The sequence below is a fragment of the Melanotaenia boesemani genome, chromosome 6, assembly GCF_017639745.1.
Source record: "Melanotaenia boesemani isolate fMelBoe1 chromosome 6, fMelBoe1.pri, whole genome shotgun sequence".
NCBI lineage: Eukaryota > Metazoa > Chordata > Actinopteri > Atheriniformes > Melanotaeniidae > Melanotaenia > Melanotaenia boesemani.
The window spans coordinates 19,044,132-19,180,099 of NC_055687.1; the positions used below are offsets into that span (position 1 = coordinate 19,044,132).

The following is a 135,968-nucleotide window of genomic DNA, read 5'->3' on the forward strand; positions in this document are numbered from 1 at the left end:
CTGTAATTTTCACCTGCCTTAATTTACTTTGTATTAATATTCCTATTTATTTACTTTTTGTGACCGAGACCGGTGGTTCCATCACCACCACAAGTCTTGCAAATATTATGGGAATGATTAGTAGATAGGACCACACAGATTAATTAATTGTTTTATTGAATGTTAAAACAGGGAAAAGTGTTTGTTTGTTTGCAGAGGGGGACTGGCCATCCTGCCTGTGGAAAAGAGAACTTAAATTAGTATTTTAACATTTAACAACATTTTGATACTCGTTTTTACTTTGATCTATGTCTAATTGTGTAAAGCTATAGGCTCAAGAAGGAAATGGCCATACTCACCTCTTGTCTTCATTGCAGGGCAGGAGAGGTAAAAGAGGGAAGTAGGCCTAATTTCCTGTTTAAGAGTTTTCGGAACAAACCATGTCAACGAAGAGGGGTGGGAAGTAGTTTACATAAATTAAATGTGTATTTGAAGCATGTTGTAAAATCATTAAGTGGATTAAGTTTAAGTATGTATATATGTAAATATTGATTCATGATGTTTGCTTTACAGGTGTTATTTTTTTATTTTTTATTTTTTCTAACTTGTCCTGTCCAGCATCATAGCAAGCAAAATGATAATCTTGTTGCTGTATCGTGCTGAACAAATTTGCTCTGCTAAGGGGAGGCCTATGGGTAGGGCTCCTCTTGATAATCTGATTCATTTATTTCTTTATTTACTTTGAATCATGGAATCTATGTAATCTTGCTGGACCTGACCGAAGGGGACAGAAAAAGATGGAAAATGGCAAAAAGAGCAAAAGGGGAAGAAGAAAGGAGACAAAAAGATCACAGACAGAAGGAAACGACCCTTCAATCCACACCATCACCAGACAACAAACTGTTACACCTGTACATGAACACACCAGAAAATTTCCTACAACTTTTACAAAAGCAGAAACACACACACAGAACAAACAGGGCTGCCAGTCATTAAGAGTTTTTAAATAATAACCAGATCAAAAAGACATAACAGCGACCAGATACTAACTCACAGGAAAAATACAAAAAAAAAAAAAAAATTTTAATAATTATCGCTTAGTATTAAAACCCACTAGACAACTCAGTGACTGTGTCAGCATGCAGAGCATGAGAAACAAGGAGTGATCAGTGATGAAGAGTGGTGAGTGAGTTCATGCAAATGCGACCACGCCTCCACGGAGGCCAGAGGCAGACCAGGGCCTGGGCTGGGCCCTCAGCAGCAGACCCGGATCACCAACCCAAGCCACCCCACCACAAAGACGACTCCAGCCCCACCCAATGGGCGGCAGAGGAGAGCCCCAGCAAGAGCCCCCCACGGTCCCGGGGCACGGACCCCAGCGGGCCAAGATCAGCAGCCACCGGCCCCGCCAGGGACCGGCCACCCAGGGCAGCCCAAGCGAAGGGCCCAGGGCCCCAGGAGCCCAGAGGCGGCCGCCCCACCCCCCAAAGGCAGAGGGCCCGCAACATGCCTAGGAGGACCAGGCCCCCCCAGACAGCCACCCGGCGTAGGCCAGCACACACCCCGATGTTCCAGCCGCACACCCCGGGAACCAGGGTGCTATCGGCCCCCTCCCCCCACTCCCCACCTACTTCAATCTGCACCCCATATAACCCCACACTCACAACCTCCCCCGCGCCGCACCCAAAATCACTCACCACCACACAGTCACGCCACACACCACCCACCCACCATGCCCCGTGGGGGACACCCCAGGCGGACCAGCGGACAGCGAGCCCCAAGCACCCCCCCTTGACCCAATCCCCACAGAGCCAGCAGCCCACCAGCGCACCCCCCCCCAGCCACACACAGGGGGAGCAGGGGTGTGAGAGGTCCCCAATACCCTCCCCCTAGCTCCCCACCCCTGACTGTTTATGTTGTGTGTGTTGTGTGCAATTAAAATTGAGGGGCAGTGACTGCAATGAACCGGGAGCCGGGCCACCTAAGTGGCCCCGCCCGCCATTCACCGCATGCCATGCCCCCCAGGTTTTGTTTGTGTGTTGTGTTTCTTGTGTTTTGGTGTCTCGGTGCAATTAAAACTGAGAGGCGAGTCGCCACGGGATGCATCCAAGGAGAACACTGAATGGTCTCCTCCGTTCCACCCCGCATGGCTCCACGCCTCCCAACTCCCTACGTGTGTGTGTGTGAGACAGAGAGATACAGGTGTTATTTTAAGTAAGATATTTTGTGGATATGTTTTAACTTGTATAGTCTAGTCCCACTTCAACAGGTGGTTCCGGCTAATTACCTGCAGCAGGAGGGTATAAAAGCCCTTAGTTGCTCTTTAGAAGGTTGTTGACGGGTGTGGTTAAGACATGTAATAAATTTTGCCAATCCCAGGCTTAAATGGACCCAAGTCTCATGCCGTTTTTTTAAAAAAACTATTGGGATCGTCGGCCAAATTCACACTTTTCCATATCATTTTACTTTAATTTTATTTATTTAGTGCTTTTTAAAATGTCTCTCCTGCTTTATTTTTATGCTTGTAATTATTTTCTTTATTATTTTCCCTTTACATTTTCTTAGCCCCAAAAGTATTTATTACTGTATTTTATGTTAAATGTTTTGCATTTTATCTATTTATTTATTTATTTATTCACACTTTTTGTTTAAATCACCCTCACATTTACATCCTCATTATTTCCAACCTTGCTCGTTTTCTTCCTCTATTTATTTCTCCAAGCATGTTTTTTCTTTATGCTTCCTGTTTAGATTTCTGTATGCATTTCTGCCTCATCATGTAAATGAGGAAGGCGGTCTTTCAATGCGGCAGATCCTTGCCTATAGGTCAAACATTAACAATATTCATTTTTTATTTTGACAGTTGTGGTCCTCCATAGCCACGCAAGTCAACGTGGCCATTCAATATGTGAAAGTGCAAATGGCCAAACGGTGCTCAATCAACAACAAACATGTCAACAACCCTGGTCTTGACCAGGTAATGGTCAAGTAATGGTGGGTAATGAACAAAGTCCACACTGTGGTGTATGTCTCAAAATATTAGTATCTGACAGTATGAAGCCAAAAAAGCTACAACGCTACTTTAGAACGTATCACCTACACACAAAAAACGTCTGTTGATTACTTTAGAGATAAACAACTCAACTGTTATAAATAGTATTTGTTTTACCAAAGCATCACCCATCTCATCAAAGGATTAACTCACCTTATATGAAGTATTATGCAGTTTTTGGGTCTAAACTGCACAATAAAAACTATAGCGGAGGAACTATTACTTCTCTCTGACATTGATATGGTTTTAACTAAACTGTAATTAATGAAGTAGCAGCCAATAAACTTAAAACAACTTATCTGACAAACAATACTAATTCTGTAGCAAATTTCTTTGTACAGTTTGTCAGTGTGGGGGTGCACGTGGTACTGTGATTGGGAGGGTTTGACTTTATTGTTTCTATGAAAAGGGGGTTTGTGTGAGTGTGTGAGAGGAATACAAAAATTTTCATTTTTAGTATAATTTTCTAACTATCTGAAACTTATCCCTGGCTATCTTTACTCATAGGACTGTTACAACAGCAGTATACCTGTCTCATAGCTTGATGCAGGACCTCCATTTTTAGTCACAATCAAAGATATTATTACAGTTCTTTCACGCTGATCATCTTCCATCCAGGTTCAATGTCTTTGATGTAAATTCTTTTTATGCCCAATCGTGACACCTTCAACTGTCACAAATAAATCTGTTGGTTAACGTATACTTCCTTTGTCTCTCTTTCAGCTTTGTTTGAGAGTTTCTTTGGCATTAAAGTCAAAATTTGTTTACATTTTCCAGACACAATAAAGACTGTCAGTAAAATCATTGAAAATAATTTTCATATGTTTCACAAAGAGTCAAACATGTTAACAAGTTACAGATTAAAGTCTTTGTTACAGTTTAGAAAACTTCCTCTTGAAAATGCAGCTATTATTTATTTAAACTTTTATTTTAACTAAAAAGGGTGTAAGATTTACATAAAGCTATTTACTATTTAATTCTAAATACATTTAATGAATACATTAAGTTGTTATCAACAGTGAACGACCCTGTGAGGACTAAGACAACTAGTCTGACATCAGTGTGACGACTTGACTAAAACTGCAACACTATCATCCATGAACAGGGATGATCGCCCATCTGATCAACAGTTTCTATAACCTGATTCATAAAAGTGAATAAAAAGGTCTCATATTTGTGTTATATTCTTCACTTTGTCATTTTATGAAGGCATGTCCAAAACTCCGTACACCCGTGCTAAAAATCATCATTCTGTAAAAAGACCTTTTCAAAACACAAAAATCTCATGGGCTTTACCCATTCATCCATCCACCCATTTTCTATACCACTCACTACTTACATGTTGTTGTAATCTGATGTTAGTGTTAGTGTACAAAATGGGATGACATTTAGTGGTGCATCTAGACAAATGTAATCAGTGTGACAAGAAAAAGTTGACTACACAATGTAACTGCAGCTCTTTTAAATGAACGATGGGAACCGATTCACAGCTGTGAGCCGTTCTTTTTATAAACAAATTTTTGACACTGCCTTCATCAAATCAAACTTTATTTGTAAAGCTCTTTTCATGCCATAGGCAACACAAAGTTCTTTACATGATTAAAAACAAGAATTAAAACACAAAATGAAATCTTTCACACACTCACACGCACACATGTATACACACACACACGCCAAGCCCAATCTCCCCCATCTCCCTTCCAGCTAAAAATGATTGAATGAATAAATAAATAAGTAAATAAGTAAATATGAAGAAGTTCAGTTGAGTAAAATGAAAATAAATAAATAACATTTGTGATATCATAGAAGTGTGATGTCCAACACGTTCCATCCATGTGACGCATCTATGGGCAGAGAGTATTGCTTGGAGACAAATACTGTGAGTTCTAAACATTTACTAGAATTTGCACTGACTGCTCAGGTTTATCCTTTATTATCTATATTTTTCCTATAATTTTTTATCTTTTATATTAGATTTCATATAGGTACATATTTTGATTGTTTGTCATTCTTATATATTGTGAAATTAAACCAAGTACCAGGGATTAAGCCTTCTGTACCTTTACTTAGGAGACCAACGGGACAGGTCTCTCATAGGAACCCCTTGCAAACCCAAAGTGAAACATTGCAGCGATTGTAGCCCCCTAGTGGTGAACTTACAGGCGGGTGCGTTGTACGTAAGTCACTGGCCTACTTTCATGAGAAAGATGTAAGGATTTCGTTCATAGCTATAAAGGTTATCTCACATTTACCTGGTAAATATGTTTGGGTCATGTTTATCTATTTTATTTTATTTTATTTTTTATTTACTTACTTATTTACTTGCTTGTTTATTTTTGGTTATTTCTTTTGCCATTCTGCAGTTTGTGAAAATGTTTCATTGATTATTTAAATGATTTATTTTTGACTCCAGGTTAATATTGTACAAATTTTGAAATGAGGACATTTCCTTTGAAGAGGAGGAGGTATGTAACATGATTTATTTTTCCCCAATTTCTGTAAAATTAATTTGATAAATATGCGTTACGTTAATTTACATGTTGAAGTGTACGTGCGCAGCTATTATTGTGCCGCGAGTGTGCATGAGTAAGCGCACTAGTCGTTTGTGCGCATACACGTGCACATGCATGTACTAATGGGCGTAACGTTCGACTTGTTCTTTGATGATGTAACAAGGCAGAGGATTCTAAACCTGACATTCTGTTTTTAACATTCTGCTAAAAACTCAGAAACTTTGGGAAAAACGTTTCTCTGTTCAGCATCGATTTCAGGATTATTTCAAGTTATAACAAAGTAAGTCATTTTCACAGTTATTTATACAGTAGCAATAAGAGTTTAAATTGTTTTTTTATACATTTCCTATCAGAAACAACTTAAAATCTGTTTGTAGATTTTCTTAAAAACACTGTTTTTTTATTTTTGCCAATATCATTTTGTTTATGTTCGTGCAAATCCCTCCAGCTTTGCACGAACATAAACTTAAAATTGCACTTGTTTTCAAGCGCAGTTTTAAGTTAGGCTGCTTGTTTTACTAAATGTAAAATCATATTGTAATGTTTTATCGTATAGTGATGACAAAAATCAAAATAGTTTAGACACAGAACTTAAAAAACTGTCTTATTGTATAAGAATTTATCTGCTGAGTTGTTTTTGATATTAGGTTAAAGATGAGGAAAAAAGCAATTAATTTATTTACTGTGTGTCACTAACCATTTCTCCATTTTTCTCTTTTGAATTACAGTCATGTCACGAAGAAGCTCTAGACTGGCATCCCTTGGATATTATGAAAGTAATGGTCTACCAACCATTAATTACAAAGAGACACCTTGGAGGTACGTTAAAGTAGTAATATGCATAATCTTTTTTCCAGCACTGTTATTTGGTTTTCTATGTAACAGCTTTAAAACTTGTAACTAACCTAAGTTGTATTTGTCACATTCAGATCACGTAAAAGGCGAAGAGTTCGTCCTCAAGTCCCGGAGGAGATGATATCTCCTGTAGAAGACGAGTTCCCCGTCTGCAACACTTTTGATGCAGAAGAAGAGTGCAGTAAAATAAAACTGCTACTTTCTATGTTATATGTATTTTTAATAATCTTCAGTGTTGGTAAGTAATCACCTCTCTTTAAAGTTATTCAGCAACCACTATTTGATAGTTTTGTATCATGTTTATTTTTTTAAATTATGTCACTAACCTTATCATTTTATATTTCCTCCACTAGGACTTGCATTTCTGATTAGTGCAATGAGCATATATCGCCCCGAACAGTATATTGAACAACCATGTTTTCAAATCATGCACAAGGAGAATTTTAAGTTAAACTGGAAAGAACCAAAAGCAGAATTTCTGCCAAATGTTGCTCTGGCATCACTAGGTAAGTCATCATTATCAAACACAACGTGGAACTTTATATATATCACACAGCAATAATTTGTTACTAACTAACTTTATTTGTATGTTTTGCGTGCAGGAGCAAACGTTGTATCTGGCAGGACCTCAGCATCATACAATTGGAAGAGGCCATTTTTCTGCAAACTTTTTCGAACATGCAAACTAGTTTCTCCAGGAGTTGTCATACAGGTATGTACTACATTCAGAAAACATAATGATCAGTGATTATTCAACTAAATCTAACAGTATTTTTTATACATTAGACTTACCAACTAACCATAATTTCTTTTTCTGTTCAGGGATCATCAGAGCTGCTTCCTGGAAACTGCTGGTCCTTTGCTGGTCAGCAAGGACACATTACTATTAACCTGTCTCACAAAGTTCCCATCAGCCATGTGACTCTGGGTCACATATTGAAGTCGGTGTCTCCATCTGGCACCACACCAAGTGCACCTAAGGAGTTTTCTGTCTATGTAAGTCACCAGTCTCTTCATTACTTTAATACCAGAATCCTGCCTAACCCTTTTGTAACTTAACAGATACACAGAAAACAAAGTGTTAACCAGAAGTATATCTTTTATCTTCCAGGGAAAGAAAACAGTAGAAGATGAGGGAACTCTTCTTGGAACCTTTACATATGATAATGATGGAGACCAGTTCCAAACTTTTAAAACAGAGGTAATTATAAAGCTATGCTATCATGCACGTGAGCATGTGCATACATAAAATGTATCCAATCTATTGCTTTATTTTCCGCTTCTATTTACACATCACACTGACACTAACACTCATTTGTCTTTTTTGTCCCACAGGACCATAGTGAGGACATGTTTAGTTCAGTAAAGTTAAAGGTGAACAGCAACTGGGGCAAGCCGGAGTACACCTGTCTGTACAATGTCAGAGTACACGGGATGATAAGTAGCCCATACAGTAACCAGAAAATGCTAGAGTAGAATAAAACACACAAAAAAATATCAATTTAACAAAACAAAACAAAACAAAAACCTAAAAGATCAACGAGCAACGGGTTTAAATACACAAAGGACAACTAACAAGAAACAGGCTAAGTGAGTTAGCTGAAACAAAGCAGGTGCATTAATGACAGGAAGAAGGAAGCAAAACAGAAAACACAAGGAAAACCTACAAAATAAGACAAGAAAAACAGAAAACAGAACAATCAATCAATCAAAACCAGAGACCCTGGCAGGTAGGATCCAAATGCAGGACTGAGATGAGAGACCAGCACAAGGAGGATAATCTCTCAGACATGGAAGAGGATTCAAGCCCAGAATGTAAAAAACAGGCAACTACACCATTACACACTACACAGCACACACACACACACACACACACACACACACATATATATATAAGCTGTGATTAATCTAACCAATAATTTTAATCATTTGACAGCCCTGTGTATGTATCTAGTGTGCTATGACATTGTTTGTGTGTCTATAATAACGTGCAATGGCGATAACAATGTCATTATGACATTATTATTGCTATTAACTTGTGCTTATCCTTTTCTCTCTCAGCAGGTGTCCCTGGCTTACCTTTATAAGTATACATGTATATTGTGTGTTTTGACAGTATAACTTGTGCTTTTTTCCCTCGCCAGGTATCCTGACTCAGCCTCATGGTGCTTGTTTTGTCTCTCTGTCCTGTCCTCTCCATCCCCAACCGGCCGAGGCAGATGGCCGCCCTCCCTGAGCCTGGTTCTGCTGGAGGTTTATTTTTCTTTCGAAAGAAAGTTTTGTTTCCTCTCCACTGTCGCCCACGTGCATGCTCAGGATGGGGGATTGTATCGAAGATAAGATTCGATGCAATCCGTTGGTTTCCTTGGGTCCAATTACTAATTGGCTCATATAAATTAAAACTTGGACTAAATAAAATATTTAATTACTAAGTTTAATGGTTGTCTCTGAAATCTTTTTTGTTTATTCCTTTTTTTCTCTTGTTAATATTATGATCCCCTGCCACTTACCTGATAGAATATGAAACAGACTCCACAACAACACATTCCTTACTTATGCAGCTCTGCTCTGTTTACAATATTTCTTTTACTCTCGGTTAGAGTAACAAAAAAACTTCATGTAGTGTCCACTAGATGTCACTGTAATCAGTAGATTGAAACTATTCTTACACGTTAGTTTTGGCTGATAATACATATATTTTACAGTTTTAAGAACATTTAGGCTTTATCTAAATCAGCATTTACGGTACATTTTTTAAAAATGACTTGTGAGTAGGGTGATCTTTACTGAGCAGTGATCACAAGCTGCTAAGACCCGGGACTCGAACCACTGCTGACTGTGCTGAGGAACAGCAAATATAGAGCCTCATTCGCCAATATTTTTTTACAAATCTTCTTAAATTTGTTTTAAAGTTGGATTAGAGAAGTTGTTTTTATGAAAATCTTCCATCAGATTCATGAACATGTTCATAGACTGTGGAATTGGTCGTATCTTTCCTCTTAGATTGGTGAATACAAATCTGTCTGTGAGGGACCGAGGCCAAGGATGACGAGAGCACAGGAGGTTTTTTAAAGAAAAAGTCTTTTGACTGGTGATTGGTGAATACAAATCCATCCTTAGCTAAAAGGATGGACCAGCCGGCCCTGCTTTGCGTAGGTAAACACCTCAATAGTACCTGTATAAGGTTGTGACTTACTGGTGTGCAAACAGACACAGCAATTAGACAGACAAGGAAAAATAAATAACAGAATGACAAAATGATGAATAATTATAAAAAAAAATAATGATAAAGATGTGCAGTGACGCATGGCTCAAACCCATCTTAATGTAATGTCCTATAGAAGATTTATTTTCACAGTACTATAAGCAAACAATATATTTATTATATCATAATATTACACTCAAAAGGACGTCTGTCTGTCTAGCATATACTAGCATTTAGTAACAGCACTGATCTATAATTTAAACTAACAAATACTCTGTCTTTCTCTGGATGATTTCTTTGCTTTACTGAATTTGGAAAGCCTGGAGTAAAAAGGCTCTTAACATCCAAAAAAATCATCTGTACCTACAGAGAAACTTTCTAAACCAATACTGCAGTTCATAGCATTTTACCTGTATGCAGAGGAGGGCCAGTATGCTACACTTTAGTGCAGGATTACCACCTGCCCTGCAGGTCATAGATGTGTCGCTGCAGCAACACACCTGATTCAAATGACAGCTTATTGTCAAGTTCTGCACAAGCCTCCTTATGACTCATTAATAATGTGACTCAGGTGTGTTACAGCAGAATAAAACATGTCAAATCTGCAGGACAGTGGCTCAACAGGTCCACAGTTTGTGATCCCTGCACCTCAGGAGAATCTTAATCTTTTAAATGGCTTGAAATAACTATAATATGCTTAGCTACTGAAAATATTCATTTGAAACTTTTTTTAAATTAAATAAATTAACCTCAGCATTTTAATTAATTTAGATCCGGTGTTTGCAGGCCCAATAACAATTACATTCCTACATAAACATTGCGTCTGTGTACGGTAGGGCGCTGGTGTATGTAGGTGATGCTGGTAAAATGTGGTCTCGCATTCGAGATTAGCGTTGCGGATATATACTAAGAGAGAGAGAGAGAGAGTCCTGATCATGGAAATATTGGCACTATAAGTTTAGTAAGACATTAACACAGAATTAGCATTCATTTGTCAGCTTTATGGTTTATTTATTTATTTTATTTTATTATTAAATCCTCCAGATGTGATGCAGCACAGTGGACAGCAGTGTTGCTTGTGGCGTGCTGTGAGCGTCCATACAAAAAACACTTTATATGCTTTCTTCTGGAGTAAATGTTTTTTTTTCCCCTTGGCCAATTAAGCCAGTTAATTACATATAGTGTTAAAATAATTAAGAAAATTAACAGTTAAAAATCTTCTGGCTGTGCCATGATCAAGCAGCAGACATGTGGTTACAGGTCCAGGTTGGGTAGGAAACATTTTAACATGAATAATGTTTCTGATTAAACAAGCTGCATACAGTAGCAACAGATTTTATTTATTTATTTGTTTATTTGTAGTAACCATATTTTTGACTACACTACGTGCACTAATATATATGCGCGTCCACATCACGGTGCACGCCCGACAAAAGCTTGCCTAAAAGCTCCGGTGTAATTCGAGCCCTGACTAGAAGAATATAATTTGCACGCAAGTATTTCCACAGCATCTGAGGCAGCAGTGGTACAAAAATATTGAATAAAAACATACCTGTGAAGATCTGAGCTGTATCAATGGGAAGATAACTGTATTACATGGAAATAAAGATTTTGTAAACAATTGTTTTAGTCTACTCAGAACACATGTGCTCACCATACATTCCTCAGTAGTTGGAATAATTGCATACATTTCTGAAAGCAAAAGACTGTACACCACTTATACATGTATATACATCAGGTTATCAGCAGCCTAAAGGGTCACCAATGAGAATAACATAAAGCCTGTGAGTGCTCCAGCCATGCAGGACTAGTACAAGTTACTGCAGAAGATTCTCTTGGATCCTAATTTGAAGGTCTTAGGAAAACTGTCATATTTTTTTATGCGGGCCCCTCACAGGCCTTTGATATGCCTACAAGACGGAGAGGAGGAATGATACCAACTGAAATACAACTGAACTAATTATATAACCTCTAGTAAAAACCCAGTTTGGAACTGTCATTGATCAGTTAACCATCAGGCTGTGTTTACCTACACAGCATATTTTAGCCAAGGAGGGAATATTTGTTTAACTTTTGGAATTTAACCTGAGTAAATAGTGGATCCACCCATGATAACATTAAATAAAAGTGTGAAACTGTTCTAATGTTGTCTTCCATTGCTGTCATGTATCATATTTTCTGCAGACCTTGCCCCTTTATTTACATATGAACATCAGCGATATCATTATGAAGTCAGAGGATGCCATCTAGTGGTCTCAAATAAAAACAGCAGACTCTGAGCTCTCTTCAGCATTGTCCTCTTCCTTCATTTGCATCTCTTTCTCATTTTTTATGCTCCTCTGTAAGTGAAGCAGGAGAGTTACCAAAGTGTGTCTTTTTTGACTAAGCTCTAGACCACGAGGACCCATAAACCCACAGGACTATTTGAAATAGGTGCATTGTCTCAATATCATTTGTGCGAACAGATAAACAATTCACAAGCAGATGTGTAATATTTACAAAGTACTAGTGATAGTACGACTAGCAATACTAGTAACTAGTTGTCTGAGTAAGGCTTGTTAAGGCTTGTTACCAGACAACAAATATAATAATCACTGACAACCATTTTTTCCTTTCTCCAAAGTGTGTGTGGAAAAATAAAAAAAGAAAAAGAAAATCCCAAAATCGCTATATAACGTATCACAAATTTTCATAAATTTGTTTTATCTACTTATATTAGATAAATTACCATTAATTTTCAAATTTCTATTACACTTAAACTATTAATTACATTTTAATCATGAATATTCTAGATGATGGTGGAATATGAGTGTCACCCCTGTTCAAACTTATTTAATTTGTGAAACAAAATATATTATGTGATTAATTTTAGAATCACAATGATCAGTGATTGTCCACTGCAGTGGTTTAAAAATAACTCAAGGGCGTGAAGGAGGTGTCTGCTTATACCATCAACAAGCCACCAGGATTTAACTTTTATGTGTACCAGCACACCACCGAAGGAGTTGCAAGTCAAAAAGGTTAGAAAATATTAATTAAATATTTGGCCAAGTAATGTCATGTGTTTTATCAGGAATACTCATCGTAGGCTATTTTAGGCTAACAGGGAGCAGCAATCAACCAGCAACGGATGCCATATTTGAAAAGTTACTGTAACATTTAATAAATAGGTCTTACAGTTTTAATAAAATAATACATTTTTTTTATTAATGGCAAAGACTTGTTGTCCCGGTTAAAGTTAGAAAAGCAGGACTTTACCGGTTCAAACAAAAAAAAGGCTTTATAAGCGACTTGTAACTGTTTCCCGTCTTTCCCTTCGGAGTCCTTCAAGTGACTCACAGGCACGAAACGTCAGCTGTTGCCTAACAACGTCACAGCCAATCACAGCAAGGCGTTCTTCCCGCTGATCCACTCCATACTCAATTAAATAACTGCATCAAAACGTCAAAGAAAAAAAGAGTTATAAATCACTTTTTTTCTTGAGTATTCACATGTCTTTTTTATTATCTATAAAATTTTCAAAGCCAGTTCACTTAAGATTAAAAATGTTTAGCACGGCAGTATGCTAGCTATTAGCTGAATTTGGCTGAACAAATATATATATATCGATAGATAGATAGATAGATAGATAGATAGATAGATAGATAGATAGATAGATAGATAGATAGATAGATAGATAGATAGACATATTTAGATATAGATATAGATAGATATACATATTGTGGAGCACAAGAACTGTATTGTGTGTGCAATGTCATATAAATTAAATGTAACTGAATGTAAATAACTGCCATATTTGAAAAAAAAAATTGGAGTAAAAACAAGTTTATGTATATGTCAGTTTTTATTACATACAACGGCTCTTTAAGAAGATTTAAATGTGTGCATCACAATAAAAAAAGGAAACAAACCTAAAGAAGTGTCTTGTAGTCACTCTTTGTGGTAAAGCTAACGTAGTTATAGTTTCAGTTCCTTTCAACCTATACGCAGTCAGGTTTTTCCACTTTAGTTGAGATGCTGACAAAACCACAAAACATCCTGTGATGCTGTAATAGCAAAAATAAAAAATTCCTGATGACCTTTGTATCACTGACAATAGGGTAAAGTTGAGAACACGATTCCTTTGTGAGATAATTGTCATGATTCAAAAGTAAACAGCAATATTTGTTTGCTGATGACATAACTCATAATTTTGTGCTTCTTATGTGATGGCACAGTGTTAAATCTTTGACCTCATGGTATGTAATCAATGATTTACATAATATCAGATTTCAATTGGAGCTGAAAACAGGGAAGTAATTTGATTGTTAAGCAGATGATCTCCATGTTTAGACCTTATAAGGTTAACAGAGGGATCATTTTAAGTATTTATGTGCTGAGTTCTGTATTTCATGTGTGGTTGGTGCTGTATCAGTGACTAAGCCCTAATTACTAAACCTTTGAACCCCATAGCATCTTTACAACTGCATGTAATTGCAGGATTAAACGACGTCACCAAAAGAGGAATGGCAAGCACTGTACTTGACTTGGCTAAACCATGGATATGAACTTAATTTAAATATTTGATATAAACATACTACATGTAACATTTTCTTGAAACACTCAGAGAGCACAAACATCTGCCAAGTTGTTTTTTTTTGTTTGTTTGTTTGTTTGTTTGTTTGTTTGTTTGTTTTGTTTTGTTTTTTTTTTCTCCCACAGCTCTAAATTATCCATATCTCCCCATAGTACAGGCAGTAAACCGGATCACACCTCAAAATCTAATCACTTTTTCCTTATTTAATTTCTGAGATTTCCTGAAAATTTTCATAACTTTTTCTGATGCTGCTGAATACATGACCTCTACCTTGGCCACCTACCCTATTTTAAAATAACAAAAATAATAAAAGAGTTCCTTTTTGACAGACAAAGAAAGTGGATGCTTCACTTGTTCTTTGGAATCAGATGTTAAGCAAGGTAAAGGTCAGGTAAACGTTAGGGGGTGGCCCATACATGTGTTTTCTTTATCCATAACTTTTAGCAACTCTGTTCTAGGGTATCTAAGTGATTGACAGAAAGACTCAGTGGTTCAGTGGCTACAAGTAAGGGATGTTTTCATGTTAAAATGTTTCCTACCCAACCTGGACCTGTAACCACATGTAACCACAAGATTTTTAACTGTTACTTTTCTTAATTATTTTAACACTATATGTTATTAACTGGCTTAATTGGCCAAGGGGAAAAACATATATTCCAGATTGCCAATCTACGCTTGTTACTTATGCAAGTTGGGCCACTACATTGACAAAAACAAAAAGTGAAGTGTATTAACAAAAAAAGTGTATTAACTAACTTTTTTATATAATTTGGGGTTGTAAATAAAGTTGTTAAAGCTGCACTCCAACCAACTACAAGAATACTAATGAATTTAGTTTTCAGGCTATTGTTCAGAATTTAATGTTCCACATACAATTAACTAATAATAGTTTTGTGCACAATACTCTTAATAATGAACTGCTGCTGCATACTGTGTTTGTATATCACCCTAAACTTAATTTAACTACCTATCATGACAAACAACATAACGCATTGGCAGAAAACTCTGTTTGAAAATTAAACATGTCTATGAGCAAACTTCTTCAGACCTAATAATTATTACATTAATGTAATATTGTTAATATTGTAGGCAGGACAATGTACAATAACATTTCCGTTCTTTTTTTCCTGTGACTGAACGCAGCACAGAATGTAGGCTCTTCACCTTGAACATGTTTTTGATCATAGTGCAGCATTTATACAGCATTATCTATCCAGCTGCCTACCTGGGTGATAATATTAATCTGTAATATTAATCTACATTTTATGTAGAGGATGTAAAAGTCATAAAACCACCAGATGAGATCGCTGTGAAGTTAACTGGCCAAGAAAGCTGAAGAGAATTAAAAAAAGAAAAAAAGAAACAAAAATAGGGCTTATTAGCGAAGTTTAAATTTCGTGCATTAGATGATTAGATGACCACTTCAGTTGTACTAGTTATTTTGAAGCTAGACTCATCCCTGTTTATCATCATCAGCTCTGAGGTCAGTAACAGATTAGATAATGATTATACACGTTTCTCCACTAAAATACAGAAATCTGGTTGTGATTTTGCTAACAGGTTAAAAAAAATTAAAATTGCACGTGCAACTTTAATTCACGCCCCTGTTTTCTGGTCGGTTGACAAACGTGTAGGCTAATCAATAATTTCCCATGAAGCTTCGAAAGCCAAACACGAGGAAGCTGTTCGAGGAAAAGCTAACTGTGGCCAAATATATAAAACATGTATGGTCGAAAGAATGAAATAAAACAACAACAACCAAAAAAGCGTTTATATTATTTTTGATAGAAGCTTGTCTTAATCAAGAGCAGACGTTATAGACACACGTGAGGAAGAAGGAGGAGGAAGAGGAGGAGGGACGTAATGCGTCGTAAGTTCGTTTAATCATCATCTATTGAAATTAACAAACGGGACTGAGCAGAGGAGGCAGCAGCTGACACACAGGGGGTCGGTACGTCTCTCGTGGTTGGATCTTAAATCTATTTTATCATATTTTGACGTAAACATGTTTGTTTTTCGTATAACCACAAGATTAATATTTGGTGATATCACTTTAATCTCAAACTGAGTTCAACAGCCTCGACGTTGCTGCTTCACCGAGTTCTCATTTCAGAGATACTGACGTAAAAGAGTTTACATTAACAAATATAAACAGACTTCTCTTCCTCAGACAGGACACAGACATGGAGGAAAGCAAAGAGATGGAATTGGGCTCCAAAGACAAACACGAACAAAATGGAAATTTAAGGTAATATCAACTTTAAAATCTTTATTTCTACCGGCACAGTTGATCTCAAGAGTTATGATTTTTTTTAAAGTTACTTCATATACACAATCATATACAGTTTTAACATAGTAGCCTATATATTACACTCCAGTACATTTCAGAAATTAATAATCCACTTTTCCCGTGTGTTGTACAGCTCTAGTTACTTGATATTTTGCTAATATATGACACAAGATCTGGATGACAATATGTAATAGGATACTTTAGTAAGGGTTAGCATAACGCTATTAAGTGAGCAAAGAGTCAACAGCACAGTTTCAAGTCTTGAAAAATACAGCATTAAGATGATCTACACAATTAACAGTAATCCAGTGGTTTAATATACATTATCCTTAAGTGGAACATCCTGCTTAGCTTGACTGTTTTAAAAGTTAAATATTAAAAGTAGTTTTAATGCTCATGGTTTTGACCAAAGTGACATTTTGGCATATCATTATTGGCTTTAAAAACAAATCAAATAGACTGTTTATTTCTATCATAATCTCTAATTTCTACTACTCCAGATTGAGTGAGAAGGATGACAAAAAGAAAGACAAAAAGAAGAAAGAAAAAGTGAAAAAGGAGCCCATGGTTGGCCCCCTCGCTGTGGTAAGCTGAGCAGTCACATTGTGATCCATCCCAGCCAGAGATAATTCTTTATAGACGTCGGTTGTATTCATAAAGAAGTTTAATTTCAGTTTTTTGCTGTATAAATGACTGTGTGGCAACAGAAAACAGCTAAAGTAGTGGTAGTTTCTGAAAGTAGAACCTAAAATAACAGGTGAAAAGCAATGTGATTGTTGTAAGACTAACAGGTATGATCTTACAGTCATAATAGCCAGATGTGTGTGTGTGTGAGAGAGAGAGTGTGTGTGAAGTACAGTAAAAGGGGAAACAGGGAGATCGGATGGGAGTGCAGCACATCCTCCTGTTGTTTAGCTAAACTCCACCAGTCTCCTGCTGTGAAAAGATAATAGCTGCTTAGTTTCTTTCTGATGTCTTAATCCAGCCTGATCTCTTTGGTCTTTCCACACTTTCATTTTAAATATAGTTCAGGTTTGCAGATGGGTTGGACATTTTCATGATTATCACTGGGACAGTGATGGCCATGGCCAATGGTGTAGTGCTTCCCCTCATGTGTATCGTTTTTGGAGACATGACGGACAGCCTCATAAACGATGCTGCATCCGGTAACAACATGAGCTTCTCAAGTGAGTCTTATAATATACATTACCTTCCCAAAGTCTTGAGCCTCCCCTCATTTCATATGCTGACTTTGGTACGTTTGCTCTTACAGGTATATGCAGACACAACACAAGTTCATCCCTTGAGTCGAAAGTTTTTTTATGCTTGAATGATTTATAGATCACTGTTGAGGCGCCTAATAAACAAAACCTAATGTCAGGGTTCAAGAACAGGTTTTACAGTGAGTGAAAAAGCAGCCAGTTTCTAAAGAAAAAAACTATTGCTTGATGCTTTTATCCAAAGTGACTTACATTTGAGAGTAAGAACAACACAAGCAAGAATTCAAGCAAGATGGGACATCATAATTAAGTGGTAGTCAGACTGCTGTGAGTCCAGTTGGACCCAGGTGCTGTCATGTAGTGCTAGAGGCAGTGCATATAATTTTTTTTTTAATAGTTTTTTTTGTAAGTCATTTTGTTTAAATACAAGATCACAAATTCATCTCATAATATCATCTTGGACATAAGTGCACACAACTTATTCAGTACTTGGTTGAGCCAAAGAGCTGGACAAATCTTTCTAACTCATTCTGTTAAGTGGAAGAGTTATGCTAAGTGCGGAAATGCTCCTTAAACAACTGAGTCTTTAGTTTGCTTTTTAAAGTGGATAAGGACTCTGCAGATCAGACGGAGTTTGGTAGATCATTCCACCACCGGGGGACAACAGAGGAAAAGAGTCTAGCGACTGATTTTGCGCCACGTTGTGGTGGGAGGACTAGGCGTAACTGTGGAGAGGGAGTCTAGCTCTGGATTAAGGGGTGAAGGTAGACCGGAGCCATTTGGGTTATTATATAAAGAAATGAAGGGTGGCTCAGTACTTTTGCACACTGTAATGCTTCCCAAAACAATTACCCCAAAGAAATAACTGGATTCTTAAAAATACTGTAACCTTTGTGTTTTCAGATGCCTCTTTTATTAACATGACCACCCATTTGGAAGAGGAAATGACTGTGTAAGACTTTACATAATTAGCATAACAACAGCTGGCTTTAATGAGTGAAAACACATCCACATCAAGCAAATCAAGTTCAAAGTCACAGTTCTTGTATAAATTCTCTTCCTTCAGCTATGCCATTTACTACTCCATCATGGGAGCTGTGGTGCTGGTTGTAGCCTACCTGCAGGTGTCCCTCTGGACACTGGCAGCCGGGCGGCAAGTGAAACGCATCCGTACCTTGTTTTTCCACAAAATCATGCAGCAGGACATCGGCTGGTTTGATGTCAATGACACAGGAGAGCTCAACACACGGCTCACAGAGTGGGTAGCTAAGGAACAACACACTTAGTTTCATGTTTCTGCTTTCAGTGAAAGTGTAGTATCAAGGAAGTGCTCCACCTGGCATAATTTTCCAAGTATTTTCAAGCGTTTGCAAAGAATATGTCTGCTATTGTTTTGTAAAATAATTGTCTCATTGCTAATAGTAAAGACGAATTGAATTGTCATATAGCAAGATCCTTTATCTAAAGATTAGACGCACAGTTTTTTACAAAATAGTTTGTTTTATTTTGGATTTTTAAATGCTGCACTCTGAAGGAACATGGATGGATGTATTTGCATTTGCAGTGACGTCTATAAGATTCAAGAAGGCATTGGTGACAAGGTGGGGATGTTGTGCCAGAGTTTCAGCACCTTCGTTGCAGCTTTTGCTATCGGCTTCTCCAAAGGCTGGAAGCTCACTCTTGTCATACTGTCTGTGAGCCCTTTGCTGGGCGTCTCAGCAGCACTTTTCAGTAAGGCAAGTCAGTTCATGCTATTATCTTTTGTTTGTCTTGCCATCCATGTTTTAATGTTTATTTTAAGAACCCCTTACCTGATATGCCAGTGGTGTGCTGCACCACATATTTTGCTGCACAAAAATATCTGGGAAGTATTTATTGTAAACAAATTGGGTCTAACTTTTCAAAAAAAAAAAAAAAATTAGTAGGTGACAAACCAATTGCCCACTTTGGGTGATCTTTAACCAGGATTAATGACGTAGAAAAAAGACTTTAATTTCCTTCTCTCCTCCTCCTTGAAACTTCCAGCACAGTGCACTGATAGATCTGAGAAATTGTTCTTTTGCTCCACAAATACAGAATTTACAGCGTGACAAGATGGAGTCTCTATTAAAGAAAGTAATCATCATATCTTAAGAATGTTTCTTTCAGTTTTATCAGTTGTATTTGCCTCTTTCCTCATTCAAACAGGTGCTGACAAGCTTCACTAGCAAAGAGCAGAGTGCATATGCTAAAGCTGGTGCTGTGGCGGAGGAGGTGCTCTCTGCCATCAGAACTGTGTATGCTTTCAGTGGTCAAGAGAAAGAGATCCAAAGGTGAGTAACAGAGCTGCAGTTATTACTGTGGGTGAGGTGCAGTGTTGTCCCATCTGAGCGCAGATTTTAAAAGATGATTTGTTTTTGTCTACTTAAAGAAAAACATCTGTGCACGGTGGATATATATATATTCAATAAAGTGATTCAAGAATTAGCAGAAAAAAAGCTGTAACTGAATAAGGCCCTTTAAAAATGCAATTACTGTTTTCCACAGATGCTAAACCCACTTTTGTTTGGGCTCAGTTGTCACTGGAATCTAATTTCAGCTGTTCAATAAAATGAACTCTTTCCATGATTGTGTCTGTGCTGAACATCAGATATCACAGGAACTTGGAGGATGCTAAAAGGATGGGTATAAAGAAGGCTCTCTCCACTAACATCGCCATGGGCTTCACCTTCATGATGATCTACCTGTCGTATGCTCTGGCTTTTTGGTACGGCAGTACTCTCATTCTGAGTGGGGAGTACACTATCGGCTCTGTGCTCACTGTGAGTAGAAACCTTTGGCCGACTGTCTCCATTATTTCTTTTCTTTTATTTTGGTGTAGCTGATACTATTTTTGTTTTAAGGTGTTCTTTGTCGTGATTATTGGAGTGTTTGCCATGGGACAGACTTCTCCCAACATCCAGACCTTTGCCAGTGCTCGTGGAGCTGCACATAAAGTGTACAGCATCATTGATCATGTAAGGAATGCAACAAATTTAACCCAAAACACACATTGTTTAAAAAAAAATCTCCCTGCTGCTGAACAGTTGTCACATTGTATTACTGAGCATGTGCCTCTGTACCATGGCACTCTGTAGCGCTGCTTTGATGCAGCCGGCTACCTGGGGCCTGTAATGATGAGATGGACTTTGCTCTAATTGAAGCATCTGCTGCTTGAATGAAGAACCAGCAGGTCATTTGGTGGGTGGTGTGCAGCTGTGGCTTTCCTCTACCAAGTTTTAGTTGTAAATTTACCTTTCTGGGAGAATACAACTTGATTAAAAAAGAAATGTGATAATGAATTTAGTGTAATTATAATTTGTGTCACTATTTAGACAGAGGTCCAATGCACTTTACACAGAGCTATTGACATTAAATAAGTTTGTTAAAGCCATTTATGACACCTGCCTCTGGTTATTTGGTTTGAAGTATACTTTATATGTTAGTTTCTCACTATATCAACCCCCCTCATTTTACAACTGGAGGAGCAGCACATGCATGTGACAACACATGCACATGTCCTCGAACAAATCTGAGAATGAAATCTGCTTAAGGCCTTTTTAGTTGCTCCAAGACTGAAGTTGTCACTTCTATAAAATGTGCATCATCTCTCCTGTACTGTATATCTTCCTCGTGTCTTTTGGTGTTTAGGTCAAAGGTGTTTTACAGATAAAGTTTTACTGTCTAGTGATTAAAGTGGTTGGACTTCCATAAAAGAGCCTCAGACTGTCAGCACATTGCTCTGTCCTTGTAAACCACAAAGTAAGGGGAAGGATAACAATTGCATGTGTGTTTTTGTGATCATTGGTGCAGCAAGAGAACCAATGAAAACACAAAGACCTGTAGAAATAAACATTAGCTTTGTTAAACACACTCACTAAAACCTGGAGAGCCAACAGCCTTCCTCCCATTGTCTGTTTGAGGTTATTATAAGAATCACATTCTGCTTTGGTCAAACAGCAAAACCAGAACAGACTGTTTTTCTCCACAGAACCCAACCATCGACAGCTATTCAGAGGCTGGATTCAAACCTGACTTCATCAGAGGAAACATAGAGTTCAAAAACATCCACTTCAACTACCCCTCGCGGGCTGATGTTAAAGTATGTTCCCAACCAAAATCTAAAATACAAACCAAGAAACACCTGTGATATTTTAATTTGCGTCTCATCATTACTATTGGTATCTTTTTTTAGATATTAGATAACATGTGTCTGAGTGTGACAAGCGGACAGACCACGGCGTTAGTGGGCAGCAGCGGGTGTGGTAAAAGCACAACGATCCAGCTGCTGCAGAGGTTCTACGATCCACAGGAAGGATCTGTAAGTATCATAGAAGTTTGTAATGTTTAGACTCGTTTAAACATTACAAACAAAATAATTTCTTTCCAGCTATTTACATTCCAGATAATCAGAAAATGCATCAAACTATGAAGCACAGGTTCACATTAACAGCTTTGTTATCATGTCGTGATAAACTGAGATGATAAGAAACAGTGGCAACTTTAAAAGTTGTATATTAAGCTGTTTAAAAGTATTTGTGATAATATTAAACAAATGTAAAAGTATTTTAACAACATTGACCTAAAGATTTAGACTCTAAGTACTGCATGTATTGGTTAATTGTTGCAGATCACTATCGATGGTCATGACATCCGCAGTCTAAACATCCGCTACCTGAGAGAGATGATCGGAGTGGTGAGCCAGGAACCCATCCTCTTTGCCACTAGCATCGCCGAGAACATCAGATATGGCAGACCCGACGTGACTCAACATGAGATTGAGCAAGCTGCCAAGGAAGCCAATGCTTATGACTTTATCATGAATTTTCCTGATGTAGGAAAATATTCATACTTCTATGTCATCTGCACTTATGAATTACTCTATCCAGCTTTAGCTAATGCTAAGATTTGTCATTGTTGAGCAGAAGTTTGAGACACTGGTCGGTGACCGAGGAACTCAGATGAGCGGAGGACAGAAACAGAGGATTGCCATTGCTCGCGCTTTAGTCCGCAACCCCAAAATCCTTCTGTTGGATGAAGCCACGTCCGCTCTAGATGCTGAGAGCGAGACCATCGTGCAGGCTGCTCTTGATAAGGTTCGGGATTTGATATTTATTCAGAATTTCTGAAAAATATTTTGATTTTAAAATAAATGAATTCGTGTTATTTTAAGAGAAGCTAGTCAGCTGTTTAGATAGTAGCTATATATATATATATATATATATTTATATATATATACATATATATAATTTTTTTTTTTTTTTTTTGCACTTTGGTCAAGACTGAGATGTCTGAACCGCTAACAGACGTATTTGAATGAAGTTTTCTGCCGGCATTCATGTTCCCCTGGAGAAAGAATTGGTTTGTTGATCTTTTTTCTAGCACTGCTTGCAGCTTGATATAGTCTTCTTGTTTGTGCGCAGGTCCAACAAGGTCGTACAACAATAATTGTGGCTCACCGCCTCTCAACGATCAGAAACGCGGATGTCATTGCTGGCTTCCAGAAAGGTGAGGTTGCCGAGCTGGGGACTCACAATGAGCTGATGGAGAAGCAGGGAGTCTACCACACTTTGGTCACCATGCAGGTAACATGAACACACAGATAAACGCTAGTTGGCTTGGCTGGATCTTAAAATGAACTTGGTTGTTAAATTGTTTGTACCTGCAGACCTTTCAGAAAACAGACGAGGGAGAGGAGGGCAATGACCTGTCTGCAGATGAGAAGAGCCCATTAGTCAAGGCCTTCTCTGATTCTTCATTGTACAGAAGGAAATCCAAAAGAGGGGCCTCCTTTGCTGCCTCAGAGGGAGAGAAAGAGAAAGAAAAGCTACAGAATGACATGGACAAAACAGAGGAGGTAAGTTTTGGTGCAACATCAAGCCAGTTGTAAGATCAGTCAAGGTTTTTATTTTCCAGTTTACATGGACTATACGAGGCTACTCTTACAAAACATTAAAGCCAAAGTCTTGATGAAATCAGATCTTGTCTCTTCTGTAATATTATTAATTTAAAAAAAAATTAGGACAGCTGACTTAAGAGTTCTTCATTAGTCGACTGGAACTTTCTTTATTGAGACAGTTTATTATCATCTCCAGCTTTTGTATACAAGTTAGAAAACTTTTTTAAGACAGGAAGACTCTGTTCTTCTATGTTTGCCAACACTTAGTCCTGAATTTCTTCCTTAACTGTAACTTTTTTTCTCACTACAGGATGAAGCTGTTGCCCCAGTGTCCATTCTTAAAGTGATGCGTCTCAACATTTCAGAGTGGCCTTACGTTCTAGTGGGGACCATTTGTGCTATCATGAATGGAGCAGTACAGCCTCTGTTTGCTATCCTTTTCTCCAAGATAATCACTGTATGTCACTCTCAGTGCCATGAAAGTTATTTTAATGTTGCATGTTAATTGCAACAGATTGTAAAAGTTGTACAAAGCTGCGAGCGGGTTGTTTTCATCTCTTTTCAGGTTTTTGCTGAACCAGATCCGGAGGTTATTAGGAAAAGATCCAATTTCTTTTCCCTCATGTTTGTTGCAATCGGAGGTGTGTGCTTTGTCTCCATGTTTCTACAGGTATGCAGAGGAAATTTTCAAAAATAACCAGTATTTTGAGAAATCAGTCAAACTTTATTCCTTCAGAGGCTGACAAAACGAGTGTTGATGGTAAAAGTGAAATAAAGAGTCAATTTAAGAACCACAAAAAGATGACAAATCATAGAAATAAGATTAAACATAAAATAAATAGTCAGTTATATGAAAAGTTAAATTTGCATTTAATGATTTCCAGCTGTTAGCATGTGCACTTATTTAATTTCTTGGAAGTTGAATGAGAAAATTGTGTAAACATTAGTAAGTGGGAAAACAGCTAGCCACGCTTTATGAGCTCCCTAATGTCCTGTAATATTATTTTAGGTCTTAATGTAATCTTAAGGTTTATATTTTGTTATTGCGATACAGAAGCTTTTATAAGTGTTGCCTGTAGACAGTTTGAACCAGCTGCAGAGTTACACTGTACATAAAGGTGATGTGAAGGTTGTGTTGATGTCTGTTTGGTAATATCTGTTTCTCTTTTACAGGGTTTCTGTTTTGGTAAATCTGGAGAAGTTCTCACCTTAAAACTGAGACTTGGAGCCTTTAAGTCCATGATGAGACAGGTGGGTAGATGAGCAAAAATTTGCACACATACACAATTTGTGGAGCTTCTTGCTAAACACTAAACTTTATCTGTATTTCTTGAAAATGGACACAACAAAGTGCACAGAAGTGGTGCCCCAGAGATCAGCTTTATGAACATAAAAATAAACAGCACCTTAAGAGCACCTAAGACTCTTAATTTCACATTTTGCTTAATTTATTTTTATGTTTTTGGCAATATAATTCAAGTTATCCCACAGCTAGGGAATGGAAAAAATGATACACAAATAAGATGGTTTTTGTTTTTGTTTTCTTAATTTAAAGAACCACAAAGCTTTGGGGGCTTTGTGGGGGAAACAAACTACTAAAATGATGAACACTTTTTTGATTCTTTTCTTCTTAGTTTGCCGATCTATGAAATCTGCCCCAGACTAATAATGCAAGGTCTGAAAAGGCTAGCCATGATAATATCCTGACATAATGTAGGCCACTAAAATCATCTTGCTGACTATGACTTTCAAGTTTATTACTAATTACTAGTAATACTAAAGCTTAACGAGATCAGAAATCAGCTTTTTTATTTTTATTATAAGAAGTAGGAGTGGTAGTTATTGAAGAAGAAGGTTTTTTTGTCTTTTATGACAGCTCCATATAGTTTTTTTTTCCAAGTTTTTATGTTTACTTCTTTTCCACTGTCTTCTACATACTGTAATAATCGTGGTACAAGCAAGAAAAAAGGCTTCCTCACAAAAATCGGGAATTCAACTCTTGATGGAATCCAGTAAAGTCTGAATGACAACTCCTTGCTTTAACTATTTCACTAACAGTCCATGTTGGACAACTTGTTTAATAGCCTGTAACACAATTTTAAATCTGTTTACGAAAAATTGATGCCAAAATGGATGCATTTACATAACAATTTTCTAGTCTTTTTTACCACTTGGAGTACTTTTATAAACAAAACTTTATTCAGGTGTGTTGGAGAAGGGTTGCATCTAAAAGTTGCAGGATGGTAGATCTTGAGGAACGGACTTGGGCACCCCTGTTTTAGACATTTAATCCATTTCCTTTGCCACATATTTGCACGCAGGTACTTCCATTGCAACATATGTTTGGTTTTCTTGCCCAAACACACGAATATGAACAACTGTCCCCAAGTAATTATCTTTGATAAGTAGCATTAATGTGTAATTGCTAATCTGTATCAGTCAGGACTTCCACTTGATCAATCTGTTGATGTTATTTTGCCAGTACCAGGTTGCAGTTGCTTAGTAACTTAATTCTCCTTATGTTGTCCACTGTAGCTTATGTACTGTATCTGCTCCCTGGCGGAAGAATTATATATATATATATATTTTTTTTTTAATCCACATTTTGTTTTAGGATCTTGGCTGGTATGATCAACCCAAAAACAGTGTTGGAGCGCTCACTACAAGGTTGGCCACAGATGCAGCCCAAGTACAAGGGGTAAGTCTCACACACACAACAAGCAACAAATAAAACATCATGCCAAAGGTCACCATAGTGACCCAGTGAATAAACAATTTTTTTTTTATTATTTCTTTATTCCCATATTTACTACTGTTCAGGCCACAGGAATACGTTTGGCAATACTTGCCCAGAACTTTGCCAACCTGGGTACTGGTATAATACTGGCCTTCGTGTACGGCTGGGAACTGACCCTACTCGTCTTAGCTGTGGTGCCTGTCATAGCGCTGGCGGGAGCTGTGGAGATGAAGATGCTGACTGGACATGCTGCCGAAGACAAAAAGGAGCTGGAGAAGGCTGGAAAGGTGTGGACTTAGACCATTTTAGGATTTGCACTAACCCTGTGATCATGTGTAACGTTTTTGTGGTGTGTCTCCACAGATTGCTACAGAGGCCATAGAGAATATCCGCACTGTTGTCTCCCTGACAAGAGAACCCAAATTCGAATCTTTATATCAGGAAAACCTCAAAGTGCCATACAAGTATGTAATATTATAAAAACTTTAGAATTAAAAGTAATTCATTTAAAGAGTGCTCCCTCTGATTTTAGGTATTTTGAAAATCTCTGTACAGGAACTCGCAAAAAAAGGCCCACGTGTATGGCTTTACCTTCTCCTTCTCCCAGTCCATGATCTATTTTGCCTATGCGGGCTGTTTCCGCTTTGGAGCTTGGCTCATTATAGAAGGAAGGATGGATGTTGAGGCTGTTTTCCTGTGAGTAGGCTGAAAGCATGACCTTTTCTCTACATGAAGTGTTTCACAGTCATGGCCTATGGTTTATGATGGTGAAGATTTATGTTCTACAGTTTGTGTGCAAAGCAGCTCATGTGGCTAAAGCATGTCTACTAAAAGGAGACACTGTTATTTGTTTGTTAATCATTACACCTGTTCCTGTACTGACTCACTGTGTACACACACGAGTGCTTTAGGATTATACAATAATTCTGTAAAACATTGCTTGGAGGAGCTGTGCTCCTCATTTATATTCTACCTGTTGTAGAGGAAGGTCAAAGTGCATTGCACAATGGAAGATCATAAAATTGTGAAACATGGAAATATGAACTCATCCACTCCATTGAGCAGTTCATACAAATATTTGCATTTACAGAAATACAATGTGCAGTGTGGCCTTCTAGCAAATGTAGTTTAAGTAATGCAGAAGGCATAATTAGTATAATCATGTTAATTAAAAATGCCTTTTGAGATGCTGCTATTGACTTTCTATTAGAATTAGGTGATATATGCATCCTAACATGAGATAAAGTCCAGTTTTAAACAGGGTCCTCCCTCCCTTATCAAAAGAAGAAATCGCACACACATACAAAAAACATTGTTCATTCATACAAGCACAGTATCCAATCACATAAAAATCCAGAAATGAAATCAATACACCATCATTTTTTTCTTTTTCTTTGATGTCTCTTTAAGGTGCTTGTTTGTATCCAGTTCTATTACTGAGCTGTTGCCAATTAACTTACATAGCTGGAACATGTTTCCAGCATTTTATTTTCTTTAAGTATTGCTTACTTTTCCAGCCTTTTATCTTTTTGTTTTCCCCTCCCCACTTTTTGGAGACGTGCTACCATCTAATCCAAGTTAAGCTAATATTCCTCATGAAATAGCTAGCTGTCTTACCTTAACATTGAGTATGGTTTCTATTTTCAATTCTAAGGAAAAGTATTGATTTGTGAGATATGCAAATCATTACATTTTGTTTTTACAAAAAATTCCACACATCATCCCAGCCTTTCTGGAATTGAGTTTGTATATAAAGTGTGGACAGTGGACGGATTATAGCTAACTCCTATAGAAAAAAGGGTGTTATCAATATGCAGCCTGCAAACACATACAGGTGTCATCAGGTAGCACAGCCTTATGTAAACCAATCTAATGCTCTACTTACACTTAACTGTGAAAGATTAATCTAAAATGAGTTTGATTTCCTCTCACAGTGTGATTTCAGCTGTTCTTTTTGGTGCCATGGCTCTCGGAGAGGCCAACTCCTTCGCTCCAAACTACGCTAAGGCCAAATTGTCAGCAGCCCATCTTGTGATGTTGCTGAACAAAAAGCCTGTTATTGACAATATGTCACAGGAAGGAGAGTCGCCGGTACATGACACAAACCCCATAGATCAACATGAAATGCAGACATTAAGTGACTTTAAACAAACTCATGGTAACTCACTACTTCTCCCTCTCTTTTCCTAAATTTCCAGGACCAATTTGATGGTAATGTGAGCTTTGAGGATGTTAAGTTTAACTACCCTTCACGCCCCGATATACCCATCCTGCAAGGGCTGAATCTGAAGGTGAAAAAAGGAGAAACCTTGGCCTTGGTGGGGAGCAGTGGCTGTGGAAAGAGTACCACTATCCAGTTATTGGAGAGGTTCTATGACCCCAAAGATGGGAGAGTGGTAAGAAGACAAACATACACAGTTTATGTAATCTGCCTACCTCTTTACCTGTCTTAGCGAAACAGTGTTTTTATAGCAGCTGTAAAACATTGTGTTGATGAGACCTTGAAATTTATGAGATCAAAGTAGCATGTTCTGTTCTATCTGTGTAACTGATAAAACCATTTATTCAGTACAGTGAGACGGAAGAAGTAATATCTCCTGGAATGTGGAGTCATCATCATTTCACACCACTTATTTTTTCCATCTTTAAGTATAGAGGACTCTTGTATTTTAAATTATATTTTGTTTTAATGAAGAATCCCCACAAATTAACTTTTTTTTTACTTTCACAGCTTTACACATTTCGAGCTTTAGCCCTTTTACTAACTGCTAAATGGCATACAGAAGGTAGAGTAAGCATAAACATGTATCATTTTAAAGGGCCAGTTAATTTCATCAGGGGATTGTGGACATATGTTAAATTTTCTGGTCTTGCCTTTAGTAAAAAAAAAAAAAAAAAACACAAAAAACAAAACAAACAAACAAACAAAAACAAAAGTCCCCTTAACCCTTGTATTATGTTAAAAAAAAAAAAAAATCACATTGATTGTGTCGCGGGTCATTTTGACCCATAATGTGTAAATCCACTCAGAACAGTTAAAAAAAACAACAGGTTGAACCAAAAACAACTTTATTTTAGATTGTATGAAGATTTAGAAAACAGACATTCAGTATCATTTTTTTTAACTCCAACACTATGATTAAGAACTATTTAGTTAATTTTTTTCTCCCTTCACAAATTTTTTTTATTTTTATTTTGTACAACTGCATTCAGAACAGACAGCTAATCCATATGATACTGAGTAGGTCCAACAACTGACTCATTTCCCACGGAGACCTCAGAAACATGGAATAACATGAGGTGCCACAAAAAAAAATGAATGTGGAAGAATCATATAATGAGTGAGGAAAAGTAAAGGCAAATAAGAAAAAAAAAATGTTTTTAATGTAATTCAATACATTTATAGAATTTTATTCTTCATGTTTTTAGTGTCCATGAATGTTGTAGGGTCAAGAGCACAAGGAACAATTGACAAATAACAAAATTTATAACAAAATTTGATATTATCTGTAATCCTCTGAGACTAGGCAATGAATGCACACACTATATTTCTCTTAGACCAGGTGAAATTTTTATGTGCTTCCTTCAAAGACTGAAGTAGCATCAGTCATATACATTTCAAATCATGACATTGTTATCAAGACATTTAATCAATTAATTTTTTATAATGTTGATTAACATTCTTCCAAATCAATGCTAAATCACAGGCATTGATTTGGATGAACTATTTTTGAAGTTTCATGTTTCTGTTTCCAAATAAGTGAAATAAAGGTTTTGATGAAGCCTTGAAGGATCTGAATGTCAGATTTTCTCTGCTGGCCAGAAAAGCAGCTATTGCAGGACTTAAATAACCAATTATTCTAAAATAATCTCTGTTACCATTTCCTGTTTTAGCTGATGGACAACATGAATGTCAAACAGCTGAACATTCACTGGCTGAGATCTCAGATAGGCATCGTGTCCCAGGAGCCTGTGCTGTTTGACTGCACGCTGGCTGAAAACATCGCTTACGGAGACAATAGCCGCACCGTGACCATGGAGGAGATAAAGGCAGCTGCTAAAGCGGCAAACATTCACAACTTCATAGATGAACTTCCACAGGTAAATTTGTTTGGAAAGATTTTTTTAAGAGAAAAGAATGCCGCTCAAAGTATTTGCAAGACTTCCAGGACAAAGTCTTAACCTTTTTCAAAAGAAATTAAAGCATTTTTTCAGCTCTGAAAGTCAATGTGAAGATGCTTAGATTAGAGTGTGTTGTGTCTTCTTTCTTTTCATCAGGGGCCTTGTAGCTTTATTTCTGATGAGTTGCTGGTTCTTGGTCATATTTACGAACCATGAATGAGTTTTGTTACAAGCGGTTACTGTACAGGATCTAAAAGCTGTCTTGTCTACTCAAATAAGTTAAAAGAATTGTGGCTGAATATATTTGATTTGATTTTAGGAGGCTCCTGGTTTAATTAAATCAGTCTGCAGAAACATCATTATGGCTCAACTCATTTTCTATTTTTTTCCTGTTTGCATGAGCAGAAATACAACACTCAGGCAGGCGATAAGGGGACCCAGCTGTCAGGCGGTCAGAAGCAGCGAATAGCCATAGCCCGTGCCATCCTCCGCAACCCCAAAATGCTGCTGCTGGATGAGGCCACCTCTGCTCTGGACACTGAGAGCGAGAAGGTTTGTCTTTTCCACTTTTTACCACTGATGCACCTAATCATGATTAACCATATTCAAACAGCACACTGAGCAAAATCAGTTCCTCCCACTAATGACACCGCTAAGATCTTTACACAGGAAAATGTAGGATTAAAAATGTTTTACCAGTCAATGTAAGGTTTCCATGTTCTCTGCAGGTGGTGCAGGATGCCCTGGACCAGGCCAGCAAGGGCAGGACATGTATCATTGTAGCCCACCGTCTGTCCACCATCCGAAACGCTGACCGCATCGCTGTCTTCCAGGGAGGTGTGGTTGTCGAAAAGGGGACACATCAACAACTGCTGGCAAAGAAGGGAATCTACCATATGCTGGTCACCACACAGCTTGGCTACACAGCAGAATGAGAGGACACAGAGATCAGCTCCTCTCCTGCTTTTCATCTTTAAGGAAGGCTGCATTAATCACTTGTGCCTTGCATGATCAGCTTTACTGCTTCATATTCATGCACATTTATACTGAGCAGCTTCAGTGGAGCAGATAGGGACTGAATGAACTGACTTTATTTTGGGAGTTGCTTCCATTATTAAGTCTAACTGCTGTTGTGTTGAGTAGTTGTCACTGTTATAGATTGTTTTCACACAATATTCTGGTTTGTGGCTCACTGATAAAATTTAAGAAGAAAAAGTCTTTTCTTTTTCTATAAAAAGATAAAATGCTTGCAGAATCAGGAGCCAACTATCATAGATTTTTTTCCTGTGCTTCTGCATGTTTAAGCTTATTCAATCACAATTTGTACTTTGTAAACCGTTCTTTCCATTGCAAACATTTGGACCTGTCATTGCAGAAAAGGCACAGGTGTGATTAATGTTTGCTGCATTTCACATTTATTAGGCTTCCATAGCTAATTGTTACACATAATATAACTGGTGTTAATGATATGCATGTGTGTGACAAGTCAAAGCCCTCTTTTCATTTTGCACATTGGCCTTAAATCTGCCAGCAAGGAGACAAACTAAAGGAATGAAGGGAAGCAACAAGAATTTTACAAAATGAGATTCTTGTTGAAACAAGATTTGGTGCAGCTGCATCACGTCCTGTGTTTTATCTCAGCCCACAGATGTTTATCATTGCCATGTGATGAGCATTGACACTGACCACGTATTAGCTTTAAAACTGGTCCCTCCTCTAGAGGCCTTTTATGAATTGTTTGTCATCACTTTCCAGGCCAGTAGAGAAAGGATGGAGAAGTTAGAAGATGCAACACACAGAAAAGAGAAGCACCTACACTGATGCTTTTCTGTCCAATTAGGTAGACTGGTGCCATTTAGACATCTAACTTTGTTTTAATGTGTTGGGTTTTTCCTTTTTGAAAACTACATATTAGGTAAGAGCCTCCAGATTCGACTTGTCTTGTCAGATGCACTGTGAAGGACTTAGTGGAGTCTAGCAATAAGGTTGCAGATTGCCACCGTTTGAAAACTGCTTACCTCACCTTCCCCTTTCAAGTAATGTGGAAAAATTATAACCTCACATTTGGAAATGCTTGTGTTTGTAGAAGAAAAAGGTGACTGAACATTACAGACAGAAATGTAATGTAAATGGCTCATTTTAAAACAAACAGCTATTTTTATTTCTGAGGAGACTGTCAGCTAATGAAAGCATAATAAATATAAGAGCTAAAGAGAGAAATAAAGAGAACCTCTAAATCCTACAAAGGCAGAGGTCATGTAGTCCGTCTGCCAACAACATAACCCAAAAATTAATGAACGGATTTTGATTGACTTTTCAGGAAGTCTCAGAAATGGAATAAGGAACAAGTGATTAGATTTTGGGGGTGATCTGGATCACCGCCTGGATCCAGTTAGGAAGTTCGGAAATTACAGTGGCTTGGCAGAGGTCTGCACTTTCTAAATGATTCTAGTTTAAGAAATTGTTGTACTTGATTGATTCTTGGATGATTTCTATTTTATTTTATGGCTTGAATATGTCAGGACGTGGTTGGTCCTTTCTAGGGCAGAGTTGCTTGATGCAAACTAAATTCTCTCACAATCTTTAGGAAGTGTAGACAATAATTATGCTTTAATTAACCATCAGGATTTCTTTTAATACTGAGGCCATCCTCACACCAGTCTGTTAAATGTGTTTGTGTAAAGCATTAGATACTGCTAACAGTTTGAGTAAATATGGGGCAGAAGTGCCTGAAAACTTTACCTAGAAAGAAATACTGTACAAAGCTTTACACAGATGTGAGTTATGTTTCATGTACTTGAGCTACGTTCACATTAAGTTTCTATATTGCTAATACTTTTGGAGAATGAAAATATAACTATTAAAGTTTTATATTCAAACAGTGAACCGTTGCTGCTTTTTTGTTTAAGAAAAAACAAATAAAACTCTGAATATCTCATGTTTATTTGCCAGAGCAATCATTGTATTTCAATACATCTCAAGAATGACACGCAATTAGTGTTTTTCCCCAACCTGTGCAATCGAATGTGAAAATAGTCCAAGTTTTTTTCCATTTATCTAAGCTTAGTAGACTCAGTCATTATGGTAAAGCTTCACATGTTAAAGAACAAACAATTTACATAAGTCAGCCTAAATAAAGCTTAGAGAACACTGAACATTTTAACATGACAAAGGAAACCTGCATAGTGTGCAGAGGCTATAAAGGTGCAGTGATTAAGTTCAAGTGCAATAAACGGTACAATAGTTTATTCATGTATTTACTGAAGTTAGAGGAGCTTATGTGCAGCACCTCAGGACAACCCATAGTTTAAAAAGATGAGCTTCAAAGACTCTGACTCAATGAAAGTGTCCATATTATATATTTTTTTCCTATGCTCATAGACATGTAAGTGTCATGACTTAGCATTTCCTCCTCAGAGCTACTGTGTACCCATCTCACAGTTTTTATACCTGAAAACCAACAGACTCCCTCGTAGCTTAAACACAGTCAAGCTAAAGAGTGCTGAGGTCAATATGTACATTCACAAATCTGTACATGTTAAATAAGGCAAGTGTGTAGAATTACATTCCTAGCCATTTTAACACAAGGCGAGTTGAGTGAGAAAGTGGCAGCGGATTTTCTATCAGGCATTTTGATTAGTTCAGTGTGTGCACCTCATACAACACGATATATTTGTTTACTCAATTTCTAGTTTCATTTTTTTTAAGTTACCAACACACAAAAAAACATTAGATGCATTTACTTTTCCAGAAGCATTGCACTATGAGTACATCAGTCTAAACAGGACGACCAAGTGAAAATCTGAAATCCATTTCATTTCACTTGTAAATTACAGTGGAATGACTTTTCAACTATTCATTTCTAAAACTAGTGGAAAACATAAGCTTTTAGCTTAATTAAGATTTATACTGTTGGGATTTAAAAGGAAACAGTTAAAAAAAAAATCTGAAAAAAAAGCAAAAAAGCAAAAAAATCAGAGAACCAGGAAATATGTGGACACTCAAAGGAACATTAAAAAAAACAATCAAAAATTATTGTGAAACTGGTGAAGATCATGTGGTGGTGCAGATTCTGCACTCTTGCATTGATTTGTGCTGAATTAGCTGTAATTATAAACCAGTCAGAAATGTGAGCATCCATACTAATACCTACACCCCAATGCTTACATTTCTCTCTGTGTTATGTACTTAGAGCTGAGACATGGTGGCAAGGTGGAGCATCTCATGCAGGGAGCTGGAGAAGTTATTGAATAGGGAGGCAGCATCTGTCTCATGGCAAGATTTCCATGCTGTGACAGAGATCACAATCCTACAGAAGAAAAGGAAGAACCAACACGTGGATTTAAATGCAGCTAATAAAAAGAAAAGAAATTACAACATTTTACTGGATAAACCCTTTGAGGGTTTTTTTTCTCTCAACCAAGAGGTTTCTGCTGTATGAAAACCTGTGAAGAAGACCCACCTGTCATCTCTGATGCGGTAAAAGAAGCCATATCCATGGGGCACCATGGGAGCCACCGCCCCCAGGACTGTGGTGTAACCCACCAGACTGGATGACAGTACAAAGTTTCCACCACCTCCACTAAAGACACAAACAAGTTACCAAGACCTCAGCAGGAGTTTTCAAACTACTATAAGGTGTTTTTAATTAAGTTTATGGAGCAGTTACTCTTCACTGCTTCATTTGATAATACATGACTCAGATCTCTTTGCATCTACGCCTATATGAAGTAAACTTTTTGGAAAATTTCTAAGGTTTGAAAACTAAAATGTTCCTTCTGTAAAACAAGCTTGAAGTGAGCATTTCTGCCAATGTACACGTTTACAAGATACATTATACACTATGCAGGAGCATTAAAAAGGTCACAGTTTTGGAGCAAGAACATTGTTATATTGGTTAGGAAGAGGAATAGTGTTTTACAAAACATGCAACAGACTGTGTAACACTGTTATATCCCGTACTGAAATATGGTTTTAAAGAAAAGGAAACCAGCAGTACCTCCTTGAATAGAGGGGATCGATGAACAGCTCGGGAGTGGAAAGTCCCTCCTCTTTGGCAATAAGATACAGTCCAAGAAGATGCCTGTCAAAACCTGGCAACAGTGTCAGGAAATAGCATAAATTCATTTCTCAAACACGCTTCAGCTGGTTTAACAGACATCTTTAGCCTTTAGTCTCAGACCAGAGGACCTGGATTACTGAGAATCTATAACTACTCACCATTTCCCTCTTGAGCCTCAGACATCAGTTTGTTGTGTTTATTAAAGGCCAGCAGCATGGCTTTTCTCCTGGCATTCACCTGAAAGAACACGTTTTTGTGACATGTTGAAGGAAAATAAATAAATATATACTTTTCTGGAATTTTTACAAACATTTACATCACATGTGGGGTCTATCATGGCTTTACACCAGTTCACAGCCTCCTGGGTGCATGGTCGCATGGTCTCCGTTCTGCCATGATAGAACTTCCGTGTCATCGCTGTCTCATAACAACTTCCCGGCCTAAGAGAAGCAAGATGGGATATTTAGGGTCATCAACTTCATTAGATTCAAACAACAATAATGAGATGAAAGAGAGTAGTAGCCTACTTCTTGTGTAATCTGTAGTAGGCCAGCTGCATCGCCAGCTGAACAAAGGTGTCTGGATGCAGCTTCTTGTATTTGATGGCTGTTTTTCCAAATGCTGTGAAGGCATAACACACAATCTGAAGATCCCGAGTCTGTAACACCAGAGACACAGTAGAAAAGCAACGTGCACAGCAGTGAATGTACACAGGTCATTTTTCATCAGGCTTTATGGAGGCTTACCGACTCGAGATACTGCTGTTTGGCATGATTGATGTCACTGCAGACTTTTTCATCTAGAGTAAACAGCAGCTCCTCAGGAAGGGGGATTTTTCTGACTGTGTCTGAGCCCTAAAAGCAACAAGATAAGTGTGTAAGGATGAAACAGTGACAAAACATTTCAACCTTTGTAGAAATTAAATTAAAGTGAGTGCTTACCTTCCATTTGCCTTCTGTTGCTTTGATTTGCTGGTCAAGATACCAGCACATAGATACCAGTACCATTGCATCATATGGTGCATGCTGCAAAGCAATTAAACAAGGAAGTTTTTAATCTACATTTTTCCCTTTAAAACAATGTTCTGATGTCTTAAACTCTCACTTTGATGCTATCATAATTCTTGATAGGACTCCTCCTAAACTCCTCCAGCATGAAACAAATATAAAAACTCACATCACAATTGGATCCAAAAGTGCCATCTGAGAACACGGTTGAGTTATATGATTTGTCGCCCCAGCGGATGGTGGGGTTGCCTGAAAGAGCCTCTCTGGTCATCTACAGTCATAATTTTAAAAAATCCCAAAGTCAGACACAAACCCTGCTTATGGTCAGAACAGGATTCAGACAAGTGCAGCTCTTACATTTGTGTAATTCTCTGGAGTTGAGTAGGGTTTCGTGTCATCAAGAGATACGACAAACAGGCTGCTCTGAATGGTCTCAAGGATCGTCTTATTGTGCGGATCTATGCTTATTAGATGCTCTCTTGCCTACCAGGATATACACAAAAAAGTATTGATCCCCAGAAATTATTATTTACAACTAATCATGATTATCTGGTTCAGTTCCTGACAAGTCTCCACTTGTGAGCTACCTTACCTTCGCCCAACGAGTCCGCTCATCTGAGGTGAGAGCAGCAACTCCATCTCCCTCTGGCTGTCCCTCACATCGCTCTTTCACATAGCTCAGCTGCCTACAAAGGTTCAACCACACATACACACTATATCATCCCTGGCTGTTTTCCACTCAGGTTAACCATATAAAATCTGACATGTAACACAAAACTAATGAATAAAAAGATAAATATATAATTTTCCACAATGATGAGCTGTCATGCAAACCTTGGTGATAGCCAAACAAGCAGATAACACTTAAAAAGAATTGTTTGGTTCCACATTCAAACAAAGTCTAGTGTGGTTTGACTGAAATATCAATGCAACATGGACCAAAGACAAACATACACATAAATAAAAGCACTATATATAACCTACTTAAATCCAAATACCATGTTTATTCAAACACACAACATCTCTCCCCAGTATCTGATTCTACCAACATCAGATGTTGTAACACATCTAAGACTTTTGTACTTCATATTTTAGTTACCAAAACAACCCTTGGAATTAGTAACCATTAACCCCTAATGATAATTAATTTAAAACGGCTGGAAGCAGTTTTTGTTTTTACTTTATTCCCAGTTTATATCCTAAAGGATACATCAACCTGAACCAGGAAACAGACATAAACCAAAATTATGCTTATTTAAAAATAAATACCCTAGTAGAAGCACAGGGAGAGGATGTTATGTGATTAGCTAAAAACATTTTAATGACTGTAACACAACCTTTGGGTAGATGTTCTACATGACTTTGTTATGTAGTCAAACTGTATATGTACTAAAGAAAATCACAAGGAGAAGGCTGAAAAAGTCCTCTCTGTCCACTGGCAGTCTTACTGTAGATTCTATTTTGGGATTTCATACCTGTTTTTATTGCTCTAATGTCAGCTCTGTGGTCTGTAAATAATATCTTAATCACATTTTACGATGCCCTGCTACTATAAAAAACTTTATATAAACTGCTTTTCATTAAAATATATATTTTTTTTCAGCATTAGATGCAGCATTAACTGCGCTTTGCATGTGATTCTTCATGTCATAGTGCAGTTAATGCTGCATCTAGTTATTTATTTAGTTGAAATATTTTCTCAATCTTTGCAAACTCTCACAAACGTAGGGACCTCCTTGGACCAATGCAGAGAAAGTAAAATCCCTCAAACTCAGCAGTAAGAACTACAACATCTTTCCTTGTTTTATTGAAAACATCTGATAATTCTGTTGTTGGCTGGTCCGTTGTGGAAATATTAGTTTGTAGTTGCTACCTGAGAAGTTCTGGAGGAGTGAGGATCGTTCCATTGAAAAGAGCGTCAAATGTAAATATCCGTCCACGACACATCACCACAAGGTGGGAAGGGCATGGGCCCTCACTCTCTGTGACAAAGTACAAAATTAACATTATATAACCGAGATCTGCAAGTGGTCAAAGTGTTGTAGGTGTGTCTGAAGGTCAAAGATAGAGCAGAGTTCTACCTGTCTTGAAGTAGTTACGGATGGTGTCCTTTTTCACTCCAGGTACTTTGCAGGTAGAGAAGAGCATTCTGAATTGTTCCATATCTAATGGAGTTTTACCAGCTTTCTGAGGAGCCAGTCTCTCCCTAAAGAGTGCAGGAAAATACAAACAACTCTTTTTTTATCATGTATAAAAGCAGAACAAACAGTTCATGACATATGACTGAAGCTCGTAGAAATGTGCGTGAAAGCATGACTTACATGCGAAGCAGGTTCCAGTACTGCAGTGTGTGCCATGTGTTGATACTGGCCCGCTGTAGATAAGTTCCCTCTTCAGGCGGCCAGCAGTGCTCCAGGTAAGCTCCTGGGCCACCAAAGTTTACATTAAGCTGGGAGGGAATGCGGACCTCCAGGTAAGCCGTATCTAACCACCATTCCTCCAGCTAAAGAACATAAAGAAACAACCGGCTAAGAAAAACCTCTATGTAGAAAAGTGACTAAACAAGTCTTTTTGACTAATTTACACACCCAGTTCCTCCTTGTCTTGGCTCTTTGCAGTAATTTCTGGTGCAGCTCTTTGCCAATACCCTCCTGGAATTTCCTTACAATTTCCACTGTAGCTTCAAACTCTTTCTCGGATGCAAATGGCCGAACTGGAAGACAAAGAAATGAAAACATGGTGATAAACAATTAGTCTGTCTGCTAACTGCACCTTTTCCTTGTCATGTAAACATCAAACATCTTGTGTTAGGGGTAGGGGGGCAGGGGGGGAAGAAAAAAAACCTGAACATCTACGTATTCTCAGATGAATGTGCCAAATATTGCATAACAGAGTCACAAGCTGGGATTGGTTATCAGTTAATTTGAGTCTTTATAAAAGCTGAGTGGTAAATTTTTTAAAATCTTATATCTATGTATAACTATCATGTTTGCTACTGATGGTAAACAACAAAAAAAAGTATTCAGCTGCTGTATTAATCCATACAAGAACCACTCAGCAAAGGAAAAAGCATCAAATGCTGTTATACTCATCAGGTGAGAGGCCCAATGGTTACTTTGGCTGCTGAGGTAAGTTAAAGGAGCAATAAGCGGAAATAAATAAAAGAATCAAGGCCGATGGGGGACAAAAATTAGTCCAGTCTAATTAATCCAGTAAAGAGGAAAAAAATAATTATTGTTATCAAACATCTGAAATGTAAATCAGACAATAAGTGTAGTTGCTTTGCTCTAATATACTGGGGCAAACTAATGAATTCCAGCACATATTTTAACAAAAAAATGAAACTATACATTTTCGTTTCAGCATTTGTGCATTGAAACAAAACCAAATTTGGTTCTACTTCCCCCATTTTCAGCAAAGCTCAAGGTCAGTGTGAACCCAACTGTTGACTAAATCAATCAGTTGAAAAACAAAGATAAGCGCATATGGTCCAAAAGGTAAAATATAAGTTAGAATATCGTTTTGCAGTTACAGTAGCTGAAATGTTAAAGCAGCAGGAGCAATTTCAAATACAATAACATTTCTCTTTTATTGACTGTCTTTGCTTAAGTAAATATTTTAAGTCTGTAAAAGGTGGCTGTAGAGTGTGACAGTAAGGAATCTTACCTGCATCCAGGTACTTAGAAAGACTGCTCTCTAGTGATGGGACAGGCAGGGGCGGCAGACTGCTTTGGTACTGAAAGGTCCTCTCATGTACAGACTCTGACAAATGATTAGCCATTTCTTTTCCCCCCTGAAACACAAATAAATGTTAAATGTAAGCTACACTCCAGGATTTATTCCTGTATTCATGATGTAGTTTTAAATTATTAAGAACAAATATAACTAAAACTCAAATCAAGTGTTTAAACTAAATGAATTACACAAAGTTAAGATTTTTCAAACTGATTTACAACTGAATGGTCATTGTACTACAAAAGAACTACACGAACAGGAGAAAATCAAACAAGAATTAAAATATACCAACTCACACCCACTTTCTAATAATTCATTTGTAATTTAGGTAAGGCAAGGCAAATTTATTTATAGCACATTTCATGTTCAAGACAATTCAAAGTGCTTTATATAAAACATTAAAAGCATGACAGGGGGGTGCAAGAAGCAATAACAAGTGCATTAAAATAAATAAAAGAATATGACTAAAAACAGAAAGAAAAAAAGATCTAAAATACAACATATAAAATGCACAAAGGTAAGTCATTCTTCAAACGTTTTGATGGTTGAATGCCCGTCATATCATGCTTTATCGTCCTTTTATTTTCAAGCTCCTATGGTAGTACAATGAGATATTAGGAATTAAGTTCACTTATTGTGTTTCTGTCTTTAATAAATCTGCATCATTAAGCCCGTTCACAACCACGAAACTGAATCTCTGTTAGTAATTTAAGACGAAAGACAGACTTCTGTAAACTGCTTCTCAAGTTTTATATGGCTCTTAATAATTTATGTAACATGTAAGGCTTTCAGTAAGCAGGTTAACGCTAGTTAACTCCTCCACTCAGCTGTAAATAGCTAATGCTACACCTCATAGCATCGTAGCTGGTTAGCTATTTAATTTACAAGAAAAGTTATTGCTAACTCAGTAAGCTCACCTTCTTCGGGATATGACGACTTGGATTTAATGCATAAATGTTATAGCTTTTTTTAAATCGGCGTAGAGAGTGAAAGACTTGTGCAGTGTGTTGTCCTAACGACACACTCACTGGCTTCACCTTTACCCCACTTTGCGTCTGTGTGCGTCGTTACCCAGAACATGTAACTGCGCATGCGCTGGCCATTAGCTTGACCTAAATTTTAAAAGACCAGACTTCAAACATAAGAGGTACCAGATTATGATTAGTAGTCTCCACGTTTAATTGAGATAATATTGACCACAAACATGAACAAATATGTTTTTTTCGGTAAATTAAAATAGATGAAATTACAAATTCCTAAATAAATAGCCTATTTTTATATTTATTTTAATGATCAACAATGTGTCAGTGCTTGGGCTACAGCTAAGTTCTCAAGACTTCCGAGTTTCACACCTCTGCTGTGATTATGCTCATATCTATAATACCCCTTCTTTCTGGGTTTGAATAGATTCCTTCAAGACATGATCTTTAAATTTGTGATGGAGAATTTTATGTGCAAAGCTAGAGTTTTCCCTTCCAGCATCCTGTTTTTCCTGTATCACCATCTACTGACGCAAACAGCTTGGCGTTCTTCACAGGGGTCATAACCTATACTATGTCTCCTAAGTCAGTTGTGGCTCCAGAAAATATATCTTTTTTATAGAATATCTTATTAATCCTTGCTCACATCCTAATGTGTGTATGTTAGAATTATTGCTAAGCTTCCTTTTAATATTTTGCACTTTAAAAAAGAAAGTTCACACATGAAAACACAAAAAACAGTGCAGACAAAGAATTTAAAACTCCAACTATGTATGGTGACATTTAATTTGTTGTTCTTTGAACCAAGATATACATAATATATAACGCTGTATAACAAATTAGTAACAACTACAAAAATTAAACAAGAAGTTTCTTAATGTTTAAAACAATGACATCAATACATGCAGCAACATTTTGCAGCAAAAAAAAACAAACAAAAAAAAAAAAGAAATAGGAAGAAGGGGACAAGATTTGATATGACCTACAGTGTAAGTTTGCATAATTGTGGCCTCTGGCAGCAGAAGACTAACAGCAGTTTTGTTGTAGTAAGTGAATTAGTAGCTTTTCATAAATTCTACATTAACCCTGCCACTTGACTTTTAAGTCTTACATCCCATATTTGCTGATAATTTCCTTAGCATGTGTAATGTAAGTTGACATGGCATCATCCTTGGAAATTCCTGAAAGAGAGCACAAACATAAATGACTTACACTGAAAGGACAACATATCAATATATTGTTGTTTAAGTTGTGCAAGTGGCATGGATTTAGGGAATGAAATGCCAGTGAGTTGATTTCCCACTGAGATAGGTATTCAAGCTTTGGTGATCCTTTCACTTTTCCTAATCATATTAGTTTTTCCTTAACTTTTTGTATGACCAAATAATATATCAGCTGTTATTAATATGAATGATAAACATTGTACAGCATCAACTCTTTGTCAAGAATGTTGTAATCGTTCCACATTATACCACTGAATTAGTATTATATTCTAAAGCAAGTGACTACACCTACATGTTTGTAACATCTTACCTTTCCTTGAATTCCAGGCATTCCACTTCGCATTTCCTGTTGCATCTAATACTCCAGGTTTATCTACAAATTGAAAACATCACAACAATGAAATACTCTGAATTCAAGGAGCATTAATTGATGATATTTATGGCCTATGTGCATTAATGTCATACCAGTGTTAATGTCTCCAATAAGGGCCTGCTTATAAAGGCCATACAGTGTCAGCATCTCCTCGTTTGAAGGCCTTGTCTTCACCTTCTTCACATCTTCTGCCACTGTCTTAAACTCTGCCTGAATATTTATGGATGGTTAGAAAAGAAATGTAAGCCTTCGTAATTATAATTTATTTAAAATCTAACAATTATGTTTACTTCCTCTCTTAAGTGAGGCATATGAAACAGTCAACTTTTGTGCAGCAGGAATGCATAGTAATTAAACAGCATGAGAATATGCATATTAATTAGTTACAGACATCACTGAATCCCAAATTTGAGCATAGTATTATAGCCATGGTCAAAAGCCTGGGAAACCAATTGTTGCACAAGTTGGAGATAAACAATGGGCTTTTATTCAAGACTCTGGTACTTTTGTGCCAGCTTGAATAATCTGCTTTACAAAAGATCTGGGGCACTGCAGAACAGATAATTATATATGCTTATAACATAGATATAAACCTAACAACCTCTTACCTGGTAGGACATTCATTGTCAATTCCTGAAATATTTTTAATACGCAAACATTTGATCTACATTAAATTAACTGTAGCTGCAGCATCAGGACCACAGAACTTGAGAACGAATAGAGTCCTCTTTGAAGGACAGGTTGGTTTTGTTCCCCTTTTTTTTCTTCTTCTTCTTTTTTTTACATCTAGCTAGTACACTGTCAAAGATGGATAATAACAGGATCTAAAAACCGTTCCCATAGCAACGTTACATTCGTTGTTAGTTTGAGGGAATGACGATGTATCTTATTAATAAATAAAAAAATTAAAAAGAAGAGAAACAGAAGCAGTTTTCCTTTTACCTCGAGTGACATCTTCGTGGATGAAGGAAAAGAGAGCAGGGTTCTGCGCAGCTGTAATAGCAGCACAGCTGATCGATGCAATATCTGTACGCCAAGCAGCGTGCTGCAGAGAAGGGAGGAGAGAGCTGCAAATGAGCTGATTGGCTGCCTCGTTCTCTGCCTTTACACACATGCGCACAGACACACACTATGGCAAGCCGTTTTAATATTTAATAACCAGACAGGATATGTGTTGCAGATATCTGTTATTCAGTTCTTCCTATTCAAAAATAACATTTCAGATATCCACAATTTAATTCTTCCTATACACAATTGTAATTACAGATATCCTCAATTTAATTTTTACTATGACAAATGACGTCACTTTCCCCATTCATGTCTATGGGGCGTGTCATAACAGACAGTCATAGTTAAATTGCAGATATCCACAACTCACATTGCAGATATCTACATCTGAATTATGGATATCCGTAATTCCAATTAAAGTTGTCTACAATATAATTTTGACTTGGCATGATTCCAATTCAAGATATCTCCAAATTTCCTTAATTAAAGATATCTGCATTTGTTTTTCGACACATCTTAAAATGAGTTTTACCTAGCCAGAATAACATTATAGACATCTTGAATTGGAGTTTTGACTAGTCAAAATTATATTGTAGATATCTTTAATCGGAATTACAGATATCCATAAATCAGATGTAGATATCTATAATTCGTTTGTAGATATATTAAAAGGGATTTTAATTAGAGATATCTTGTATTGCAGATATCGTTAATCCTCAATCTGCCTTATCAGAAAGTAATTGCAGATATCTTGTATTGGAATTTTGACTAGGCAAAATGACGTTGTAGATATCTGTAACAAAATGGGAGAGGCGGGGGCGGCGGCCAGCCATGTTGGCTTATTACACGTTGTAAACAGCTGTTCATCGTCTTTGCTTTGTTATAATCTTTGATAAAATGGGAGTCTCGTGTTGTGTGAAAGACTGCCATACTAAGTCACACGACTTTAATGGTAGAAAAGTAGCCAGAACGTTAGATGTTTTTCAGTTTCCGACTTGCAAAAGAGGCTTTGGAGGTGTCGTGCCGAAAAAAGCACCCCTGTCGTCAAAAGCACCCCCCTCAAGTAACAGTAACTGCATCTCGCCTTACCAAAAGCCTGAACTAACCTGCTGCAAAAAAGAAAAATATATATCACACAGAGAAAAGAAGTCAAACACTGATGATTAACCATATACAGACCATTGTTTTTCTGCGTTATACATATATATATATAGGTTAGTTCAGGCTTTTGGTAAGGTTCCTTGAGAGGGGGTGATTTTCATGACAGGGGTGCTTTTTTCGGCACAACACCGGTCGCAGCGGTGAGGGAAGGACACCACGTCCATCATCACATCTCCTTTCATGCGTGTTTCCTCTGGGCATTTTCATAAAGGCAAATAGGAGAGTTTTTTTTTTTTTTTTTTGCTGTTGTTTTTATTGTGTAAGTAATGTTAGTGAATATACTTTATTTGGCTCCTTAAAGTCGCTATATTCACATTGGCTAACTTCACTTGTAAACTAGAGTCAAAGAGGGAGGAATATAGAAATGGGTTCATCTGTTTGATCAGTATTTATTTTATTTAATCATCTTATATCAAAACGTCACAGAGTGAATGATTATAAAGATACAGGTAAATACCAAGAGTGTTCTGTGAGATCTGATGGGATGGTTAAATGGTTGGATTAAGTGGTTAAGAATGTGAAATGTAATGGAAGCATCCAATGGTAACTAGTTTTTTAATAACACAAAATATGTGATTGAAGGTCAACCAGCTTATGAAATGATGGAGGCTGATCCAGACTGTGCACCATCACTGCATCTGGGACACACATCAGTTACACCCACAAATGCTGCACGCTCTGCAAGATGAAGAAGACGGATCAGCTAAGGAAAGAGACACTGCAAGCAGCAGAGATGGAGTCCACCAGGATGCAGACACTGGAGAGCTACAGACCATGAAGAGAACACATGATGCTGGAGAGGAAAGCGGTCAGGTACAGACCAGAGAGGCTGGAGAAGAAGGTGATCAGATGATCACAGAGGATGAGACACATGATGACGATTATGTATATGTACAGTCAGACACTTGGAAGTTTTCATACTATTTGTGCAGCAAAAATGGTTTTTGGTTTTGTACATGGCTTGAACATGAATAATAAAGTGTGTCAATGACTTTTGTAAAGTCTTTTTGACTCTCTGTTGCCTCTTAAGCACATAAATAACCAATGTCAGTTTGATAATGAAAATTACATAAAATTTTAATTACATTAGAAAATCTTGTGGAGATAAACACTGAATAGAAAACATGATTGTTAACTGGATGAGAGGCTTGACAGTTTTACTTTTTCATATGTTTATTCTCAGTCAGAATAAACAGTAGCAGCACAACATTAAACAGATCAAATTTCAATAAAAGAAAATACAGAATATGCACACATGATATAATAAAAACATTGAAGTTGTGGCAAAATATCTTCATGTAATGTAGTGAGAGAATTTCACATCTTTGCATGGCAACACTGAAACTATATAACGTGCAATTGTGCTAAAAACAGTGCAAACTATGTGCAAAGTTGTCAACAAGAGGAACAACGAGAACAGATCCAGAAGTCTTCTTTAGCTGCTGCATGCTGTAGACCTCCATGATGACCCAGGGCTTCAGAGGAGAGTCAGTCAGGTGCTGGGAGTGCAGGACCTGTAGACACACACTGGTAGACAAACAACAACCGTTTACAACAGTGTTCACCCATTTGCTATATTTTGCTTCATTTCAAAGGATGTCTATATTATTACAGTTTCTGGTTTACAGGCTGATGCCAGACACATAGCTTGAGTAATTACATTGTATGAAAATGAGGTAGGAATTATTAGATGATTTAAAACTTTTCTGAGTTATGTAATATAAATATGAAGTTTCTTTTCCAACATTATAATGCACATTACTCATTTACACCCACCGTTTAAATAAGTAAAGAAAATCAGTAAAAAATGAATTAGATATCTCTAATTGTATTTTTGACTAGTCAGAATGAAATAGTAGATATCTTATAATACAATTACGACTAGTCAAAATTAAATTGTGGATATCTATAATGTTAATTCTGGATAGTCACGTTTATTAAATGTTAAAACGGCTTGCCACACACACACACACACACACACACACACACACACACACACACACACACACACACACACACACACACACACACACACACGTCAACAACGTTTGATGTTTTTGATTAATCGTTGACTGTCGTGCTGGCCCTTTAAAGTTGGTCGGCGCTGCTTCATCTGTCTGTTTTTTTTTTTTAAATAAAGTTTGAAATTTTCAAAAGCAAGATGGCCGCGGCCTCTGAGCACCGTGTTGTACTGGAAATGTGAAATCAAGACAGAAAAGTACTGGAGCTACTTTCATAGTCAGGTAATAAAACCTTACATTTTTTGATTTACATAATGCGATTTCTTTTTCTTAATTTATGTGATAGATGTTGTACAGAAGCCGTGAGCGCTCATGCTGGCACGGTTTTTAAACTCCGTTTTTTTCATGATAATGGGATAATTGGTTTTCTCGAGATATAACAAAACTGTTTTTTTTTTACTGGGATGCCTGAGTACAGAACAACGTACTGCCTCAGTACATTGTATACCAATTAACTTTTGCCAGTCACTCATTTAAAAGAATTACACATGTGTGTCCCTGAGCAAGACACCGAACCCCAAAATGCTCCTGCTTGGTCGTGGTTGAGCGCCTTGCATGGCAGCTTCCTCCATCAGTGTGTGAATGTGTGTGTGAATGTGATGTACAGTAAAGCGCTATCTAAATACAGACTATTTACCATAGCCATACAACATGTCTTAAATGAAATCAGGTGTAATTAACCACCAACTTTTGAGCCCACCTCAATCATCTTGTTAATTTGGTAAACATTGTCAGACATGGTTAATTGTTCAGACTTTGTCAGACTTGATCGAAGTAAAATCAGAAGTATTGACCAATGATGTTCCTCGATCAGACGCCAGCTTGCGTCCGTTGCTGGCTTGACTGTACTGAGAAGAGCTCTGTTTTTATGTCGGTATCGCGAAAAAACGGCTTTTAAAATATCGTGCGACCACTGTCGGCTTCCGTATAATTCAAACGTTTGGCACCTCAAAAGTTGTGTGTTCTCATAGCGCTTCTTTAAGTATCAAATCTGTTATTAAGAAATGGCAGTCAACTGATATTGTTTAGGTCAAGTTGAGGCCTGAAGTCCAAGAATCATACTACTGTATGATTGTTAGGAAGAAACCGTTAATAAAATTCCTTCTATTACACTGCTGAAGCCTTTCAGGTTTTTTTTTAACCTGTCCTGTCCAGCCTCATTACAGCACAATGATGATGTCTGGCTGCCATATTGTGCTGAACAAGTTTACTCTGCCAAGAGGAACCTTTTGGATATGGAGCTCCCATTGGATCTTAAATGTTGTTCTTTATTATTATTTTAAAATATGTTTTTGCTAATAACTGCTGGAGAAATAGCAGAAAGAAAAAGGTGGATAGGGGAGAAATAAGAAGAGAAAAGAGAAAAATTGTAAAGAGAAAACAAAACAAAAGCTAGAAATCAAACCACAGCGACTGTAATCAAAGCTAAACAGAGAAACTAAGCAGCTGCCGCACCTGTAAAGAAGCCGTAAACATCTTAAAGTCTTCTAAGAGAACACAACAATCTATGGGGACACCTGTGACAAGAAAAACTGTAAAAACCATGAACAGCAATGAACACAACAGCAGCGAGTGTATGTGTGTGGGTGTGTGTCTGCATGTGTGTATGTAGGGGTGTACGTAGATGTGTGTACTAACCATTAGGGGTGAGTTGTGTTGATTTGACCATGCAAATGCAACCGTGCTGCCTCCAAGGATCAGAGGCAGGCCGAGAGGGCCCCAAACCCTGGGCAACCAGCAGCCACCACATAGAAGAGAACCGAGGCAGTTCACAGCAGGAATGGCAATTCGTCCAGACAGAAGGAGGCAGAGGAAGGTCGCAGCCAAAACACACACTTTAAAAACACATGGTGTGTGTTTCTAAGGCAGTAAAAAAATGATTAAATTGAGGGGTAGACAGCTAGACAGGTCTGGTGGCGACGTCCTCCTTTCCTGCATCCCAGAACAAAATTCAGTGTCAAACCACTGCAAAGAATCTGAAGTTTAAAATAAAATTAAATAATTTGCTCATTATGTTGAAGGTTGGAAATTCATGAAAACTCCATCTTAAATATTGGTCAGGAGCGATTGAAATTTGGGCTCCCGTTGCAGCCAGTGACAGAGAACATTTCACAGGTAGAGAGAAAAAACCGATTTAATTAATTGTGAACAAAATGGCTGCATTGCAGACAGACAGACCAAGACTCTCGTAGAAGTCTTTTGCAAGACCAGGAAAAATCTCACAGGCAAGAACTTAAAGAATCCTAGCTGCTACACCAAAAGCTGTAATACTTAACAAAGAGGATGTTAGTACTGGCCTCACAGCAACTAAAATTTCAGCTTCAGACTTAGCAACCGTAAAGATGCCAATAAGAGAAAAAAAAAGTTGATACCGTAAATCTTCATGTTTAATCTTCATGTTTAATCTTCATGTCTTATTTTACTTAAAATTCTCTTCTTGTTATGACTTTAGATGAGACATGGCCACTCCAGGAAAGCAAGTTAAGAAGGATCACAAAAAACAGATTCCTACAAAGACCTCCTTCACTTCACCCTTCACCCCAACATGGAGCCCTCTTCCGCAGAAAGACATACATTTCATTCTGGAAACTTTGAAGGACAAATTAATCTCCACAGGTCTGGAGAAAAAGGAGTTGAAAGTGTTTCGTCCATGGAGAAAAAAGAGAGAGCAGCAGCCTGCATCTAAACCTGAAGCGGTCAGTCAGGACAAACAGGAGCATGAAACCATCAGAAATGGCTGGACAGATGTGGCAGCAAGACGACAGCTGGCCATCGGCATCAACGAAGTCACCAAAGCTCTGGAGAGGAATGAGCTCAGACTGCTACTCGTGTGCAAGTCTGTCAGACCAAAATATATGACAGATCACCTGATAGCTCTAAGTGCAACAAGAGGTGTGCCAGCCTGCCAGGTGCCTTGTCTGAGTCGGAGTGTTTCAGAGTCGCTGGGGTTGAAAAGTGTCCTCGCACTGGGATTTAGACAGTGCTTTTCTACAGACAAGGAAATATTCAAGGACACCGTTGATGCTATTAAACCAAGAGTGCCGTCAGTAGATCTTACATGGCTGCATGGGGCCGGACCCAGAATAACACCTGAACGCCACACTGGTGTGGAAGAGGAAAAGGAAGCAGCTGGTCAGATGAGAGGTCAGAAACGGAAACTGGAGGGTGAATCTGAAGATGTCACAGAATCTCCAACGTCCTGCACTCTGGAGCCTCTCAAAGTGAAGAGGATTGTTGCCAACCCTGCAAAGAAAAGAAAACTAAAAACGAAGAAAAAGCCTGTCAAATAAAAAGGCACACTGCCTGGCTCATTAAAGAATCATTCCCATGCTTTTGTATATTTTAGACAAGCAGGTGCCAATGTTTTCTTTTGTTCTTTTTGCCATCTGAGTGTTTTCTGTAGATACATTGCCTCATCATAGCATAGTCTTAGTGTGTACATGAGTTACTTTTTCTTAGATTGTTTTATTTGAATTCACATTGGTCATCTGGAAACTCCGGCCCCAAAGGCTGGCAGATTAGGCTTTTATTTTGGTAAAGGTTTAAATGCATGCATGTTGGAGATGAGTTTTAAACTAGTGCCAAATCATTTACTTCTTAACTTTTTTAAGGGAAAGCAATGATTTTTCAGTTTTTGTGATTAAATCAAGAAAAATTCTGATTGTGAAAACTGTTGTTGGTTGCAAATCTGTTTATTTTACCTTTGTGGAAACATGGAAAACTAACACTGGAGGCTGCATGATGCTTATTTGCTGAATTTATAACATTAATGTTCATTTCTATTAAGTTTATTTAATTGCATTTTTAGTTTTTTTTTAGGCAAGTACATCTCAGTTTACTTCACCATCAGCCACTGGAAGCTGTTGGATTAGATCACATTAAATTGCAGAAGTGTTTTCTAAGTGGTGAGTGTACATTAAACTAATGTTCAGATCAAGAGGAGTTAAAATGATTCCTCATTATTGATCCACAATTTAGACACTAAATATCTTCTAATATTGCAGATAATGTAGGTAATTATTAATATAAATCTTTCCTACTATTTTAAGCCAAAAAGACTTATGCTGTTTGTTACATCAGACACATTTTAAAGAAATCAGGCTTGACCCATGTTCCTTTTTAAAGTGAGTTTATTCAATCAAATATCCATGCTGGTATAGCTGACGTGTTGAAACAGGTTATTTGCATGGGGCCATGTCTAAATGATGCTGGTACAGGTTCTTTAGCTTTTCCACAGCTTACAATGGTATTGAATAAAAATATTGTTCTTCAGTTAAGCTGTATGTCATTTCAAAAGCACACCCCACTCCCTCATCTAGAAAACAAAACCTCTTTTAAATAAGGCAGGTACTTCGGGTTGAGTTCTCACTAAAGGTTGTGGCTTGTAACATCAATGCTATAAAAATCATCACAGCAGCAAAACTGACATGCTCCAAGTTCATTCAAACAGCTGCAAGCAACACATCTGTAACAGCATCCAGGAGGCACACCGCTGACTCAGTAGTAACCCTTTTTTAAAATTAATGCCAATAACATCTGTCTCTGATTTTAACTCATTCAAAATTTGGAAAAAAATATTTTTTTCTACCCTTGAAGCATTAATTGTCATTTGTCCCTTTCTGGATAATCTATAAAGGAATGTAAAACAGTTACATCGACTACAAAAATAATGACAAATAAAAAAAAACAGAAGCAGCCTTCACTTCTTAAGTTATGCAGAAACACCAAATATTGACTCAAAAATAATTTAAAACAGTTCAGTATGAGGAACCGGGTGGTTCAACCTTAGAACAAGTGGTCTAACAAAACTTTTGGCTCAAGATCTTTATCCTGCTCACTGAAGCACCAAAGAACTGCCAAATGCCATCAAAAGTCGTTGTGTATGTTGCCTATTAAACAGGAATTTTCAGTAAAGGACGGAAATTGTGTTTTAAGACATTTTGAAATGTACAGTTACAAATATCACGACTTTCACACATTTAGCTGCACAACACTAAAATAAAAAGGACCTACCGGATATCTTTCTGCCACACAAAGTACAGTACCATGAAAAAAAATAAATCCAGAGAAGTCAATACAAATAGACCTTAACATGCTCACAACCTGATTTATGGTTTATTCTGGTTTATTCAGCCACTGTACCTGCCACTAAATTATTAGGTGTTGAACTCAATTCTATTTAACATATTTAACACCTCATTGCAGGCGAGCAGATTAGTGAATTTGTGTTTTTAAGAAGTGTTGCGGCTTGTTCACTTCTTTGCAGCAAAGGCTTGCTCTGGCAATGATTAAATCAAAAGAAGAAAACAAACACTGGCTGCTTAAAAACCCTCGTTTCCAAGTAAACAAGCTATTTTAACATAATAAAACAGCTTCTAAACAGAAACTACTTGTACAAAACTCAAGTCTAGTTTGCTGCTTTTAATTCTCACTGCCCTACTTTTGCACTGGCCATCTCAACTTTATTCTGCTACTATCAACAGCTTTGGTAACCTAACAGCACAACAGTGCCATGCAAATAACCGTACAATGTTGCGTTCAACAACCTGAATGACTTCAACAGTATTCATTACCACACATATGGGTGTAAAGTTGTAATAAAAAGCTCAGCTCTAGACAGATTCATAACATAAAAACAGCTTCCATCACAAGTAAAAACGAAAGTTGTAAAGTGTACACTCCAACCCCTGTGTTGTGGGATCAGATCCTCCAAATAAGGGTCCTTTTGCTTGTTTACAAACTCAGAAAATTGTGCTTCATCAATGCAATACATTCTTCATTAGAAACAATTTTGACCCACTTTGAAAAAACTCTGACTTTTAAATAACTTATGAGGAAAATGCGTTGGATCAGCACTACCAAATTCCAAACTCACACTACAGGAATAAATATGATCTGACTTTAAATGTACAGTCAACTATATATCTTTTTTTTTTAAACAGAAACATGTATATCAATGCACCAGGTGGATGACACCCTTCTTGTTCGTGTGTTACTTGACACTGTTTGTGTAGCTTTATATGTGACCAAGTTTATTTTTTAAAAGATTTTTTTTGTTGTTGCTGGAATCATTGTGTTTCTTAATGTGTCAGAAACACTTCTCAGCATTTCTATTTCTACTGAGGCCAAAAACAGCCAGCAGAGACACATGACTGACCAAGACAAGAAAGAGGAGGGAGACGATATGCGGAGCAGCGACACAACTGTTTGGAGAGGATAACAAAAGTAAAAAGTAGTTAACTATATCTGGTCTTGTTTTCTTGTTGATTATCATTTACATAGTTCCAGTAAACTTAAAGACATGCCAGCCTCTCACAACTGCCTGTTGAAAATGAAGAACTAAAGAAAATGCACAATGTCAAGGCATCCTCTTGAACTGGTTGTCTTTTAAATGCAGGTCAGGAGTGTTGGACTGTATGAATATCTCAGGCATAGCATGACTTCACATTCAGGATGATGATTTAAGAGTTTTCACCTCCAGGTGGTCTGAGAATGCTCTTGATGACACAAGTGCTGGTCAAACCACCACTTGGTCACCAGGCTAGTTTTAATGTTGTAGTTCTCATTGTCGAGCTTGGGTGACCTGCATGTCCAGGTTAGGATTATCCAGAGGTCACAGACAACCGTGTGTGTTTACGTAGCAGCTGTGAAGAGAGCTGCTACTGAAGGACGAGTCCAACCTTAAACACAAAGATCAACCTGTTGTTAGACGAGTGTGCAAAAATCTGCAAATACACATATTAAACACATATTATTACCAGGGAGAAAAGCTGAACGATCCGGTGTAATACAGCTTACATTAAAGCTTTAATCTGAGATAAAAAAAAAAAAAAAACTTGACAAGCACTTGATAAAACCACTGTTAAAACAAGACAAAGTGAAAACCTTGTACAACACAGGTGTCAAATTCTGGTCCTATAGGCTGATATCAAATCTCCACATTTTTAGAAAGATTATAGAAAAAGGTGTCTTTCAAAAAAAGATAAAACTTCCCAACAAACAACTGATTTGATGTCTACCAGTCAGGTTTTTGGCCACAGCACAGCACTGAGACTGCTCTAGTTAAGGCCTTCAATGACATCCATCCACTTGAGCACAGATAGCTGAAACATTTCAGTCCTTGTAGAACTGGATCTCAGTGCTGCATTTGACACTGTCAACCATAACATCTTACTAGACCATCTGAAAAACTGGGTTGGACTTTCTAGCACCACAATTAATTGGTTTGAGTCCCATTTAAAAGACAGTGACTACTTTGTGTCTATAGGTAACAATAAATCTGAGTGAACTAAAATAACCTGTGGAGTTCCCCAAAGCGCCATCCTGGGATCACTGTTGTTCAACATCTAGATGCACCCACAACCTCAAATAATTAAAAATAACTAAATATGTTACCACAGTTATGCTGATGACACACAAATCTACATAACCATCTCACCAGGAGACTACAGTCTGATTCAAACACTGATCAACTGTATCGATCAAATTAAAGACTGGATGTGCCAGAACTTCCTTCAGTTAAATGAAGACAAAACTGAAATAGTTTTTGGAGCCAAGGAAGAAAGATTAAAAGTCAGAACTCAGCTTCAATACAGCTAAGTTAAAAACTAACAACCAAGCCAGAAATCTGGGGGTAGTCATGGACTCAGACCTGAATTTTAGCAGTTATAATGTTTGTGAAGTCAGAAGTTATCACTTAAAGAACATATTAAGAATTAAAAGACTGATGACTCAGCAGGATTTAGAAAAACTTATCCATGCGTTTATCTTTAGCAGACTGGACTACTGTAATGCTGTCCTCACAGGCCTCCTAAAAATCCATCAGACAGCTGAAATTAGTCCAGAACGCTGCTGCTTGAGTCCTCACTAAAACCAGGAAAGTAGATCATAAAACTCCAGTCCTCAGATTTTTACCCTGGCTTCCTGTCTGTACGAAGAGCTGACTTCAAAATCCTGCTCTTAGTTTACAAAGCACTAAATGGTTTAGGACCAAAATACATTAAGGATCTTCTGGTTCGTTGTGAACCAACCAGATCCCTCAGGTCATCAGGGTCAAATCTATTTTCTGTTCCCAGAGTCAGAACTAAACATGGAGATGCAGCGTTCAGCTTTAGTGCTTCTCACGTGTGGAAACAAGTCCCACAAAACTGCAGGTCTGCTGAAACTCTCAGGTGCTTTAAATCAAGATTAAAAACTTTTCCATTTGCTGCCTTTTATCAAAATAATTGTCACTTCTCACACTGTAACTTTTATTTCTAGCATTTTATTTTAGCTTTTTCTGTCTTTAATTTCTTTTTCAAGTTTGTTTTCAATGTACTTTTTAATGATCCTCTGTGCCCGTAAAGCTTTTGGTTGTACATCCAATTTGCTGTACAAATAAAATTTCTCTGGTCACGTTCTTCACAATGACCTGTTATTTTAAGCCAGGTGTGTCAAAGCAGGTAACACGTAAAACCTGCATGACATAGCAATCAAAGAAAGGATTTTGACATCACTGTCAAGACAGTCACCTACAATCCAACGAAAAAAATGACATGGTCTGGAAACACTTCAAATACTCCAGCCAAGAATCCCACATTTAAAACATTATGATAGAAATGGACAACATACACATATCCTTATGCAAATATACCAACACCTACAAGATATTTTTCACTTTTACAGCCTTATTTATCACAACTGAGCCTCTGGGAATTAAAAGTCAGAAAGTGATCCACATTCAGCAGAAGAGCTAACTTATCTGACTACAACTTTTCATTCCCCATAACTTGTGATGGTTTAAGCTGAAAACGTAAGTATTATATAAAGCTCAATTATTTACTGTCCACATCTACACTGCTACGTAAATCAAGGAGCAATGTATTATTTAATTCATTCACCAAATGTTGAATGAGGTGATGTGCTCAGCCTTCTAGGGCAAAGCCATGCTGCTGACCTTATCAGGGTCCATAGGGGGACATTTCCAGTTGTAGAGGTAATACTGCAGATTTCCATCTCCTATCCCAAACTTCAGCTTCTCCAGAAACACCTTATTCTCCATTAGATCCAAGGCATTGAACACATCAAAACCTTTCTGTTAAACACAAAGAATGAACATAGTAAGTCCCACAGTAAAAAAAGAAAAGAAAGAAAAGTCCTGTTTTAAATTAGGAAATAATAAAGAAATCTTATCTTTTTATTCTAACATTATCAGGTGATAATACTTTTAAAGACTTAATTTAGTGGCACATGTGTTATGGTAGACAATAACATTACCAGTTTGGCCAGGATCAGTGCATCATTCACTAGGTCCAGTAGTGGTGTTTGTGTATGAACATTGTAGAAAGAGTACGCTGCCTTCAGGGTCCTATGGAGAGGGTGATGCATCACAGTCGAAGGCAAAGTGTAGAAACTAGTAAAATCTGTCAGCACGCCATCTGCACCCTAAGAAAGAGTCAAGTACATCAGTTGTTTGTAAAATACAAGAGTCAGAAGTAAACAGCTTAAAGATGCACTACAAAACTTTTTCTCAGTGACATACCCCCTATCGAAGGCTAATTTGGCATCAGTCTTGCATCCTACCTGTACTGTGAGCCAGACAGAGTAAAAGTGAGTTCTATGTTGAGTCTTGTCTTATCTCTTGCTCTGTCTCTTTCTTTTCCTCTCTTCCGCTGATAATGTCTTCTTACATTTCTTTGCAAAATCAGCTACAGTGTGTGTTTAAAGCAGCCAGTGTGTTGATATCTGCTTGCTTGCGTGACGTTAGCAAGTTTCACTTTACGCACCATAAAGCGAAACTCAGCTGCAACGTCATACAGAAGCAAAAGTTGTTAAGTGTCGTTTCTCAGCCTCGGGGGCTGATGGGCAACAATGGCTCCAGAAATGTACATAATAAAATGTCACTGTGCCACCAAACGAATCAGGAATGGTAAGATTTAAGATCGGAAAGTTATATAGTGCATCTTTGAGGACAAGTCCATATACCTCTACAACATATGTGTCGATTATGTTTTCCTGCGGTAAGAACCAGTGAGCCACCTCCTCTTCAGCCATTGAAGGTGCAAGCTGGAACCGTTTCAAGTATTTCTGTAGCAGATCAGTGACCTGTCCGATGTCACGCCTCTCCATCGGCCGCAGACCTGCCGTCTTGGTACTCTGCATGTGGTGGAGAGAACAAGAGAAAATTGCTGAGTTTCTTCCATTTATAAAAAAAGCAAAGAGATTTTTGACTAGAAGGCGCTAGTTCTTACATCTGGTAGCCTATAAAGTTTCATGGTTCGTTGTAGAGTCATGTTTCTGCTCAGATGGGAGAATTTTACTTCCACAAGCTTTCTGGGGTTCAGTGATCGATGCCAATACCTGGACAGAGAATACAAGATCAGATGTAACTTCTTTCAGACACCATGTCCTGTAATTTTGAATGCATCATGTCATACCTGCATGTAGACACAGGTTTAGGCAGTACAACTCCAGCAGTGTAAACTGCCTGAAATATTCCTTCTAAGTTCACCCTCCTTGTTATCTCTCTGATAAGAACAGGAGCAACACGCTTTGAACGGAGCTTCTTATGAACACACAGGAAGTTGATTTCTACCATCTTCTTTATCCTGCAGCAACATGGCCAAAGAAGATGGGCAGTGCATTAGAGCAAAAGGGTTTCCATTAATTCATATCTTGCTCCAAATGTTTATATTGGGAGCACTCACGTATCATAGATGCGTATATCTGCAGGGATGGCACTGATGAAGCCAACAAGCTTCTTGTTTGAGGACACTCTCACTCCGCAGTGCCACTGTGGTAACCAGCCAGGCGGACGTAGAGCCCTGACAGCAGACAACAGGAGACATTTAGCAACAGAATAAACATATACAATGAGAGATTTTTAAAAAGCCCATTAAAATTCCTTACCATCTCAGAAAGCTAGGGGAATAATCAAATCTGAACATGTTATCATCATCCTCTACATAGTTTTCATTTAGCAATGTGTACAACTCCTTCAGCTGAAAAAGAAAGACATGGCTAATTATTAATTTTTTCTTTATATTATCATTTTTAAGTGCTGTAGATAAGCTGTCCACTTACAATATCTGCATTGCTGAGATCCAAAGTGTCCCACATAAAGCCTTGAGGTAAAGAATATGGCTCCTGTCTGATGTTTTCTTTGTCAGCTTCAATTGGCCCGTGACTCGTCACAACTTCATCTACAAAAATAGCAAAGCTCACAGTGAATAATAAATATACTCACAAAAAAGTTAGGTATATTCTGTGATGTCAGAATGTACCTGAATTGTACTACAACCTTTACAGGTGAACTTTATTAGACTCTCTCTGAATGCAAATGTATGTCAGTTTCCAATCTTCACCATTTTATTGCACATCATGCTGTTCTCTTACAAGATAATTAACCACAAAAAAGGGCAACTATTGGGCAATAAATGTGGAAATATCTTCATCTAAAACCACTGAAGATATCCTAATTAAAATGCCTGGACCCTTACTGTACATCACAGCTGACATACTTTTTGGACATCGAGTTTGAGCAACTCAGATTCATGAAATAAAACCAGTAGAGGGCACCAGTGACACTGTTTATGATACCAAATTAAGGCCATAACTTCCTCCTGCATTTCTGCAACAAAATTATTCAGAAAATTATTTAAAAAAAAAAAAAAAATCTATAAAATAAATAAACACTGCACTTGTTGATTCTGCATAATTTTATTTGGCACTTACTTAATTTTGGGACAGGCTGAGTGTCCCAGAATTGGTACTTATGCTTGGCTGCCTCATCGATGCTCTTTGCTGGACCCTGACAGGACAGCAGTTCCATGGCTCTTTGGATGTCCTGCAGCTTCTGAATAGGCAGGCCAGGGTTCTGAATGCAAAGAAGGGGCATGTATGTAAATAGGTCTGAGGACAATATGAAGCAAAATGTGCAGTTTGCATCCATCATTATGCAAAAGCATGAATGCCCAACATAATATAGACACAAAAGTATAAAACAACAACAACAACAAAAAAAGAAATATCTAAACATATACTCTGAACCTTACAAGGGATCAACACAGGTTTATTTTTGCCTTTCAGATCAAATCATTGGCAACTAAATATTATCTGTAAATTGCTTTTATATTAATTCATGTCCACAAGTTCTATTGTGAATATCTATCCGCACTGAGTGTTGACCTTGTTAAGGGTGTGCTTGTATATTTGACTATTCCAACGTTTAAATCTGTATTACATGCAACTTACTGTTTTTTGCTTCCTTTCATTCATGATTACATATTTACATATTTCTGCATAAAGATCTAAACATGGTCATACTTTTTCTAAGGTCGGGGAAGCAATAGCCTGTAGTGTTAAGTGTATGTAGTGTTCATGCTTCAAAAATCTCCAACATTGGTTTATCCTGATTTTTCACACCAGTTATTGAGTACGCCTATCACTTTTTTAAATAATCACCCGATTGTAATCATTTTGCATAATAGCCTTCCTTATTCTGTATAAAATCATTTCAGTGAAACTAATAAAAATGTGATGTTTCTCTCACTTATCAATGTTAACCACCGTTTTGCTCTCCTGCTGTGAATCCATAAAATTATAATTAAGAGTCAAATATCATGGAGATCATGTTTATGATAGCTCTAGCAGTATCTGTGCAAAAATACAAGAATGACAGCAATTTCCCTCAAGCCTGTGGGTTACTACCATAATGATTAAAGTTGCCAAAATAACTTGGGTTATTTCGGAATCAGCGCCATTGCATTATAACGTTTACTGTGTATTTCCCTTGGATTGCAGTTTATCTGTATATGGACAATGATTCGGTCTTTGCTACTAACTTGCTACCTGGATTTCTGTCTTGTAACGGTTTTGTTTGGTAGCTCGTGCTCTGAAAGGGTTTGTGCACATTTCACTACCAAGACTATCATCATCATCACACCTTTATCTCCTGAGAGTCAGAGGCAGAGTCAGATTTGGCTCCCCCTGAGCTTGGCTTCTCTTTCTTCCTCTTCTGCTTCTTCTTCTTTCTCTTGGCTCCCAAATCACCCCCTGGACTGCTACAGATATGAAAACAGACATACAGGTCAGCAATAGACGGAGACTGACTTTGTGGACTCACACACAATGCTAACGTTAGCTACCATAGCAACGAATGACAGCTGAGCTACTTGCTGTTAGCTAACTAACGGTTTGTCCTAATGGCTGGCCATCATGTCATTCAGTCGGGACGCTACCTGGGTGCATAAATGTGCGGAAAAACAATTTGTAATGGCCACATTGCCTCGCATACTTGAGAAAAACACTTCTTATTATAAATGACGGTATTTTTTGCAGCTTGGTTGTGTTTGTGTCAGCTAACATTAGCTGCTAGCTGAGCTAGCCTCACATAAACAGGCTGCTTGAAATAACGTTACTGCGTTTCCCAGTCGGACCGTACAGGCCACCCTCACCCCTGCATATGTTCATTCTCTTCCTCGTTGTCTCCGTCTATCCCACAGGTATCCTGGTCGTCCAGCTCCAGGCTTTGCTGACTGGCTGCGGATTCACTGTCCTCCGCCATGACAAAAATGTTTTGTTTTTTTTTAAACAACCAGCCACCCTTTAACTGAGCTCACGGGTAGCGGACAAGAGATGGAAAAAAAAAAGCAAAACAAAGAAACTATCGAAGAAACGGCGCCCCCTGGAGGCCAAAGACGGCGGGCAGCGTTAAACTCCTACATATGAACATGTAATTCTGTTAGGGGGAACCAAGAGTAAATTGTTATCCACTTTACAGACAAAACTCTTAGTTTAAATCTAAAAACTAACTTCAGAACATGAACGTTTACCAACAGTAATGATGTAAGGTTTTGGAAATCAATACAGAAATGTAGTTAAATTACCCATTCACATGCTATGAAACTGGTCCGCCGGATATAGACCCATGAAATAAAAGGAGTCAAAGTGGCAAATAAATAAATAATAAAGAGATGCTAAATTTCACAGAGACAGAAAATTCTCAATAAAAAACACAACAATCAACAGCTTCAAAATAAAAAGGAAAAAAAAAAAAAAAAAAACTGAAACGTAAAACAATCTAAATAAGGAACAGTATGACAGAAAAAACTAACAAAATTACCTAAATAGAAAAATGTTCACAAGCATGAATTATTAAAATGAAAATATATCCTAAATATCCCTGAACTTAAAATACAAGGAATTGAATGGTGATTCGTTTATCTTTTAGTCTATCTTTTGGTCTACAGTCCTTGTACTCATCTGAAAGCAGGGGCCTGTTTCTTTGTTCATCCATTTACAGAGGACCAGATCTTCTATGCCCACAACAGCACCAAACTTGTTTTTCTTTGTGAGTTTGAGATAATTTGATTTAAAAACTTAAGTTTTCTTGAAGGAAACTGACATAAAAAGTGGGACTAATTATTAGATTTTTTTTTTTTTCACTAAGATGTAGCAGCTATTTTATCAATACTAAAGACCATTTGCCAGAACATAAGAAAAATAAACATGGTAAAACGATGAGACATGGCTGAAATGAGATGCGACATAAACACAAGTTTTACAGTAGGGTGTCGAATTTACATCTTAAGTTTAGCTTTTTGCTTCAAACATGAATGGAAGTTGTAAAAATCCTAATTAATGTCCGTTTGGAGCAAACTAACGAGGCACAGATCTATCAGTTTGATACTGCCAGTATCCGACAGAATTGCGGTAAGTATTAGTCTGTAGGTGTGAAGGTGAAATTACCGACATCAAAAACTAAGGTGATGCTCAGATCTTCTCATGCAGGTTTGCACACAGACACACACACACAAATATTTCCAGTTTGTCTGTTTATTCTGAATAATAAGCTTCAAATATAATGCAAGCAACCAATTTACACACTCAGGATGCTGTATTGCTACTCCAACCAAAAACTGGAGGTTGTTGTGGGATACTAGGAGAAAAATAAAAATGCCATTCACAACACCAGTTCGCACATTATTCTGGTCAGGAAGAGGCGAGTAAAGAGCTATACACACACTCTATAATATGATTGCTATGACTACATGAATTTTGATTGGATGTATATTGATCATTTCTCCACCTGACAATCAAATTTCGCATCACAGACTGACACTACCCCCAGTACAAACATTAACCCCCCTTAAAAACATAAAAAATAAGAAAATGCACTGAAATAACCTGCAGTGTAGCTTCACATATAATCACACTTAGCTTAATCTTTCCAGTGTTACACTGGAAACTTCTGCAAATACTTAACTGCTTACTCTGAGAGAAATTGGTGCCTTGCTGATTACTGTAGAGGATTTTACAATTGCAGCAGCAGCAGCTGGTAGACATTTTCTGAGAAGTCTGCAGTGTAGCTTGTAATATGCTAGTGTTGAGGAAGGTTTACTGCATGCTTCTTTCACAAGCAAGAGAGAAAGAGAGGATTGAGGTAGAGGAGAAAAGCTGAAGGCAAAAGAAGGTTAGAAATAAATAAGGTCACATAGTCAACAAATTTCTTGCAGAAAAAGGTTATTTGAAGGCACTTGGATCGTGGGGGGTGGTGAAAATAAAGGTGAAATACAGCTAACAGTGTGTTTTCAGCTTTGTTTTAACTTTAACAATGAGACAGGTAAGGAAAAAAAGCCCTTAACATATTAAAAGAAATAAAAATCGGCCATTTTCAGGTAAAATACTTCATGTTGGCAATAAAAATAGAAGGGATTGAAATTTACAAAAAAAAAAAAAAAAGGCATTTCAGGCAGCTGTATAAAAATTATGCATAGCCTTAAGAGCAAAAATATGCAAGTCAGTGGTTCAGCAATTACAAAACCCTTCATATTATCAGACCTCATGATTATTTAGGGTGGAACTATACCTCTGTAGTGGTAACACATTAGTATCCAAACAGCAAAGTGGTGTGTAGCATTATCTGATTATGCTGAAAAACAGGTAGTGGTTAAATTTCATCAACCCCAAAACGTCATCCCATGTGGAGTTCATGGAAACACCCACAGAGCCCTCTGACGGGCTAGATTGAACTCTAGCAACAAAACCATTCTAAATGCAGGATTTACAAGTTTACGTCAAGGCTGATACTGCTTTAGTGGTCAAAGTAGATCATGGAACACACTACGAGATTCTTAATAGGCTGTCAGGAATAGAATCACACGCCCTGTTTTGCACATTTGTTCCACAAATAGTCACTATAGTTCAATTTGGATATTAATCTAAATTCAATTGCTTGTAGTATATTGAAATCAGGCCAATATGGCTCAAAAAAAAAAGTTTCCTGTGGTCAAGATTTTGTGATAACTACCCATTAACCTTTTCTACCACAGTTCGTTTATGCTTACAAGGCTATTCATAGATATGAAAAAAGGCATATATTTGTTGTGCATAAGGTATATTAATTTCTTGCTCCAAAGTTTATTTATCTCCCTCAGGTAATGAGTACTGTCCTGACTCCTCCCTGATGAGTGCTGTGTTCATATAGTGTCATGAGGATGACAAACGGTTGTCATCCATAAATGTTGCTTAAAGTTCATGAGGGATCCAAATGGTTCACTTCTGGAGAGGAACAGATCCCAGTGCTGACATAGTTTCTCAGTGCTGTATTCCAAAGAAAGAGCGTCAGTTTAAACAGATACATCCTTCATGGTATTTATGTTCTGAGCAGCAGAGGAGAGAAGGTAAATTAATAGAATTTCTTGCCTAATCTTTCGTCTTCTTCATACTGGCTGAAAAAAGATCCTCTGCTTAGGTGATTTTAGTTTAAAATATGGGTAGTAAAATCCTCAGTCCTCACTCTGTGCAATTCAGGTCTTCTGCACTATCAAGTAAGACAAGCAGAGTATCGTCAAAATAATCATATTTTGTATAAAACTCCCTTTCTTACATTTAATATAGCATTTTAAACTTAGCCTGCTTATATCCCACCTGACTAACTTATTAAGTGCAGAATTATTTTTGACAGAATGAGGACTGGGCTGTTTTACTTATATCACTTTACAAGAGTCAGTATGGACAAAAGGAACAGCACTTAAAAACACTCAGTGTTGGATTTTAAGTATTATATTGAAACAGACTTGAAAAATTGAACCTTTCTTAATGGTTATTTGAGGTTGAAAGCCAGCAGGGGTCGCTCTTCCCTCCTCTGCCAGGGGCTTTTCTTCTCCTCCTCTCCATCTTCACGTGCTGCATCATCATCTGGGGAGACTGACAGCAATGCATGATCAGTCCTGTAAGTCACTCCCTCTGGTGTTGGCAATGGGGGAGGAGAATCAGGGGACACTGGAGAAAGTGAGGGCAGTTCCTCTTGTATTTGTATTCCCTCAGATGTCTCCCCCTCCACATCCCCCTGCTTTTTATTCTCTCTGTTACCCTCTGCTTCCTCTGACAGGGTCGGTCTCGTTTTGCCATCTTGGGGGCTCCACTTTTCCTCTTCGCTGCCTCCCCCATCCAGATCGTCAACATACACCAGCTGAGTGTAGGCCATGGCTGGTGTTGGACTCTTTGTTCTGTCTTTCTCTATCTCCCTTTCCTCCCGCTCTGCATCCCTCCCCCTCCGTCCAACTCTTGGCTCATTCAAGTCCACACCCGAGTCTAGACTGGCATCATTGCTGTTGCCGTGTCTCCCATTGCTACCATTATCTTGCTGACTTCCTGAACTTTGTATGTTGCCATGGCATCCTGCACGCTGGAGGTCGATGTATGAGTGTCGGATATGAGCATTAGAACGTCCATCCAATGACACAAACCAAGCTCGTGGGTGAGGCAGAGGTTTCCCTCCTCTCAGCTCCATTAAAGTCTTTTCAGCCAGCAAGGTATCCTCTTTGTTGATTTCCATAAGAGCTGTTTCTCCAAGTGCTGATGGCATAGACAGAGACTCTGACAAGCCAAGACCTTCTCCATCAACCTGTTTGATGGACCCTGGGCTGCAGTCTATTGGGGTTTGCCCTAGAGGCTGCTGAGAATGTGAGGCATTGAGCTCAGCCTGGATTGTCTCTAAGTCACTCTGCTGGTCAGCCTGCAGCAGGAGGGCCTGACCAGACAGAGGGTGCTCCCCAGGAAGGCGCATGTAGTGTGCTGGGATTACTAGTGTGGGACGCACTCTTGAGTAGCCTTCCCCTGCACTCAGCAGATCTACGGAGCCACAACAAAGCAGCTGACCGGGCCGAGAAAGCGACGGAGGGTTGGGACGCTCCAGGTGGTCCACAGAGCGGGACAGAAGGTAGTCAGGAGCCCTGCACTCACCTCCTTCCACCCTGCTAGGGGAGTGGGAAGAAGAGGAAGGAGACATACAATCAATAATCCCAACACTGCTCAGCTGTGTAGCCGACACCTGACCATGGTTGGATGATGACCGCGCATCTGAAATCTGGTTGCTGGATGAGCAGACAGAGGTGTATGATTGACGGTAGCCCCTTTCTGTCCCACATGAAAGGGCCGCTTTCAACTGGAAAGTCTCTGCAGACTGCCGATAGTCTCTGCTGCGAGGCGTCAGGTTCCCAACAGGCGAACTGTGGTGGCTGTTGTTGCCGAGAGAGAAACGGCTGTGTTTGCTGTTATGGATGAGGCTGGGTTGACGCTGATTGTCTTGGTGCTCATATGAGGATGGCTTTAACATTGGAGTGGTCATGTCAGGCTCAGTCGCTGTGGAAACTAGTTCCAGCTGCACCTAACAGGAACAAAACTTAAGAGTCAGAAACTTATTGTCAAATATTGTCACATATCGAAAGCACAAACAACTGAATATGAAATTGTTTAAGAAATGTAGGACCCTACTGCTGGTCGGAACCTGGTGTTTGAAATAACTTCAATGCAACTTGAGCATCAGAAACCCTTTGCTCATAGACTGCACAATAACTCTGCAAATAACCCCTGTCACCATTATTCTGCTCTTGCTTGCCTTTGCTCCTTTACTCTAACCTGAGGCACAGTAACAATGTCTCAGTGTGTGCTTTCAAACAGCATGCCAGTGTTTCACAATTAGATACTAAGAATCGACAGCTATGACGGCATCCTAAGATGTGATTAACTCTGCTGCTGGAAAAGAGGCATAAAAACCTTGAGCAAGTTGTGTCAAAATGGCTAAAGATTCAGGTGAAGTATGTGAGCAGTAACTACTGCATTTTCAACAACCTGTGATCGACTTTGATGAAGGACAAAAAGAAAAAAAACCCAAGTTCCCCTTTAAAAACATGCAGTATGGTAAAGAAGTGTCTTAAAGCGAGACAGACCTCATTGTTAATGAGGTTCAGGTGGGACATGGAGGTGGCTTGATCCCTTTTACTGCTGTCCAGACCAGAAGACAGAGTGAGCTTGCGGTGAGACCCTCGTGGCTTCAAACAACGACGTCTGGGAAACACAGATATACATCAGAAATTATAAGTAAATTATTACTATTGAGTCTACTTTAAGTAGTATTTTAACCCCAAACTAAATGTTTGGTTTGGATAATATGTGTTTCAATAATCAACATTCAGCATCAACACTTAGTTCTTCTATGCTGTAACCCAGATTGCTCATGTTATGTGACTCTGGTCAGCTTTTAGGTCCATGGGAAATTGATTTATTTGGTAATGCTACTAGGCAGACAACAGAATAAGAAGTGGGGCTACACTGACTGCAGTTAAGATGGAGATTATAATATATATATATATATATATATATATATATATATATATATATATATATATATATATATATATATATATTCTTTAGCGTTTTTCAAAAGCATCAATAGTATTGCTATAATGTGATTGTGGCAACTACTATGGGGAGTAGTCGAAGATATTGTGAAGATATATGCTATTTAGAAATAACAGTTGTGCAGTACCAATAATGTCACAATAACTCCTTTACCTCCTCATTTTGGAAGCTAAACTGGTAACTGCTGATGGATGGATGGGAGATATTGCTGTGGAAAGACAGTTTCAGTACCTGCAGTAGTACAACAAGAGGCACAGCAGGCAGAGCAGGATGAGGGCCATGCCTCCCAGTATGGCCAACAGAAACACAGTATGGTATGTGCTGATGTCTATGGCCACCACTGGACCTGTAGGAAAGAGATGAGGAAAAGAAAATGAAACTTTATTGATAGATAAGCCTTGTAAAGTGGCAGTAACATTTTTACATTTTCTACTTTAATTTTAAGAATCTTTTCTGTTAATATATGTTCTCACCTGAGTGTAGAGGTGACATTGCAGCCACCCAATACCCCAGCTGGGGAGCAATGTAGGTCAAAATGAGCTGGTTACCCTCCTTCTGTACGTGACCCCAACTGCTTTTTATCCAGGCACCTGCATACACACACAGACAGACACACAATCACAAAGCTTGAAATCAAATTTCCGCACAATTACTGTGATCTGTGTCTGGAATAACTTCAGAGCGAATTAGCAGCAAAATGACAACTGCATGACCTGTAGTGACTCTTTTTAATTAGATATGGTCAGTAAAAATGGGAAAAAGCAGCTTAGAGACAGCCATTTAGAAACTTTAAAAGCAGCCTTGTGCATTGTTGCCTTGGTTACCAAACATTTTATAATTTATCTCTCTCTTATCACATGACCTTTACCCACATTCTGACAACTACACAAGACTGAATTATATGCTTTTGTTTTTGTCACTCAAAGCCCTGAAGATGCACTGATTCATAGCTAGAAAACACAAATTGTTTGATTTTGGGAGTAAAGAGTGTTTTGGTAATGCTTAATCCATCCACAGGGAGGCAGCATGCAAATACCAGTGAGATCCTATAAAAAGGACAACAGCAGCTCTAGCACTGCCAACACAAAAAAAGACTCCACAAAGCCAAAAGCACTGATTGATTGGCTCAAAGCAAATCTGATCCAAAAGGAGCCATTCAGCTGTGCCTTTACACTCCTGATCCTGAGAGCTACTTTGCTACTAAGTTTATCCGAACCTGTACAACATGAATTCAGGAATCCCCCTGACATTGATAATGTAGGAAACAGAAAGCAAAGGAAGAGATATTCAGAGAGAAAAGACAAAAAAAAAAAAAGTGAGAGGGAAACATATCACAAGCAGAGGAAACGTGGGGGGTTGGGTACAGGAGGAACGGGAAGAGAAATAACAGAAAAAGAGGCACAGAAAAATTACAGAGGTTATGTGACTCAGCACATCTCTCACACACTGGGGCCTGTGCTCAGCCCTGCCCCGATCCACTCTTATCTTGTCTGAATTGTTTCCACAGGGGACTCCGCTCACTGTGTGACTGACCTCTTTAAAAGTGACATTTAATGACTCTGTTCCCACGCTTCTGTACAATACAGCGCTGAAAAATTGGCAACTACTAAGGCAACGCAAACACCGAGACTGTCAACAAAGCCAATATATATTACTTCTCCCTCTCCCTCATTCATGTAAAGTCAACACAGCCAGCTATAGATAGCAGTCGGTCCATCAGAGGGAGATGCACTTATTTGCATCATCAAACTCCCCTTAGGATGAAGGTGTGTCTGTTTGTGAAGCACACATGCAGCAGGTGAACTCGATCTGTTTGCATATGACATCACTTTGCTCCATGCTACAACAACAGGTCTGGTTGTCAGTTATACAAGAGAAACAGGTTTCTGTGTGTCGACCATGTGCGCACTTCAGAGGCAATGTTTTCTTTGTGAAACAGCTTTTATCAGTCTGAAGTATTCCTTCAAAACAAGCAGCTGGATTTCAGAGTTCTTTCTTTATGGTGGCTTATTATCCACTGTTTAACACATACATAACCACACATAGATATTTCAAACCCTTAACTATTCAAAGAAGAAACTCAATCAAGAGTCAAACCTTTCTGTCATGTTACTTATTTGGTGTGTTGCTAGGTAACAAGATGCAGCCTAAAGAGGGTCCAGGCTTCTGTTGTGAAAATACTTGCTGCTATGGGCTGTGCAGAGTGAGTGTTTCATCAAAGGCCTTTTTATAAGCTCTGGATGTTTATACTTTGAGCACTTAAAACTGAACTTCGAGATCCTTAAAAATCCTCTGAGGAGTCCCCTTTCTCGTATTTCTGTTTATAACATGTATCTGCAGGCAACATTTATGATAATAATCCTGTGGATTATTTTTATTTAGCTATAAATATGCCTGAAAGCTTTAAACATTGACTGGCCCACTAAAATATTCCTATTAAGAGACAAATAGGAGGAATACTTAGAATCAGAAACGGTTTGTCTCATTACAGAAACATAATACATATATCTTGATGTCTAGTACCATTATGAAAATTATATAGTTTGAGTCAATATACAGGGAAAATTCTAAATTCACTGAACCACTACTTATTTTTTGCCTCAGTCTGCTATTTTTGAATAGAAATAAAAAGAAGAAGAAAAACACAACAACGAAAAAGCTAGAAAGCATTAAGTTCTAGTATTATTCTTAAATTGCTTAAGGGGATCAGTCGGCACTGACTTGACAAAGATGTATTCACTGACTCTGGAGTTCCCCTTGGGTTTTTAGACACTTTTACCCATCTTTCAGTTTATTGTTCAGTTTTCTAGCCTGCACCTCCACTGTTTTGTTAGCTCAAATCACTGCCCTTTTCACCAACAGGCAGCTATTTGAATCAAATAATCAGTTATTTGGTGTTTCAGCTTTTACGAAAACACCAAGTAACTGACTAATTGTACTTTCCTGGTGAAAATGGTGAAACGTTGGCAGTTTAAAGTACAGATTCGCTTTTTTGGGGGGGGAGTTGGTGTAAAAAAATCAACAATAACAATTAACTACCCAAAATGAACAAAAGTGCTTCCAATTTGACCAATATGTAATGCAAACACTAGTAGAGAGTAATATGTCATTGTGTGCATTTAGATCTTGTATCTGCTGTCTCTAAGTTGCCATAAAATCAATTAGAATTTTCTATTTAACAATTTCAGCTGTAAATATGACAACGCAAAACATTTTATTTCAGCAAAGGAATTTTAATAAAGACTCCATTCTCATATTGGCAGTATACAAATATCATGTGGAGACACGAAAGCTCTGGAAATGTGAATCGTGTCCTTGCAGAGAGATGTTTTTTAGAACAGACTAGATTGATTCAACTGATAATCCACCCACTTTATTTAGGAGGAGCCTGTTCAAGAGGAACTGGGATTGTCACACAGTGGAGTGTTTAATAACACAGATTTAAAAATGCTGAAATAAATCAGTGTCTCCAGAAACACAAAAAGGGGTTGAAACACCTTTGCTTTATGGGCCAAAAACCACAGAGCTCTTTGTTATTGTTTAGCTCAGTCTAAGATTTAACTGAGTCCAAGAAGATTATGCAATAAGGGTCCAAACTTGTGATGTGTTGCAGTACTTTGATTTGCAGATTAATATGGTGCCACATGTTAGTCATTGTATGACCTTATGAATACAGTTATTCATTATTCTGATATCCAGCCACAAATTGTGACCTGAGTCAACAGTACAACTATGGACATGGTTTGTGTTAGTGCTGTTATTGTAATTAAGCTGTAAAATCAGATTTAATTTACTGATCAGTAAATACATTTAAAATTTCGAAAGGGTTATTGGTTATATCTGTTAACACAAAGTAGAGCAAATCTTAAATGGCTCCATGAGGCAGTTTGTTTTACAGACAGCTGTTTGGCACACAGGATACGAAATAAGCACCACAAAAACAGTGTTTGTACATACCAAAATGAGGGTCAAATCTCCAAGCAGGGATGTGGTCATTTTCCCTAAGGCCACAGTCAACTGGCAAGGGAATGGAGACTGTGATTGGCCCATTCACCTGCAGCTCCACTCCGTCGCTGGCCAATAGATGAACAGAGATGGCTGCCACAGCAGTCAACTCAATCTTCTTCTCCGTGCCTGTGAAAATGCAAGCAAGAGAGTGTAAGGAAGAAAAATGCAGCAAAAAGGAAAGGAGCAAGGTGCAGATTAGAGGGGAGTGGAGACGGGAACAGACAGCGGGGGGGTGGGGGGGGCATAACAGCTTAGATAAAGGAGAGTTGTCAGGGGAGAGACAGACAGGAAAGAAAACAAGGGAAAGACAGGAAAGAAGGAAACTAGGAGGGGGGGGGGGGGGGGGTGAAAAACACCGGATGCTAAGGTTGAAAAGTGTCACAAAGCACAAATGTTGCTTGGAGGGAGGGGGTACTGAAGTGGTATGCACACTGGAACAGAAATGGGAACATGCAAAACAAATAACATACTGCATTGGCAATATACAGATGTCACCTGAGGTAGATCAGCCCCACATCAGTGTGTGCTTACACACATCATGTTGGCATCACAGAATCAGTTGAGTGACAACAGCAATGTTGGTCAGAGTGTCAAGTTCTGGCCCTTTGTTACTATTTCCCTTGCCAGCTCAGAAGCATTTTATCATAGATACACTTCCTCAGGACTTTTACACACAACACCAAATGCACAATGAAGGTACATGTAAAAAGCCCTGTGTGACAAACATGAAGACTGGATAAGATTGTCTGAAAGTGTGTTAGGATTGGTCTTAGGTTAGAACAGACAGCATACTAGGGTTACTGTGTTTCAGGAGGTCAGAAAAAGAGGCCTCTCAGGGTTAGTGACTTTCTGATGCACCACTGCTACTCTCTCCCCACCCCCTATCAGCAGCTTTCTCCCCAGTAATCTGTGCCATGTTTATGTGATCCTGTACTGGATCTCATGTTTGAGCCTCACCTGTGCTGTTGTTGCCAAGAACCTGCAGGTGGGGAAAGTGCTGGATGTGAGATGGGGAGCTTGTAACGGTGAACAGAGCAGTCAGGTTGGCGTAGGATGTGTTGGTAGGAAGACTAAAAGCTCTGCGCTGGAAATGAACACTGGGCTGGCGTCTGAAACCTTTGAGAGAGAAGACAGATGTTTGAAAACACAGACAAGGATTTCTGTCATGTTATTAATTCTCAATCGAGAGGAGCCAGATGAGGTGACTTGGGCAACTAATCAGGATGCCTCCTGGACACCTCCCTCGTCATGTGTTTTGGGCACGTCCCACAAGGAGGAGATCCCATGGCAGACTCAGGACATGCTGGAGGGACTACATCTTGGCTGGCCTGGGAACACCTCAGAATCCCCCAGACAAGCTGCTAATGTGGCTGATGAGAGGGAATTCTGGACTTCCCTGCTTAGGCAGCTGTCTCTGCAACCCTACCCCAGTAAGCAGTAGAAAATGGATGGATGGATGGATGGATGGACGGATGGATGGATGGATGTTATTAATCAATATAAATATTTTAAAGCACATTGCCCTTATTTCACTGGCTTGCTTTTGTTCCTCCAAATTACTACTGTAATCAATATATTTTGACATTGGGACACAGACCATGAAGCACAATACTCCTGGTTCATCCCTGTCAAGTTTTCCTGGTTACATCTTCTATCTAATGAGGCGGAAAATGTCACAAAAGTACACAATAGTAATCGAAATATTGAACAAGGTGTTTTGTTTTTGTTTTTTTTTACTCAAGAGATTTCATTACAATGCAGAATTTTGGTGAGCAAGACGCACAAGAATAAAAGCCTTGTTTCTTTTTTATATGCTAGATGATATAAAATAAAAGGGTACTGAATGCCGCAACTGATCAATTCCTCCTTGGAAGTGCATGGTACCAATACTGTGTTACAAAAATAGATTCAGACAGCCAGGGTTTTATAGTTAGGAACCAACAACATAAACTTAAGGGCTGGGATTTGTCAGTGCTGATGATATGGAACAAGATTTATCTGACATTAGCACCATTATTTCCTTCTGGATAATGCAGTCAAGCTAAAGAGTCAAGAGTGAGGACAGAGGCTGGGCTAGGCCTTGGCGATCAATCTAGAAAATTGATTAATTAAATTTTCAGTTTTTCTTCTTTTGAATGCACCACAAATGCACTCCTTGGGCTTCCACAGTTAGCGGGCTCAGCCCTCCCTCCGAAACCAGAACGGTGTTTGTCTGAAAGCACTACCAGATATACATTGAAGTGAACTGTCACTCATGCCTGGAATTTAGCTGTGCATATAACCCCAGTGAGAAATGCTGCTCTCTTCAAGATGCAGAAGACAAATTCAGCCCACAAACACTCGTTAAGAGACGACCATCATCAGGGGATTTATTTCCAATGATAAGGATGATAAGGATTCAAAAGGAAATAGATCACGGATGAAGCTGTGTTGCATATCTCTGTGCAATATATGAAGCTGTTTATACGGTGGAAAAGCTATCAAGTTTTTTACTTTTTGCTGTCCTTCATTTATATAAATAAATAACTTTTTGCATGCAAAAGCTCTAAGTTTAATAATATTTTTTAATAAGTTTAAAATGTTTTTAGGAAAGAAAATGGGAAAAAAAAAATCTAAAATCGGATTTGATATGACAAAATCTGAGATTTTATTTTCAGGCCATATTGCACAGGTCTAGGAAGGGCTGACTAAAATATTCAAATATTAACACATATTACACTATGCACAGGTGTATTACATTTTAAATCACAATTTTCTTAGTAAAAATAACAAATTATATAAAACAGTAATTCAACACAATGTGAACTCAAAATCCCCAAATCATGAAAGATTATAAGTCTACTTTTAGCATGTTTAACAAGACAATTTTATAAACCCCATCTCTTCCTAATGTTTTTTTTATAAATTGAACCATCAATTAGGCTTAATGGAGGTAACTCCATTAAGCTAATACAGATCAATACAGTAAAGATCATGTCCCACTCAACCTTTCCTCTTAACTATTCTGAGGCCCCTTTTTTATTTATTTAGCATAATTGTTTGTTTGTTTTTCATTTCTCATCACTGCTGCCTCTCATCCAGTATCCCTGCCATCAATCCATTAAAGATAAAATACAACGTAAAGAAAAAAATGCATGTAGCTAGACTTAGCAAGGTGATGTCATTGTGGGTCCGACTATGCAGAATACACATTCCTGAGCAATGAGACAGACCCAGCTCAATACAAGAGTTCAGTTTTTGTGTTATTCTGGTGTTCAATATGATTTTAAGACGTGAAGTAGTGCTCAACTCTAAAGTTTCTGTCTAAAACTTGCTCTAGAAATCAAAGTGTGAATGTTATTTCATTTCCATGGCTCTGTTTTTATGAAAGGAAATTACCCTTTAGCTGTTCTTTGTGTGCTCCCTTCCTCAACTCTCCTTGTCTTTTTCCCTCCACTTTTTCCTCACTTCATCTGTTCCTCCTTCTGTTGGATACTGCTCTACCCATCCCCCTTTCTCCCATTACCCCCTATTCTCTGGAACTGCTCCACCCACAACTCTGCTCCTCAGCATACTGTATTCTCCCTCTCCCACCCCCCTTTTTATTATCTGTATTTGTGCCTAATGCCCAGGTTTATCACTCCCCTGGGTGCTCAAGTTCACAAAACATTGTGACCAACGGAGTGTGTCAGAGAGAGGGTCAGACTATGCTCCCATCCACTCCGGCACGTGCTTTGGGCAGTGTTACTCCAAAGGTTTACATGTTAATGGAGCCTGCTGTATATATCCACGAAGGTTTTTTTCCTCTTTTTGTCTGACTACACAGCTGACACATTAAATTACTCCCTCGCTGGTCACAAATACACAAAAGAGGCAGACAAAGAGATTGAACTGATTTGCTGGAGAAGGACGGCCTTGTCTAACATAATTACACCTGAACAAAGAAGCTGAACAACAAAGACACAATCCTTATTTAGTTTTGCAATGTGTGGAAACAAGACAGTGGTGTTTTCATATCTGTCTTTTGTTTATTATTTCATTATAAGCCATTTAATGCATTCAAAAGGTTTATTAATAGTGTTATTTTTTTTCTAAACAGGCATGTTCATTTACTATTTTTAATTCTGGTTATTGGAAAATGGATTAATTTAAACTCAAGGCATAAATGCAGATAAAACATATAATTTTCATCACTAAATGCTTCAGTTAATCTACTTATTCTCACAGATAAAGACTTAATGGAGAACGTTCATTCAGCATCATAATCTCTTTTCATTTTACCAAAGCAACACAGATCAACCTCGTAACTTCTACATATAAACCAAATCGAATGGGAGGTGAGATTTTCTTTTTTGATGCTAGGGTTGAAGGGCAAGTCTAACCACATGGAGGGTGGGTGGAGGGTTAAAATCAAGTTGTCTTGGGACTGTCCCCACGGCGCCGAATTGCAGTGAAAAGTATTTTAGCAATCCACCCTTTCATCCCTACGAAACCAGGGACTAGCCTCCATGAAACCAATCATGCCTGAAACCAGGTACCAAGGTGGATAGGTTTGAGACCTCGACCGTCTGTGATGCTGTGAGGGCAGTGCCACCACAAAACTGGAGGATATGACATGAATGTGACGAACACACACCAAACACAACAGTTATGGCGGTGGTGACCAACTGTGTTGTGGTGCTGCTCCAGACAGTCCTGGCTTGTGTACAGCTTTAGCACCAAAGTACACTGCTTTTACAACACAGTATTGCACTACTGTACCAGCGGGAGCAAGCAGATATGCCATTGGCTGTGTCCGAATGTGCAGCCTACTCCCTACACAGTGCCCTATATAGGGGTCATAACTTTTTGTAGCGGTGTCTGAATGTCCAGAAAGAAAAAGGTAGTGCACTCAAAATTAGCCACAATGCATCTTGAAAAGCAGTGAGCGTCGATGGTCACTAGAAGGGTTAATATAGACCACAATGCATTGCGGGCAGAAGCTCAACATGGTGCAACGAGGCAAATTTTTTTTTTATTGAATAGATATGCAACAAAGAATAAAATACAACATAAGGAATAAAAATAAAAATATTTACACACAAATTTGGATTGGATTTGGAATGACATCTTGACGTGCATTGTGGTTGCCGTGGTGACGGCTGGTAGTCACATGGTTTGTGGCGAGGAAAAAATAGGCAGCTTCGTGTCCGAATCACCAAAAGAGTGAACGAGGGGTTAGGGAGTAGGGTGGACATTCGAACACTATTATCTGTGCACGTGCTACATCTTGTTCTAGCTTTGGAGTGTTGCTCTTTAATCATCATAGCGCCCCCACAGCCTTGTAGTATGTACTACAGTGGTTTCATGGGGATGATGAAGCCTGTCCCCTAGTTTTCGCCACCATTTTCACACCTGAACCAGCTTCGGCGCTGTGTGTAGTATTTTTACCAGCTGCTTGTGTGAAGCACTTTTCAAAATATGTGTAGAAAAGTTATGTTGTTGATGATTTCCCTTCGCAGTTTTCACATTAGTGCAATTTTAAAACTTTCTTTGTGAACATTTCAACAACTTTGAACATGTTGACTTATCTTATCACAAAATCTCACCATATAGTATTTCAGTAAAATAAAATGAAATGAATACTTATTAATTCCAAAGGGATAATTCCCAGAATATTAAAATAATCTGTATTCCAGTATATCAAGTGTAGTTTTTTAATGTTGAAAGACAATCTTTCTAACGATAAATTAATCATTTTTAATGAAAACTGTTCATAAGTCAGGAACAAAAACACAAACATAAACGTGTTTACCTTGCAGGCCTGAAACAATCTCGACAACATCTTCATACACCATCAGGGTGGCAGCTCTTTCTGGAAGCAGATCCAGACTGATGGAGGAAAATACTAGGAGAGCAACAACACAAAACACTAAGTTAATTCAAAGAATAAATTAACTCTAAGATTAGTAAAATCATACAGCAAACACCTGGGCGACTTACTGATTGTTATCAGACATAAAGAGCTATTACAATATGTTTCTACATTTTTAACGGGCCAGCTTACATCCTGTCAGAAGTCTGACCCAGCAAACTACACTTCTTTCCTCTTCCTTCCTTCACTTCACTACTGTATTGTTCAGAGCTGGTAAGCGTGATAATCCAATTGGCCGCCGTTCCGTTGGCTCACAATAACCCCCCCAAATCCATCCCCCTGCTGCAACACACACACACAATCTACTACAGCCTCTTGGGAGGTATTTTGTATATGAGTCTGTGTGAGTGTTAGTGAAAGGGGAGCTTGAGCTGCCCCCTTGCTGGGTTTTGACATCTAGTGTAATAAATTAGTAATGGAGCACTCCACTCACCATTAGCACACACACCTGGCATAAACTTCCACCATTTTTATTTCATACACACAATACTCACATCAGTTACCTGCATGCACACACTTCAGGGAAACTGTATCCTTTTAAATGTAACAAATTCCCATTTACCATTTTACATTTGTTTTGTGTGCACACACCTACCAGGTAATCTAGTGGGAGTCCAGGGAACAGAGTTTGGAACATATCCCCGTTTGGTTGCAGTGACAATCAGTGGTGTCCCAAGGCGGTAGGGGAAGTGCAGGTAGGTGCTGCCATCAGCTGATGAGGTTTCCGTGGTTACAGAAGTGTGGTTGGCAAAGAGCTGTAAGGTGGCTCCAAACAGGGGCTGATGAGTGCTGGCGTCACTTAGGTGGACCTTCAGAGTAACCTCTGTGAACACAAACAAGTAAGTATGCCGCTTCTGTGAGGGTTTTGAAAACAAAAACACAGCATATAAAACTGCACTGAAAGGTTTTGATATACAGGCATGAAACGCACTGGTGTTATAATTGCTGCCATCTAAAATACCATCATTTCATTAACTGGGTTTAGTTTTGAGTGCCAGATACTTGGCATCCAATCAACATCCTAGCAAAATAGACTGCTGTCTGACCAATTTCTGGACTCCTGCCCATGGCACTTCCCCTCCAACACAATGGACCACTTCCCTCTCTCAAAGAAGAATTGGAGCTGATGGGGAAAAAACAACTGTACATATAAACTTCTTCTCTGAGACAAGGAAGAAAATAATGTCACGACAAATAATTGATTTAAAAAGGTACCTACTACACATACCTTGATTTTGTAATTATAGATCTGATATTTCCTTTTACATCAGATAATACAATAAGTCAAATAGTGTGATAATTCAGGGCTCCAGACTAACTTTTTTACGAGGAGCACAGTGGCCCTTAACTAAAATTTTTAGGAGCACAAGCAGAAAATTTAGGGACGCACACTGAAATCGCCAAGAATAGCAAATGTTCACATTTCCTCTCATTTTCACTGTATTAGTGATAAATACTTGAACAATAAATTCAGATATTACAATGTTTACATATTTTTGGTGCAGCAGTTGACATAACATAAAAAAACATCTTACTGGCCACACTAATACAAAACAAGTAGACACAGAACTTGTCAAATCAAATCAGATTTGCTGATTTGATCGAAGCGGAAGGGCGACTTTGTCACCATCATCCCCCATAGGGCATGGTATGACTTGTACATGTAGTTCCTGGCAATAAACAGCTTTAAGGACTGATACTCCTCTCCAGCAACTGTCCCAAACTCCTCAGTAAGAAAAGTAGCTATTGGCTGTTCTAAAAGTTGCTAATTAGCATAATCAGCCTAGTACATATAGTTGTAATGGATGCTACCATAAAGAGTAGTTAAGAGTGGGTATGACAAAAAAAACTGATTAAAAAAAAGACAACCTAAAAATGTTTAGAACAGCAAAAATAAACAAATAAAATAAAATAATAATTATGTCAATATTTTCTTTCTTTTTTAGTTTAATTTTTTTTTTAAGTGTATTTAGTTTTTTTTAATTAGGAGTCTGGAACATGTCACACCACTTTTAACTTTTTAAATATTTTTGTCCACACTCTTCATTAATAGATATTACTCTGACGGTAAGCCAGCGCAGGATCATCCAGCAGCAGCTTTATACGTTTCATTTTCAGCCTGGTCCTGTAACGGAGGTGAACGTTGTCTGCTCTGAATGCTGTGTGAGGACCAAGCCTCGTATGAGTGCTTTTGGACGAGGGAGGGGTCTGCACAGCACCCGTTACTCACTGGAAAGAGTAAACTACGTTCATTCATGTCAGTCTCCAAAAGACTCCAATGGCACCAGAAAAAGTCGCTTGTCGCTTCTTTTAAAAGTCGCTAGAAGGGTCTGAAAACTCGCTAAATATATCGTTAAAGTCGCTAAATTGGCAACCCTGAAATAATAAATTCCCCCAAATCCCGCCTCTTTTCACACATAAACCAATCAGAGTAGTCGGTCGTCCCTGCTCACACGCACATTGGCTGTCGTCTTCTTCGTTGGTGTTCGTCTCCTTTTCTCATATTGAAGTTAGTTTGAGTCGGCAAACCAGCAAGTAAATCTCTCATTGCTGTGAACTACTGGGCGGAAGAGGGGAGCAGAAGTTTGTTAGCGACAAAATACATTCAGTTATAACTACTACAAGAAAAAGACCGGCAAATGTATTGGTCGTCATTGTGCGAGTAGATGAAAAATTCACTCGCACTGTCTCACATTTTAGTTGCAAAATGTGACCATTTGGTCGCAGTCTGGACCCCTGATTTAATTACCCAGCAAAGTGCACCTCTGCAGTTAAAAATATGAAAACTTCAATTATTGTTTAATGCGTAATTAAATGGACAAAAAATATTTTTCTTCCACTCTTGATAATCAACATAGGTATAAATGTAAGCATAACTTTGTCACTTCAGAAAGTGGTGTGACACTGAAGCTTATACTTTTGGGGCAGTTTCATAACAGTTAAAGACCGTTTAAAACTGGATCATCAGAAAAGATAGGCATTTTTTTACAACTTGAAAAAATGTTATCAATAAAATTATTTAGTGGTTATTTAAGGGACAATATTATATGGCTATTATTAAATATAACTGCTGAAGCGTTTATATTTTTGTAAGATTAATATAGTTTGAAATACAGTATGTAGGAATATCAACCTCCAATCTCAAACCGAGTTTAGCCACATCGCATGCTGGAACCAGACAAGTTAATTTCATCTCCATATTCCAGAGGTATGATAAAAACCAACTTGGCAAAAAAGACATTATACTTTCACAACCACACGAAGCCACACTGTCCCTCTGTCTTTACACGTATAACAACCTGGTCTATGTTTGACCACTGGCTGCTGGTTGACCCACGGTGACCCTTCAATTACAGCTGAAAGGATTTCCCACCTCTCACACTCATAACCTTAAGATGCTCACCTCCCCCATTCTTACTGAAACCGCAGTTTGTCATAATTCTTCCTTAAAACCCCACCCTCTGTGACACACATGCTAAAACACATAACTATCCCTGACAAAACACACTCCCCTCCCCCACACACAGGGATCCTTCAGTCAGTGAGAAACCTTTGTTGATCTGAAGAGAGTTCACCCACAGTGCAGACTCCACCTATAAAAGCTGGTCTGTGCCTGATTAATGGGTGGAAGAAGGTAAACGGTGCTTAATGCAAAGCCAGATTTGGCAGAGCAGAGTGTCAATCTCATAACCGAACACCACCAGTGTGAAGATCTGTTCTGAACCTTCACTTCATTCCTCTCCCTTATTGCATTACTGCCACAGCAAAAGATTGGAAAACAAGACTGGATTTCCCCTTGACAGAAACTATTCCCGGCCTTACAAGATTCCGTGTGTGTTGGAGGGATCGTGACCTCACTTCCTGTCCCCCTCCCACTGATATGCAGCTAGGGGTACCAGCTGTGCTCACTTAAAAAGAAAAATCCCATGGGAGACTCAAGACTGACACACGCATACACAAATGCAATAGTCCCCTCCCAGTCCTCATCCAATAAATCAGCAATGAGGTCACATCATTGTTAAACAAGCTGAGAGTCTCCTCAGAATAAGTATCAATTATTTTGCAGTTAAATAACGATCTCAATATCTACCCGTTACTTAGTGACTTCCTATCTGATGACCATATGGAGAATAAAGGCATCAGAGTTTGGGCTAACCAACATGGGAATCTCAGACCAATTATCCATTATGCCAGCCGCTGAAGCAGCAGGGTGTTTGTGTTTGGATGCACAGAGAAAGAGATACACCCGAGAGGAGAACAGGAGGAGGAGAGAATGAGCTTGTCTAGTTTTTTTCCCCCTCTACACCTCAAATTACATTTCAGATAGGCTATTCATTTCAGCACCATTTAACTGAGGTGTGATGAACTGGAATTGGATGGTGTGGTTGGCCTCTGCTGGGTGTGTGAAATGTTTTGGTGATCTTCCAAACAGAGGAAAGGAGGCTGAACGCTAGATGATGCACAACAATTGTTTTTGGATAAATACGGCGATTTAACCAAAAAATGAAAATATCACAACTGTCTTCCCTGTAGAGGAAAAAAAAATGTTTCAGCTCTAAAGGAGACTGTGACAACAAAGTGAGCACTTCTACCATTTTAAGCAGAGTCATGTGGTTAATTATGAGAAGACCCAGGAATCATGTGAGAGGAGCGGAAGAACAGTCTGAACAATAAACACAAACACACAAAACACTGGAGACTGTTATAATGTAGCATAAAAATAGCTAGCAAAGGTTATTTTTTATGGTTTTCACTTTAGCATTATGTATATCATTATTGTAAACAAATCCCACAGCATGATATTATTTTGGGATACAAAAAAATGTATTTGAGTTTAAAGTTATTCAACCACAGCAAAAGGACATTAACTGATTTTTTCAGACATTTGTCTAAATAACAAATTGTCTGTGGTAAGCCAGGAAAATGCTAAAAAATGTTTATCTGCTTTAAATAATAAAAATGACTCATATGCAGCTGACTTTAGAGTGCAAGCCATCCTTTTGGGAAATTAGATGTCAAAAGTTGGCTTCATCATACCAAACACCAGAGAAGAAGATGGAAGGGACCATCAGTGTCCTCCTCTCATGAGTGAGACCATTATGCATGTCAGAAGTGCATTGGCTCTGTTCACAGGGATTGCCATTTCTACACTTTATATTCAATGTTTTTGAAAAACGCCATATGTGTCACACTGTATTTTGAGTATGAGTGTTAAATTTGCCACATCTTAATAACACAACATGTAGGTCTAAGGCTACTTCACAGGAGCTGAAAAACTTTCAAGCTAATGTCATTCTTAATTCGTTAATAGATCTGAGTGAGCCTCTTTCTTCAATTAAAAAAATTTCCAGATAAGTAGTCCAGTTGTTCTCGGTCAAAATTCACAAGCATAAGTTAAACTGTTCGTCCAGTAAGGTTCAGCTTGTACTGGTTTCTTGTTTCATGGATAAAGTGCAGCTCTCTGTCCTCATCCCGACACTGCCTAGGCTCTCTCATCAAGTATCCAACACTAGGTGGAAGTTCCCTTATGTCCAAAAAACCCCCTTAATTTAGAAAATGTACCATTAACCTGATCTAAGCAGCAGTAAAAAGTGGAGTCTTGCTTCTATTAGACAAATACATTTACTTGTTCTCCAGTCAACTCCATTTCTTCAAAGCAAATCTGCAACACATTGTTTTGTACACAATATTAAACCTAGGGTAATTATATTTTATCAGGTTGCCACTGTTGATAAGTTTTAGAAAATGAGAAGTTTCACTTTTCTTTTATTATCCAGTGGCAAAAAAGTTATAGCACAAAGTTCATCTCTGAGTTAATGTGCTTTTTTTTTAGTATTTACATGTAAACGTTTCAATGACGTGAGGTACTCTAGCAAGAGAGGGAAAAAAATTGAATGCAAACAAGGGACACACAGAACACTTCCTCAACATGTCACAGCATGAAATACACAGGTGTAAGGCAAAACACACAATCACAGTTAAAATAAAGCTGCTCTTTCACAAGTAAAGAATCTGCTATCAATAGGTGTTCAGCCTGCTATTTTACACTCATCTGGATTAAAAGTGAGATCAGACAGTGAATGTCAATTGCATTAACTCAGCAGGGGAGTTAGTGATTATGTTAAGACTACACGACTGAGGAGGTAATGGACTCTCTTCAGTTTGCTTAATATTCCCGTCAAAACACTGTAAGGTTCTGCTCTTTGACCAAAGGTCACTGAGCTCGTTTCTAAATATAGTGCTTTCTCCTGACCTGATGTATCCTCCTCCAAATGTGACCTGATTTTAGCACTCACACCAACATCTTATGATTAAAATCAAACTTGGGTAGCTGGTGACAACATGATTTGACTGGTCTGCTTCCTGGCAGCCCCTGTCCAGTTTCAGCAAATGTTTGCATTTAAAGATGCAATACCATGCCTATTATGGGCAGCAGTAATGTGAGCGTGATCTATATCTGCGGCTACATCGTCTGTCTGGCTCCACTCATCCATGCTGTTTGCTGGATAGACCAGGAGAAATCCTCAGTATTGACTTTAACACACAACCCTGAGATAAATGAAAGTCAATCTGCGGCAAAGTGAACACCGAAGACAGAAAAAAAAAAGAAGTTGGGCCAGGATAGATGTCAAAGTGCAACAGTGGAAATCATTATTATTATTATTTTATTTTATTATTTTTTTCTGCTTTAACACAGCATGTTGCACTCTGTTTTCTCCCAACCTTTGGTTGATTTACAGCGATGGGTACTATATGTTTACATGCATACTCCTACTCTTAACTCTGCCGTAGAGAGAGGCACAAATGTAGGCCAGCCAAATCTGTAAGCAAAAACAGACGACTGCAATGTGGCTGCACTTGTGATGATAAATAAATGTGATGGGTAAAACAGATGTAGTTCCATGTAAGCAACTACTTTGACAGAACAGCTTTGAAGTTAGTGGCTGAATGAGATGCTAACAGACGACTGTGATTCATATCTGTTTTTGAGCTATGCATGCGTCTGCTGTTGTGGTGAGAGGATGCCCTCTGACAAATTTGTTTACTGTTTTTAAAAAAAAGAAAGAAGAGAAAACAGACTGAAGGGACAGTAATATACGCACTTTGCACATCCCTTTCATACCCTTTCAGTTGCTGACACTGCAATCTGCAGAAGACACTTAACACTGTCCTTGAACATAATATCTTAACTTTTTATACTTAGTTACAGCACCATTTAGTCAATTATCTGGTCAGTAATGTTTAACAATACCGAACTCCTTCGAAGACAAAATATATTTGAACTTTATGGTTTATTTGCTAAATTAATATATCTCATGCTGTCACAATATTTTTATGTCCATGCATACTGCAGATTCAATTTATATTGCCAGTCTAGTTATTGTGTAATAGTTTTTAAAGTTACTTATCTATACTATGTATAGATTGCTGTATTGTTGCTGTGACATAACATTCAACTCCTCTTATTAATCTACATTACCTACACACAATTGGGTCTGTCATTATTTTTAAACTGAAGGTGAATGCGCCAGTTGTGCAGACATGCTTACAATTCTCAAATAAATACAATTGCACAATACAATTTAACTGAGCCATGTCCATATAGGATAAAAAAAATGAAGAAAAACACAATTAAGCAAAAACAGACATACACACACACGCACATACATACATACATACATACATACATACATACATACATATAACAAATTTAGCATGTACATCAAAACAATAATCTCCATATGAATTAATGGTATAACATCCTTAACGATGTTCAGTATAGAGAAATGGAGCTTGACTTATTGCTGTTGACACAGGCTGGTTTTAATAACATACTTAAACAAGGACCCTTAGTTCCAAGGGATAAATATATGATGCAAAACGCGTCGTAATAACTTTTTTAATTAAATTAAATTTAAGTAATATAGGCAAACCCAAAGATAAGGAGAAAGTGTTTATAAAACCTAATAATGCTTAAAGTCAAATCACAGCAGCTGGACTCACCGCTGAATTACTCTGTACAATGTGACATGTCTTCAGTGGTTAATGTATTTCACCACTACGGTACTGCAAAACACTTTTGGCCGAATTATAGTTTCAAACTATCGACTCTAAAATATTTAATCATTAGCACTTTAAAGACAGCGAAGTTCTTGTTTGGGTGACGCCAGCTAACTTGCTAATGTTAGCTAAGTTTGGATCACATCAGCATCCGACCTGGCTAGCGCCTCCGTTAGCCTCAAAAGCTTCCAGCTAGCTTTCTTCTCTGGACCGAAAAGTAGATCAAAAACATTAAATGCACTTTTTACCTTGTACAGTTTTGTCCTCCAGTGACGTTTTGGTGACAACTTTGGACACAAGGCATCCCAAAAGGCAGAGTACAATCGCAGAGGTCCTACTCCAGCCCACAGCGCACATCATTGCAGATGTGTGTATCAAAGCAAGCGGTTGAAGAAATAAAGTAAAAAACAAATGTTTCGCCTTTACAAAATCACTGTTGGTCCACAACAGCGTTTATTCCGCAGAGGAGGTGACACTCCATGTTCAGCAGCAGTCCAGATTTTAAGCCTGTAAAGCTGTCTTCCTTCAGCCCCGTCGTGCATCCCCAGCCTTTTTTTTCTTCTCTTTTTATCGACTGGCCAGGGTCAGGGAGGAGGACGGCCCCATTCCTACGAGCCTCACGCCCCAGAACAGCACCAACAGGCGGCTTGAACTACACGCAGCACCGCAACCGTCTGCGGATCATCAGCGTCACCTTTCGGCCAAATGGAGCAAAGTTGTTTAAATTGATTTGTGTCGTACTTGATTTCACATGCTCCAAATTTTTCGTCTGTATGTATTAGAATGATCCACATAATGCAGTTTTATATTTTTCACTGCTTCTTATAATTTTAAAATTAAGCCTAAGCCCACGTTGACTGAGCCTATTTAAATGAGCTTTGGCCCAGAGAAGATAGTAACAGTTTAGGACCATCTTTTCATATGACGCTTTTTTTCATGACAGAGCTTTAATCTGCATTTGTAGATGATACAGTAAACTTTGCTTACAGTGAATATTGGATGTGTTTCTGAATCCATGCAGTGCCATGCCCTGGTGTCTGGTTGTCGCCCTGGGACCCAGGGTATGGCCCGGGGGCAGGAGGGGTGTAGGGGTTTGAAGGGGGGCTGAGTGGGATTCAGGGGATTATAGGGGGAGGTGCTGGGGTGTGAGACAGGGATGTTTGTATCTTGTGTGTGTGTCTATGCTTTGGATGATGTTTGTGTGGGTGTGGGGGTATGTTTGTGTGTGTGCGTATGCATGTGCTAGGATGAGTGGGAGTGTGCAAGATCATAGGTGAGGTGGGGAGGGATGACATGACCCTGTTGGGGGGCCTGGGGGTGGTGCACCGTGGATCTAGGCTCTCCCGCTATTCTCCTTCTGCTCCTCTTCTTCCCCCCTGGGTGTTTGGTGGGTGGGTGTCTTCTGGGGTCGGTGGCGACTCGTTGGCTGCAGTCGTTGCGTGGCCTGGTCGTGGGGGGCGGCTGCCTCTGGCCTGTCTTGCCCTAGTGCTGCTAGCGGCTCACCATCCGGAGCGAGGTTCTCTTCCCTTCGGACTTACATCCCCGGACCCCTCTTCTTCCCCGCTCTCTCTATCTCTCTTACATACACACATAGACAAACACACACACACGTAGGGATTTGGGAGGCATGCACGTCATGCGGGGTGTAGCCGGGGGGGCACCCAGGCTTCCTTAGCTGCACCCTGTGGCGACTCGCCTCTCAGTTTAAATTACATTTAGACATCAAAACACCAACACAACACACAAACAACTTCTGGGGGCGTGTCATGTGGTGCGTGGAGTGTGGGACTACTAATATGACCTTGCTCCCAGAACAATATGGTCACTGCCCTCCAGTTTTATTTGCAAAAAACACACTCACCACAAACAGTCATAAGCGGGGAGGAAGAGGAGGACAGTGGGGACACCTCACACCCCTCTTCCCCGGGGCGCTGCCGGGGGCGGTCGGGGGGGGACAGGGGATGGTGGTTGCCCTGGAGGCCGGAAACTGGGGCGGCTTGACTGATGAGGGGCTGCTGATCTTGGGGGATGCCCGGTCGGCCGCATCTGGGTGGGAGGTGATGGGGGGTGGCTGGGGATGGTGGTGAGGGCCTGATCTGGGGCTCGCCGTTCTCTGGTCTGCCGGGGATGTCTCCCACAGGGCATGGCGGGAGGGAGGGGGGTCTGGGGAGTGAGAGTGGGAGGGTTGTATGCTGTGTGAGTGTTTATACTGTGTGGCTGGGGGTGAGGAGGTGTGTGTGTGTGTTAGGATGAGCGGGAGTGTGCAAGGATATTGGTGTGTGCATGTGTTTTTGTGTGTGTTTGGGGGGGTTTAAGTGCACTTGTGGGGGTGCCTGGGCGGGCCTGGGGAGGCCTGGGGGTGGTGTGCTGTGGGTCTGGGCTCTGCCGCTGTCCTCCTCCCCATCCTCTCATTCGCCATTAGGCATGTGGGAGGTGGGTACCTTCTGGGGTCGGTGGCAGCTCATTGGCTGCGGTCCCTGTATGGCCTGGTCATGGGGGGCGGCCTCTTCTGGCCTGTCTTGCCCTGGGGGGGCCTCCCGGGGAGCGGGGGTGCCTAATGCCACTAGAGGCTCAACATCCAGAGGGAAGTTCGCTTCCCTGTGGACTTACATCCCCAGACCACTCTTATTTCCTGCTCTCTCTGTCTCACACACAGACACACACACACACACACTTGTAGGGATTTGGGAGGCGTGCACGCCATGCGGGGTGGAGCAGAGGGGGCCATTCAGTGGTCTCCTCGGATGCATCCCGTGGCGACTCACCTCTCAGTTTTAATTGCACTTAGACACCAAAACACAAGAAACACAACACACAAACAACACCTGTGGGCGTGTCATGCAGTGCATGTTGGGCGGGGCCACTTAGGTGGCCTGGCTCCTGGCACATTGTGGTCTCTGCCCCTCAATTTTAATTGCAAATAACACGCGCTACATAAACAGTCAATTTTCATTGATAAATCATGTCTGTTTCGAATGCAGTACTGTCTGATGACCTAAAATCACAGCATCTCTGTGTGTCCCTTGTTGAGATGTTTCCTGATTCTCAAAATCTTTTGATAATATGTACTGTGGATGATTAGACAGCCAATGTCTTCACTTCAGTTTTTTTTAAACTGCTTTACAACCTGTAGAAGCACCTTTAAATAAACTGCTAACCCTCTGCATAGCTTAAGAGATTCTCCCTCTTTAAGGTGCCCTTTTTGGACCCATTCATTTTACTGACCTGTTACCAATTAGCATTGCATCATCTTCCTCTAGCTATTCCTTTTATTGCAAGTACTTTCCACATTTTGTTTCCACAATCCCAACTTTTTGAGATGTTGCTGCCACCAAATTCCAGGGAGTATTTTTTATAACATAGTAAAAAGTCTCTACTTAAATATTTAGTATGTTTTCTTTGCTGCATTATAAGTAAAATGTTGGTTTATGAGATTTTCAAATCGTTGCATTCTGGTTTTATTTACAATTTAGTGTATCATTTGAGAAAAAAAAAAAAAAAACAAACAAAAAAAAAACAAACTGGAGTTGTACATTTGTACATGGAGAGAGGGGTCATGAAATTGCAAAACCAATACTGGCCCAGAGACGAGAGAGAAAATAATGCACACTAAAAAAGTTGGCAAGTTGGTTGCATTTCTCGGTGGAAAGGAGCTCTGGGCTTATCTGTTTAGGAGGATTTGTAAGTTTTTCAATCATAGCAAACAGAGTGCGAGAATTGTTGACATTCCTGTTAATCATTTCAGATAAATGCAGCTCTCTGGTAGGAGTGGACAAGTAGGAGTAACCTATTCCTTATTTTCGATGGAATGATGAATTACTGGAATGACAACTGGGCTGCACGGTGGTGTGGTGGTAAGCACCGCAGACCCACAGCAAGAAGGTTGCCGGTTCGAATCTTGGCTGGAGGAATCTCGGGGAGGTTCAAACCTTGAGGACAGTGGTCTTTCTGTGTGGAGTTTGCATGTCCGTGTATGTGTGGGTTCTCTCCGGGTACTGCGGCTTCCTCCCACCATCCAAAGACATGTATGTTAGGCTAATTGATGACTCTAAATTCTCCCTAGAAGTAAGTGTGTGTGAATGGTTGTTCCTCCTCTATATGTTGGCCCTGCGATGGACTGGTGACCTGTCCAGGGTGTACCCTGCCTCTCACCTGTTAATGCTGGGATTTTACTTTTTTTTTGTTTCTGGTTATTTGAGTGATTATTGACAATTTTACCTTTAATGGAAGTGTATGAATGGATGATTGTATTTGTATAAAACAGACTCAAACTCATCTTAATGTAATGTCCCATAGAGGATTTATTTTCACAGTACTTCAACCCAACAATATATTTATTATATCATCATATCGCACTCAACAGGACAAAACTGTAAAGCGTCTGCCCTGATTATACAAAAACATAATTAGCCTCAGATCATCAATTATGTAGTTCAAGACAAATATACTGTAAATGACGGTGATTGAGGTGTGTGTTTTGTTTACTATCAGTATTTTAAAAAAAGGTTAGATGCTACCCAGTACAGCTGCATCATTGGAAATGAAATTACAGAGCTGGAAATTGGTCGAAAAATGTGTGCAGAAACCAAAGAAACATGAGATGAAATCAGTGTAAGAAAGAAGAACAGAGCAGGAAAAGACAGCAGAGGTGCCATCCAGGATCACATGTAAGAGAATAAGATGCATTTTTTTCTTCTATATATTAATTATATAATCAAACTTAGCCCTCTTGTTTTATATTTTCTGCTATTAGTGGATGTGGTGTATTCCCTGGACCAGTGATCTGAGGTGCCTTCAATCAGCAGCTGACTGAGTGATTTGTTGATAGTTGTTGAGATTGTTGATTTTATGTTATTTTGCTTCATTAAACCATATTAATTTACAAGTGTTACCCAGTGTTTTTTGTCTGCTTTAAGGTGAAAAGAATTTGAAAGCTGAGATGCTGTATCATTGTTTTTAAAAAAGCACATGCTAAAAAAATCCATCAGTAATCTGGGTCAAGTCCCGGATCTTCTTCAGTCCTACTTTCCTTGTAGTCCGCCCCTGTATCAGACTCACCTGGAGGATTCATCAGATGGACAACTTGCTTCGTAGGTGACCAGCATCCTAAAATGATGCCACAACAGCTGGAAATTTGCTTTACAAAGTGTAGAAGGTACAGTGGGCTATGTGATGAAATTTTATTCCTCAGTGTACCACTTCCCCCTTTACCACCGCACCATGAGGATGCGCGTGTTGATGCGCTCATGGGACCAGACTGCAGACCGCTGTCCAAGTTCAGGAGTAATTAATAATCTGTTTGTGTATAAAGCTATTTTTATATGATTTGAAGCTCACCATGTGATTATTTATGATCAAGTCAACGCTTTAAAATTTAGGAAATTCATGCTTCACTGCACATCTTTATCATTATTTTTTATAATTATTCATCATTTTGTCATTCTGTTATTTATTTTTCCTTGTCTGTCTCATTGCTGTGTCTGTTTGCACACCAGTAAGTCACAACCTTATACAGGTACTATTGAGGTGTTTACCTATGCAAAGCAGGGCCGGCTGATCCATCCTTTTGGTCCCCCCCCTCCCAAAAAAAAACGTATGTGGGTTTAATAAGCTCAGACTAATCTGGAAAAGACTAAAATTTATGTGATCACATTTTACTTCTGTCTCAGTTAATCAGCTAAATAAATAAAGCAGTTCAAGATTTAAATCTGGTTTCTTTCAGTCTGTGGTCACAACGTGTAAGAATAGTTTCAATCTACTGATTACAGGGACATCTAGTGGACACTACATGAAGTTTTTTTGTTACTCTAATCGAGAGTAAAAGAAATATTGTAAACAGAGCAGAGCTGCATAAGTAAGGAGTTTGTTGTTGTGGAGTCTGTTTCATATTCTATCAGGTAAGTGGCAGGGGATCATAATATTAAAAAGAGAAAAAAAGGAATAAACAAAAAAGATTTCAGAGACAACCATTAAACTTAGTAATTAAATATTTTATTTAGTCCAAGTTTTAATTTATATGAGCCAATTAGTAATTGGACCCAAGGAAACCAACGGATTGCATCGAATCTTATCTTCAATACAATCCCCCATCCTGAGCATGCACGTGGGCGACAGTGGAGAGGAAACAAAACTTTCTTTCGAAAGAAAAATAAACCTCCAGCAGAACCAGGCTCAGGGAGGGCGGCCATCTGCCTCGGCCGGTTGGGGATGGAGAGGACAGGACAGAGAGACAAAACAAGCACCATGAGGCTGAGTCAGGATACCTGGCGAGGGAAAAAAGCACAAGTTATACTGTCATAACACACAATATACATGTATACTTATAAAGGTAAGCCAGGGTTACCTGCTGAGAGAGAAAAGGATAAGCACAAGTTAATAGCAATAATAATGTCATAATGACATTGTTATTGCCATTGCACGTTGTTACAGACACACAAACAATGTCATAGCACACTAGATACATACACAGGGCTGTCAAATGATTAAAATTATTGGTTAGATTAATCACAGCTTATATATATGTGTGTGTGTGTGTGTGTGTGTGTGTGTGCTGTGTAGTGTGTAGTGTGTAGTGGTGTAGTTGTCTGTTTTTTACATTCTGGGCTTGAATCCTCTTCCATGTCCGAGAGATTATCCTCCTTGTGCTGGTCTCTCCTCTCAGTCCTGCATTTGGATCCTTTCTCCATGTATCACAAAAATCTTCTTGTTTGTTGTTGTTATAGTTGTTTTTTTATTTTCATTTTATGGTCTATTCTCTGTTCTTTTAGGTGTTTTTTTCCATTGTTTGCTTTTGTTTGTTTGTTTTTTATTATTTGTGCTTTCCTCCTCTGTTTTAGCCACTCTGTTTTTCTGTTTGTTTGTTTTGTTTGTTTTTATGATCTCTGTGTTTTGCTTTGTTTTTCTTAGAGTTCTGTTATGTTTTTTACATTCTGGGCTTGAATCCTCTTCCATGTCTGAGAGATTATCCTCCTTGTGCTGGTCTCTCATCTCAGTCCTGCATTTGGATCCTACCTGCCAGGGTCTCTGGTTTTGATTGATTGATTGTTCTGTTTTCTGTTTTTCTTGTCTTATTTTGTAGGTTTTTCCTTGTGTTTTCTGTTTTGATTCCTTCTTCCTGTCATTAATGCACCTGCTTTGTTTCAGCTAACTCACTTAGCCTGTTTGTTTGTTGTCCTTTGTCTATTTCAACTCGTTGCTCGTTGATCTTTTAGGTTTTGTTTTGTTTTGTTAAATTGATATTTTTTTGTGTGTTTTATTCTACTCTAACATTTTCTGGTTACTGTATGGGCTACTTATCATCCCGTGTACTCTGACATTGTACAGACAGGTGTACTCCGGCTTGCCCCAGTTGCTGTTCACCTTTAACTTTACTAAACTAAACATGTCCTCGCTATGGTCCTGTGGGACAAAAAAGACAAATGAGTGTTAGTGTCAGTGTGATGTGTAAATAGAAGAGGAAAATAAAGCAATAGATTAGATACATTTTATGTATGCACATGCTCACATGCATGATAGCATAGCTTTATAATTACCTCTGTTTTAAAAGTTTGGAACTGGTCTCCATCATTATCATATGTAAAGGTTCCAAGAAGAGTTCCCTCATCTTCTACTGTTTTCTTTCCCTGGAAGATAAAAGATATACTTCTGGTTAACACTTTGTTTTCTGTGTATCTGTTAAGTTAAAAAAGGGTTAGGCAGGATTCTGGTATTAAAGTAATGAAGAAACTGGTGACTTACATAGACAGAAAACTCTTTAGGTGCACTTGGTGTCGTGCCAGATGGAGACACCGACTTCAATATGTGACCGAGTGTCACATGGCTGATGGGAACTTTGTGAGACAGGTTAATAGTAATGTGTCCTTGCTGACCAGCAAAGGACCAGCAGTTTCCAGGAAGCAGTTCTGATGATCCCTGAACAGAAAAAGAAATTATGGTTAGTTGGTAAGTCTAATGTATATAAAAAAAACTGTTAGATTTAGTTGAATAATCACTCATCATTATGTTTTCTGAATGTAGTACATACCTGTATGACAACTCCTGGAGAAACTAATTTGCATGTTCGAAAAAGTTTGCAGAAAAATGGCCTCTTCCAATTGTATGATGCTGAGGTCCTGCCAGATACAACGTTTGCTCCTGCACGCAAAACATACAAATAAAGTTAGTTAGTAACAAATTATTGCTGTGTGATATATATAAAGTTCCACGTTGTGTTTGATAATGATGACTTACCTAGTGATGCCAGAGCAACATTTGGCAGAAATTCTGCTTTTGGTTCTTTCCACTTTAACTTAAAATTCTCCTTGTGCATGATTTGAAAACATGGTTGTTCAGTATACTGTTCGGGGCGATATATGCTCATTGCACTAATCAGAAATGCAAGTCCTAGTGGAGGAAATATAAAATGATAAGGTTAGTGACATAATTTAAAAAAATAAACATGATACAAAACTATCAAATAGTGGTTGCTGAATAACTTTAGAGAGAGGTGATTACTTACCAACACTGAAGATTATTAAAAATACATATAACACAGAAAGTAGCAGTTTTATTTTACTGCACTCTTCTTCTGCATCAAAAGTGTTGCAGACGGGGAACTCGTCTTCTACAGGAGATATCATCTCCTCCGGGACTTGAGGACGAACTCTTCGCCTTTTACGTGATCTGAATGTGACAAATATAACTTAGGTTAGTTACAAGTTTTAAAGCTGTTACATAGAAAACCAAATAACAGTGCTGGAAAAAAGATTATGCATATTACTACTTTAACGTACCTCCAAGGTGTCTCTTTGTAATTTATGGTTGGTATACCATTACTATCATAATATCCAAGGGATGCCAGTCTAGAGCTTCTTCGTGACATGACTGTAATTCAAAAGAGAAAAATGGAGAAATGGTTAGTGACACAAAGTAAATAAATTAATTGCTTTTTTCCTCATCTTTAACCTAATATCAAAAACAACTCAGCAGATAGATAGTTTTACAATAAGACAGTTTTTTTAAGTTCTGTGTCTAAACTATTTTGATTTTTGTCATCACTATACGATAACAAAACATTACAATATGATTTTACATTTAGTCAAACATGAAAGTGACTGAAATTCAAGGTCTTGTATGTTCTTCAAATCTTTTGCAAGCTAAATGTAATATGTATTCCCATGTCATGGCAAGAAGAAATTGTAAATTTTCAGCTACAATGACTGTTAAGCTTGTAGTTATTAACAGGGAGTCAGAAGGGTTTATCAACTTTTTAGTTTGTGTAAAGCTTTAATCAAACAAGCAGCCTAACTTAAAACTGCACTTGAAAACAAGTGCAATTTTAAGTTTATGTTCGTGCAAAGCTGGAGGGATTTGCACGAACATAAACAAAATTATATTGGCAAAAAACAATTTAAACTCTTATTGCTACTGTATAAATAACTGTGAAAATGACTTACTTTGTTATAACTTGAAATAATCCTGAAATCGATGCTGAACAGAGAAACGTTTTTCCCAAAGTTTCTGAGTTTTTAGCAGAATGTCAAAAACAGAATGTCAGGTTTAGAATCCTCTGCCTTGTTACATCATCAAAGAACAAATCGAACGTTACGCCCATTAGTACATGCATGTGCACGTGTATGCGCACAGACGACGCATGCGCTTGCTCATGCACACTTATGTCCCCCACTCCGTAGGGACGCTCGCAGGGAAGGAGACGTTGCCTCTTTACCAACAGCTAAAGATGGAGATAAAACTTCTGATGAAGAAGTTAAAAACGTTTTTTTTTGTTGTTGTTGTTGTTGTTTTATTATTATTATTATTTTTATTTTTTTATTTTTTTATTTTTTTATTTTTTTTTTGGGGGGGGGGGACCATGTAAATGCTATTAAAACAATGTCAGGGGTCGACAGTCACGAATATACATTAGCTACAGTTACACTGTATGCAGGGCACGAATTTTACCAAGCTTTTAGAGGAGCCTTTGGGCGTGCACCGTGATGTGCATGCGCATATATATTAGTGCACGTAGCGCAGTCAAAAATATGGTTACTTAAAAAAATAAATAAATAATACACATATATATGTTGCTACTGTATACAGCTTGTTTAATCAGTAAGTGGGATGGAAAGTTCTTTTAACAACCACAAAAGAAAGCATATAAAGTGTTTTTGTATCGACGCTCACAGCACGCTACAAGCAACGCTGCTGTCCACTGTGCTGGATCACATTTGGAGGATTTAATAATAAAATAAAATAAATAATTAAATAAACCACAAATCTGACAAATGAATGCTATTCTGCTCAAGACACATCAGGAACCTTTTTGAAAAATTCCGTGTAACCTGAAAGTGAATTATTTTTAGGGCTCCCTCTCAAAGTATCAGCTGAATGTCTTTAGGGGAGCTCCTGTGTCTTTCAAGGGAGCAGAGCTCCACTTAGCTCCCCTGTAATTCGAACCCTGGAAAAAGGTGACTCATTTATGTTGCAAATGTCTTTTGTACAAACGGACATTTGCAGAATTACAAGTTTTTAAGTGTAAAACAACTCTTTGTTTCCAGAATACTGGGACTCTGTGTGATGTCTAAATGATGTTTTAGTGTCAAACTCAAACACATCCAGTTACTTTTTGGAGAGCAGATTTCCTTTTAAATTTCATTTAAAAAAAATTAAGCAAACCAATTGTTTCATTCTTATTTATAAACTTAATTTATCTTTAGTTTGTCAATGTGCACTTTAACATGTGATGGTTTTATATGAGTTTGGTAATGGAACACTCACTAATTTGGGTCATAACTGTTCAGTACTTTGGCCTTTCACCTGCAGACTAATGACTCATAGCTTTTCATAGCTATTTCATTAGCTACTGACTAGTACAATGTATTAATATTTTTAAAGGAGGGAATTTACCCAACCTAAATTGTGACACTGCATGATCTCCTCGATCAAGATTTAACTGCCTCTTTTCTATTATGTCTGTTAATAAACAATTACTTCATGGAAAATTTACCGGTTTCACAGCGACCAAAACACTGACTTAAATGTTTATCTGCTGCAACTACTTCTGCAGCTACAGTGAACAAATCAGGAACTTTCCCTCACTGTGTGTTTACATGTTTATTCTCCAAACTTACAGAACCTCATTGTCTGGAAACTGGTTGCTCTACAGTTTTTACATCCGCATTAAATGCTCCAGCTGTTGATTTGCTGTTTTCTTTAAATAATGAACTGTTTTGCATCTAATATTATGTTGCAATGTTTTGTTGGTGTTTGGATATAGTTTAATTATGATTGATTTGATAATGATTAAAACATTTATTCAGTTTTACCTTCATCAAGTTTTGCACCTGATCTTGTGATGTGATTAAAGAGGAATTTCCTTCTTGGCAACAGCTATAAAGAAAGGCATAACACGCTGCACCGTCCACACTGAATCTGCTTTCAGTGGTGGGTCTGGCAATCCTTAAAGATGCTTTTGATAACAAGAGACTATGTTTGCTACTAACAGAAATGTTTAAATGGTTAGAAAAATCACCACCTGAGGAAAAAGGTAAATAAACATCAACATTTATCTGTGTACTGGGATAACTAACAAAATGCTGACATAGCTCTTTTTTTCTATTGACAAAAGAGCCTCCAGAGAGCATAATCTTCTCTGCTAGAGAAGTGGAACCAGGAGTAGAAAACACCCTTATCTGCTTTGTGAATTATTTCTACCCACCTTCTATCAAAGTCAGCTGGACCAAAAATGGCCATCCAGTGACAGAGGGGGTCTCACTAAGTCGATATTATCTCAATAATGATTCAACCTTCCGCCAGTTCTCAAAGCTGGCATTCACACCAACTGAAGGAGACATTTACAGCTGTAGTGTGGAGCATTCAGCCCTGGAGACACCCACGACAAGAATCTGGGGTAAAATAAAATTGTAAGATAAATTAAAAACTTAAATGTTTTATATGCCTACAATTAACCAGATTCCCTATAACTTTCTCTACAGAAGTTGAATTAACTAAAGATGACCATAGTCTTGGACCTGACATTTTCTGTGGAGTGAGCCTGGGTTTGGGCTTGTTGGGAGTTGCAACTGGAATATTTTTCTTTGTTAAATGACACTAATGTCTCTGGTGTTAAAAACAGAAAATACCTTTAAGTGAAGTTCTTTAGTAGTCTGGATTGTAACATTGACCATCTTTAAACTTAACAGAGTTTATATCAGCAGTTTATGTTAAGTTTGTTTGCTTTAAATCCCAGAAAACTCTGAAAATTCAGTGAGTGTTACACAGGTAATGTGTGGTTTAAGGAATAACAATGTAATCTGTATTTGAAAAAAGAAATTTGTCTGTATATTTGCTTTCCATCCATCCACCTATTGGCTTTATTTCTCTATTCCAACGTAGCATCACTGGAGGCCTGGAGCCTACTCCATCCATCCATCCATCACAGGGTCAACACAGAGAGACAAGCAGCCACTCACACTTGTATATTTGTTTTACAAATACAAATGGTCAGGGTATCCATTATGTATATTTTTTATGTGTTTCCTGTTTCACAATGTTAAAACGTTCACCTGGTAAATAAAAAATTTTTGTGCTGAATCTTTGATATGTTGTTGTTGTTTATTTTATTTGCATAATAAAACCTGTGAATAAACATCCTCTAAGTGTAGTGAATCCTTATTCAGGGGTTTTATAGAAAATATGACTTTGACATCATACATTAGTTTGTTCAGACATCATATTCCATTCTCACTTGCTCTGAATCTTTTTTACACATATATTTTAATGATAGTGTTTTCACACTTAAACAGGAAGACCAGTGTCTATAGTTATATCTAAAAACAAAACAAAAACAAAAAATAAATAAATAAAATTAAAAAAATAATAAACAAAAAGTGTTAATGCATTGAAAAGTATACAAAGAAGATATACTTTGCACAATGTTATTATCATCTTCATCATTATAATTGTGACTCATTAATCCTAAAATGGTGCAAATAACCATATGTACACTTCGTTGAACATACAAAATGCCTCTGCATGCTCGTCCATGTAACCATAGAACCACACTGAGTTCTACACTCTAATCATCAAAGATGAGGCTACATCAGCTTCTTCTTCAAGATCAGTCTTCAGCACAAAAATCTGAAAAAAAACCCCAAAAAACTAATCTATTACTTATTTTAGAAAAACAAATCCAAGTTTTAAAGTCTTGTAATTTCCTCTAATATTATACTAATAATATCCACTTCATATAACTTCATTAAACACATTCTGTGAACTTTTATAACTATAACAAGTAAGAAAGAAAGAAAGAAAGAAAGAAAGAAAGAAAGTGACGATAGTGATCAGGGTGTACCCTGCCTATTGCCTGCCAGTAACCAGGATAGGCTCTGGCCCTTCATCTTTACATAACGAGACAGTACTTTTGTACAATTTTGTTCAGAGATTGTATGTAAATGTAGAAAAACCAGAAATATGATACACAGTAATATGACAGGCAGAGGAAGACAGCTGGCATACCTACACAGGACAAATGTAGTTTACAAATGTTTTGCTACACTTCCTTATTTTTATTTGATGAGCTCAGAACCAACTAGCCAGATACCCAACATGTCCTATGCTCACAGCCTCATCATTTTTCTCAAATTGTTTCTTGTGTTTTCAGCCGAAGGTAAGTGACTTTAATCCCTTACTGACTGCATACATGTTGTGACCTTATGGGATTTAAGAGAGACAAAATCTTTTGTTAGTTAATGTATATCTATAAAAGCAAATTTTTATTAATGTTAAATATAGTTCAACATTTAACAGCAACATATATTTTTTCAGGTGCTCTTTATGGCTATGCTGTGATTCGTTGTCAGTCTAGTTCCCATGATGGTCATGATGCTGTGTACCTAGAGCAGTATTACATCAACAAGATGTTGGGAGCCCAGTACAACAGCACTTTGGGAAAAATGGTGGGATACACAAAGAAAGCACAAGAACTTGCAGGCATTCTCAACAAAAACCCCAGTTTTATTGAACATGAGATATGGAAAACAAATCTTTGCAAAAGAAATGTTCCACTTGCACTTAACCTTCTGAAACCTGGTAATTTTCACATTTTCTAAACTTTTGCTTTAAAGACAACTTTCATGCAAAAACTGCATTACAGAGTGAAATTATACCTGTTGGATGCAGAGAAAAATCTATCAAATGTAAAGAAAGATACAGCACTTTATGATAACATTTGGTGTCTTCTAGTGGAGCCCTACATATGGCTGAGGTCAGCTGAGTCAGTGAACAGCGAACATCCATGCTCATCTGCAACATATACGACTTTTATCCCAAACTAATCAAGGTAACATGGCTGAGGGATGGAAAGGAGGTAAAAGCTGATGTGACTTCTACTGAAGAGCTGCCTAGTGGAAACTGGCTCTACCAGGTCCACTCCTATCTGGAGTTTACCCCCAAACCTGGAGAGAAAATCACCTGCATGGTGGAGCATGCCAGCCTCATGAGGCCCAAGCTTTATGACTGGGGTAAGAGAGTGTACCATCTATGAGAAAATTAAAATTGTTGCATGAAATGAAATTAGTTTAATTATACTTTACTTATTCCCAAAGGGAAAATTTACTTTTGCACTAAATTATTATTATTATTCCTTTGTTGTAACAATGCTTCCTGACAGTAAATATTATACTGTTGGAAAGTCTGTTTAGTTTTCCTTTTTAAAAAGAAGGTTTTGCAAGATTTTCATGGGTGCGACCCACATATTCAACCCTGTTGCTAATCCCACAAATGCATTTTCCTTACAAATGTGACATCATTAAAAAAATAAATAAACAGACTTTTCAAAAGTATGAGATTTGTTGTTATGACAGTTAAATATTTCAACAAACAAATTTTCTTAGGTTTTGTGCTAAATCTATATAATGTTTCTTTGTCTACTGATATACATTGGCACCATCCATTTGCCCTTTCAAAATGTATACGTATTCCCTTGATTTTATATCTATTTTTAGATTCTGTTTTTATACTTGTTAAAGATGTCTTGCTTAGGTAAACTCAGCGGATTAGACACAGGTTAAATGAGCACACACTTCTGCATATAAGGTCTCAGTGAGAAAGAAAAACTGTGACTATATAAACACAATTAGTCGTCTAGATCATGTTTGAGTTTGCCGTGTAATTAATTGGTGACCACATGGGTCTCAGACTACCTCCAAATGTGTTCTGACGTGTTAATCAGAGCATTTGGGTCTCAATGTGCCTTTAATGCTGCTTGTGTTTACGATTTTGGAAAAATCCAGGACACGTGTTAATACCAGGTGGAAACAGTGTCTTAAAGACTGATGCAATCTGATGTGAGTTCAAGAATAACCAGGAATCTTTATAACTGTGGCACACTTTGAATCTCCTTTATATTTCTCATCTCTCATCTCATTATGGTTACTTATGCCATGTTTGGGGGGTTTCTGTGCTGAAACTGTGTGAAGGCTTAGTTAAAGTTAAACCATGTGAATTATAAACATTGAATGGAACATACTATATATTTCTATACTATAACGTCTTTCAAACTTTGAAAATATTGTATTGAGTTTATGTTGAAATTATTTAATTTCTGTGCCAGTCAGACATAGATAAGTTTGCTGCTGTATAAGTATAGAAGCTATTAAGAACATTTAAATGTAATGTATTTACATTTAATGTTGTGCTTTTGATGAATATGTTTTTAGAACCAGAGCCTGACTCAAGCATGAGCAAAATTGCTGTTGGGGCAGCAGCGCTGTTGCTGGGTCTGACGGTTTTGCTCGCTGGGCTCATTTACAACAAGAAGAAATCGAGTGGTGAGGGATTAATTCAATATAACACTAAAATTACCATTAAAATTACCTTAATTTCATAAGATATCAAAACATCAATGCAAGCAGGTAACCAAAGTTTTGAAATGTGGAACATCAGAGTTTGTTTTGCTTTTGTCTAAACACAGAACGGGTGGCGGTGCCAACGACTGAGGTAGGTGTTCACATTTTAAAAATATCTTTCCATTATTCTGAGCTGAAAAGATTGAGGAAGCATTTATCTAACTGAACCAACATGTTTTGTAGGTTTTATATCCTGACGATGCCCTCTAAGTCAGACACCTGGAAATATTTTACTGAGACTCATGCAAATGTCTTTTTTATATCCTCATTCTTTGGCTTTTTATGTCTGAAAGTGTGGATGTTGTTCATATATAGTTGTACAATGAACCGAAATGTTAAAAGCAATATCAGCTAAAAAAAACACACCAAGGAAAGTAGTTTAAAAAAAAAATTAAAGGAATAAACTAGGTCCAGAAGAAAATAAAAAATGGAAAGACAAGAAGAAAATAAATGGGCAAATACATAAGAGGGAGAACCTTCAAGTCAATAAAGCTTAAGTTTCATACTGTAAAGCATCCGTGGTGTCATATGTTCTATGAATAAAGTTAAGGTGAATTTGTTGATGTTCAGAATTTCGAGACAAAAGCTTCGCTATAGCCCAAACACCTTCCCATTTAAGGTCAAGGCTAAGATCAGGAATATAAGTTCACCAGTGGGATTCTAATGTCAGTGGAAGATAAGTTCCTTTCAGAAAGTGATAGTTCAACTTTTAAATGGTTCCTCTGCTCCCACTAGTCTCACATACCACCTTAAATAATAAATGTTTGGAAAGAGGGGATTGCCATGGGACACCATACGTTTCCAATCCAGTCTGCAATTGCAGATAGAAGTAGAAAGTGGAATGTTGGAGGTTAAACTGCCTGGAGAGCTCGAATGAATATAGGCCCCAATCTCCAAACAATTGGCCAAAAGCGGGCTGGTGGAGGTAGGGGCAACATAGACCTCACAAAGCTAATACAGGGGAGCATATTCATTTTAATAATAAATATGCAAGCTCTCAGTGAGATTGGCAGGGTTGACCAAGTCTTAAGATCATGGGTGATCTTCAAGGGGCCTTCAGAGATGCAAAAATATCAACACCCAGGTATTTAAAATTTTTGACAGATCTTAGGCAACATCCTTGTGTTTATTATAGCCGTGCTCAAGTTTTTAACATCATTCACTGATAGCATCTTTTTAAATAATCTCTCTTTTTTGTAGTATATATGGTAATGTGTGTATACTTAATGCTATATTTTTATGATACAATTGTGTCCTATTTTTTTTACTGTTTTGTTTAGTCTCTCTGTTTTGTGTTTCTTTTTTCTTCTGTGTTTAAATATTAATAAAAACTTGATTACCAAAAGAGGAATTAAGTGTATAATTTAATAGAGTTATTTTTGTTTAAAGGGTTAATTAAGTGTCTCCTGTGACTCTTCAGAGGTTTCTAGACACAATAACCTGTTTTTAGTTTTCCGGCTCACAAACTCACATGAACACCTTGACACACACATGTAAACTCACAGGCTGGCATAAAATCATTGCACTATTGCACATTTAAAATGTACCAGTAGACCATCAATACACACCTACACACCAGCCCAAAGCAGAGAAATTGGTTTTCTAGTTCACTATAAGAACCTTTGTAAAATTAACATTGAGCTCATATATATATTTTCTGATTACTAAACAAGGCTGCACTAAAGCACTGCTGGGACTTTATCATAAAATCAAAGGAAAAACACAAGGACATTTGGCATTTTAAAGGAATTAGTTAAATGCCTTTTAGTAAGTAATGCAAGATCAACACACACTGCACATTCACATTCTTGTTCCAGCAACATTTTTGATCATATTATTCTCCACTCTGACACAACGCTGAGTTTGAGTTCTTATACATGATCAGTTTTCAGACTGTTATACAAAATCTTCTCCTTCATAGCAGCAAATTTATTCACAAAATCACATATTTTCTCTGCCCACATAAGCCAAATCAGTTCTTAAGGCTTCTCTAATTTTTTATCCGTATAAAAATGCTCTGCTTCTAAATATTTTCTTTGTGTTTCCCCAAATTATCGATCTGCTCCTCATTACAATTCATATAACAATGATAAAATTATACAAGGTCATGTTCAGGAGATAAATCTATTTGTGCTTAGTAAAGGGAGTTTTCTTCTTTTTGATTTTTCATTTTTTCATATATATAACAAATCAGAGTCTTATACTGATATTTGCAGGTGATTTTTACAGTTGATGTCAGACATCAATAACACTGAGAGAAGCATCAATGTTAAATTTCAGCTCCATCAGAAATTAAAAATATTTCTGAATAAACTGAAAAACAACAATGACTATATTTCTGAAATGGCTATACACAGATGGTTCATTGAGTGCTTAATCTTTGCCAAGCACGTCGCAACAACCACTTCTAAGGTCTTTCTGTGTAACTAGCAGCAAAGACAACCAGCATATAAAGAAAATTTGCTCCATGCATCTGCTCCATGTATATTTGATTTCATGGACTAGCCTTTGCAGCTGCGCAGACAGTGCCTTGCATAAATTCACTCATTACACCTATCTAGCTTTAGCTTTGGTCAGACATGTTTCATAATGTCAGCAAAGTTACTGTAAAACTGTGATCTGGGGTACTGAGGCATGTTTTAATATGTCTTGAGACACTTCAATGTAATCAACTGCTTTGAGTTTAACACTTGGCTCTTTAATGGCTATTTGTGGCATTATGGACTGACTGATATTCACATTGTAACGAATGTAGATATTGTTCATCTATCTGAGTTGATACACAGTCTGCTGTTAGAAATCTGGGGTGAGTTCCATGACAGCTGGTTGCCCGGGTCTTGAGGTTCTCTTTGTCTGTTTCTGATTCTTCAAAAGGGGCATGGTTGCATTTGCATGATTGCACTAGTCATTAAACAACTAGTTAAATTGTAATGCTGCTGCTGCTGATGCTCTGTTTTGCTTTCTTACAAAGACTGTTTTCTGTTAAGTTTTTCTACAGGTGTAGCAGCTGCTTTGTTATTGTCTTATAAGCTAAATTAAGCTAAACCAAACGGAGCGTCAGTTACAAGATCAGTCACATTTTGGTAAATGGGCTGTTTGCTGATCTTGAACAATTTATGTATGAATAAAACTGGATATTGTTTGCTAAGATGGTGGAACATTTTACATCAAAGTAAAAACAGTGAGAAAAAAAAATAAAACAACAACAGCACACTATGTCTGCAAAGCCATTGAAGTCAGAAAAAAAAGTCATGAATAGTGTGGGTTACATATTCTTTAGAAACATGTGATTGGAAAATGTTTTCTGATGTTGGAAATACTGACAAAACATTTGTCAGAACTCAGAAGCACACAATGCTAACTTTTTCTAATGATGGAAACTCCACATTAACCCTGGTACAACAGCTGTTATGACTACCGGCATCATCAAACAAGCGAGTACTGCTTTCTGGACTTCTAGTCACATGGAGCAGTTAAACTCTAAAACACTCACCATGGTCAGCCTTATTTCCCTGTTATTAAATTTAAAAACAACCATTTGATATTTTAACTCAGACAAGTTTGGTTTAGTTCGAAAGTATTTTAAACCCACATAAACAATTAATAGTTATTTGCATAAAGGAATTTGATGAAATTAGCTTTTCTTAACAGCAGGCAATGCAAGCAAGTTGAGAAATATGAAACTAAAGAGAAGTGTCATGCAGCTTTCATGTGAACCAGAAAGCTATGTTGCCCTCTAAATCATTGAAACTACTCATTCAGGAGGAACAAATATGCTCAGTGGGGAGAGCCTCAAATAAAATGAGGAAGTTGAGAAATGTTGAAACATGAACTAAAAGTTTTTGGTTCAGTGATTCATGAAATACTGAGTTATTTTTCCCATTCTCTAAAATGTTTCTCACACACTTTTAGTTATCACGGAGGCTCTATTTATTTAACCACAATCTGATCTGATCCTGCAGAACAGGTTAGATTCCTTTTACCATCCATCAATATCCACAGAACGAGGAAGTGAGGGTCAGGTTTTTATTTCTATACAGTCACTGCTTGGTTTGTCTAAAATTAAGCCTGCAAGAATCTTCCACAATGACAACCTTCTACTCACATTTGAAGCGTTCTGCACTCATCATCCTGATGCTCAACAGCTTCTGTGCCTTCTTACAAAGTAAGAGTATTTTTTTAATTTTACCTCAATGTTTACTCACAACATAACGTAACCCTTCATAGAACAGATTCTGTAAAGAGTTATACCTAAAAGTTAATCACAAGTTGTTTAAGTATGCATAACATTTCTTTAGCATCAGAATTTTATTGAAATAAATTTTAATTTGGTTTTGTTTTGTTGTTTCTGTTTTAGAAGCCCATGAAATAACTTATGTTGTGGGCTGCTTTGAGAACGGCACAACCGAGACACTGCTGGAATTTGATTCTGATGAAGTCTTTTATGTGGATTTTGAAAAGGGAGAGGTTGAATACACTGGACCCTACATGCCTGGGTTCGACCCGAGTCAGTTATTTCAGGATTTGCAAATATATAAAAATGCTTTAAGAAACAGTAAAGCATGCAAAGCAATTGTGGCATATGGTACAATAATGGAAAAGCAGCCATCAGAAGAGAAAGGTAAAGGATATTAACCCATTTTTATAATCCACAGTGGAGCTTTCTCTTACCTTTTAGAGAACTTTAAGTGTGAACTAAGCTAATTGTGCTCAAATTGTGCAAAGTATCTAATGAAGATACAGAGCAGGTTTTTGGGGGGGCTGATTTTTGTTAGGTTACTCTTGTTGTCCTTTAAAGGGAATAATACAAATGTAATACAGATTCCTTGAGTTGAAAATAGAAAAGTAAAAAGTATAAAAACATTTAAATTTGCACAACATGATTCCTACAAAGTTCTTAGACCATACATGCAAGATGGATGCATATCCAAATGGGTAGCAAGCATCAAAGTAACATCCAGAATTTATCCATGCCAGTATTCCTGCAGAGATACAGATTTATTAGCACTGCATTGCTCTGATAAGTAACTAAACTCTTTTCTGACTGTAGGTCACTTTCCATCTGTTACTTTTGCATTCACAGCACTTAAATACATTTAACAATTGTAGCAAGATAATTTATTAACTTAAACCCCTTAGAAAAAAAAGTGAACTAATATATTGGTGTACTACATGGTATGGTACATCCATACCAACAATCCCAACAATATGTCGAAACACAAGGTTATTGTACCAGTATTGCTTATTAATATTCTCAGTGCAACAAAAGATTTTATATCATAATTAATTCTTATTTGCATGAGTCTGGAAGAAGTCTGCATTCCCACCAAAGATTTATGACATATGATGAAATGTGTAACCCAATATCAGCAATGAATAGAGATAACACGACTGGCTCTACTATAATAAATTAGGTGCAAGGACATGGTGCAACTGATTTCAAAACAAATTTATTAGGAAATGCTTTGAGCCAATGTAAATTTGATATTTAACATGCTGAATTAACATTTAACCATTTTAAAAGAGTATCATTTTAGCCACCATAGAGGCAAGATACACATGGGTTTTATTAGGTCAAGCCAACATTTTTACATGTAGAAACAGAAAGTTTAGTTTCAACCTCTAACCTAAAATATCGTGAAGGATATGTTTTTGTTTGTTTGTTTGTTTTTAACCTATACTTGCAGTTGAAATATAATAAACGTGGTTAACTTTTACACTGATTTTTGTCATGACAAGACTGACAATAACGGACTTTTTTTTTTTAAACTTAACAAAGACCCTCCTGAGAGCATCCTCTACACTGCAGAAGAAGTGGATTGAAAGGGGTTGAAAACAGCCTCATCTGCTTCGTGAACCATTTCTACCCACCTTTGATCAAAGTCACTTGGACTAAAAATGGCCAGCCAGTGTCAGAGGGAGTGTCACTCAGTAGATATTATCCCAATCAGGACCAAACCTTCCACCAGTTCTCCACCCTGACATTCACTCCCACTGAGACGGACATTTACAGCTGCACAGTGGAGCATATGGCACTAGACAGGCCTCAAACCAGAATCTGGGGTGATTATGTTACTTTATTAAAACATTAATATAGTAAAATAATTTGTTGTGAAGTGCTTAACTATAATCTTTAATGTTTCATATGTTTTTTCTATAGAACCTGATTTCCATCACCAGCATTTTGAACTGGATGTTTTCTGTTCGGTAGGCCTGATTCTGGGCTTGTTGGGCATTGTAGCTGGAACATTTTTAATTGTCAAAACCCTCTAGAGGGATCAACTTTGACCACCAAACAGAAATTCACAGTGCTTTTTTCTTTCATTATTCTCTTTCCTGCCACACCTCCTGCCCCTCCTCTCCTGATTCCAGTTTCCCCATCATCTCAGTGGTTTCCCTCATCCCATCAACCTGCAGACACGCCATCATTTGTGCTGTAGCTGCAGGGCATGCTTCACCTTTAACTTTTTCCCTTTGCCTTCATCCTTTTCCTGTGTCTGACAGTTTCTGACAGCATACTATACATACTATACGATAGCTATACTTCACGCAACAGTTCTTGCATGTACCCAATGCTCGTACTGAATGATGAAGGAAAGAAATACTCTGGTGCATGAGTTGAACTGCAACTGGAACTCCACAAAGCTTTATTAGCAGAAATCCACTGTACAACTGAAAGCACATGTTATATGTTGATGTCAACAGTTTCTGTAGTTAAACATGGTGGTGCTATGTGAGGTTTACCTTTTTTTAAAAAATTGTTTACCTTATATTGTCCATAGAGTTCCACTTTCCATGTCCTTTGAGTCTTTCCAGTCTGGAAAAAAGTGCACATATTTGCAAAAATTATATTCAATTTCATAAATACTAGAGTAGAGCATGCAGTATGGCCTTTGAATCATAATATAAATATATGTTAAATTTGATTTATTATTCCTTTAATTATCTTTGTTTGCCTTTTCATATATATATATATATATATATATATATATATAGTACTCTTAAATTTGGGACAGATCACAGTGAATATGTTGAAAGAAATGCATGATTTTAGAAGATTACCTGTCAGAAAGTGTGTAAAAATTTTAATTTTTCAGTATTTTAAATCTTCTGAAACAAGCACTGCATAGTCTGTAAAAGTTACCAGGTGATTATTATAAAGCTTTTATTAGATTTAAGATATTTATATTTGTTGGGGGGGTTTGAAGGAGGCAGAGGCTTGAGCTCTTCCAGACATTAAGAAGAGGTGGAGAATGGGAGAAGGTTGTGCAAAGGTCTGTCTGCAGGGGGAATGACAGAAGAAAGTTTCATAGAAAAGAATGACTAGAAACATATTGATCACCAGATGAGAACTGAACAAGCATCTGACTAAAGTTAAAGTTGGAAAAAGGAAGTCAAGGATAAAAGCTATCAAACTTAATTAATGATATATAAAGCTTACAGTGTATTTAAGAGAATACAATTTTTTAATTATACCTTTTGTGCTTTTTATATTAAAATGGTTCTTGTGTCTATTTGAGATTTTCTAACTTGTACCATGATGTTAAACTGTATTATATCTTTATATGACTGTATGTCTAAATGACTTTTTAAGTGAACGTCACAAGTGAAGTCTTAACACTGAGATTCAAAAGTTACAGTAATATTTTGTTTTCTTTCTTTTCTTTTGTTTTCTTTTTTTTTGTTGTTGTTGTTGTTGTTTTTTTGTTTTTTCCCCAAAGATTTCCTTGGAAATTAAAGAAACCTTCTCAGACCTTGTGTGGTTGTGTGTGTTTTCATTATTAACGTAGTTGTGTAATTTAAAAACATAACACGTATTTTTCCAATTAAAGAACTTTTTCCCCATTTCAGCTTCAGTGAAAGCAACACGAAAAAATTATAGCTGAACAACAAAAATTACTCAAGGGACTTGACAAATCCTTCTCCCTATGCTAAGAAATTGCAAAGTCCAGAAATCTGAAAGAACCACAAAATGAAATGTTTTTCACATAACTGCACAATGTTACCCTAGAGGAACAGAGCTACAGGTATGTGCAGTTGAGCCAGTGAGTGTAAGGCTGGCTTTTCACAGGTAAGCCATATTATTTATAATGGTTAACGCCTCTGTGTTAAAAATATTGCAGTCATCATCACGAAAGAGACTGATCAAAAAAGCTGGTTCTGCTGCACAAGCTGCTGAAAATAGTAGAAGATTTCTCCCATCCTCTACATGACAGTGAAGAAACAACAAAGCATGTTCAGTGAGAGACTTCTTCAACTCCAACGCAAAACAGAAAGGTAACGGAGATCATTACTGTCAGCAGTCATCACCCTCCCGAACAAGGCACTGTCTTCTTCCTTTTATTATTAACTATTATTGTTTTTTATAAAAAATAAAAATAAATAAATAAAAACACTACAACACTGAAACTTTTCTCTGGGATGAAGTCATTTTTTATTTAATTTTTCATTTCATCACAAACTGCTCCACAGTCTTCTGTCACTTTGAATATTCTCAACTTCATTTCTGTGGGGATTTCCCTGGTTAATTTAGAAGAAAAAAAAAGAAAGAAATTGGTCTGTGTTTTTAGGGGGGGGTTAAGTCCAGACAGAGTACCGCGCTTAGCTCGTGCAGCACCTGCTTAAAAAAATGTTGCTGGGTAGTCAGCTGATCCACTTCCTCATTTTTCAGTTTTTCACTTTGTTTTGTACTGTGCTTTCTTTTGTGGCGTGTGACCATGCTGGCTGTGAAAAGCTTTATCTGTCTGCTGTTCCTGGTCATTTCAAGTGCACGTAAGTATCATTAAAATATTTAATTTCTGAGAGGTTAACAAATCCTAAATTCTGTTGTGTAGGAATACACAATACCAATCAAAAGTTTGGACACGCTTAAACCACTATTAAAATCTTATTAAATCTTATGGCATTAAATCTAATGGAAAAGCCTGCCAAAACTATTGACTGGTAGCATCTAATGAACCAAAACATTTCCACATCAGTTGAAACCTGACGCCTAATTTTTACATTACAGATGCTATGTACGGCTACGGTTTGCTTCGCTGCCAGTACACCTCTGCTCATGAACTGGTGTATTTGGAGCAAATCTACTTCAACAAGGTACTTCTGGTCCAGTACAACAGCACTGTGGGAAAGTATACCGGTTATACAGAGAAATCAAAGGAAATTGCGGATGATCTTAACAAAAGCCAAAGCTTTCTGGAGCAAGAAAAGAAGAATTTTGAAAAATGCAGAGCCCACCTTCAGCGAATGTTGGATTTGTTTTTAAAGCCAGGTAATGTTAGCCAATCACAGCTGAAACTCTCACTGTGCTTTAAATTACAGCAGCTCACAAAATACATGAATCGTGTTTGTAATATCTGTGATACAGTGCTCTACGCACTCTATACCTGTAGTGGGTCAAAAGTAAAATGATGGAAGTCAACAGGTGAGAGAACCTGCAATTGTTACCTTTTTAAAGAAACTTAGAAACAAATTATTTAAAAAAAAATAGTACAAGAGAAAAATTAAAATCTTTTACTTTTTAATGATAACAATTACCCAGAACCTAAAATAACATATCAAAGGCAATAGTATTTTTTTTTCTAAACCCTTTTAGGTTTGTACTAAGAACAGACTAGATAGAAGTGTTTCTTTACTTTTTCTTCTTTTCCTTTGGACAATAATAAAAATCAATGTTTTTTTTTTATACAAATGGGTGTGATAACAGTTAATAATATATTAACAATAGTTCGTCCATCCAACCATCCATATTTATATAACATGTTCTCCATTGCTATTTCACACTGTTATGAATCCAATCATCTTTTAAGAAATGATTTGAGTCATAGCAAAGTATGATAAGCTTAGCACATCTTGGTATAAAATAAATATAAACTATAAAGTTATAGGCATTAAAAATCTCTGATACAGTTGATGTGAAAGGTTTCAAAACAAACACTCCACTCAGTCATCACCTGACAGAGCAAAATGTTTCCATTCAGAAACGTGTATGAGTGTGCATCATATTAAATACCATGTTAGGATGTTGGAGAGGTGGTGGTGGAATAAACCTATTCAGCTGCAGGCCAGGGTTTTCTAATTACCTTGACTGAAAACTTAGCTATTTTTTAATTCTTTTGATTTATTTTTTAGATTTCTTTGACTAATCATTTGGCACTGAGCAGACAGGGTCAGAGGGAGAGTGGCTCCATCTATTCTATGAAGTTCAGCTTATCACCATCAGTCATCCTCCAGCAGGTCCATTCACTGCTGGATAAGTATTTTACTTCTGGGAAATGTGTCTCTATGTACATTTTCTCCTTTTTGTTCAGCAGTAGTGATCAAGATACTATGAAAGCCACAATGTATTAAATGGGCTCTTGAAATCTGTTTGTGAAGCACAACTAGCCACAACATCCCTTCTTGGGGAACTCCTAGACCCAGGTTTGGTTATAAAATGTTCATTCTTCCAAGGGCAGCTTCATCAGTTCCCACTCACACAAAACCTGCTGCTCTCTTACAGCAACTCATCTCCCATATGATTTCAGTTCATGACTTTTCTGTCAGCAGAGCCTCAGTAAAATTCACTTCATGGTGTTGTTAAAGACGTCTTGGTATTTCCTTTCAAAAGTCATGTCTTGACTTACAAGATATCTATATAAAGATATCTCTGTATTTTCATCTGTTTTAAAAGGCTCTCCTTTTCTTTTCTGTTTTGTCGAACTATCACCACTTGCTGATTATTGTCCTTTTATTACTCCATAATAAATGTAATTCCTCTACTTTTCTCCTTTAACAACACGTTTTAAAAAGTTCTTCAAAACAAAATGCTGCCAGGATCTATGGGACCTAAACAATTTTGTTCTTAACTATATAAATGAATACTATGGGTACTACACTAGGAATAAATAGAAAATGGGTGAAAGTTCCCTTGTTACAGAATGAGGATGAGTAGCATGAAGCTTGCTCACCTTCAGCGTGGTACAACTACAGCTGCTCAGAATGGCCTACTACTTTAAACATAGGTCATTCACTTCCCAACCAATTTTCTGCACAGTCGATGTTGAAAATAATTATAAACTAGTTAAATTTTGACTGTGGGAGGCAAATCTAAATAAATGCACTTGTAAGTACATCATAATTATCATGAGTATTCTTTGTCTCAGGTTTGCATCTGAATGCTGAAAGCTTCCAGTTCAGAACTTAGTCCAGTCTAATTTTCAGATCTACTGAGCCCATTCATAGCAGAGCTTCATTGGCTCTGAAGTTGTTAGCAGCAGGGTTAGGTGTTATCCTGGAATTAAACACTTTTAAACCAACAAGCCTCTAAGGCAGGGTCCATCCTGGTCCTCAGGGGTCACTACTCTCGTAGAATTTAAATTTCTCTCTGCTTTAACTCACCTGACTTAAATTAATGGGTTCTTAAAAGGCTGGTGCAAAACGCTAAGACAAATTATTGAGGAGATCCATTTAAATTATCAGGTGTGTTGGAGAAGGGAAACATCTAAAACTTATAGGGCAGCAGCCCCTGATGACCAGTGACAAACTCACATGCTTTAAATTTTCCTTTAATATTTATCATTATGGAAAAGGGTGTTGGAATCCAGTTTGTAAGAGAAATTCTTCCTTACTTTTTTCCTCTCTAGTTGAGCCCTCCATCAAACTGAAGTCTGTGGAAGTACAGGGCAACAGGCATCAAAAAGTGCTCATCTGCAGTGCATACAACTTTTATCCTAAATCAATCAAAGTGACCTGGCTGAAAAATGGAAAAAAGATTACAACTGATGTAATATCCACTGAGGAGCTGTCCAATGGAAATTGGCTCTACCAGATCCACTCATATCTGGAGTTTACACCCACACCTCATGAGAAAATTACCTGTATGGTGGAGCATGCCAGCCTTTTGGAGCCAAAGCTTTCCAACTGGGGTAAGAGAGTAAAAAGGATTGTAAGGTGTTATCTGATTTTGGATTTGATTCATGTGTTCACTGTGAAGTCACAACATTTTATAAATATGAATGTACAATTCATATTTGTTGTAAATATCCTGCCTTTGTATTTATATTCACTGCTTATAGAAAGTGTGTCATACATGTATGAACGTGTGTGTGTGTGGGTACGTATGTCTATGTGTATATACTGTATGTGTATATGTCTATGTTTATGTACCGTGTGTATGTGTGTGTGTGTGTGTATATACAGTATATATATATATATATATATATATATATATATATATATATATATATATATATATATATATATTGTATGTCTGTATATGTGGTATATGTGTATATATGTATGTATATGTACATGTAGGTGAATGTGTGTATATGCAACAAACTCCTCAGAGATACAGTTTTTTGGTAGATAGCTCATACTGTACCTTCCAGCACTGTGTGTTGCTACTTTCTACCTTGCTTTTAGCATACTTCTATTTGTATATATTGTTATACTGTTGCTGTTATATGACTCTCATCAACGACTTGCTGTAAATTTATAATGACAGTAAAGTCTCTTAATCTTAAACAGTTCATTTTAGTTTCTAAGTCCAAAGTCATATCTGGGATAAATATGTTTTCTAGAGCCATTGACTGAGGCGGAGACGAATAAGATTACTGTTGGGGCAGCAGTGCTACTATTTGGACTTGTTTATTTCCTGGCTGGATTGTTTTTTTACAAGAGGAAGACTTTTGGTAAGAAAACCTGTCTAAATTAGAAAAAAGAAAAAAAATCTACTAAATCTGAATCTTTAGTCTTGGCAGATGTAGTCTAGTGTGCAGAAATTTGTGAACTGCTTTGAAAAGGTTACTATATTTGTAATTACTTGTGAAATTACATTTGTTGTACCTTATTTCCCCTGCTATTTTTCAGCAATTGCCTAACTGTTGTAAATACATTACCACATGAATTGATTTTACAACAACATATTTTTGGCCCCTTACATCTTTAACATCAACATTAAAAGTGTTTTACACGCTTCTTCTTTGTGTTTGTTTCCTAGGTCGGGTGTTGGTGTCGACAAATGCCCCCTATAGTGGATGAACAAAAACAAAACAAAAAAGTAATCTGAAGATGGGATCATCAGAACAAGGATGGGGGCTGTATATCTGCTCTGATAATTTTGTAGGGACTTTTATTTAATTAAAAGTAAAGTTTCAGTGCAGTTTGTTGCACAATGATTTTTTTTCCTGGATAAATGAAACATTAGAGGATCAATAAGCCTAAACGCTTCACTTTTGAAATGTGGGAAATATGGCATTATAGGTGGAGAGGTAGCTTCCACCCTGCAACAATTCTTTATGATCAGACAAACAGGATGTTGGAGTGAGAAGCAGCAACACGATGAAAAAAGAGGATGAACAAAGGTTAAAGAAGAACATAAACTATTAAATTAACATGTTCATTGACAACCTCATCACTCACAAGTTTGTCATCACTGATGCTTGATCAGGAGCCCACTTGCTAAATTTGAAATGCATGAGGTATCCCCTTAGCTTCACTTTTGGATGTGTAGGGTTTTCCATGCTGGTAACACTTATTAGACATCATCAAACTGTGGAAAAGTTCAGCAAAGTTTTTCACATTAAAAAAGCATTTCATTATGCACAATGCCTGGCCCCCAAAAGTTACCAAAAACAAACAAAAAAAAATTGTCACACACTAATATTTTGTTGGACCGCCTGTAGTTTCAATGTTTCAATGAACTTCTGCAATGTCACAAGATGTAATTCCATCCAGTGTTGCATTCATTTTTCACCAAGATCTTGTATTGATGATGGGAGAGTCCAACCACTGTGGAAAACCTTCTCCAGCACATCCCAAAGATTCTCAATGGGGTTCAGGTCTGGACTCTGTGGTGGCCAATCCATGTGTGAAAATGATGTCTCATGCACCCTGAATCACTCTTTCACAATTTTAGCCCAACAAATCCTGTCATTGTCATTTATGAATATGTTTGTGCCATCAGGGAAGAAAAAAATCCATTGATGGACCTTTTTCTTTGGGCACATAGTGTTGCTGATCCTAGCACTGACCCACTGCAGAAAGCTCAGATCATACCACTGCCCCCACACTAGGCACTACGCATGACCTTCTTCCATTGCTCCATAGTCCAATCTTTATGCTCCCTAGCAAACTGAAGCCTTTTACTCTGGTTAGTCTCACAGGTTAATGGTTTTCTTATGGCTACACAGCTGTAAATTCCCAATTCCTTCACATTGTTCATCTGGAAATGTTCTTATTTTCACTATGAAACACAGCCCTGAGTTCTACTGTGTTTTATTATTATTATTATTATTTCACCAAATGTTTAAGTGATAATTAATCACCATCATTCGGGATTTTTTATGACAACACTTCTTCCTGGAAGACGATGGTTCCCCAATATCCCTACAGTTTTTAATAATGTGTTGGACAGCTCTTAGCCCAATTTTAGTAGTTTCTGCATCTCCTAATGTTTTCTCTGCTTGATGCATGCCAATGATTTGACCCTTTTTAAAAAAGACTAACATCTTTTCCTCAATTACAGGATGTGTCTTTCAAAATGGTTGTTTAAGAAATGAGTAGCTACTCATTGCATTACTTGGGCTTAAATAACTTGCCATCTGAGAATCAACAGCACTTACAAACACACACATAAATTTGTTTATTTATTTGTTCCATCCTGTCCTGATCTTAATCTAGTGGAAAAAAGTAGTCTTATAAGTTTCAGGTGAAAGGCTAGCTGCCAACTATCAGCAAGTGTACTCTGTTTATGAGATCTGAAGTAAAGGAAACACTAAAGAAGAAAAGAAAAGGGACAAAAGTGGCACCAATAAAAGCTGGATTTGTACTTCATACATTGCTGATGAGGCCCTTTGAGATCTGCATGTGAATGGAGCAGAGTATATGTTTAATAAGCTAACTATTTTATATGCACCTTATCGCAAGTGGGTTTTACTATTTATCATGTGGCACAAAACTGGTATATTTTTCTGTCATATTTACCAATACATAATTGTTTGAACCGTTATCAACAAACAAACTTTGATCATATTAACAAAAACAATTTGTTTTTATACATATTAAAAACAATCGTGATAATATAATTTTGGTGTCTGTTATTTTACTGTTATCTGACTCCACATTCTAAACTAAAGAGGTAGTTTTTGTAACATTTTCCAGGCTAATGAACATCAACAGCTCTAATTCTCTTTATGGATCTTCTTGATTTTTTCCATCACACGCGTTAATAAAATAACTAAGATAAGACATATTTAAATCTTTCTTCTTTAAATAAAAAAGGGTGTGCACATGACCTTATTGCCATGTTATGTGATGAAAACATATGCATGACTCCAATTTGGCCATTAAGCTTACTGCTAATCTAAGGTATTTGCAAACTTTGAAAACACCACTTTATAACATAACATTACCAAAAAAGTGGGTACATACTCATTCAACGTACACAGATACAGTTGATATGCCCAAACTTTGGAGCTGTTGTTATTCATATGTGTGAATAATCATTGTAGCACATAACTGGAGTCCAAGAGCTCTCAGAGAAAAACAAGAACTCGTATCATAACTATATCTGCCTGGTATTTACCCCCCCCCCCCAAAAAAAAACAATAATAAATGTTATAATTAACATTCATCAAGCTGATGTCATTAGAATAAAAAATAAATCAGACATTAAACATAAGTCACCAGATATTTAAAAACAGCAAAGTATTTCCCTCATTACAGTAATACAATGCTGTGACCGACTTTCATCTTTGCTGTCCTGCGTTTGTAAATATGCGTACAGAAACCCTCAGTAGTGTCTTACAGACAAGAAAAATCAGTGCTGGAATGCAACCATGACCGATTCTTTACATACTGGATAACATACTTTAATACAAGCAAAATGAGGAGTGAGAGAGAGCATGTAGGAGGCACGCCATTAAAGAACAAACAAAGATTTTACTTCACAAAAAGGAATTTATAGACAGTCTATAAAGTTTTGAGGTTTCAGGGTTATAGATTTGTGATAGAAATTTTAGTTATCATTGTTTTTTATTAGTCATTTAAAACTGGAATCCAGTTTGAGTTTTTTTTAATACATTCTTTCGTTTTTTAGTGAATAGTTTTATTTATTTAAGATGGTCTTGAAATTCTTAATGTCATATTTGCTGTTTTCTCAATAATTACTAAAGAAACAGTGTCAATAAACAGAAAAATTATTGACATTCAACTTACTTGAGGCAATTACCTATTAACACTATCTTTGAACCCTTATCCATTTGTTCACCACAAAATCACCTGGCTTTCCATCTATCCAAATGTGAGGACCTGTACGACAGTGAGCAGGGTTAAATTACCCTCATCCTTAACGCTCATGATGCGCCTGCGTTGTCTAAAATAATGAGCCGCTTTGGAATTTATTGTATTTTTCTCTTTTTATTAGTAAAAAGCCCAAGTCTGATTCTCTTCATATGTTTCGCCATTTATGTTTACATTCATTACAGGACGCGATAAAATCAAATTGACGCCTGAAGGGATCAAACGGAGGTAAAACTGATGGCATACAGTGGATAACAGATGTAAGCGTCCCTCCCATCTATTTACAAACACGTCACTGATCTGTTGTCCTTGTCACTGCGAGTGTGAATGGCGTCAGACTCGGTTGATAAACTATGCTGTTCCCAGCCCGGAGGTCGAAACCAAAAACTGGGTCAGAAGGAGCTGTTACGTTACCGAGCTGCGATAAGACCACCAGCATGCTTGATAAAAGACTTTTTATAAGGCAGAGGATGACTGGAAGCAGTCCGGTTTTAAGCTGACAACCAGAGGCAAGTACCAGAACCGTTTGGTAAGATTTAATGATTTATTTTATGTCAGGACATTATCTGTTGTACTGGGTTGGCCCAACAAGTAAAATTACCAGAACCATCTCTGGATGAGTGAACGCAATTTTGTTAATACTGTTAATATTTGTTTATCTTACCCTGCACTCTACTGTATTGGGATACATTTATTGAGATACTTGACTGGACCATTTTAAAACTTCTGAACCGTGCCGGCCCGGACCAAAACGGAGCTATACTCTTTTATTCTAGATCTACTTGAGCAATTCTGAGGTTCCACAATACTTAAACTTTTACTCCACTGCATTTTTCTTGCAACTATTATATTAAATACGAATTAAGATGATAATAAATTAGAATTAGCGTGGTTTCTCAAATATATACCTTGAGCTACACCTGGGTGAAAAACAGTATGTTGTTTCTTCATTAGCAATGTAATACTGATGTCAAACTTTTCATTTAAAACCTGTCCAGGAAGATTTTAACTTTTGTTTAATGTCAGATAAGCTGCTGACTTATATGTGAAGTTTAATACAATTTCACAATTTCTTTTCTGCAGTTTTTTCTTCTGACGACACTACCAATGGGTCTCTTCCTCTCAGCTTGGCTGTATGGAAGAGGAGACAGCACTCCCTCATCTTCATCAGCCTTCCCTCCACTAGCTGTCCCCACATCCTCACGTCTCGCACTCACTCTGAACTCTTCTCCTGTTTCTCCAGGAGATGTACGCTCACACTGGAGCGCCATCCATCACTCTCCTCACTTTCTGCTGTCGCCCTGCAAACAGGAAGTGACTCGCACACCTGCTGAACTCAGCAGTGATGCAGTCAGGGCAGAGATGGGAGTGAAGAGTGGGCTTCATGTGTGGGAGTTGATGTGGAGCCCCAAATACAGAGGCAGTCATGCAGTCTTGGGAATTTCAATGCAGGATTGTCCCCTGCAGGGGTCGGGTTATAACGTGCTGATAGGTGGTGATTCTCAGTCTTGGGGCTGGGAGCTTAGAACTAATCAACTCTGGCATGATGGGCAAACTCTAGGTTGTTACCCAAATAAGAGGAATAGATATCAATCTGAGGCTGGAGGGAGTTTTAGGCCAAAATTCTCCATGTCTCCAAATACAAAGAGGGCAGAGACACCTCTCCTCATTCCTGAGCGTGTCCTGCTTGTCCTGGATGCTGATGCAGGAACCCTGGGATTTGTTGTTGATGGCAGCTTCCTTGGCATAGCTTTTAAGGACCTTCCTCGTGGAGTGGAAATGTTCCCAGCAATAAGCAGCGTCAGGGGAGGAGCAAGAATACGGTTACGCTATCTGAACGGCACTGCATGTAAGTTTCACATTTACACAAACGATGCAGTGTAACGAAAAAACAATCTGTAATACCAAGATGTTTTTTCCCTCCTCAGGTAATCCCCCTGCCCTGATGGCTCTATGTGGACTTTCAATTCATCAGTTTTTAGGACATCAAAGGCAGAATGAAATGGACAAATTGCCTCTGCCACCTTTCCTCCAACACTATCTGCATTCTTGTTTCTAATTTTGATAGGCATTCAATTACAAATTTGTTTGATAAAGTCCACTTCGGTATTTGTTACAAGATAGATAATGTTTGTTTTGTTTTTTGTTTTTTTTGTTTGTTTTTGGAGAAGGCCACCTACAGTCTCAGAAAGGTTAAGTCAGAAAGTCTATCTTCTTTATAGAGGATTAGACGAACTAATCCTAACTGCTTGCAGGATGGGGCTAAACAGCTTTACATAAACTGTGAAGGGCTGATGAAATAAGAAGCAAGAGAAAGCTACAAGCAGAAATTATTCAGTTGCCGGGGGCTTGTGTTTGATCGGTCTGGCACAGATTTGTGTAAAGTCATGTTAAGAGGAATAAAGGGAAGCTTTGTGTCATAAGCCATTTTAAAGCCATGAAATATTTTTTTCTGTCCGAAACATTTAGATGTACAATTTTCTGGAACACATTCATTTTGAGGGTATTAATTACTTAAGGAGTTGGATTTTCACCATTTCAAAATATCTCAGTGCCTTATGGCATATTTGTTTGACATAAATCTGATGTAAATATATTGCTAAATCTAAAAACTGTTTATTTTATTTATTATAAATAAATGCACATTACACACATCCTTTGACAATTCTTTGAAAAACATCTGTAAAAACAATGTGAATAAAAAAACTTTTTCATAAAAATGAAAGTCTCATTTTCTGTCTACATAATAAATGACCCATATTGAACATAAAAGTTATTCTTACTGTTTCACAATTTTACTTCTTTTAACATATAAAAACGACAGTTTATTTATGCTATGTGTTGGCACTAAGTAGCTACTGGCTTAGAAAACAAAGGAACGTTCGACACAGTTGAGTCTCTTGTTTCCATGACAATATATTGCGGGCGGAAATTAGAAGGTGGGTTTTTAATACGGAAGGCCAAAACATAATTCTCCTTTTTCATAAGACTGCGTTTACCGAGATTTGCACAAGATTAGTTGGTATTGCTATTACAGGCCCAACAGGTAATGTAAGTACACCCTGAGTTACTTCGTGGAGAAGTATGTAATATATATTTTTGTTTAGCTAAATTTAGCTAGCGGTCATCATGCATCAAACATTAACTAGCTAGCTGAGGCTACATTTAGCAACATTTAATACTCGATTAAATATACATTTTAAGTAACCCTTAACCTTGTTGTGATTAAAGTTAAGGAAATTACCACCTAAATGTGAAGTTACTAAAAGTTTGATAGAGATGTTTAGTTAATTTGGACAAAGCTTATCTTATTGGCCCCATTAGCTTTTTTGTCAAGCATCACTGCTCAAATTCTTTTCCGGTGTAACACCAAAATATGTTACCCATAAAATTCAGTGAGCCATCCAGTGGATATCAGCTATATTAGGATTGCACTTTGATAAATCAATTAATTAATAATTGTGTGTGTGTGTGTGTGTATATATATATATGTATATATATGTGTGTGTGTGTGTGTGTGTTTATTTTTGCATACACTAGCTGACCAAATACATAGCTCATACTTAGCACTTAGAGCACAATATCACTTATCTTTACCAACTGATTCAAAGACTGATGGCAGCAGCTCTAGGAAATCTGGGAGGTGGAGGGCTGGTTTTTGAGCCCCCTGGCAGGATTGCTGATGAAGAAGAAGAGGAGGAGGACTCACCTGCAGTACGAACAGATCATCATAATTGAGATTGTTAATGTACAGTTAATACAGCAGTAAAATAAACACTCCTATGCTTATATTTGTAGATTTTATTGAGTGTTTTGGTACAACATGGGCAAGTGGGCCTCTGCTTTTATGACAGTGAGGACTCCTCTTTACACTACATGGCCGACACTCCTGATAACTATGACCTCCACCTGCTGGCCAGAGGTAAACAATACACCTGCTTTTAACAAAATAGCAGGGAATTCTCCTCAAGCGGGCTTAGATTAGCAGATTAAATTATAATTGTGAATTTATAGATCATCTTCATGTACATCCTATCTTGTTTTTCTGTTACTCAGTTATTCAGGAGGTTGCTCCCCATGTAATCATTACAAGTGCAAAGCAGGAACATTCAATGACTCGCTACCTGCAGCAACTTGGTGAGCTCTGTTCACTGAAAATTGTCTCAGCATGGAGAACCAAAAATGTGTTGATTAGATGCGATGTGGAACAACTTGTATCTGGGTCAAGGAATTCAGTGAGATTAGGGATGTTTGACACTGATGTCAGTTTGTGTGATAAGAGTTAAATTGACTATACAACTAAATGCTTCTTTTTAGCTTTTTAAATATATTTTTATATTTGTAACTGCTTTTGTTTTATGGATTTCAGGTTCCAACCCAAACTACAAACCAGAGGTGGTTACCTATCCATATGTTGACTTTGGTAAACAGACAACCACCCACAACATTAATATCCCTTTGACACTTGTCAGGCAGATTTTTTAATAAAAATCTTCCAATTGTCAAAAAAAAAAAAAAACTTTACTCAGTGCATTAATTTTTAATGTTGCAGGTCTGGAGGTTGGCAAGCAGAGACTGTGCTCTGCCCATCTGCCTCTCCTTCCTAGTGATATTTCAGAAAAAGACAAAATGTCCTATCTCTCCTCCTGTATTCCCTTTGACTCATCCCTGTTGGTGAGCCAGCTTTATATATATATATATATATATATATATATATATATATCATATCTTTCATGGCTCTGCAGGATATGATCATAAACTACAGTATCCATCATTTCTCTCATATTTGAGAGTGCGTGTATCTCTTTTGGTTAGCCTAGGGCAGTGGGGGCTCTGCTGAAATGTCTGGACAGGAGGAGAGTGGGAGTGGAACTGGAAGACCGCAGTGTTGGAGTTCCAATCCTGCAGTTTCATGCCTACACACTGTGAGACACACATAAGTGTAGTTGTGCACACACACGAGTTGGACAATGAAAATATACTTCTCATAAAGACGACCTTTAAAAAATAATTAATTACAAAGATTAGTCTGTTTTACACCTCGTCCTTTAGCAAACCAGGTTTTTGGCAGATTTTGTTATTCTTTGTTTTCATTTTGCTGGTGTATCTATCAGCCACATCACAGGAGCCGAATTTGAATGAGAAGTTTGTATTCATAAAAAAATGCTCCCTTGCTGAAGCTATTGTTTCTTCCCCATGTAGAAAAGGAGTGGTGTACATTGACAAAGATACTTACAGGCAAGTGTTAAAACATTTTCCTTGAAGATTACTTTGATCTCCTAAATAAATCAGTAGGTCTAGTGCGACTGTGTCTTTGGTTACCTACAGCCATCTTAAAATATGAGATAGTGTAACAAGTTGGACAAGGTTTGTAGCCATCGTACATTGCTTTAAGAACATCGTGTTTTGTGTCAAGTCATTCTTGCACTATTAAACAAACCTGACAATACAGCATTTGCCAGTTTTGGTCCTCTAGCCCTCTCTGTTTAAACACCAGATTCAGCAGGTTTATTGTAAGTTCCTTATCAAAGCTTTGCAGAAGTTTAAAATGACTCGTTTATTTAAATTGGTTAGATAGGATGAGGGAAACGTAACACAGGAAAGGCTGTGGGACTAAAAGGACCTGAACTGGAAAATACCACGTTTTATTTTCCTTGGTAAAAAGCTAAATTCGTAGTACAGCTTTAAATACATTTTAAGTAAAGCAAATGCTTGATTTCCAGAATTTTAACTTTGCCCCCAATGCCTTGTTTTATGTGTTTTTATGCCCTCTATTATAACCCTTCTTTTTTTTTTTTTTTTTTTATTTGTATATTTTTATTATATCTTAAAATTGTAAAGACAATAAAGAGTGTAAATCCACTTGGGTTTATTTAAACAAAAAGAAAGAAAAAATGCAATACATAGAAAAAGACTTGGGTCTTGTGTTTGTTTCAGTGTACTGCAAATATTCAAATCAGATCTGCACCCATCTGTGTACAAGCTGCAGTCAGGTGAAAAGGAAGGACTCAGTCTTTATGGTTTGCGCCTCAGATAGTAGCAAGGACATTATTGCCATTTTTGGTCAAAAAGTGTTTACATAAAGTTCTTGATATTTTTGTCTAACATAGGAATATTGAACCGCTGCAGAAGCAAGTTTGGCTCCAAGCTGCTGCGGTGAGAAAGAAAAAAAATATAGATTGTTATTTCTTTGATCAAATGAATGACTAATGAAAAATATGTTGGTGCCACATCAATTTTTCATCTACTTAACGTAACATTGGTTACACTAAAGTCTGTGTTACAGTAAGTAACATAATAAAATAAGTAAAATAATAAAGTGATGTCCTTTCTTCTGACAGTCAGTGGTTTTTGAGGCCTACACAGGACCTAGCAGTGTTGCACAGGAGGCAAGAAGTGATACGTTTCTTCACGTCACCTCGGAATTCGGATGTCCTGAGCACCCTGCAGGCTTTGTTACGCAGCATCAGGAACATACCCGTAACATACTTTATCTTTATTATTATGTGCCTCTCTGAGATATCACCAGAACTTTTATATCATGTCATCCGCCTGAAGCTAGTTACCATGGATGCGTGTGTTTTTGTGATAGGGTCTTCTTCGCCGGATGTCTCTCTCTCACACTAAAGTGACTGATTGGCAGAGTCTCTACAAGGTTGGAGTCACTGTACAGTGTTACTATAGTTACCATACTTTTTGACAGTTAAATCTACACAAAACTGTGTTCATGCTTGTTTGTAGACGGTTTACAGTGCAGTGTGTATCAGGGATACAGTGCGACACCTGCCCCAGTCCATTCAGCTGTTTAGTGATATCAGTGGAGTATTCTCCGATGACCTCCACTATATCGCTTCTCTCATCAGTCGAGTTGTGAGTCTTCCCGGTTATGTTTTGCCCCCGCAGTTATTACACAAAATATATACACGTCATTGATATTGTCAAGCCTTTATGGCAGTGCATTGTACTCCACAGAATCATTGATGACTCACTGAGTTGTTGATAGTAAAACCCACTGAGGACTTATTCCCTCTGAGTTTAACTAAATCTCTAGGTGGATTTCGAAGCCAGCTTAGAAGAGAATCGCTTCACTATCAAACCAAACGTAGATCCTGCAGTTGATGAGAGTAAGTGGAGTTATGAACCATTGCAACCTTTATGCTGGTTAAACTGACCTCAGCACAGCTTACACCCTGTACTTCTGTCAGAGAAGAGGAGGATGATGGGGCTATCAGACTTTCTAACAGATGTTGCCAGAAGAGAGCTTGAACAGCTGGATCCTCGAATCCCCTCCTGCTGTGTCATTTACATCCCTCTGGTCAGATCTTTAGATATAGACGTTTTCCCAAAACTTTTTTTATGTGACATGTGTTCACATATAATTTATAATTGCTTGGATTCATGTTATTAGTTCATGAAAAATTGTATTTCTGTATACATCAGTGCTTTTGTATCAGGTTAAAACTCCTTACAGATTGGATTCCTTCTCTCTGTGCCTCGACTGCCTACTATGGTGGAGAAAGAAGATTTTGAGATGGAGGGGCTTGATTTTATGGTGTGTTTGTGATCTTGTGTTATTTCTATACTCTTAAAAGAATGACAAAGTTGCTTATGCAATTCTGTTGTATACAACATACATTATCTTTGTTTTTATGAGTGTCTGTCGATTAGTTTCTCTCAGAGGACCGACTGCACTACCGCAGCCAGAAAACCAGGGAGCTGGATGACCTCCTGGGAGACTTGCACTGTGACATTAGAGGTCTTTTTCTATCACCTGATAGTGTTACTGATATCTTTACAACTTAACCATGTCTTATTCTCATGATATTTTTTCTGAAAAACATGTATTTAAGACATGGAGACTGCAGTGATGACGCAGCTGCAGAATGCAGTCCTCCAGAGGAGCACGTCCCTCCATCAGGTTGGTCAGCATCACTGAGCAGGTCCGATTCCTATATTTAAAACATGCCCCTAGTATGATAAAATGATTGATCCATCAAGGTAAAGCTTTTAATGTGTGTAGGTAGATTTTTGTTACAATTAACTGTTATAATAATTGTTATAATGAACTATAATTAACTGAAAACATTTTTGATCCTGTTTGATGTTGCTTTCAACAGCTTTTGACAGATTATTGCCAGTGGTGGAATTTTTGAAGGCAAAATGACCGTTAAGGTTACCTGATGCTTTATTATGTTTGCACTTCATATGGTCAGAATCTGCACCAGAAATAATAGTTATTTCAACTTGGCAGTTTAAAAAAAAAACAACTATGAGCATTGTAAGAGGTTAATGGTTTCAGACATTAAGCTCCATGAAAGTGATAAGGATTTCAAAGTCTTTTTGAAAACACCTGTCATAACTGTTCTGTAATTTTGGTAAAATGTTACCATCTGTAATTTAATTTATATCATAACATGTCGAAAAAAATCTCTAATCATAGAAGTTTTCCTATTGTTTGTCATTCAGTATTTTCTTTTTCAAAATATGGTTAAAATAGCTGTTTCCAGCTCAGTCTTCATTTTCAGTAGTGTCAGAATAGGTAGGTAATTAGATTGTGTTTGACACAGCAGCTATTTTCATGTCTTTGAGGAGGCCTGCTGTATTAGTCAGGACATTCACTGTGTTTGCTGTTTAGGTTATGGATCTCACTGCTGAGCTGGACTGTCTGATGGCTATGAGCAGTGCCTCCCAGGAGTACAACTACTCCTCACCCAAGCTCACCAGCCACAGAAAGATAATGATCACACAGGGCAGGTATGCGCTTACAAATGAGGTATGAATTATTTATACATAGTTGAAGATGTTACCTGACTGTCCTTACTGTTTTTCTAGGCATCCACTGTTGGAGCTGTGCTCTCCTTTGTTTGTGGCCAATTCCTTCCAGAGCTCTGAATCTGAGGGCAGAGTCAAGATCATCACTGGCCCCAATTCATCTGGCAAGAGCATCTACCTCAAACAGGTCCATGTTTACAGCATGCAAGTGTCACAGTATCAATAATAGTTGCAAGTAACTCACCAAATTTTTAATGTTTATCAGTTCACCAAAAAATCAGTTCTCTAACTTTATATCATACATATCTAAAATTGTGCTATCTGATGTTTGGGCAGTTTTAGGGGCTTGTGTACCGTTGTCTTTTGGTGTTACACAGCCACACACAGTGGTTAGCTGCAGTGTGGCACGCTGACACAGCAAAACTAATAAACAGCTTTTTAGACAAAACAACAGTCTAGCTCAGGGCTACTCAATTCGGTCCTACGAGGGCCGCAATCCAGCAGGTTTTCCATGTATCCCTGCACCAACACACCTGAGTCAAATTAGGTTGCTCTAACAGCCAATCAGGTTCTACACAATGACTCATTAATTTGACTCAGGTGTGTTGGTACAGGGATTCATGGAAAACCTGCTGGATTGTGGCCCTCGTAGGACCGAATTGAGTAGCCCTGGTCTAGCTATACAAGTGGGAGACCCATATTTAATCTTCATAACTGCACATTGCCTACATTCAAAGTTTATTTTCCTGAGCACTACGCAAACCACTTCCTTATTTAAATTATTAATATCTCCCCTTTTCAAATTATTTCAATTAAGTTAGTTAAAAAATTAAGTTAGTTAAAAAGTTAGTTAAATAACTGATAACAAAGAAGTAATTGTCTTTATAAGACTGAGCTCATGGCTTCTAATGAAAAATCCTAAGCTGACAGTCAGCCCACTATTTGTTTTGATTTTCAAGGTGGGTCTGATAGTCTTCATGGCTCTAATTGGCTCAGACGTCCCGGCGAAGGAGGCAGAGATTAGTGTGGTGGACGGGATCTACACCCGCATGAAGGGCCGAGAGTCTGTGTCTGTGGGCCTCAGCACCTTCATGATAGACCTCAACCAGGTACTTCACACACATACACACACACACATTGTAAACATACTTGTGTCTTTGTGAGTGGGTGCACAAATATAATATACATACTTTCTACACTGCTGTCTTTTAGCTTTGCTCCCACTCTTCACCTATTAAGATTTTTTTTTTTTTACAAAGCACTGGTTGTTCTTCCTCCAACCAACACACCCACAAACAATAAAAGAAGAAAATGTAGTATAACAGTTGCTCTCTTTTCCAGATGGCCCAGGCTCTTAACAGCAGTACAGGAAACTCATTAGTACTCATCGATGAATTTGGAAAAGGAACTAACACAGTAAGACAAAATTGTTCCAGCACCTTGTGAATTAATAACATCTGTTTTGCTCTAATAAGTACATGGTGTCATAATGTGAAGCAGAAACAGACCCTCAGATTAGCCAACATGTGTCACCTAATGCAAGAAAATTACAGCGCTGCTTAGATATACACATGTAGAAGTAACTGTCAAAAAGCTGTTCTTTCCTGACCTCTGCTACCAACTAACAAAGAATACTCCTAAATTTTAAAAATGAAATGCTTTAGAAGACGAAGAGCTTCATCCATCTCTGTTCCATGTTTCACTGGAGATGGACAGAGAAAGTCCAAAAGAGGAAGTAAAGGTGGAAAAAAACCACTAATCTAAATGATGTCAGATAACAATATGAAAACAATGTTAAAGCTATAAAATGGTCCTTTTTTTGTTAATGGGCCAATTAGGTCTGCAGTTCCTCTTCGTCTCCAGCAGAGGTGTAAAACAGAGTTTCTGCTTGTTTTTCCAGCAGTCTGGCTCTAACTGCAATATTTTTCATCGCTTTTCACTGCTCAGTTTTCACGATTTTCAGCCACAGCAGGCAGTTTCTTTTTTTTTGCAAAAAGTGTTCAAAACGTCACTGTATACTACTTTATAGGTTTTAATAAAAGGCACATTACAGAGGCCTTGTATTTCACTTTCACAAAAACTAGAAGTATAAAAGTCTACATGCAGGTGGGACAAGGCCAAGGACTTTTTTTTTAAATGTCATATTGTCTTTCTCTGCAGTCCATTCTATATTTTTCTAATCAATATAATTTCATCTGTATTCACCAGCTGATCATGGCTTCTACAACATCTACTTTGCTTTCTTTTAAGGGGTTCAAGTTGCCATGTTAGACAACAAACAGAGAAAGAAAATAATATAATTGCTATATTAATATAACTTGTATAAAGTAAGATTGTTTGCAGTTCAGAGGTGAACTGTGACAATAACATCAACTAAGTTGATGTTTTTTTCTAACGTACTGTTGATTAATCGAAGAGAAAGGAGAGCATGTGGTACGTTAATCTTTTTCATCTGCAGACTACATGGCAGAAAGATCCTGTTAATTGGTTTATTCCTGACAGCAGCTTGATATCAGGCTATAAGTGGTTTGTTTTAAAAAGCTTAACTTGTATTAAGACTTAATTGTTTGGCCAATAGCAGCTCATCATTTCCCATACAGGTGGATGGACTGTCGTTATTGGCTGCATCAGTCTCTTACTGGCTGAGAAAGGCTTTAGTGAATGTTCCTCACACCCTGGTCGCTACAAACTTCCACAGTCTGCTGCAGCTGGGCCTGCTACCAACCAATGGTCTGCTGTCTTTTCTGGTAGGGTCTGATACTGACTAAGTTTACACATTGATTCAAAGTTACCTGATTTACAGTACCAGCCAAAAGTTTGGACACACATACTTACTCAAAAGTAAAGAGTAAATGTTTCCAAATTTTTGACTGGAACTGTATTTATGTATAATTACAGTGCCCTAATACACTTCAGAATATTCCTTCCGAATAACGAGATAGGTAATGAAACTTCAAATATTTACCTTATTCTGAAAGAATCAGTAAGTGTTTGAGTCTATGTATGTGTTTGTTAGACCCTCGAGACAGCCGTGGACGGAGATGAGTTGGTGTTTCTGTACCAGCTGAAAGAAGGAATCTGCCAATCCAGCTATGCTGCCAACATTGCTACTCTGGCAGGCTTGCCAACTGACCTTGTAAGCAGAGCAGTGGAGGTAAACACACACAAATACACACATAGCGATGCACAGAAGCATGCTTGCAGACTGACTAAGTTTTTGTGTTTCCTAAAGGCATCTGAACATTACAGAACAGGGAAACCAATAAAACGCATAGACAGAGCTTCTTCAGATGAACAGACTAAGAGGTTTGTTAACCTTTAGCTTACTTAAAATTCATGTAACGATGTGTGTGAGGTAAAAACGTCTTTGGTCCTTTTAGGTGCAAGACTGTGGTAGAGAAGTTCCTGAGTCTTGACCTGGAGGACAAAGATTTGGATCTGCAGAGTTTCATGAAAGATGAGCTCCTGCCCTCTGCTGGGGAGCTGCTGAACCACAGCTAAACTGCTGCAGCAGCAAATGTTTCTACAGCGAAGTTTGTTCAGAAATTCTTTAATGTTTCAGTCAAGTGTGGGAGAAAGTTTCAGGATTTATGTAGAATACATGACTAAAACTCTATGACAGTAACAGAAATATTTATTATCCTTGATCTGTTGCAATGGTTGGTGTTGCAAAAATAAATAAATAAATAAAGCTTAATTGACTTAAGTACTCTGTGGACATTTCCAAGCATGAGTATTACAGAAAACAGAATGAGTTTGTTTCAGTATGTTAGCAAATTATTTAATAAATAGAAATCTTCATACCATAATTTACTTGCGTCTTCTTTTTCATTACATTTCATTACAGTCAGTACAAAAAAATCTGCAAAGTTGATGAATTTATTCTTCACCATATGGTTGGAATCCTCTCAACATCACTTCACACAGTCTTTTCTTTTTGTTTTCTTTTTTAACAGCAAAGACAAACAAATATTAGTTTATTATGATCCCGTTGAGCCTTCTAGAAAATGCCAGGTTGTTAAGAAAGCTGCAGTGAGATGCAAAAGTGTGTAGATGGGAAGTTGGTGTGCTGAGTTGCAGAAAGGTGTGTCACAGCAGTATTTGGTCATGACGAAGATGGTTTTGTTTAAAAATAGCGGCACAGTGGTTTCCACACCACACTCTTCTGCCTTTACACAACCCAATGTCTTTATATCCAGATCAGCTGAGGAGACAAGATGATGGCATTCAGTAAATGATTTATATGTAATACATTTACTCTCCATAATATTTCACCCTTTCATCTGCTTAGATAATAATTAATAAACTCACATTAATAATAAAAAAAAATACAGTGTTATTCAACACACCTGCCTTCCCACGGCCTGTGTAGCAGAGCTCCCCATGGCTGCAGTTGGTTTCAGTCGTGTAGCAGGCATCCCAGAAGCCCAGGTCACAACGAAAACATTCCAGAAAATCTTCCTCTTGCTCTAAACCCACTGACTCCATGAGTTGCTCCAGCTGCTCCTCATCCTCACCTAAACATTACATATACATATAAATTAAGCTGGAAAGTGTCAGTCAGGCTGGGAACCCTTTAGAAAAATATTAAATGTGGAAACAGAAGAAAAAAAGATCTAACAATAAAGATGGCAGCATTGTGGACTGAAGTACATCTAAGAACACTTACTGACAAATTCACAGAATGGTCTTGAGGCATTAGTAATGTAACAGCCTGTTTGACACATTTTCCATGAGGTGCTGAAAGAGCTGGAGTGTTGTGGGAATACAAACCGAACTCCCAACACTGCAACACATTTTGTTTAGCGCTTGAGCATCTCAAAAATGTTTTGTTTATTCGGCAGCAGTTTTCTCTAAGTAGATAACACGACTTAGTCAGGGAATGCTGCAGGTCTGAGGGCAGCATTGCATTTTGCTTAAGAAGACAGATGATGGGAATTTTGGCAGGAAGGTATATAGCAGCAAACCAAGTCCCACAAGTTAATCCTCTTGTCTTGTCCTTAATTTTAAACTCAGTGGAAGTGTAATTTAATTATAAAAATAACTATAAAGATGGACTGTAAGTGACCAACAGCACATTAGCACACAGTTGGTTTAAGATGTCACTAATCTCTTCCTTTCAGTGAGACTCAATCCTTATCCCCTTTGATCTTGTTAGCTAGCTCACTTGAATGAGGAGACAAAAGAGTGTGAGCTGGTGTTCATTAGAAGAGAACAACAATCTCCCCTTTTTATATCCTCATTGTCTAAAAATAAAACTGCTTAATGAGATACATGTTTTAATACAGCAAAATACAGCAGATTCACAATAAATTCCTTATTTTTTAAATTTATACTTTTTTCTAAATCTTTTAGAAGATGATTCAATCTTATGTCAATTTTAAGGGTTTAAAGTAAGATGTCCTGTGATGCATTATTTTGTGCACACTTTTTATATTAAAGTGGAAAGGCTACATTATATCCTTCAATTTGACCACAGACACCTCTCTAAATTACATTTAGCAGAAATTTGTCACTAAAATCTTCATGGAGGTGGGATTTATTGTAGAGCTGCAGATTTTTTTCGCAGATTTCCCTTCTCCTACTTTACAGAAAAGTGAATAAGTTATAGGAAAACTCATCTGGTCATCTAATTGATATATTTTTTTATTGTTTACAGATTGTGATAAATCATTTACAGCTTAATCAGAAATGAAAACAACATAGTTTGCTGGCCAAATCTAATGCAGTGCTGTATTGAACAAAACTGGTTTTTACTAAGTTGTGTTTTGTACAATTACTTTCAGTTTTGAGCTTGCATATGAAATGCAAACTATGTAAACTTGCTCTTTAGTAACTATCAAAAAGTTATTAGGTTTTTATACCAAGTTGTTGGACTCCAAAATAATCCGTGCAGGCAGGTGAAATGGTTCGTGAGATAAGATGTTGTTGGATTTACATCTACTGCGTCAGTTTTGAAAAAGCCCTGTACAACCATGTTTAGGCCCCTTTAAGGACAATATAAACACATATAGACTTAGGAAAAACCAGCTTACCTTGAACAGGCATGAGCATCATGATGGCAAAAACACAGAATATTAGTCCTTTCATTTTTAGTAGGAAGCTTCTTCCATTGACTGCACCATGAAGACTGCTGAGGTAACTGGAAGCTGGGCTGAAATTGGATTAGTCAGTAATGTACTTGTTACTTATTTGGCACCAGTCATGACTACTGAAAGGCTGGGGACCATCAAACAAGTTTTGCTAATTGCAAAGCTCAGCTAAAAGAAAGATCAAAAAGAAAAACTTGGTTACAAGAAGGATTTTTCTCCCCTTAAATATCAGAAAATGTAGCTTGGTTTATTAGCTGTTTTTATAGAAGATACAGAGTCAGTGCTGCAGATAAAACGCTGGTGGCACATCCCTCTGATTCAAATAAAGAACTATGTCAGAACATGTCAGAGGGAGACAAAAGTTTTAAAAATATGTCCTCAGTGAGACCAAACATCTCCTGTGTCGCTGCTTCTTACTTGACTGCCTCTTTACTAAATTCCTTTTCTGCTAAAAGAGGCCATGTAAAAAAAAAAAAGTGGAATAAACACTTTTTCATACTGAAAATGTTCCGGCTAGTTGAGTTTCAGTAAAAAAAAAAAAAAATGTTGATTGTAGCTTCTTTCCTTCTCAAAGAACAGAGAAATTGTATGAGTCCTGAGTCAGCGCAGGGTTAAGCAGCTTATGGCTTCCTGTCTGTCTGCTGAGATATGTATCAATGCACACACACACACAAGCACAATACTCTCCGAGAGGAGAGGATTTGATTCAGTTATATTCTCAATGCAGCATAAAACCTGCTGACTTATGTAACTGCCACAAATACAGACCAACGTACAGGAAGATTTCATGAATTCCATGTTGCTGCAGTGATGTCTGCATGCATATGTGTGCTGAGTTATTCCCTCTGGTCAGTTTACTATCAGATTCAAAAAGAAAAAGTGCCTCACAATGCAGCAGCAGCTAAGTGCAAACACATCAGATCATCTCACACTTAGCAGGACTGAGTGTGAAGAGAGAGCTGCTTTTTTTGCGAAAGATGTTGCAAGATTGAGTCAGAATCAGACATCCCATCCCTGCTACAAAAATATACATCCAGAATCTTAAAACAGCATAATGTACCTACACAACTTCCTCCACTGACTGTAAGTAGGAGAGAGATGGGTTCTGTTAAGAGAGTGAAATGTGGGGCTACAGATTACTGTATACTTCAGTCTCAGTCATCATCTGGATGGCAGAATCCCAGCATGGGCCCAAACAACAAGGAAATACTCAGCACTCTTAACACACCTATAAAACTCTTCAGATTGATCCCCAGTGTAATTAAAATCCCCCCTCCCCCTTCCTCCTCGCTTGTTCAAACGTTCTCATTTTGACTTAATTGTACCTGCTAAAATTTCCTCTACTTTGTTTTTGCCCTTTTTTTTTTTGCTATTTCTCAGCTTTGTAGAAGCCAATGATTGAGATGGTGCAATGAGTATTTTAATACAGCGTAGGAGAAAAGATGATGAAGACATAAGAGATTAAAGGTTTAAATGGTGGGAGAGTGAGAATTCAATTACTCAACAGGCAGGACTGATTTTTTTCAGAAATAACTTTTAATAGTCTCACCAGGATGTTTTGGGTTTCGTAAATGTTGTTGCTCGCTTTTCTCTATCCACTCTCTGAAAATCTGGAAAATCTCACCTCACCACATTTAAGCAAGGGGAGAAAACTAAGGAGCTGACTCAGGGAATCTAAAGAAAATGTTGAATTACAGTAAGAAAGCTCAATCTTGCTTGCGTTAAGAGAGCACCAGTTGGTATTTATAGCGTGGCTGTAGGTGTCAAGTGAGAGGAGTGTGGCCTTATGTGCTTCTCTCATTTATAGTGAACCACAATTTCCCTTGATAAGGAGAAGACTACACAACATATAAGATAAGATAAAGAATCAGTTTAGACCTAATCTGGGTCATCCTCTTAAATTAACCTGTACTGTAAGGAAAAGTAACCCACTGTAGAGTGTAAGAGAAGGAGAGAGGGAGTGTCTATCTCCCAGTATAGCACCCAAATCACTCTCCAGCAAAACTCCTGACATCCAAATATGGTCAAACCAGTAGTGGCTTTAGGGGTTTTTTGAGCATGGTGGAATTCTAAGACAAAAAGATGGTGAGTTGACATCAAACAACATAGCTCCAATCTTTTAAATATGGGTGAGTCAGAGCAGTGCAGGACAAAAACGCTCTTCACAGACAGTGACTCAGAACAACTGCGCTACTTGGAGGCACTAAAACATACCAGCAAACATTTAATCTGTTTATTTAGGAATGCATAGTCCATATGTCTGCATGTGAAACCTTTAATGTTTCATCATGAATATTTTATCAGACTGTACAAGCAGTACTACTGGGGGTTTCAGTGTTGAGGAATCTCAGAAGAATCTGTCCGTACGTTGAAGTTGATTTCACTGGAGTTGCTGGAATCTGAGTTGACAGAGCAATGGGAAATGGAGGGGCAAGGGGAGGAGGAATGAGGAGTGGGCTCCTGGTGGTGCAGAACTCTGGTCAGCAGGGTTGAGCTGCTTTTCTCCTCTTCCTTTTTGTCCACCTCCTCTTTATCTTTACCTCCTACATCTGGAGGAGGAGGCAGTGATAGTTCGCTGCTGATGTTATGCCTGTTGGATTGAAGCAGAGCACGAGGAAGCAGAGGGCTCTGGCTAGAGAGGGGGAGTATGTGGGCTGGAGTGGCCAAGGATGCCTGCTCTTCATCTGTATACTCCCACTGATCCTGACAACCAATGCTTGGCTGCTCCTGCGAATCATCCCAGCAGCTTCCCCCCTTCAGATCCTCCAAGTCATCAGGTATATCTCTTCTGAGGACCTCACGGTCCCTGTTCTCGTAGAGCAGTGTGGCAGCACAAATGAAAATAAAGAGGCCAACTCCCATGACCACAGGGCCAGCCAGCTTCATCTTCTCAACATGGGTGGTGCCGCGTCCTCCCACAAGCTTTGGCGCTGCAGAAACATAACCCGCCACTGCTACACTCATCCCCACCAGCACCACCACTGCACCCAGCAGGAGCCACACGCCTGGGGCAGAGCCCAGGCGCAGTTTGGTCTGGAGGGCCTCACTTCTCCTCAAGTGCCTGTGGCATGCTGGGAGACAAACAGGTGAGGAGCGGGAGGAAGAGGGGCTGCAGGTTGGACTGGCAGCTGTCATCTTCTGGCCTTAGACTGAGCAGAGAGGAGGAGACAGAGAATACAAGTGTTTGACATAAAAGCACTGAATGCAGCATCTGTGGAAGAGTACAGGGATTTTTTGGGAGAGGAGACAGTTTACTCTGCATTGCACACAACAGGAAATAGCCGCTTTAATAAGACATGTGGCTGAGTTAATGAGATGCCAACCTCTCTGCAGTTCCTCCAGTGTCTCTGTGGAGCAACAGAGACTCCCCTCTCAGCCCCCATAACTCGGACTTAACTGTTATTGGACTACTCATTCTCCATCATTAATGACTGACCCAGTTGAAGATCTTGTGATTTCACTTCACGATCTCACTGCAGTCATAAGAATTGAGTCATATCACTGGAAACTGCACTGTACTGAACTCCTAATTAAAATCCCCCCCAAAGCGAGTGAACACAGGGGACGATTCAGTGGGACTCAGATGATGATTATAAATTACCTTTTAAGTTGTATTTTTACGCAAGTATGTTTAGCGTCATATTTTCATTCATCCTGACCGACAGCACTGTTGCTCCGCAGTTATTCACTTAATGTTGTGTTAATGAAGCCTGTATACACTCAGAGTGGATACTTGCCTCGTTTTGGATGTAAATCCCAAGCAGAAACAGGCTCTTCGTCATTATCAAAATACATAATCCCGAGTTGCGTTATTCTTCCCACTCCTCCACTTTGATCCACGGGTTAATCTACATTTGAACCCAATTCCTTAGACGTTTTTCCGCCCTTGCCTTCTCTTTGTGAGTCAGTGTGCAGCACAACAGCACGGCCAGAAATGTAGCTTTTGTAGTAAATAACAGTAAAACTGGTGCAACGCTGCTCTATCTCTCTCCGCGCTGCTCGCTTGCGCGTCTATGCAGCCTGTTATTCGATGTGTGTGTATTTGTGTAAAGAGGAGGGGTCGTGGGAATCTGTGGCTGGTCCAGGCCAGTCCCACGGCGAGCCCAGTTATTTATTCTCTGCAATCACCAACCAGCAAATGTTTTGAAGAAGTTACTGAGAAAGCAGTCCCCTTCTTCCATCTACTCACTACACCTGTAATGTAAATACATGGTTCCCTATACCTATAAAAAATCATGTTCACTTTACATTTCTA

General features: G+C 38.0%; 11 protein-coding genes, 1 long non-coding RNA gene and 1 pseudogene across 22 annotated transcripts; 8 read left to right on the forward strand and 5 right to left on the reverse strand.

Moving 5' to 3' along the window:
• The first annotated feature begins 7,085 nt into the window (after nucleotides 1-7,085).
• On the forward strand, nucleotides 7,086-7,595 carry LOC121642296. The gene is made up of 3 exons (XR_006010866.1): nucleotides 7,086-7,111; nucleotides 7,222-7,395; nucleotides 7,511-7,595. It is a non-coding gene; the product is annotated as an uncharacterized LOC121642296 (long non-coding RNA).
• Nucleotides 7,596-15,971: 8,376 nt separating this feature from the next.
• On the forward strand, nucleotides 15,972-33,570 carry abcb4 (ATP-binding cassette, sub-family B (MDR/TAP), member 4). 3 transcript variants are annotated; one of them, XM_041988938.1, is made up of 28 exons: nucleotides 15,972-16,131; nucleotides 16,351-16,428; nucleotides 16,971-17,055; nucleotides 17,498-17,657; nucleotides 18,594-18,642; nucleotides 18,757-18,948; nucleotides 19,255-19,426; nucleotides 19,878-20,002; nucleotides 20,320-20,491; nucleotides 20,573-20,686; nucleotides 21,700-21,810; nucleotides 21,904-22,029; nucleotides 22,339-22,542; nucleotides 22,634-22,804; nucleotides 23,132-23,293; nucleotides 23,377-23,565; nucleotides 23,918-24,064; nucleotides 24,173-24,277; nucleotides 24,781-24,858; nucleotides 26,222-26,305; nucleotides 26,428-26,631; nucleotides 26,708-26,808; nucleotides 26,900-27,040; nucleotides 28,279-28,435; nucleotides 28,543-28,740; nucleotides 30,239-30,445; nucleotides 30,872-31,018; nucleotides 31,195-33,570. In XM_041988938.1, exons 2-28 carry the CDS (start codon nucleotides 16,364-16,366, stop codon nucleotides 31,399-31,401), a joined length of 3,873 nt encoding a protein of 1,290 aa, XP_041844872.1. In that variant the 5' UTR covers nucleotides 15,972-16,131; nucleotides 16,351-16,363; the 3' UTR covers nucleotides 31,402-33,570. The 3 variants fall into 3 exon arrangements, with proteins under 3 accessions (XP_041844872.1, XP_041844874.1, XP_041844873.1); XM_041988940.1 differs by having other exon boundaries at nucleotides 16,355-16,428; XM_041988939.1 differs by having other exon boundaries at nucleotides 15,972-16,127.
• A 481-nt stretch (nucleotides 33,571-34,051) lies between these two features.
• LOC121642294 (peroxisomal carnitine O-octanoyltransferase-like) lies at nucleotides 34,052-43,908 on the reverse strand. Of its 3 annotated transcripts, XM_041988943.1 has the most exons (18): nucleotides 43,789-43,908; nucleotides 42,939-43,056; nucleotides 42,784-42,846; nucleotides 39,124-39,248; nucleotides 38,857-39,038; nucleotides 38,617-38,741; nucleotides 38,409-38,517; nucleotides 37,128-37,221; nucleotides 36,893-37,018; nucleotides 36,705-36,806; nucleotides 36,470-36,553; nucleotides 36,275-36,382; nucleotides 36,056-36,186; nucleotides 35,845-35,968; nucleotides 35,687-35,765; nucleotides 35,466-35,559; nucleotides 34,929-35,048; nucleotides 34,052-34,775 (listed from the first exon to the last, which is right to left on the reverse strand). In XM_041988943.1, the coding sequence occupies exons 1-18, from the start codon at nucleotides 43,798-43,800 to the stop codon at nucleotides 34,655-34,657; spliced, it is 1,917 nt and encodes a 638-aa protein (XP_041844877.1). In that variant the 5' UTR covers nucleotides 43,801-43,908; the 3' UTR covers nucleotides 34,052-34,654. The 3 variants fall into 3 exon arrangements, with proteins under 3 accessions (XP_041844877.1, XP_041844875.1, XP_041844876.1); XM_041988941.1 differs by lacking the exons at nucleotides 42,784-42,846; nucleotides 42,939-43,056; nucleotides 43,789-43,908 and adding exons at nucleotides 40,202-40,328; nucleotides 41,188-41,328; XM_041988942.1 differs by lacking the exons at nucleotides 34,052-34,775; nucleotides 34,929-35,048; nucleotides 35,466-35,559; ... (10 more) ...; nucleotides 38,857-39,038; nucleotides 39,124-39,248 and adding an exon at nucleotides 41,987-42,431.
• A 3,257-nt stretch (nucleotides 43,909-47,165) lies between these two features.
• rpp38 (ribonuclease P/MRP 38 subunit) lies at nucleotides 47,166-51,308 on the forward strand. The gene is made up of 2 exons (XM_041988369.1): nucleotides 47,166-47,258; nucleotides 49,489-51,308. The coding sequence occupies exon 2, from the start codon at nucleotides 49,496-49,498 to the stop codon at nucleotides 50,324-50,326; it is 831 nt and encodes a 276-aa protein (XP_041844303.1). The 5' UTR covers nucleotides 47,166-47,258; nucleotides 49,489-49,495; the 3' UTR covers nucleotides 50,327-51,308.
• Nucleotides 51,309-52,166: 858 nt separating this feature from the next.
• Nucleotides 52,167-60,717, reverse strand: nmt2 (N-myristoyltransferase 2). The gene is made up of 12 exons (XM_041988368.1): nucleotides 60,470-60,717; nucleotides 59,959-60,076; nucleotides 58,749-58,890; nucleotides 58,098-58,216; nucleotides 57,924-58,015; nucleotides 57,722-57,838; nucleotides 57,452-57,622; nucleotides 57,266-57,374; nucleotides 57,000-57,170; nucleotides 56,292-56,459; nucleotides 55,972-56,109; nucleotides 52,167-53,716 (listed from the first exon to the last, which is right to left on the reverse strand). Exons 1-12 carry the CDS (start codon nucleotides 60,577-60,579, stop codon nucleotides 53,696-53,698), a joined length of 1,476 nt encoding a protein of 491 aa, XP_041844302.1. The 5' UTR covers nucleotides 60,580-60,717; the 3' UTR covers nucleotides 52,167-53,695.
• A 1,117-nt stretch (nucleotides 60,718-61,834) lies between these two features.
• fam171a1 (family with sequence similarity 171 member A1) lies at nucleotides 61,835-85,358 on the reverse strand. The gene is made up of 9 exons (XM_041988290.1): nucleotides 84,930-85,358; nucleotides 77,216-77,443; nucleotides 76,501-76,593; nucleotides 71,685-71,843; nucleotides 70,677-70,853; nucleotides 67,193-67,309; nucleotides 66,951-67,065; nucleotides 66,248-66,365; nucleotides 61,835-65,685 (listed from the first exon to the last, which is right to left on the reverse strand). The coding sequence occupies exons 1-9, from the start codon at nucleotides 85,039-85,041 to the stop codon at nucleotides 64,120-64,122; spliced, it is 2,685 nt and encodes an 894-aa protein (XP_041844224.1). The 5' UTR covers nucleotides 85,042-85,358; the 3' UTR covers nucleotides 61,835-64,119.
• A 6,150-nt stretch (nucleotides 85,359-91,508) lies between these two features.
• LOC121641132 (SUN domain-containing protein 3-like) lies at nucleotides 91,509-104,718 on the reverse strand. Of its 2 annotated transcripts, none has more exons than XM_041987082.1 (8): nucleotides 104,671-104,718; nucleotides 93,453-93,543; nucleotides 93,179-93,342; nucleotides 92,911-93,063; nucleotides 92,705-92,814; nucleotides 92,419-92,592; nucleotides 92,214-92,303; nucleotides 91,509-92,079 (listed from the first exon to the last, which is right to left on the reverse strand). In XM_041987082.1, exons 1-8 carry the CDS (start codon nucleotides 104,693-104,695, stop codon nucleotides 91,939-91,941), a joined length of 948 nt encoding a protein of 315 aa, XP_041843016.1. In that variant the 5' UTR covers nucleotides 104,696-104,718; the 3' UTR covers nucleotides 91,509-91,938. The 2 variants fall into 2 exon arrangements, with proteins under 2 accessions (XP_041843016.1, XP_041843017.1); XM_041987083.1 differs by lacking the exon at nucleotides 104,671-104,718 and adding an exon at nucleotides 94,116-94,402.
• Nucleotides 98,147-101,846, forward strand: LOC121641133 (annotated as a pseudogene).
• On the forward strand, nucleotides 104,551-108,836 carry LOC121641136 (H-2 class II histocompatibility antigen, A-U alpha chain-like). Its single transcript, XM_041987085.1, is given in 5 exon segments — nucleotides 104,551-104,730; nucleotides 104,923-105,186; nucleotides 106,345-106,385; nucleotides 106,388-106,628; nucleotides 106,726-108,836. Coding segments are annotated over 5 exon segments (738 nt in total). The 5' UTR covers nucleotides 104,551-104,651; the 3' UTR covers nucleotides 106,839-108,836.
• A 240-nt stretch (nucleotides 108,837-109,076) lies between these two features.
• Nucleotides 109,077-115,619, forward strand: LOC121641134 (H-2 class II histocompatibility antigen, E-S beta chain-like). The gene is made up of 5 exons (XM_041987084.1): nucleotides 109,077-109,337; nucleotides 109,576-109,836; nucleotides 112,190-112,471; nucleotides 113,129-113,239; nucleotides 113,548-115,619. Exons 1-5 carry the CDS (start codon nucleotides 109,283-109,285, stop codon nucleotides 113,586-113,588), a joined length of 750 nt encoding a protein of 249 aa, XP_041843018.1. The 5' UTR covers nucleotides 109,077-109,282; the 3' UTR covers nucleotides 113,589-115,619.
• Nucleotides 115,620-116,929: 1,310 nt separating this feature from the next.
• LOC121641886 (SPRY domain-containing SOCS box protein 1) lies at nucleotides 116,930-119,598 on the forward strand. Of its 2 annotated transcripts, XM_041988240.1 has the most exons (4): nucleotides 116,930-117,109; nucleotides 117,216-117,378; nucleotides 117,933-118,698; nucleotides 118,778-119,598. In XM_041988240.1, exons 3-4 carry the CDS (start codon nucleotides 117,957-117,959, stop codon nucleotides 118,906-118,908), a joined length of 873 nt encoding a protein of 290 aa, XP_041844174.1. In that variant the 5' UTR covers nucleotides 116,930-117,109; nucleotides 117,216-117,378; nucleotides 117,933-117,956; the 3' UTR covers nucleotides 118,909-119,598. The 2 variants fall into 2 exon arrangements, with proteins under 2 accessions (XP_041844174.1, XP_041844172.1); XM_041988238.1 differs by having other exon boundaries at nucleotides 116,930-117,378.
• A 133-nt stretch (nucleotides 119,599-119,731) lies between these two features.
• Nucleotides 119,732-129,424, forward strand: msh5 (mutS homolog 5). Of its 4 annotated transcripts, none has more exons than XM_041988880.1 (26): nucleotides 119,732-119,788; nucleotides 120,461-120,563; nucleotides 120,648-120,771; nucleotides 120,906-120,986; nucleotides 121,219-121,272; nucleotides 121,402-121,523; nucleotides 121,665-121,774; nucleotides 122,052-122,087; nucleotides 122,787-122,869; nucleotides 122,960-123,005; nucleotides 123,191-123,329; nucleotides 123,442-123,504; nucleotides 123,591-123,719; nucleotides 123,901-123,973; nucleotides 124,055-124,164; nucleotides 124,321-124,401; nucleotides 124,518-124,605; nucleotides 124,700-124,767; nucleotides 125,485-125,603; nucleotides 125,682-125,808; nucleotides 126,581-126,730; nucleotides 126,963-127,037; nucleotides 128,222-128,368; nucleotides 128,638-128,775; nucleotides 128,854-128,927; nucleotides 129,002-129,424. In XM_041988880.1, the coding sequence occupies exons 2-26, from the start codon at nucleotides 120,465-120,467 to the stop codon at nucleotides 129,120-129,122; spliced, it is 2,457 nt and encodes an 818-aa protein (XP_041844814.1). In that variant the 5' UTR covers nucleotides 119,732-119,788; nucleotides 120,461-120,464; the 3' UTR covers nucleotides 129,123-129,424. The 4 variants fall into 4 exon arrangements, with proteins under 4 accessions (XP_041844814.1, XP_041844810.1, XP_041844811.1 ...); XM_041988876.1 differs by lacking the exon at nucleotides 119,732-119,788 and adding an exon at nucleotides 119,795-119,900 and having other exon boundaries at nucleotides 120,390-120,563; XM_041988877.1 differs by lacking the exon at nucleotides 119,732-119,788 and adding an exon at nucleotides 119,795-119,900.
• A 4,508-nt stretch (nucleotides 129,425-133,932) lies between these two features.
• On the reverse strand, nucleotides 133,933-135,711 carry LOC121642264 (transmembrane protein 200A). Of its 2 annotated transcripts, none has more exons than XM_041988881.1 (2): nucleotides 135,451-135,711; nucleotides 133,933-134,862 (listed from the first exon to the last, which is right to left on the reverse strand). In XM_041988881.1, the coding sequence occupies exon 2, from the start codon at nucleotides 134,846-134,848 to the stop codon at nucleotides 134,045-134,047; it is 804 nt and encodes a 267-aa protein (XP_041844815.1). In that variant the 5' UTR covers nucleotides 134,849-134,862; nucleotides 135,451-135,711; the 3' UTR covers nucleotides 133,933-134,044. The 2 variants fall into 2 exon arrangements, with proteins under 2 accessions (XP_041844815.1, XP_041844816.1); XM_041988882.1 differs by lacking the exon at nucleotides 135,451-135,711 and adding an exon at nucleotides 135,037-135,434.
• Nucleotides 135,712-135,968: the final 257 nt, after the last annotated feature.

What these genes read in the sequence shown, in the direction of transcription:
- abcb4 (XM_041988938.1), top strand. Translation starts at nt 16,364, where the DNA reads ATGGAGGAAAGCAAAGAGATGGAATTGGGCTCCAAAGACAAACACGAA. An exon ending in CCTCGCGGGCTGATGTTAAA is followed by an intron (nt 21,811 to 21,903) that starts GTATGTTCCCAA and finishes ATCTTTTTTTAG; the next exon opens with ATATTAGATAACATGTGTCT. An exon ending in TGGACACTGAGAGCGAGAAG is followed by an intron (nt 31,019 to 31,194) that starts GTTTGTCTTTTC and finishes TGTTCTCTGCAG; the next exon opens with GTGGTGCAGGATGCCCTGGA.
- LOC121642294 (XM_041988943.1), bottom strand. An exon ending in TACTGGAACCTGCTTCGCAT is followed by an intron (nt 38,742 to 38,856) that starts GTAAGTCATGCT and finishes TGCACTCTTTAG; the next exon opens with GGAGAGACTGGCTCCTCAGA. An exon ending in AGCGGACTCGTTGGGCGAAG is followed by an intron (nt 37,019 to 37,127) that starts GTAAGGTAGCTC and finishes ATATCCTGGTAG; the next exon opens with GCAAGAGAGCATCTAATAAG.
- rpp38 (XM_041988369.1), top strand. Translation starts at nt 49,496, where the DNA reads ATGGCCACTCCAGGAAAGCAAGTTAAGAAGGATCACAAAAAACAGATT.
- nmt2 (XM_041988368.1), bottom strand. Translation starts at nt 60,579, where the DNA reads ATGGCGGAGGACAGTGAATCCGCAGCCAGTCAGCAAAGCCTGGAGCTG. An exon ending in GAGAATGAACATATGCAGGG is followed by an intron (nt 60,077 to 60,469) that starts GTGAGGGTGGCC and finishes TCATATCTGTAG; the next exon opens with CAGTCCAGGGGGTGATTTGG. An exon ending in AAACCTGTGTCTACATGCAG is followed by an intron (nt 57,375 to 57,451) that starts GTATGACATGAT and finishes TTCTCTGTCCAG; the next exon opens with GTATTGGCATCGATCACTGA.
- fam171a1 (XM_041988290.1), bottom strand. Translation starts at nt 85,041, where the DNA reads ATGATGTGCGCTGTGGGCTGGAGTAGGACCTCTGCGATTGTACTCTGC. An exon ending in CTCTTGTTGTACTACTGCAG is followed by an intron (nt 66,366 to 66,950) that starts GTACTGAAACTG and finishes TGTGTTTCCCAG; the next exon opens with ACGTCGTTGTTTGAAGCCAC. An exon ending in TGAACCTCATTAACAATGAG is followed by an intron (nt 65,686 to 66,247) that starts GTCTGTCTCGCT and finishes TGTTCCTGTTAG; the next exon opens with GTGCAGCTGGAACTAGTTTC.
- LOC121641132 (XM_041987082.1), bottom strand. Translation starts at nt 104,695, where the DNA reads ATGATGAGTGCAGAACGCTTCAAAT. An exon ending in TACAAAGAGACACCTTGGAG is followed by an intron (nt 93,343 to 93,452) that starts GTACGTTAAAGT and finishes TGTCACATTCAG; the next exon opens with ATCACGTAAAAGGCGAAGAG. An exon ending in CTAAAGAGTTTTCTGTCTAT is followed by an intron (nt 92,304 to 92,418) that starts GTAAGTCACCAG and finishes TTTATCTTCCAG; the next exon opens with GGAAAGAAAACAGTAGAAGA.
- LOC121641134 (XM_041987084.1), top strand. Translation starts at nt 109,283, where the DNA reads ATGCTGGCTGTGAAAAGCTTTATCTGTCTGCTGTTCCTGGTCATTTCA. An exon ending in CCTGGTCATTTCAAGTGCAC is followed by an intron (nt 109,338 to 109,575) that starts GTAAGTATCATT and finishes TTTACATTACAG; the next exon opens with ATGCTATGTACGGCTACGGT. An exon ending in GGATTTGTTTTTAAAGCCAG is followed by an intron (nt 109,837 to 112,189) that starts GTAATGTTAGCC and finishes TTTCCTCTCTAG; the next exon opens with TTGAGCCCTCCATCAAACTG.
- LOC121641886 (XM_041988238.1), top strand. Translation starts at nt 117,957, where the DNA reads ATGGGTCTCTTCCTCTCAGCTTGGCTGTATGGAAGAGGAGACAGCACT. An exon ending in CTATCTGAACGGCACTGCAT is followed by an intron (nt 118,699 to 118,777) that starts GTAAGTTTCACA and finishes TTCCCTCCTCAG; the next exon opens with GTAATCCCCCTGCCCTGATG.
- msh5 (XM_041988880.1), top strand. Translation starts at nt 120,465, where the DNA reads ATGGCAGCAGCTCTAGGAAATCTGGGAGGTGGAGGGCTGGTTTTTGAG. An exon ending in AGGAGGAGGACTCACCTGCA is followed by an intron (nt 120,564 to 120,647) that starts GTACGAACAGAT and finishes TTATATTTGTAG; the next exon opens with ATTTTATTGAGTGTTTTGGT. An exon ending in TCATGATAGACCTCAACCAG is followed by an intron (nt 126,731 to 126,962) that starts GTACTTCACACA and finishes TCTCTTTTCCAG; the next exon opens with ATGGCCCAGGCTCTTAACAG.
- LOC121642264 (XM_041988881.1), bottom strand. Translation starts at nt 134,848, where the DNA reads ATGACAGCTGCCAGTCCAACCTGCAGCCCCTCTTCCTCCCGCTCCTCA.